The sequence below is a fragment of the Crotalus tigris genome, unplaced genomic scaffold (assembly GCF_016545835.1).
Source record: "Crotalus tigris isolate CLP2741 ecotype Arizona unplaced genomic scaffold, ASM1654583v1 scf7180000024362.2655971311:6658466, whole genome shotgun sequence".
Classification (NCBI taxonomy): Eukaryota; Metazoa; Chordata; class Lepidosauria; order Squamata; family Viperidae; genus Crotalus; species Crotalus tigris.
The window spans coordinates 4,397,025-4,541,203 of NW_024100530.1; positions in this window are offsets into that span (position 1 = coordinate 4,397,025).

Consider the following 144,179-nt stretch of genomic DNA (forward strand, 5'->3'; position numbering starts at 1 on the left):
TGACTAGTTATCTACTAGAGAGGGGGAAAAAAAAAAAACAGGCATAGATACTTTGAAAGTTATTTCATGGGTGACTAGTCAAGTATCTGATAGATTAACTTTTCAGCCTGCAGTGGCTTTGGCACATCTTTGTCAATCTTTGAGCTTCTTCAATTATTTTTAACCTGTTTTAAGCTCACGTATTGATCCGTTTACCTGAGCATTGACAGCTTATTTTTCCAGGGCTGCAGAAATCTGTGGGGACGTGTGAGACACATTTTTATTGAATGTATTTCTTATTCATAAATGACAGCATTATTTTCGATATAATCGATGCTTAAGGTGGATATTTATTAAATGGAAGACCTTACCTAATTTCTATTCCAAACATTAGAGAGAAGGATGGTAAATCTTTAAGAGATATAAAGACCTGCAAACCCAGAATAATCTTTTCTTTTTTTAAAAAAAAATCTATTATTATGGATCAAGGACCAAATTCTTTTGTTTCTTCTTGCCAGAAAATCTACAAAATGATGTATAAAGTCCTGATGCAGTAGTGGAAAAACTACTGGAGAGATGAGATTTAAAATTACCCATGCTCCCTGGAGTACATTGTTCATTAAGGGAATACAATTGGACCCCATAAATGAGAAGGAGATGGAATTCTTTGCTAGTAAAATGCTCCAAGAAAGCATAATTAGTGCTGACCCTGAAGTCATGCTTAAAAGGAAGGGCAATTTTTTTCATCAAACAAAATGCTAAAAAGACTTTTTGAAGGGAAAGCAAAATTATTTGGGTGTTACAAGTAAAGTTTCATTTTAGAAGTCTTCCAATCCATGCATTGCTAATAATTCCATATCCATTCTATGTCCATAAGAGTCTTGAAGATCTAGATGTGGATTCAAATATATGCCATATAGAATTAGGAGCAATATTTTTGAATGCTGTGCCAAAAAGAGTCTCTGACTTGCTTCAAAAGCTGAGAGTAGAAGGGATAGGAGTAGAATAAATAAGCACAACAGAGAAGGAAAACTCTATAATAATGGGTTCTATATAATGGTATCCTCCAACAAAATGTTAACATATGCCATGTAGTAGCCTTGTCCAAGCTTCCAAAGATATTAGGACTCTATCAGAACTTTCAGTCAACATAACCAAAACCCTAAAAGCCTTGAAGTCCTAAAATAAAGTCCCACTAAACCGAGAAAAGCTGCCACACCATAATAGAAAATGGATTTATGTTGTACTTTACAGCTTGGAACCCATATTAATTTTATTTTAGGTGTTTTTGTTCTTTCTTGGCACATTAGGGTAGATTTTTCCTCTTTTGTCCTAACTTGTTTTATATTTCCATGAACACCAACCCTAAGAAACAAATTGTTGTCTAAAAATAAATGCACTCGCTTCCTTTCACTGATATGTCTTAATCAGCACACAAAATGGAAATGAACTGCTATTCCACATAAAACTGACAGACCTTAATGCCCTATCATGTTTAATTCTGGAGAATGTCATACTGGTAAGCAGCCACCACAACAAAAACAAAATGTGCAATGTTTGGGGAGCTATCGGTTTTCTATTTGCTGACAGTCTCAAAATAGGGGATAGTTTGGAAATATTTTGTTTTAAATGTGGGCTGCCTTCAGATGTAAGAAGAAACTGTTCCTCACAGCTGACACAACCTTTACAACATAATATTCAGGCTGTATGAAAGCTATTGCTTCCAAACCCTGAAGCGAAAAAGCTACAGAGGAGTTTCAACAGGTATGTTAAGTGTCAACACTGCTAATATTGAATATTCTTGCTTTGACAAAATATGCAGAACTGTCTGGTACTTTTAGAGTTAATTCAGATGAGAATGAGAGAGGAGAGAAAAGCCCACGGAAGGGAACGGAAGTGAATCTTTGCCCTCCCGGTTAATTGGAAGATGTGAATCATGACCCCAAAATAGGGGAGAGGAAATGCCTGGAATGTTATGTGCAAAGGAAGGGAAATTCAGATCTTGGCATTCTCCATGCCGTGCTGACACTCCTCTACACTAATAAAGGCTTTTTAGGTTAAACCATGCCTGAAAGTTCTTTGAAGTGTTTCGTTAGACACATGACATCCTCCTCCTCCTCCTCCTCCTCCTCCTCCCTGTATGTGAATGTATGTATGTGAATGTATATTCCTTTTCCTTCCCTTCCTGCAAAATTGTATGGCAATTCTAAAACCATTTGAAGATTTTCTTTAACCAGAAAGGATTTTGAAATATTTTAAATGAATAAAGCAACATTGTAGACAGCAAACATTTGAACAATGAAGAAAGCCATGATTATTTAGTGCCTTGCCCCTGAACTTTGGTGACATAATCTTGAACGAGTCACATTCAACTCCTGCTTGCTGGTTTATATATAACAACTCAGAACAGGCAGTCATAATAAATACGGGAACTTTCCTTCTCTTTGCCAAAGGTTTCATTTGAACCCATTCAATAATTTATATGTTACAGAGGAATAAAGGTGAGAACAAGTTGTTTCGAGAGTTCTAATGACACATGAACATTTAGGCCAGTGTTTTTCCTCTGAAAAATAACTGAATTCTTTCCTTTTGAGGACACACACTGAGCAACTTAGTGAGGTTAAAATGGTTCATTCTCCATTTCAAGCTATGCACAAATCTTATTTCCCTTCCACAACATAAGATTGGCAACACATGACATTTTTCCTATCTGCTCACGTACATAAAATCGGCATAGATTCCAGGATAATCAGACTTCTAAAGGTCATCATCCTAAAATAGACAGTTATGAACATTTTGAAAAAGCAAAGAATTATTCCTAATCAATGTTCCTCATGCTGTGAGTATGTTCTGAGCTGTCTGAAACTTTAGTTGATTTGGTTAATTTTTTTTGCAGGTTTCTCCAACCCCACAAAAGGGTATTGCATAGTTAGGATCTCTCTCTCTTTCTCTTTCTCTCTCATTTATCTATCATTACTCTCTCTCTCTCTCTCTCTCTCTCTCTCTCTCTCTCTCTTCCAGAGATAAATTCCAGATTTTCATCCTACCATCTCATCTGAAATAACATTTCCAATCTCATTTAACTATTTTAGAACTGGGTACAAATCTATCTTGTGGAGCTGACCTTGGTTCACCCCCATCCATAACTTTGCCATCCATTTCACACCATGTCCTTACCCATTCCAAGTGACAGTGGTTCTCCCAATAATCTAGAACAGTATCTTGCAATAATCATTCCATTGAAGTGGAGACAAGAAACTCAATTTTCACTGCAAAAGTGAAAGCCAGTCAATGGCAACTGGGAAGAATAAGAGGCACAACTACAAAGATTCCATTGGGAGTGGAAATGAAAGGGAAGTTACACTTGGCTTATCTTTGTAAGGCTTAGATACCTTTCCTCTTGTTCGTTTGGACCAGGGAGCTTTCGTCTACATACATCAAAGGACAAGGAAGGAGCTTCATTTTTTTTGCAGGAGTTAAACTTGATAAAAATAATGTGTGGTTCTTTTTAATTAATTCTTGCAAGAAGAAACCAAGCTTGGTCATATTGTCACCATCTGACAGCAACTTTAAGGAGGTGAACTTTTCTCTTGCATGGCTTCTTGGAACTCACCTCCAGTTCCGTGACAGCTAAGTTTCTTCCTGAAGACCAATGGCACTGCTGTACATTCCCAATTGGCTAACCACCAACTGGAGGCTACTTCTCCAAGTCTCCTAGTCATTGGGAGGTATATTCAAATCCCCATTGTATCTGAATCTTATGCACACACTCAAATACTAGTCACCACTCAAACGGAAGCATGCCATATATTTATACAAAAACGGCAAATCTCTTGATGCCATGTAACACTCACAAGATGGACAATATTTGTTTGTCATTTTCTCAGTTGTCAATCTAGCTCTTTCCCCACTAGTGTTTTGAAGGCCTAATTGTATAGAGAGGATATTTAAATCCCTCCAATCCACTTGATTAAAGGAAGCAAGGTTTTGACAAAATGCATATGTTAATCTTCTCTTGGCGGACACTCATTGTGCTTAAAAATTCAATTTTAAGTTTATTTAGTGATAAACCAAAGCTTTGAACCATTCAGTAATTTGTTAATGATAACCTTGAAACTTTTGTAATGGAAAAGAAGTCAACTGAATGTTAACCATATTAGCATTAATGGAAAAAGCTCAAGTGCCAAGTCATTTATGCTAATTAGGCAATATTAGACTTGCAAAAAAGAATACAATTGGAAATTTTAAGGAATACCTCTCCCTCCCTCCCTCCCTCCCTTCATCCCTCCTTCCCTTTTTTCTTCCTTCCTTCCTCCATCCATCCCTGTTGCAAAGTAATGATTTTATAGACTCAAAGTACCCTTAAGTTGTCTTAATGGTTGCATCCAAAGTACCCCCATTAACATGTTTCCCCTAAACTGTATGCTTTTCTTTGGGATACATTCAAGCTCTCATCTGTAGCCAGCATAACCATTGCAAGGAATTCTGGGAAATGAAGCCCACAGATCTGGTGAATGCTCAGATTGGGAAAGATTGCACACATCATAAAGAGCTAATAATAAGCAAATGATACGGCATAGTGATGTGTGTGAAACTAGGCACAAAAATAATAGAGTCTCTAAAAATGCATTAGATCAGTGTTTCTCAACCTTGACCATTTTAAGGCATGTGGACTTCAACTCCCAGAATTCCACATGCCTTAAAATGGTCAAGGTTGAGAAACACTGCATTAGATTTATATATTATATAAGGAGGGAAAAGAAAACCATATATTTAGTCTCTAACTCCCAACTCTTTCATAATGTATAGAAGAAACTATTTTCTCCATTCCTAATCATTTCTTGAGTCTCCTTGATACACCAATTATGGACATAACAGCTTTGCCTGGTACTATAGATCTAAACTTCAATTCACTTGACCAGCTGGGTCAGTAAAAATAAATAGCTTTCTCTGGAAAGGTTTACCTTGGGTTCCTTAATAGTATCATTTCATAACCTTAGTCCAAGGACACAATTTTGCTGGGCAAGAGCACATTAAAGAATAAATATCACAAATTGTTTTCTTGTAGATCTTCTCTGTTTTCTGCGATACCTAGTAACAATAACTTAGGTAAGACTGAACATTCTTGAAGGTTAAAATGAACAATTCTAACCATGATGATACTGTAAAAGATTAATGAAATGTCTACGACTAAGCTTAATATTCAGCACCCCATTACTGTGTTAGTGGATTTCTGAGATTTCTGTTCATTGGAGAAGGAAATGCTTCCTTTTTTTTGTTTGTTTGTGAAAAAAGGAAGAGAAGGAGGAAAAACTGTTATTAAAGCAATTGCACATATCAAACAATAGAAGGCACTGAACAATTAGGGTCATGAGAGTATGGTTTTTGAAAAAAAAATATATCTAGAATTGAATCATCCTAATCTGTTTGACTACTATACTGCTTCCATTTTTAAATGCATTTTCATCACTCAACTCTTTCTCCCTCCCTCCAAAGTAGATTTTTTTTTCTACCTTCTGCTCAGAATACTTCACAATTTCTCTCCCAATTTTTCTTGGTTTCTTTTCTTTGAGCTTATTTAGTCATTGGTGCCTGTGGGCCTAATATTGATACGGTTTTCTATTACACATTAAACCAGCTTGCCTAATGGCATCTTCTACAGGCCCATTTTTCTTTGAGGATTCAGAACAAAACAGGCAACCAACTCTGGCTCTTAGGCTAGAATCAGACGTGACATTATCCCATCCCAGTTTTATTTAAAAAATGTTGCTTTGACACAATGACTTTGTGTGTGTGTGTGTGTGTATGTGTGTGTGTGTGTGTGTGTGTGCCAACTAATCAGGATTTGCATTAGGCAGTAGGCAAGACAGCTTATGAAACCTTTGAAGTTTTGCTCCTAATATTGACCTAATGTAAGATGGACCTAATCCTACTTTTTTCTTTTCTTTTTAAACGCATCTCACAAAGAGGAGAAAGCAATTGGCTGCAACTTTAGAATAAAACTAGTTAACTGTTAGGATGATGAATGTAATAGTTCAGAAGTGTCATTCCTTGAGAAGTTCCCACTTTCCAAGTTCAAAAGATCTGGGTCTGCAACAATTGTTCTGACCTCAGTGGAAGCACCTTGCTTCTGATCTGCACATATTCCTGATTAGTAGCCTTACATTATGTTTAAATACCAGTTTTGAATTCAGCGTTTGAATTTGTATTTCCAAAATGAATAGAAGTGTCTGAATACATCCAGTAAGGCTGGAACCAGATTTTCATCTTCAGAACAAATTCTTCCTGCTTGCAGTGTTTTAAATTCAGGACTTTCGGGAGTATTTATTTATTTTATTTATTTATGAGACTTATATACTGCTTTAAGTGCAAGCACTCTCTAAGCGGTGTACACCAGTAAGCAATGTATGTATATATTTACATTGCCCCCAACAATCTGGGTCCTCATTTTACCTACCTCGGAAGGATGGAAGGCTGAGTCAACCTTGAGCGGGTGAGATTTGAACTGCTGACCTGCTGAACACAGTCAGCTAAAGTGGCCTGCAGTACTGCACTCTAACTGCTGCACCACCTCGGCTCTAGTATATGACGTTCATTAAAATGATTACTGTTTATATTCTTTATTAAAACATTTGGCCACTTTAAAAAAAATATATTTTTTCCCTAAAAGTCAGATACTGCAGTTGTAGAACACAGATGCAGGATCTTCAAGGTATTTCAAGATATTCTTACTTTTATTCTTTTATAACATACAAGTCATACAATGCAGTTTTCTACTTAAAGGGGTGAGGGGAATGACACACAAATCTTGGATTTTCCCTCTCTTGAAGACTTATAGGGGGGAAAAATGCAAGCACTCATGAGCAGTATAAATCTCATACAAAATTATTTGAATTAATAAATTCGTCCACAATTAACTGTCAGCTCATATTGCATCTTTGATGGAACTGCCATGTCTTTTACAAACAGAATTGGATACAGAAAGTACAGATTTCCCCCTCTACGTGATATTTTATTTCCAATGCATTTTTTATAGTTCCAGTTTGTATTATTTCTTCTCCCTTTGACATTTTGCATGTCAGATGGAGAGTATCCTCGGGGAAAATAAATCAGCTTTCCTCCTGGAGTGCAAACTTTCTACTAATAATAAAATGTGTCATGTTTGAATACAGGAGAGTTGTACAGTTGTTATAGCAACTGGAATTTAAAAGGAAGCATAGTGTTTGGAGGAGGCACCAGCTTGATTCCCAAACAAATCCTTCACCCCAGTTACCCCCAAAGGAATGATTTTAAATCACTCTTTCCAGTTGCAAGAAGTAACTTCAAACCAAGAAGCTTAGCCTTAGTAGGTAATTTAGTCAATGGGAGCCTCTCTTAATCACATTGAGAGAGAATAGCTTGTCCTAAGATGCAGAAGTCTTCCTATACTTAAATATTATTCCTGCTGACATGTAATGCATAAATATGATAGGTCTACCTGGAGTCTGGTACTTATACAAATCAGATAAGTTTCTGATTTTAAAAAAAGAAATCTGTGTTCAGCTTCACATATAGTATAGTTTATAGCCATAGAGGCTGGTTAACGGAGTAAGCCAATAGCAAATACATTACAGTATTCCTTATGTGAGCTTAGGGATGGACATATGCTTTCATCTCAATAGCAGATGTCCTGTGCACCATTTCTCTGAAATACTATAACTACCAGCTATGCTTCTGTTCTTCTTAGGATACCACAGATACAGGAGCAACAGTGATAGTCTTTGGTGCTGTGGCCTTTGTGTTGTCTCTCCTAAATTTCCCCTCTATGGAATGGAAGCTACTAACTCTCTATCAAAACTCTATCAAGACTCAATTACCACACCAGTCAAGAACAGAAGCTATCTTCTCCTTCATCTTGTGCAGCAGAATATATTGGCACATCCAAGGGATTCCAAATCTTTTGAATGTCAACTATAATCTCTTGCATCTGCTCTGGAGCTGCAAGGGTATTCATCTTGCTATTGTGATATGCAACAAAATAGTAAAAAGCACAGTAGCCCTAGTTATGCAAAAGAATCCTACCACATACCCTTTTCCAAATTTATTTAATTTTATTAGTCAAAGACAAAAAAACACTCATACAATGAAACAAATGAGCAAAAGGGAGAAAAAAGAGTTATACACAAAAATATACATTGAACATGTTAAAGCTAACAAAATTGCTAAACAGCTGTCTAATAATGATGAGCAAGAGAGACTGTGGGAAGGAAGGAAGGAAGGAAGGAAGGAAGGAAGGAAGGAAGGAAGGAAGGAAGGAAGGTTCTTGATGATCTGATTGTTAAAAGTGAGGTAGTTTAAGAAGGGATTATTAGAAAGTCTAGCTGTGCTATATAAAAGGGACAGCACAGAGGCAGATAGGAGATTCTTTCCATTTTTTTTTTAGAAGGAAAGACCAAAGATTTTCTTCTGTAGGTACGCTACTGAATATTAGTTATAAAAATTATTTGTTTCCTTTTGGACCAAAGTATTTCAGGCTGAGTGGGCTGATATGTCTTATATAAAACTACCAGTTTTATCACACTTCTTTGGAATTTATTTAGCTGATTAAAAAAACCTCTTGTACTGTATTTAGCCAATAAAATTAAAAAAAAATCACATCACACCATGTTAACAATATTGTATTTTTTGCATTTAATACAACCATCTGATTTTATAAAAGAATGAGTGGCAGAGGTGTAAAGGGGTTGATTTTTGTTTTGGTTTTGGGATGAAGGTTACAATTAGTTTTTGGATGGCATTGTGGGAACTAGAGTCCAACATTAGGAAGAGCCAGAAGAAAAACTAACATTGATTTAATTCAAAACATATGGAGCTTTATGTTTTTAATAGCATAAATATTTCTGGTGGGTTTTTTTCCCCCTCCATTAACCATTTGAAAAATTATAATTTGAAAGCCACAATGGGAAGTGTCTTAGGAGCTACAAAAAAAAAGCTTTATAAGAGCTCTTACTACTCTGGAATTCCAAGTAGTGAACCACTGATATAAAATAAGCAGACCTCTAAATACAAAACTTCCACACGAAGAAACAAACAAAAACACCAAAATAAAATTAAAAATGAACAGAAACCTTCCGCTAGACATCCTTATTACCCTTGAGGTGCTTTTGAGTAAGATATTCAATATGGGTTTAGAAAACGTAAATACTCTGTGCTTAAAACCAGTCTAAAAAAAATATGTTTTGACAGGTCCTGTCCATTTTATTTTCTGTTTATGTTCATTGTTAACATTTCATTTGAAAAGCTGTTGGATTTTAATTTATACCCCTTTATAAACATTAAAGTTCATTCGATAGTCAAAAGACTTAACTCTCTATTATCACACATGCATATGACAAAAATGATATGCAATCACCAACAAAGTATTGCTCTTTTTCTTAAAACCTTGACTTCAAAATTACAGACCAAACTTGCATTTAAAATATCAGGTCAAAATACTATCATTCTGTACCTGGATTTTTTAAAAAAGGAACAAAGCAAAGAGAATCTGTCCATATTAAAATATTTTTGCTTTTAAAGGATCCGGTCACATTATTTTTTTAACTTTGCTGTTACTGACTCTTTTCCCATTTCTTGAAAAAAAAAATCCATTTTGTGATAATTTCTTATAGCCAGGATACAACTTTTTTTAAAAATAACATAGCTATTCTGGTTCTAAAAAGTATCTCTTTTTATAGCTTCCTAGGGCAAAGCTGAATGTTACCAAAAGAGATAGTCATTTATAGGTGGCACTTAGCATTAAAATCTGTTTCATCTATTGGACTCTGGTGTCTTACTCCAGCAAGCTCTGGAGCTTTATCCAGATGTTGACTACTCACTAGGGCCTCGTTCCTTACTATTTTCTTACCCCAAGGCAGGAAGCCAACTGGCAAAAGGTTGGATTTTTTTTTTCTTGTTCGAAAATTGTGTTCCTTTGCAAACAGAGAAATAACCAGAAATAGCCTTAACATCTGCATCATTTTATTGCTTAAATTGTGTGTTCCTGTAATTTTTAGGTCAGTTGCCAGTAATAAAAATCTATGCATACTTGAATTGTCCATGCCATGATCTAGAGAAAAGGAAATACATGTCACAGAAATGAAGATGAGCCCAATAAATTATTAAAAACTCAGTTATCTGTGAAAAATAAATGTCAGTTTAGTGTCAGTTAGGCCTGCTCTAGAAAACAATGCAAGACTACAATAACAGAATATTGAACATCTGCCAGTGTTTTGTCTTCCTTTCCTCTTAAACCAAAGAGAATCAATGTGAGACAACTTTGACTTTCTGATGTGACTTCTTTTCATGAGCTAAATTAATGCTTTGCTAATGGTCACTGGATGTTCTGTCATCTCTGTACTCTGTCTGCGTTTAGAATGTACTGGTACAAATTTGTAAACTATGTATGTATCAAATAATGCATTGACAATGAAAATATTGATATGGTCAATAGTTTCTTCCTTTTGGATCAATTATCAACAGTATAGAAACCAGCAGTCAAGAAGTACACTACTGAATAGCCCATGATGAGATAACAACAAAGTTCTTGAAACAGATATTTAAATACCATAATATACACATACCTACAAATATCAGAATCATATTGATTCTACAGAAGTGAAAGGACTATGAAGAAGCAGATAGAAAAAAGTTTTAATATTTTTGAGCTTCCATGCTGGAGAAGATTCCTGAGAATTCCATGGAAAGCCAAAAACAAACAGACAAACAATGCATTTTAGGACTAATCAATCCTAAGTTTTCATTTGAGGTACAAACGATCATATTTAATTTTACAGATGTTAGACCCATTATTAAAAGTCCTAACTTTCATTAGCAGTTGGAAAATTCAACAGTGAATAACAGGATGCTCAGAAAACAACATGGATGGACTGTATGACGGTAGCACTGGGTATCCTGTTGGAAGACTTGAGAGTACAGATCATTTTGGAAAACGTTTATTTATGTGGTTGCTAAGAGTTGAAACTGATTTGATGGCACATAATCAATCAAGCAATCAATCATGACATAATAATGCCAAGGTTGCTAGAAGGTAAAAGTGGTATCTTTATTAGAGATATCACAACTTCAGGAAATGGGAGAAAACTAGAGTAGCAGATCAGAAGGAAAACACAGAAACAAAGATCCCCCAAAGATTTGAAATAATAGCTTAGGAAAAGAATTGGAGTGTTATATAAGTATGATTCTCCATGAAATTCTTACTGGACTATTTACTAGTTGCATTATCAGTTGCAAGTTGATATCTGCTTTATTCTCCTCCCCAGTTCCATTTATTTGTTCTTCCTTGTGTTCAGCTTTTTAGTTTAAATGAGAGAGCTGTAAGCATCAACATTAAAGGTTATAAATACTGTACATCTATTCTTGCAGATAAAGAAAGGAAAGACAAACTCATGACTGCTAATCTTCAAACTGGCAAACTCTAAATGCTATCAAGTAATTAAATTATTTACTACAATTTGTATGTCACTCCAGTTTAAACAGGACTCCGAGCAGCTTGTGTGTGAATTGCAACAAATCTATTTACTCAAAGTTTTATTTTAAAAAAATGCTAATTATATTACTTATATTGAATGCAAATACCCTAGTAATTATTAGTCCATACACATATAGACACCTGACAAAAATATTTTAGCATTTATAAAACCCCATCTAAATGACTATATAATTATATACTATATGCTTTTCTGAAAATGGAAGACTTCATTTGTCAATGTGTTTGAAAGCTGCTGGTTGCCCACATGTCAATCTTTCTATTTTTATTAAAAAAACAAAACAAAACAAAAACTGGTGAAGAAGATTGGGCTAAGAGAGATAGTTACAGATTGCATATCACTCAGCAGGTTCTAAGAACATATATGGACTTGAACCTCGGTATCCACTCTCTACTGTATATCCATTCTATATAAAATTGAGGAATTATGGAAGAATAAGTACATTATTTGATAAGGTACTGACCATGTCCCATCCTATAAAAATTGCTATATCAATAGCCGTATCATCTCAATGTTCTCGAACCTCTTGAAGTACTAGGAAGTAGTGTCCAATTCTAAAAATATTTTAAAAAAAATGCTGAAATATTCTAAAGGGACCTTGAAACTATATTTTTGTTGCATTTTATTTTATTTTATTTTAATGAAGAGAGCTGCCAATCTGTCATCTCTATGAGCTGTGAAGTTAAGAAAAGATAGCTCACTAGAAATTTTGCAGCAGTCAGCCAGTCCCTGATTAGGGCCTACTATCAGTTTACTTTCCTTTCTTTTGGTATAGAATAAACATGAGGGCATTTTCATTACTTGTGGACTGTAGTAACTCATGGGGCAGAACAATGGTTAAATGGGATTTTTGAAATAATGGATTGTGATGATCCATGTGTGTTCTTTGGGACTTTGAAGTTAGTAAGAGTTGAGAGGATTGCTGTTTACTTTAAAACTACTTGATGAATGTTTGGAGGTGGATGCATTGGTGGTATCAAAGTGTCCTTACGAAAGCTATGGTTGGGCAATCTGTAGTCCATAAGGCCATCTGTGGCCTAGAGTTACCCTCAGAATCTCTTTATATTTCATTGGCAAACCGATGAACAAGAACTATGATATGGAATTACAATGTAACCATCTTGAGATAGAATACTGAGAAATAAAGCTGTAAGACAAGAGCTGTTCCCATTCTTAGAAAATATAACCTTCAAAAGTCATTTTGTTCTGCTTCTAAATGGAATGCTTCAGGAATTGAGAAATCTGAAACAATCTTCTGTTCAATTCTAGATCAGTGAACAGATGAGCATTCTATCATCATGGCACTTTCTCACTTTTTAAAAGTTCTGGTGTAGATGTCCTTAAGGAAGCAAACAAAATTCTTTGGATATTTTAACGGATAAGAGTAGAGAAAATATATTTTTAAAATCCATATTTTGCAAAAAGAAAATCGTATTTAAATGAAAGTCTTGAGAAAAATCTTTTTAAAAAACCCCACAGATTAATGTTAACAAAGTTGAACCTTTGCAAGAACATATACAAACTTGGCATAGACTAGAAGAAGATTATCACTGCAATACTAGGTCTTCTTAAATGAATATTCTTCATTTCACTGAAATGTATCGAAGGTATAAGTCTGCAGTTCACTAATCCATTCCTTGAAATTAACAACAAAAGTGTTAGAAGATCATGAACCAGTCATTCTCTCGCAGCCCAAATCTTCTCACCGGATCGTTATGGGGAAAATAAGATGAAGTGTATTGGATATGTACGTTTGCCACTTTGAGATGTTGGTAAAAATAATAAAGATGGGATACAAATACATAATTACTTGTAAAACAAAGAACAGAATAGGGGATAAAATATTTAGCAAAATGCCGTACAATATAGCCCTTCATTTCTTTAATCCTGAAAAATTTTCATTGCCCATTAAACCCATACCTTCTTCATTTTTCTGAACTTATTAGTGAAAATTCTGCCTTAATCCTGGTGACAGCTTCTCATGAAGTTCAAATCACATGGTAACACTCCCGTGGGACCCATTACCATTGCAAAGCAAGAACTGGAACAGTTACGATGTCAATGAATGTCTCACATACTTTCATTGACATGATAACGGCCCCATAGGAGTCATTATCTCGTCAATCCAAGTGGCTGAGATGTCAATGAGAGTGCTATTTTAATGTCACTCTGGATTGGTCTTGCAAAACTCCACACGTGTGAGGAAAATAAAGGAATTAAATTCATCCAATGGTGCTTTATAACCATGAAAGGGCTCGGAGGGAATGGTTTTGTTTTATACACAATCCAAAGTATGATCAATTGTTATTAAGTAGCCTCTAGGCATACTGGTTATAGGGAGATTTAATTCTCATAGTTTTGGGGATTTGCAAAACTCCAAGAAATGAAGAAATGTATTTCTGGTGCACAGCTAAAACATAATTATATAAAACTGTTCTGTATTCCTTTTTTATATTATTCCCTTCCCAATTATATATAGTATAAACCACTTCTAATATTTTAAGTGATTTCACTAACTGATTTCTTTCTTTCTTTCTTTCTTTTTTTCTTTCTTTCTTGGTATTGATAATGAATATGTTGATGTTTCTCATTTTGGCAGCTAACTTTAACCACCCACTGCTCACCCAGTCATGCCTTGGCAAATCTTTTTCTACAGGACTCTTATACCCTTCATTTCAAGATTCTTAATGATCAGAAAATAAGTGAAAATGTCAGAAAGTGAACAACTGAGATGTTAAAGAATAACACTTTTTGTCACATCCTCTGATATAGTTAAACATAAGTGCAATATCTATAAAGAAATCCCCTCAAAATAATACATTCTGTGTTCTGACGATGGAAATGTAGACTTAGGCATGTGAGTGACTCTCCTAGAAAACTCAAATGTAACCCTCAAATAATCCCAATTCCTTTAAAAAAAAATCTTCAGAATTGCCTCCTTCTAATATAGTTCACACACAACAGAGAGAAAGAGAGAGAGAAGAAAGAAAGAAAGAGAAAGGAAGGAAGGAAGGAAGGAAGGAAGAGAAATGAAGGAAGGAAGAAAGAAAGAAAGAAAGAAAGAAAGAAAGAAAGAAAGAAAGAAAGAAAGAAAGAAAGAAATTCTAGAGGTATCTGATAACCTCACTGCTAAAGGAAGACAGTATAAAAAGGTACATATATTCCATTAGAAGAAAACTGATGTTTTATCTCGCTTAAAGGCTACAATACCAGCATTAGAAGGTTAAAAACTAAAAGTAGAACTGCTTTTTTATAGACTTTAAAAAAAAATCACTGAATTCCTCATTCATGAGTTGGTAATGAGTAAAACCGTATTAATAAGAAAAGACTTCAGTAAGAATTTTTGAAAGGGAGAAAACAAGTCTACTTTAAAGAGTTATTAAAAATAATAATAATTTTCCTATGCATACAAAAATGGACTCAGTTTTTTATTGGATATAATTACTGTTGCTGTGGCTAACAAATGTATAGGAATCCATACCGACCATAGGGAAGTGTTACGCCAGCTACTCATCATATTCTCAAAGTAGAAACTGTAACAAGCTTACAGAGAACTGCACATTCCTGAAAACTATTTTACCTGCAGCTGCTTTATGCCAGTTTTGCCTCTTTAAAAAAAAAAAAAAAAAGAGTGAGAAAGATATCTGTTTGTTTTTCTGACAAGTCACTTGCCCCAAAGAAACAAGACTGTAATAAAGGAAACTTGGAATCAGACAAACTTTTGAAAGAACAAGATGAACATTCTGTGTAGATTAAACAGAAAAGTTCCAGATGCTCTCAAAACAAGGCACAACATGAGATTATCTTAATGATTCCCTCTCTGCATCCTGTTGTGAATATATATCATACTAGAGAACCTCAGGCACCATTGATCTCCTGCATGAATTTCTGGATTTTTATTGTTTCTGTCATATTCCTTTCAAATCATTTTTCAGTGTGATCTCAATATGCAAACTACGGGCTCCTTTAAAAAAAAAACTCAACTGAAGGTAAAATTAAAAAGGATTATGCTTTACTTCTGATCTCAGCTATCAACACAGGTTTCATGACATCTTCCCTCTTGCCTTGTAACCCCTAATTTAGAACATACAGGCCCAGCAGTCACTCCAAATTTATTTAAGACTTTGCCCTTCAAGAATTACAGCTCTGTGCAAAATACTCCCTGCTTTTTGCTGGGCCAACATGCTGAGTGCGGCATTTAGGAAGATTAGAATGTACTCAAAGAATTATCATTGGGTTGAAAGAAACCAAGGAATAATGCTGAAATAGAGCAACAAGGGAAAAAGAAAATCCTGCCAGGTGAGACCAAAGGTCCATCTAACCCAGGGGTGTCAAACTATCGGCCCGCGGGCCGGACGTGTCATCTGGAAGCCGTGCCCATCCCATTGCTAGCAGTCTTGCGACATCACGTGATGTTGCAAGTTTGACAGGTCTGATCTAACCTGGCATTTAATTGTTAATAGAAGTCAGCTACATCGCTTTGAAAAGTGTCCATCTAGGACAGGGGTGTCAAACTGGTGACCCGCAGGCCGGATGCGTCATGCTGAAACCACGCCCACTCCATTGCCAGCAATGGAAAAAAAGTCATGATACGTCGCGATACATCACGTGACATTGCGAGTTTGACAGCCCTGATCTAGGATATCAGTCTTTGTTTATTCTAAGCATTTAATATTCAAAATATTCAGAAAAAAAGACAGACGATTATAGTCTGCTTCCTCAGAAATAAATCATACTGGTTATACTTCTTTTCAAGGTGCCCTTGGAAAAATGTTGTCTTAATCAGGCATTGTACCTAATAAATGTCACTTGGATGCTATGTCGAACTAGGTCATCATGTAGGAAGCACTGCCATTCCCAAATTCTTAGAATGGTCTTCCTGAAACTCGCAGAGGGATTGCTTCATGTTTTCAAGGAATTAATGTTCTCCTACAAATGTATAGGGGAAAATTATTTGATCCAGTTCAATTCAGAATTAAATGCTACCTATTTGTGTTCCCATAACACAATGAATTGCAAACTAGCAAACTTATTTTAGTTTGGCATGCACCGTGAACTCAGTTTCTGTGGTCAGGATATGGTTCACAGTGGTATGTAAATCCAGAAAAAAAAATGGATTGCATGATGGTTTAGAGACATCAGTTCAAGCATATTCTGTGTGACCAATCCCATTTTTATTTTGAAACCATTCACCCTTAAAGGCTACTTATTCCATTTCACAGCTGAGAGCTGTTTGTTTTCCAATGCATCGTGTATTATCATGATGTTCATCAACAGCCGGTAGTATTACGGCAACTTGTTCAAACCGCAAGCTCTCCAGCACAATGTGTTCCATGCTAGTTGTGACCCTGTCCTTGACATGATAGGAGAACCTTAAGTTTCTAAAGATTTTTAATGTCACTCTTGCAGGATGTTTTTCTTTGGCATCTATGCCCATTGCCATCTGGTTGTTGTTTTGCAGCTCAAGTTTTTAACACATTTCAAGATGGTGCTGTGATTAAATTGATATGAGATACACCAGTAATCAAGAAAGTCTATAATTAGGAGCAAATCTCCGCAAACATAAATCAACATGACTCGTTACAAGTCACAGCAAAATGCTAAATAAGTCATTTAGACAGCTTTTGATAGTAAGGAAGATTCAAGCAGTTTGCAGAAGTTCTCAGAAGGTATCAAGTAATGACTTGTGCTTGAGGATGAAATACCTTACCAAGTAATGTTTGATGGTGGCAAAGGGCCTGACTCTCAGGCAACAAGGCCAGTTCAACACCAGCTAAAGTTGCATAAAGTTGAGTGACCAAATATTGCTATAAATCTATTACTTTATTCATGAGTATAATCCTGTGTATATCATCAGAGGTACAGATGCATGTCCTGCTTAATAATAATAATAATAATAATCATCATCATCATCTGGCTCAAGGTTGACTCAGCCTTCCATCCTTCCAAGGTTAGTAAAATGAGGACCCAGATTGTTGGGGGGGGGGAGATGCTAATGATGTTAACTGCTCAGAGGGTGCTGTAAAGGACTATGAAGCAGTATATAAGTCTAAGTGCTATTGCTACTGCTAAAATGAAAAACAGGAAATTTGACACATCTTGTGATGTGGTTAAGATGTTCACTCAAGACTGAAGAGAAATAGGTTCAAATACAACATTTGTCACCGAAATTCACAGTTCCTTGGGGATTCTATAAAGGGAGATCCCCTTATTATAAGGCATCCTGCTCAAAGTGAAAAAAGTACATAAACAACATGCCCAAAATAATTGTGTTTTTATTCCTAGCTTCATATTCTTTATCAGATTTATTGCTGGATATAAATTCAATAAGTTTCCCCTATCCCCTATAATGGCAGTACAGCTTCATTACATAGCATCAGGCACAGTGTAATTTAATTCTCAGTTTTGAATGTTCCCATAGACCTTTGGCCTTTGTAAGGCATACTAATGGCATTTCTAAATAGAGTTTATTAGGCTTTGTGCATGAGGAAAGATCCTCCAATGCAGTAGAAGATAACCTTTCGTAATATTAATATTTATTACATTTCTTTGACCTGTAGCCTGAGAAATATTGGAGGTACTGTGAAATTCATGCACCTAGCTTGGGTTACTCACCATGTTTAGAAAAGATGTGTCCAGGTTTTTACATTTTGGAATATTTTTAGCAATTACTGAGGGACAGGCTTTAGTGGTGTCATTCTTGATTGTGATGTTTAAGAATGTACACAAATGATGATTAGCGATGATTTATGCACTGACTAAGTAATTCATCTTAGTCATTTAGGATTTTAAAGCGATCCAAGCTGACAGCTCTGATTGTAGTGTTTTCTTTGATAATGTTAAAGCTTTTTCTTTATATAAATGTTAAACTTTGGAAAAGAATGAAGGCTCTCGGCAGCCAGTATAAATATTGTGCCATGAAGCTGATGCTGTTCTTTGACTAAATTCCCTTCTAATGGAGCAGGAAGTCCACGATTAAAAGCTCTTGAATATTGTTCTCTCTCTTGTCAAAGCAAAATAAAATAAGAAGGAAAAAAACCCGAAGAAGCTATCACTTACTGTACAGACTAAAATTATACAAAACACACCCCAAAAGCTTTGCAGATGGAAGTCTGACCAAATTCTCAAAAGAAAACCAATTTGGATTAAGTATGATAGTTTCAACTTTTAATACATCAGTTCTCAACTAAATTCTTAAAAGCCTCTTGATATCTATAAATGAGAACAGATTGTTTTAGATTTCTTTTAAAAAGCTAATCGTTTTTTTTCCTCAGCACATAAGTCAAAAAACTTGGCTGAGGTTAGCCTAAACTAAAACAGTTAGAAAACACACCTTTCTTTTATGTTCAGTTTCTCTGATTTTTTTTCTTTTTACCTTGAGGGTAAATCCATTTTCCAAAAGAGAGGGGAGGAAAGAAGGAAGGACCCTGAAAGAGTGATGCCGGTATTATTTTTGTTAATACCTGCTTTGATAAATACATTTGAACCTATTTTTTAAACAAAGAATATATTTTTTATTTTATTGTCTATATTTAAATCTTTCTAGGCAGCCTTTTCATACCAATACAAATATACATATTTCAAGGAGTCATAAAAGACTGGCAATTCAGAACCAATTACATTTCAATTCAGAGACCACTGAAATCCATATTGATTAAATGGTTACTGTATTTTTCTCTTAGAGGAGAGAATATCCTGCTAATGCTTGCATTCAACTGTTTAACCAGCCCATGCCATCTCCATCAATAACTGCTCCCAGGGCCTAGAGCAAAATCCAGGTCCTCATTATTTTACTGGTCCCCCTAGATCAAGGGTCTTCAAACGTGGCCCTTTTATGACTTGTGGACTTCAACTCCCAGAATTCTTCAGCCAGCATGTCTGGCTGAGGAATTCTGGGAGTTGAAATCCACAAGTCATTAAAGGGCCAAGTTTGAAGACCCCTGCACTAGATAGACCTGACTAGGAAATCACCTAAATGCTAAAGTGACTTTTATTGATTGTGTTGCATCTACTCTTTCAGTTCGGTGACTTTGGCAGGTTCCTGCCTGAGCCATTTTCAAAATGTTATTTTGTAGTTCTGGAGTTTGAAAAAGGCTTTAACCTTTTTTTTTTTTTTAACTTATGTTATTCATTCATTCATTCATTCCTTTAATTTATATAGTGACCCAACTCTACCAAGTTATTCTGGGTACAGCTCACAATTGTAAAATTTTAAAACAACTTACAAAGGTATTAAAAAAATAAATGGTTTTCTGATTATCTCACTCAGGGTAATCTTTCTTACTCTTTATAGCAGGATTATAAATGTCTGAAGGAAGTTTTTGTGGTATCTTATATAATATAAGCTGAATCTCTGCTTTGAGATTGTGCCCAACAGTCAAAATATGGAACCCAACGAGATGACTAAAATATGCAACAGTTGTGACACCCTTAAAGCATCGTGACTTTAGGTTGCAGCTGAAAGTTCTATCAAGTTATTTCCCTTTCTCTCCTTAAAATTTCACTGTCTACAGGTGTTGTGTGCTGGTAATAGAAGTCGAACAGTTGTTAAGCAAAGTGAGCTTGACACCTTCGCTCTGTCATTCCCTAGGTAAGGCTAAATCTTTATTGTGTGACCTCTTCATGTCTTTCTCTCATTGTCAAAAACCCACAGACAGCCTTGGGCATTTGTGATTGAACCTTTCTGTTCTGTGGTTCAGAGGCCTTGCCATTCTGAACATGAAGCCTCCCACAGGGAACCAGGCTGGCTTCAAAGGAAGAAGGGATGGTTGTAATGTGCATTAAAGGTACATTTTAATTGCTACAGCTGCTGGGGAGAGGGGGCACCCACAGACCTGAAAAAAAAGTCACATGTAAAAGAAAAGTAAGAAGGAAAAAAAAAAGAAAGGAAATGCATAGATTTCAAGACTTAATCTGAGATGCTGCAGTCAATTTTAGAAATGGATGCTTTGATGTTAGCAACATATCCTGAAAATTGTGATGCTACAATAAAGCAGAGAAAGCTGTTACTAAAGTGCAGAAGGCAATTTTTTTACTACTATAGGTAAACTCAATTACAACTGCACTGAAAAAAGTGACGTGTGGCTGCTTTTCACAATTACGACCTTTGCAGCAGCATCCCCATGGTCGTGTGATCAACATTCAGATGCTTGGCAACTGGTTCGTACTTATGACCGCTGGCTGTGTCCTAAGGTCATGTGATCACATTTTATGAACTTCTGGTAAGCAAAGTCAATGGGGAAGCCAGATTCACTTAACAACTGGATTACTAATTTATAGGGATTACTAATTGTAGTGGTTTACTTAACAACTGTGACAAGAAAGGTTGTAAAATGGGGCAAAATTCACAACAATGTCTCATTTAACAATAGAGATTTTGGGCTCAGTTGTGGTTGTAAGTCAAGGACTACCTGTGCCTGCTTAATGCTGGACACAAATGGTTTTGACAATGCTCCACTCCATGGGAGCTAGGCTGGACTGAAAACTGAATGGATTTCTTCAGGGAAAATTTTTCAGGGCGCAAATCTTCCTTTAATTGCAACCCTATGATGGCTACTAAGAAACCCTCATGGGATGAATTCCTTCTTAAAAATAAAATGGTTCCTTGGGATTTAACGTAAGCAGGATCTGCAGGCAACAGAAAGAGGCTTATACGAGAAAAGTCAAGAGTATTTCACACGGTCATTTTTTTTCTTTAGATTTTTTCTTTAGATTGGGAACATTGCCTGACTATTTAGGAAGACCACCTAAAACACATATGCAATTCAAGAATCCTGCTGTAATTAGAGAGGCAAAATAGGAAATAATTTCACCTGCCAAAACGATATAATTCTAATCTTTGCGTAAATGCAACTTTTGATCTGGGTTTAAGCAGATTATAATTACTAAAAGCAAAAAGAAAAAAAAATTGCTAGGGGTGTATCCTGGTTGAAAGGGTATGACATTGTACTGGCCCACAGAACATGGCAAGATACAGGAAGGATAAGAATAGAATATGGCATCCCAGATGTTCCGTACTAAGAAAGTTTGAATCCCTGCTTGCAGAATACCTGATTCCCCTCATTATATTGTAATTATAATGCTAGAAACTGACATACATGAAATCTTTGGGTACATTCCCTCTACGTTGCAGATTCTCATACTTTGAGAGAATGTTGGCAATAGCAAATAGGATGATTAGTCACTCTGCAATATGAGAGAGAGAGAGACTTTGGAGAGCCCAAGTCTTTATTGACTGTAAAACCAAGAAGGCTGGAGAGAAATCCATCATATGAAAATGTCTATATACCGCACACAGCCGCCGTTAAAAGGAACATTTAAGCTGTCAAGACCCGCGAGCTGATCAAAGGGAGGATTGGTGAAAAGAGAATGACACCTTGCAGCTGACCATATAAAAGCAGAGAATCTTCCTGGGATGGCTGTCTATAAAAGATAGGCTTCAGTAGTTTTCTTAAGAATATAGTAGCGCATTAACTTATTCCAGAGAGGGGCTAGAGCTCTATTTATATTTAAAGCTGCCCCATGATAAGAGAAAACTGACAATCACTATGTTGAATAAACTCACTTTAATCCCTTTTCTCTCTTTTGAAGTCATGGAAATACCCTTGTCATGCAGTTACTCTTGCATTTAACAGTTGTCATTTAGCAAAATGGAGGGCGAGGGGTGGATCTCCCACTTAATGCCTTGAAATGTGGCTAATAACATTTCATGTAAGGATTTTTTAAAAAAAATAAAAAAGAGGAAATGAAAGAAGGAATGATCTGTGCTTAGGATGGAAATTTCAGCTAATTGTTACAATGAAGGATAAAGAAGGTTAACTCTTTTCTATTATTCAACAAATGTAGAACAATGATTAGACCCATCTAATGGGACTTGTCTATGGATACCCTCATTAAGAAGTGAAATGTGCATGCATGTGTTGTACAATTAATGTGGAACTATGGTGCAACAATAAGTCTTTAGCTGAGACTTATTAATCAAGGAGAGAAGCACCCTAGAACTAAGGAGAAACTTCCTGACAGTTAGAACAATTAACCAGTGGAACAACCTGCCTCCAGAAGTGGTGAATGCTCCAACACTGGAGGTTTTTAAGAAGAGACTGGACAGCCATTTGTCCGAAATGGTATAGGGTTTCCTGCCTGAGCAGGGGGTTGGACTCGATGACCTCCAAGGTCCCTTCCAACTTTATTATGGATCATCACACAGTCAGCCAGATGTTCAGACTGGATTTGGCATTTTGTCTACCTATCAAGTCCTTACCCAGGACCTGGGATAGGCAGATGTGGATGTTTGATGGTATTACAGATATCATCACAGTATTATTATTATTATTATTATTATATTTATTATTATTATTATTAGGAACTGATTTCACCAGATATTTCTCTTAGCTGTGATATTGGCACTGGTAGGAAATCTACTCTTGTGATTCTTATCCAGGCTATGCGATTTTAAGAAAGAGAAAAAAAAAATCTCAGGAAGGTTGTTTATACTTTTTCATCACATGAAACCTATACACCTCAGGGGCGCTATTTTGGTCCAGCTGATGGATATGGTTGGCTTTTGAGGATCAAGTCTGGGAGTTCCATTCCAGTGAATGGAGCCTAGCCAGAGAAGTGGGCAGAACTAACTCAACAAAAGAAGTACAAGATGGGGTACAGCGTCCCTTTATGGGGGAGATGGCCAATCTCTAAATGTGATAAATAAAATACAATTGGATTACTTTTCCATTTACAAATCTGTATAAGAGTTAAGACTGTTGCAAGATCCAATCTGTGTCAGTCACCAGACCAGAGTTTTATTCTTCTTAGCTTTTGGACTCATGCTGGAACCCATCTTCAGGGAACCTCTCTTTGCCAGAATATGTGCTTTGGGATATTCTATGCATTGTGTTTACATGTCTATGGAGATTCTCAGTCATCCAGCTCATGGTTGTCCCAAAGGTGCTTTTTCAAGAGGCAGCTGGACTTTCTTTGAAGACTTTTCGCTTCTCATCCAAGAAGCTGAAGAAGATTGATTGGTGCGTTGATGGCTGGCAATTGGCTGTTGTTTCCTTGGCAGCACAAGGACTTGGAAGCACAAGGAAACAACAGCCAATCATCGACCATCAGTACACCAATAGGAAGGCACACATAATTACTCCACATAGGATAGCCCAAAGTACACGTTCTAGAGAGACAGATGTTTCCTGAGGATGACTCCAGCACAAATCTGAAAGCTCAGAAGACTAAGCCTCTGGTCCTGGTGACCACCCAGATTGGATCTTGCAACATTATTCATGTATATTTATAGCAATAGCAATAAGTCTTATATACTGTGTCACAGCACTTCACAGTCCTCTCTAAGTAGTTTACAGAGTCATCCCGTTACCCCCAACAATCTGGGCCCTCCTTTTACCGACCTCGGAAGGTTGAGCCAGTGAGAATCGAACTGCCAAACTGCGGTCAGCCAGCAGTCAGCAGAAGTAGCCTGCAGTACTGCCTTCTAACCACTGTGCCACCAAGGCTGACCATGAATGGCCTTCATTCGTAGTTAAGACTGGGGTTGAGGCATTCTCCTATAGAATTTCAGCCATGCTGATGAAAATTTGTATTGCTTCACTTCCAGGATAGGAAATACTTGTAGCAGGTATTGCATTTAGCTTTGACATTTCCGTCTTTAAAAACATTTGCAAATCTTTTTATCTCTTTAACCTTTAAAGGTCAATGATTTCATTTTTCATTTTTTTCATATTTAATTTGCTTGTTTTTGTTGTTTGCATTTTCTGTGTATATGTATGAACGTGGGGATGTGAGTATCTGCATGTGAATATACACACTCACAAACACAAGCCTGCTCCTTGAGAGTACACGCACATACGCACACACACACCACATGCTTGCTCCTTCAGAAAAGTAACTACCAGGGAAGCACAATTGAGGAGATATACCGCACATAAATCAAGTGAATAAATAAACAATATGTAAATATATATATATATATATATATATATATATATATATATATATATACACACGATTAAAAAGGTTAAAAATATGAACCCTGGGAATATTCATAGTGAAGATATAAAATGAACACCAGGGTAATAAAAACTGTAAAAGTTTTTAATAAATTAAAACTATAAAAGTTTTAAAAAGCGCCAAGCTTTCGCCGTCACCTGCCGGCATCCTCAGGGCTGGCGCGCCAGAGAATGAGAAGGTCTTTTTATAGGCGTGTCGAGGTCTGCGCCCGGCTCCTCGATCTTGTCATCGGGCCTAATTGGTTCAGCTGTGTGCAATTAACCTGTACTTCTTTTCTCTTTTTGGTTGCATTTTTATCTTCATCCGTCTCCAACTCTCCCAACTCCATCTAGCTAATTCGGAGTTGGGAGAGTTGGAGACGGATGAAGATAAAAATGCAACCAAAAAGAGAAAAGAAGTACAGGTTAATTGCACACAGCTGAACCAATTAGGCCCGATGACAAGATCGAGGAGCCGGGCGCAGACCTCGACACGCCTATAAAAAGACCGTCTCATTCTCTGGCGCGCCAGCCCTGAGGATGCCGGCAGGTGACGGCGAAAGCTTGGCGCTTTTTAAAACTTTTATAGTTTTAATTTATTAAAAACTTTTATAGTTTTTATTACCCTGGTGTTCATTTTATATTTTCATTATACATACATATATATATATATATATATATATATATATATATATATATATATATATATATATATATATATATATATAAATTTTCAGTATATTTAATGGAGATAAATTATTACTATGTTTATCAGAGAGGCACATAAGCATAAGGCTGGAAGCTGGAGGATTATGACTTTTAGTCCTGCCTTAGGAACAAAACCAGGTGGGGGACCTTGGACCCTATCATTACCTCTCAACCCTACAAAGAAGAGAAAGGCAAACCACTACTGAAAAGTTTAATGGTGAGGGCATCAGGCTGGAAAGTGGGATCATGAATTCTAGTCCCATCTGAGTCATGAAAGCCAGCTGGGTGACTTTGAGCCAGTCCTTCTCTCTCGCCAATAGGAGGAGGAAGGTATGTTAGATATGTTCACTGCCTTGAGTTATTTGTGAAAAAAATAAAGGCAAGATACAAATTAAATGAATAAATAATAAAATCAAAGTCACCCTTATCAGTTGAAGATGTTATTCATATTTCTGCTCATTGGTGAAAGAGGAAGAGCTGATTTCCTGAGATTGTTGCTTCTGCTGTATTTTGTGATAGGGTTGGGATGGTTAAACTTTGTCACCCATATAATTAATTATAATGTATAATTATAATTTATTTTTGAAGAAGACGTTAAAACTTTTAAAATATTAAGACATTAAAAAAGAGAAGAAATGTCAAACATCCAGAATCAACCTTTTCTTTTTGAGCCAAATTCCTATCTTACTATCACCAATTTGAAAAGCAACCAAGCTATTTTCAAGCTAATTGATCAAGAACAAATACGTATAGAATTCACATTCTTTTCTACAATGCCCATCTATCTTTTTGCGGCAAATTACCATATTCCAAAAGATCAGATTATGATCTTTTGATAATTACTATGTCAAATGTAGCATACACTCCCTTAGAACTTGTAGTTTAATATCTGTTTGGAAATGGTCATATAAAATTGCTCTCATAAATTTAACAAAGTTCATATTAGCAGTTTTCTTCAAGTTATTATAACACAAAGCCTTTAAGAACAATGCCATTTGATACAACAATGTATACTTATTTTCATGGCAAGCATGGGATAAAAGATTTGCTCTCCATCATAGTCCGAACTGAAATTTAATTGCCTGTTAAAACTTAAATGTCAAATGCAAATCTTTTAGCAGGGGTGGTGATCTTCACACATAATACATGATAGCCCTATTGCTATGTAAATTAATTCTTTTTTTTTTCATTGTTTATGCATATGAAATTGTATGTTATGCTGGCTTCTGCTGCAATGGAAACATGCATACTCATATACTGTACGCACAAACTGACGATCAAGTTTCATATCTTTATATTTAAGATTTGCTGCAATACCTTATTATCTTGTCTTTTGGAGTAAGAATACCACAGTTTGTCATTCAAACCATTGCAAAATGGCAATTAAAATGAGCATCAAATGTGCACATTATAGCATTTATCACAAAATAATTCACTAAGGGATCAGATTTTTATTATGATCAGCACTAAAGCTTGAGAATATTTTTTAAAGATTGTTTTAACAGAACTCATTAAATATGGTGATGTCCTCCTTGATCAAAGCCACAACTCCATATAAATGGGTGAAAGTCAAACTGGGGTGGGGAAGGAATATGATGAAAATATTTTTAAAAATTATTAAAACTGATACATTTAAACAGGATAGCTTCTGTTCAGTATTCTCCAAATATTGCCCAGAAATATCAAGGTTGGATATTTCAAACAAAGAACCTATGGAAAAACTGCCAAACAAATGTTCTCTGAATTTATCTGCATGGTGTGTATACCCTCTTTGTAACTGAATTGCTTTCTGCATGTATGCATGACTGCATAGACACCTTGGGAAGAACTTGAAGGCATAAAAGCCGTAAAAAAGGCAAAAAAACCCCATAAAAGGCTTTCAGCAAATGGAATTGTCCTAATGTCTTGAGAAGATGTGTGTCATGTTAGCCAACAGGCTTCATTATGTGTCCCTTGAAGTAGTTTTTGTAACCTAATATTTAACCCATATGCAGCTAATGGTTACAGGTTTGAATGAACGAAAAATGATTGGTCATTTGTCAATTGCTTTTCTTTTCTCTCTTTCTGTTCTAATGGTTTTAACCCCACACTTGTTTTGCTTAATAGCATACACTGATCCATTGGAAGGATTTGAGAATAAATCCTAAAGTACTTAGTTTGAAATTGGAAAAAAAAAGAAAAGAAAATATTTTGAATTCCAGGGAAAGGTGAAAGAGATGAAACTTTAATTTGTTTAAATATGACATGCAACTGTAGAGCTTCTGGAACTATAAAAGTGGAAATTTATAATGATTCCATCTTAATTTCATTAATTTAATGCATAAATTAGATATTTCACTAAGACAGACACCCAATTAAAACCTCTAATACTCTAATTAGCTTTAAAAGTCACACATCTAATTGATATGGCTGTCACAATTAATTTAAATACCAGTCTCAACCTGGCCATAATGCTAAAATCCAATGAGCTTTGGAAATAATAATACTACTTCTCTGAATCATATTTCATTGCAATATGATTTTATTATTATTAAAGGAAACTATATGGGGGAGTATAGTGTGCAAAACAATTGTGCTTTGAGATAGATATTAATCAGTATTATAGGTTACACAAAGAAGTGATATAACTATATGGCTGAAGTCTGTAACAATCCAAAACATAAATGATTTATACTATATTAGTATTACTAATATTCTTATTCTTTCTAGGATATTTTGCTGCTACTGCTCTTCATGATTCTGTCTTTCCATATCCCTATCTTTATAATATTTTGATCCCTACGCTATAGAGTAGTTTTGTTTTTCTCTTCTTTCTTTCTTTCTTTCTTTCTTTCTTTCTTTCTTTCTTTCTTTCTTTCTTTCTTTCTTTCTTCTCTTTTCTTTTCTTTTCTTTTCTTTTTTCTTTCATTCTCTTGACTCCTGATGAGCCTGGATAAATCCTTGCACTTTTCCTGGAACAGTTTTTTAAAAGTGGTTTGCCATTGCCTGCTTCCTAGTCTAAGAGAAAGTGACTGGTCCAAAGCCATATAACTAGTTTTGCCCCAAAGGCAGGAGTAAAACTCACAGTTTCCTGTTTTCTAGCCATAGTCCCATAGCCACTACACCAAACTGGCTCTCCAGCTATATTGGTAGTATGATTGTTATAGTGCATGATAGTGACCAAACATTTTAGTCATTTCTTACAGGAGAGAACCAACCTAGAACTAAGGAGAAATTTCCTGACAGTGAGAACAATTAATCAGTGGACCAACTTGCCACCAGAAGTTGTGGGTGCTCTAACACTGGAGGTTTTTAAGAAGAGACTGGGCAGTCATTTTTCTGAAGTAGTAAAGGGTTTCCTGCTTGAGTAGAAGGGTGGACTAGAAGACCTCCAAGATCCCTTCCAATTCTGTTATTCTGTTATTATACGGTGTATAAGTACATCATTATTTCAAAGGGACAATTGTAGCTTTAGTCTGCAAAGCTTTGTTTTATTGCTCAATTAAATAAAAAGAGCTTGTTCTTTCTCTTTCTCTCTCTCTCATGAATGTTATGATTTTTCTCTTTTTTAGACCCCAATTTCTTTCCTTCCTTCCTTCCTTCCTTCCTTCCTTCCTTCCTTCCTTCCTTCCTTCCTCCCTCCCTCCCTCCCTCCCTCCCTTCCCCACTCCCTCCTTCCCTTTCTTTTTATTTTCCTGCAGAAATAAATTCTGCACCCAAATCAAATATTTTATGTCCTTTTCCCTAATGTATGTAAAAAGAAAAGAAACAACTGGTGTGGAATGCAAACAGAAGAAAGGTGATGTGTGGGTGTTAAGACAAAATGCTCTTAGTTTCAAAAAGCTTGTTTTGGTGAAGGATTTCACAATGCTGAAAGAAATGGAATAGGCTTACATTACTTTTAAAAGCTGTTTTCAAGCATATATCAAACAAGCATTTGTTAAAGCAAAGTGCCGCCTTGAAATTCTGCCCTATCACCTTTGTGTCAATCTGTAGACAGTAATAGCAAGAGTTGGGATGAAAGTATACTAGAGATACATTTTTTTTCCATTTCCCAGTTGATTTAAACATTGGTCTATGTATCAAAGATGCCAGAGTTAGACTATTGGCAAAATGATGCTTGTTCTTTGCACCAGGTTAGAAATGAATGCATGTATAGTGAATACAGAGGATGAAAATTAATGAGGAAACAAGGCTTCCCTATTGCAATCCTTTCCATCCATGTAAATTTCACATTTTTTTGTCATTTTTGAAAGCAATTTCTTATCCATGCAATAGAATGACAATCATTTCTAAAAATAGAATTTATTTTAACACAGCAAAATCAAGAAAACTGAAAAGGAACAAGATATTGAAGACACAATTTACTCAAAATCTGAAGACCAAACTTTAGAGCTAAATGTTGGTATCTTCTGACATAAAGTGGTTAGCTATTTTCTTTCAGATTGTACATATTTCTCTTTCAAATGAGTTATTAATTATCCTTGGGGCAGTGCAAGGTTTTTTTCATGCCAATTATGACATTTAGCAAAAATAAAATACAACTCTTCTCTTTTTGCCATTCATCTGACCTCTTTCAGAAATCTATCAACCTTTTTGAATTGGACAGTATTTCAGCCACATAATAAAATGTGATGAGTGGCACAGCTCAGCATTTTTGCAATGTTCTCCTGTGTCTCTTTGATTGCAGCAAAATTGACACATGGCATTGTTCTGGTTGTCAGAATGCACATGAATTATGTACTGTGTGGGGCCAGGTCAGAAATATGGTTGGCCTTGGAGAATACACAAACCCAAGCTTTCTCACCCAAGGTTTGAGTATTGAATGTGGAAGGATATTGAAACTTCTAAACGCAAGGACTTCAAATTAGTTGCTAAGATAATACTCAATGGAAGTGAAGTGCTCAAAGAATGAATATATTAATAAACCTAGTTCAGAATATGATGATCATAATTTTGAATTTGAGAATAGGTAGCAAGAACAAGTATCTTTCAGTTCAAAAAAATATTTCAAATATATTAATTTTCTATGGTCCATTAGGAGGAACAAAAATTAGACTTCTATAGAAGAGTTTGATAAGGGCAAGGATGATGATGTTGATGTTTTTTTAAAAAAATTTTTTTAGTGGGATGGAAGTTTCAAGTGTCAATGAAAGTGGAAGAAAAATTAGAGTTTAGGAAAGAATGTTTTAAAGACATTTCAGAAAACATACTTCATTTTGCTTAAATCAGAGTTAAACACATATTCCCAAAGAAACACAACATGACTCAGCATGACTGCAAAGTTACTGCTTGATTAAGAAGTTTGATTAAAAAGACATTTGAATTTCTGTATGAAATGCACATTTAAAATTGAACCAAGAAGCCAATTCCTTTCTCTATTTTTTTCCTCTACATGCTCCTTCCTCCGGTGAAAATATGCAGCTGACTGTGAGGCACACAGTTGATCAGTCAATAATATTTATTCAGTCAGTGACCAGCAAAGTCACACAGTCAGCTTCTATGACCGTGGCTAGGTCTGAGCTTCTCCAACCTTTTACCACCCTTAATATAATCTGAATTTTTCACCATGAGTAAACCCTTGATGCTTCGTTTTGAATCATTTTTGCTAAAGAGCAAAACCAAGTTTACTCACAATGAAAAGAACTATCTTTGTTTACTGAAGCATGCTTTCCATGAATTGTTTCCCTTTCTGTGTCCGTAAACATAGCCTTGATTGCACTTGACTAGCTATTTCCATAAATACTGTTGCTTACCTGCATTAGAATTTTAGAGATAAGAGCCAAGTGCTACACAAACGCTCCCCAAAGACACTCCAGAGCAGGTGTCACTGTCCCTCAAATATTAATGTGACACAAAAACCAAAGAGCAAATTCCGAAACAATCATGGATGCTTCTCAATTCTCCCTCTTTTGCAGGCGAGGGTGTGTGCATTGTCTTTCAACACACTTCAAATGGTGCTTTTGTTGCTGAATTGTTACCGCGGCAATGCATCCAAGTGTATCATGAAATTTAGACCCACCTATTACAAGATGCTTATGGAAATCACCTGCTGTCACTTCACCTCTCTACACAACCCATTCTTTGGCGTTCTTTGCAGCAGAGTCAACATTTCACTTACTGAAGTACCTTGCTTCGCATTTTGCTATTTGAAACCCTTCTGCGAGGGTTTTTTCCCCTGAAAAATTAAACGAGAATGATGCTAACACCTGGCAGCCTTATCTAAGTGCCACTCACTCCTCAGTCTGATTTCACAGGATTTATTTATTTGTTTGTTACTGTGTTCATGTTGTGTAACACAATGCAGACTTCTCTAGCCTTTTTATATGTGCGTTCATTTTTTCTTCCCTTTCAAATTTTCCACCCTCAGAAGAATGGAGACATTGACGATGATGGTGATGAATCATGGCAGATGTGCAAATAATAATAATAATAAAAGAATTCTGTTGGGTTATTTAGGTCATCACATCCAACCATCTGTTCAGTGAAAGAAATTAAAGAAATCTACAAGAGACAGCTGTCTAACCCAGATTTTGCTGGGATACTTTGAGGAAGGAGGACCTCCTCTCTCCCTTGACAATTGTTTTGATTCTCAAAATGCTCTTACTCTGAGCAAGATTTTTTTTCTCCCCAAGGATTTAAGCAGAATTTAACTTCATACATACTCAGACCATTGTGCCTGGAAAGATAGAAACAGGTCTTCTGAGTGTGTGGCATCTTTTCAAAACCCTCTCTGTAAGATTTTCTCAAATCTCACCCAATCTTGCCTCACGACACTTCATTCCCAATTACTGGCATTTCCAAATGTTTGTGTTTATTAAAGCAAGCAAGGGTAGTACCAATAGTAATAGGCTCTTTGGGTGCAATCCCAAAACAACTGGAGCACCACTTGAACACCATTGGCATTGACAAATTCACTATTAGTCAATTGCAAAAGGCGGCCTTACTAGGAACTGCTTCCATCCTGCGACGATATCTGTAATACCATCAAACATCCACATCTGCCTATCCCAGGTCCTGGGTAAGGACTCGATAGGTAGACAAAATGCAAAATCCAGTCTGAACATCTGGCTGACTGTGCGATGATCCATAATAATAATAATAATAATAATAATAATAATAATAATAATAATAATAATAATAATAATAATAATAATAAAGTTGGAAGGGACCTTGGAGGTCATCAAGTCCAACCCCCTGCTCAGGCAGGTAACCCTATACCATTTTGGACAAATGACTGTCCAGTCTCTTCTTAATAACTTCCAGTGTTGGCGCATTCACCGCTTCTGGAGGCAGGTTGTTCAACTGGTTAATTGTTCTAACTGTCAAGAAGTTTCTCCTTAGTTCTAGGTTGTAGAACTAACAGTAACAGTCTGTCCTACTGTTCAGCTTGGGATATTTCATTCTTTCATTCTTTGTACTGATTATTTTAAAAAATTGTGCTGGGGGAGGGGTAGAAATTGGTGTGTTAAGCCTCTACAAGATTTTTTTTTTTTTTTTGCTGCTGTGAATCATCCATGAAGCCAACAAAATTTGAATGCCATCCACTCTGATCAACTCCAAGGCCACATTCTGAGTAACCATCAGAGTAACATTAGTTTTCCTACAGAGAGAGAGGGGGGGAAGAGGGAGGGAGGGAGGGAGGGAGAGAGAGGGGGGGAGGGAGGGAGGGAGGGAGGGAGAGAGAGAGAGAGAGACTACATTACTCCCTGTTTCTGACCTTGTAATCCCTTAATCTGTGGTAGAATCAGGGCAACTGGATGGAGCTGAACATTTACTGACTGGATGCCCTTCCTGACACTACATGGTGTTTGCAGCAGTTTTTTTTTTTTTCTTTGAGCTCTGGGAGAGAATCATCTGCTGCTACCTAAGATCGAACTCTCAACTTTCCAAGTGGGAGGTAAGCGTTTTCACCACTAAGCCAGCACACACTCAATAGACACACAACCAGGATATCTCTGTGTTAGTGCAGCCATGTATGTTCAGATTTCAATGAATACAGAGAGAAATATCTATTTCAAGAGTTGTACTCCATCAGGAGAACAGCAAGCACTAGATGGCACCGTAATATTGTAGTTAGCCTGTCAGTAGATCTTTGGCATCTACATGGTATAAAAGAATATATAGTCTCAAGCTTGTATGTGTGTTTGTGTGTGCACATGCAGGTACACACATATTCATATGCATATATTGTATATACATGTACATATACAGTGTGTATACCTATGTCTATGTCTATCTCTACCTCTATCTCTATTTTTATTTCTATCTCTGTATCTATATATCACTGTTAATTATAATCAATTATAACATAACTCTCAAATAAAAATACAATAATATGCATCTTGTTAGATGGATATTACACTGGACATTCCACTGAATTGAAGTAGTTCCTTGGATAAGCAGCAAAATATTTCAAACCAACGAGATAAGAAGTCCAGTTGCTATGACTTAGCCTCCAGACAACTCTACCTGGATGGCTGAGAAACTTGATTGACTTCTTTCACTGGACAGTTGTAAAATATGTTATCCTTAATTGTTTTGCAGATAGTTAACATGTTCCATATTTAACTAAAACTTGTATATGCATAAGTGCATGCGTATGTAGATAGAAAGATAGAGATGATAGAGACTGAGATGAGATTTATTTTTGTGTGTACATTTGTTTGCATCTGTGTGCTGGCATTATCTTAAATCACAAAATAATGAAGATTGTAAAGGTTGATGAAGATCAATGTAAATTAATATTCAAACTAAAAGAGCACCGGAAGATATTGATCAAAGTGGGAGTGGGAATAAGAGAGAAAAACTGTGAAGAAGCTGTATCAAAGACTTATCATCATGAATATTGACTTATTCAGAAATAAAAAGACAATGTTGCCAGAGAAGAAGGAATGAAAGCCAAATGGACGATGTAAGAAGGCCTGGGGATGCGGAGCCAAAACCAGAATAAGTTACAGAATTAAAATAGCAGCAAGATAGTTGGAGAGTAAATAGGAGATGTAGCTGCCAAATATATTGGAAAAGGCAAAGACGGGTAAACAATCACAGTTAGCTTCCTAAGAGCAGGACTAAGAAAAGTCAAAGAAATAAAGCCAGTTCCAGTGGCAACAAGCAGTCAGAAAGGTGATTGCGTTGGAACGCAAGACAGATGAAAGCTATTGAATGGAAACAAGACTAGCAGAGAGAAAGACAGAGAAAATAGATCTGTTATAACTCTAGAAGTTAGGATCAGAAGGCTAGGAAAAAACATGTGAGGAACTTATTTTCTTTATATAGCCTAATACTGTTTCCAGTTGTATGTGTATCCTAAGTTCCTTTGCTTGCTATAACTGCTGGAAATAAACCCCAAGAGATATTCATCCTCTTCAGATCCTGTCTGCATGTCCAAAGTAGATGGGATGTTGTTTTCTTTGATTTTGTATTGCATGGGATGGAAAAGAGAAGAGAAACTGGGAGAGACTTGAAGGGCTGATAAAGTGGCCTAAACACGTTCATATGTTGAATGTACATACCTACAGGTAGTCCTCGGCTTATGATCACAATTGAGCCCAAAATTTCTTTTGCTAAGTGAGACATTTGTTAAGTGGATTTTGCCCCCATTGTATGACCTTTCTTGCCACGTTTGTTAAGTGAACCACTGCAGTTGTTAAGTTAGTAACATGGTTCTTAAGTGCAGCTGCCTTCCCCGTAGACTTTGCTCATCAGAAAGTTGCAAAAAAAAAGGTGATTACCTGACCCTGGGACTTTGCAACTGTCATAAGTATGAATCAGTTGCCAAGCACTGAATTTCAATGGCAACTGATTGCCATGGGGGAAACTGCAATAGTCCTAAGTCACTTTTTGAAGTGCCATCGTAATGGTCATTAAAAGAACCATTGTAAGTGAAGGACTACCTGTACATGACTCCAATAATTTAAAATTCTGAAACTCTATTCTCAGCTCAGTTCCCTGGACATTAAAATTCTCATGGATTCATGGGACTATTAAATATTCAGCATTGAAAATCAGTGAATTGAGGATTCTCAACCCATCTTGAAACTTCCTCTTTTTTCCCACCCACCTTTAAAGAGGAAACCCTTTAGATCTGGTCCAAGAGTTTTCAATATGGAACAAATGGACATTTTTAATAGTTCGGCTCATCTTCATTTCTCCATCTCTTGTGCTTTTTAACCATTTTTTTTTATCCTTATGTTATTTGTATCAACTGATTACTTGGCTGAGAGTTTAACAGCTGGGACTGGGGTGCATTTCTGAATTTCTTATACATTAAGCATGTAAATGAAAAGTCTGTAGCTAAGTGATAGGCCGTATATTTTGCATGGAAAGTTCAACCCCAAGTCCAGACCTTACTATCTCCAAATAAGTTTAGGAAAGTCTTATTTGAAATCCTCAGGAGCTGCTGCTGATCAATAATATTTCACTGGAAGGTCCAGTGGTCCATTCAAAGGTTGACAAATCTAAATTAATATTTAGCAGACTGAAAAAAAAATGGAAAGGAGCTAAAAATTCAACATTGTACCAAGAAGACCTTTAATGGGGAAAAAAATGTTGAAAGAAGTGGCATCACTCACTTCTGCTGAGTTCATCACTGTTATTTTTAGTGCAACAAACACTGAAGCCTCTGTCAAAAGGAGACTTTATATACATAATATGTGTAAACATATATACATATATGTGTGTATGTATGTGTATCCGTATCCGTATCCATATGCATACACATACATATACACAGTGCTTTTTTTCTAAAAAAAGAAAAGGTGCTGGAACTCACACATATCATACAACCTGCCTTGCCTACCCTACAAGGTTCCATCCAAAAAAGGTGCTGGAACTCCGTTCTGGGCATTCTATGAGAAAAAAGCCCTGCATATACATATACATACTAATTGTATATGGATATGTACTGTATATGGGTATGTACAGTACATTCAGAAAATACCATATATGCCGGTGTATAAGGCGACTTCCGCAAGTAGTAAAATCGGCACCAAAGACAGGGGTCGTCTTATCCGCCGAGTCGTCTTATACTCCGGAAATACTGGTAGTTTCTGGCGTATAAGATGACGTTCAAGGAATGCGACTCGGCACCAAAGATGGGGGTCGTCTTATACGCCGGGTCGCCTAATATGCCGGCATATACGGTATTCAAAACTTCTTCACTTTTGTCAATTTTGTTATGCTGCAGCCTGATTCTACAGTTGTTGAAATTCATTGTTTGGCTCTTTTATGACTCGTGGACGTCAACTCCCAGAATTCCTGAGCCAGCATGGCTCAGCTTGGAAACCTCTCCCTTTCCCTTCAGCATGGCTGGCTCAGGAATTCTGGGAGTTGAAGTCCATGAATCATCAAAGAGCCAAGGTTGCCTACCCCTGATCTATACTCAGTACCCCTTAATATATACATATATACATACATACAAACAAACAAAAAAACATGCACAAACAAAAACATACAGACATATTTAGTTGAAGGTATTAGTGTTACTTCTAAACTTTTCAAGGAGCTCCCAAGGAAAAAAATGTGAAGCAATTACATACTAAGCATGTTGCACAGGGAGAGGACAGCTCATTATAGTCTCATATCTTCATCTAAACTAAGCACATTTGGGTACATTGAAAAGCAACCAAATGTGCCTTGCATTTCTGCACAAGAAAAATAGGGATGCTCATGGAATCATCTCTAAATGTTTAAATATTCATTTTTTTTCCAGGGGAGAGAATCTTCTTAGTGCTTTCGGTAAGCTATATTGCAAATGTGTACAATTGCTTTATGGGCATTAATTAAATTTATTGTTCCCATGCAAAAAAGAAATCCCTACAAAGAATTGTCATGGGCCTGTTTAAGAAGACAATTACAAGGAAACAGTTTGGAAGTGAAAGAGCAACAAATGCAATCCAAATCTTGCTTAGGGTTTCTACGGCATTCTCACTGTCTCCCATAAAACAAATTGATAGCCTAAGCAAAAACTAGGTTGGGGGAAAGAGAGCAAATAAGCCCTCTGAAATGAATAGTATTATTGAATGACATGTTATGTAATTTACGTAGCACATAGATATGCATAATTATATGCAAAGTATCACCAGATGGGAATCATATCCAGACTGTCCAGTCATTAACCTCACAAAAGCGTTTCTAGAATTCCACGAACTTCAGAGGTTTCTCTGATTTGAACAGTAAAGAAGTTTTATCCTCACTGGTTTTTCCAAGGCTTTGAAAACCCTATCAAGGAAGGTCAGATTGGTGTTTCTCTGTTATGCGGCCTCTGGCAGTTGAAAACATTTTTATTAAAGCAGACCTTTGACATGTAAATGGGATTTTAGCTGATGCATATTGGTGTTCTGTTATTTTTATAGTTTTCTTAATGAGTTTTAATTCTGTTTTTAATTTGTATTTTAATTTTATTCTTGCTTTGATTTTGTTTCATGTTAGCCCTTGAAAGGAAAACCAGGATTCAATAGTCTCTCTCTCTCTCTCTCTCTCTCTCTCTCTCTCTCTCTCTCTCTCTCTCTCTCTCTCTCTGTGTGTGTGTGTGTGTGTGTGTGTGTGTGTATAATACTATAAATAACACTGCAACATTTATGATAACGCACAGAAAAGCAAGATACGTGTAAGCCATTTGATAGATAAATCAAGAAGACTCCATAATTCATGTTCATCCATGTTAAAAAAACATTCCATAGTTAATCAGTATTCTTTAGTCACCATAGATAGACAAATGGACAGTCTTTGTTCAAATTAGCCCAGACAGTAGCCCCATTTGGAAGCATCACCAGATAACATCATTATTAAATTAATGAAAACCTCATGACATAATTAGAGATTAGACGTATTCAATTAATATTAAAGTCAAGCTATGAAAAAGCTGATTTTCAGGATTATGCATTAGTTGGAAGCTGATATTTGTCCCACGTCCTTTTTAAATAATACAAAGTTTAGAAAAAAATCAGAGAAGAGCAACTAAGATGATCAAAGGCCTGGAGCCTAAAACATACGAAGAACGGCCGTGGGACTTGGGTTTGGCTAGTCTAAAGAAAAGAAGAAATAGAGGAGATATGATAGCAGTAATCCAGTATCTGAGGGGCTGCCACAAAGAAGAGGGGGGTCAAGCTATTCTCCAAAGCATCTGAAGGCAAGACAAGAAACCATGGAAACTCATCAAGGAGAGAAGCAACCTGGAATTAAGGAAAAACTTCCTGACACTGAGGACAATCAACCAGTGGAACAGCTTACCCCCAGAAATCGTGGGTGCTCCATCACTGGAGATCTTTAAGAAGAGACTAGACAATCACCTGTCTGAGATGGTGTAGGTTCTCCTGCTTGAGCGGGGGGGGGGTGGACTAGAAGACCTCCAAGGTCCCTTCCTGCTCTATTCTATTCTATTCTATTCTATTCTATTCTATTCTATTCTATTCTATTCCTATTTTTGTCATGCTTAAAGTGCATTTATCAAATGAAAATCAACTTTCCTTTCCAGTCTTTGTAACATTTTCACAGCCTACAAATCTCTAATTACAGATTCAGGAGAATATAGGAATGCTCAAAGTTTGTAGGAGCACAGGCCACACATCATGACTCCACATGGCATATTTCTTCAATTCTTGGTCTTGTCATGCTGATCTGTTAAGCCTAGAATACTAGATGTTTTTGATACAGAACTTAATTTTGTGTAATGAGACATCATGATTAGAGTACTGAAGGGTATGACCGTGAATTTTAGAACACAGTGTCATTTGTTACACGACTGAAAGTTTTTGTGTTCTCTTAAAAGCTCTAAGGGGAGGCACAATTATTTTTCAAAGTTATTTCCTCAGATTTATATTCTTTAAATTATCATTTTGAATCTCTACATTCCCCACTCCAGGAGACCTCAGAAGATGAAAAAGAAAATTATACAATTTGATGCATCTGAATTAATTCAGGATTGCCGTAATGCAAAGCAACTTCAGAAGAAATTTGTGATTCTGTTTTGTTCTCTGCAGGCAAGGCTCTTGGGACTGATCTTAGAACTTTCATTAACTTTACTTTCTTTAGCTTTTAAAAAGTGAATAATTACCATTTTTGTTTGCATCAACAGAGTGATGCATAGCACACTGCTGAATAACATATCTTCTTATTCACAGAAAGTTAAGCTACTATGAAAGCATTTCTATGGTGTTAAATTCCCTTACTTTTCTCTATCAAGTCTTGGATTATTTTGTCAACCATTCTGAAGCATGTAGGTATGTAAGTATTTTGCAGATTTTCCCAAAACATTTTCCCCATGTTTTATGACAGTTGCAGCGTCCTGGGGTCATTTAGTGACTGTTCAAAGTCACAACGGCACTGAAAAAAAAGTGACTTATGGCTGTTTTTCACACTTTCGACCGTTGCAGCATCCCCACAGTCACGTGATTGACATTCGGACGCTTGGTAACTGAGTAATATTTATGACAGTTGCAGCGTCCTGGGATCATTTGATCACCTTTTGTGACGTTCGAACAAGCAAAGTCAATGAGGAAGCCGGATTCACTTAACAACCTTGTTACTAACTTAACAAGAGTAGTGATTTACTTTACAACAACTGTGGCAAGAAAAATAGTAAAATGGGGCAGAATTCACTTAAAACATGTCTCACAAAACAACAGGAAGTTTGAGCTCAGTTGTGGTCGTAAGTCAAGGACTACCTATACTGGCTAACTGTATATCTCTCATTGAATGTAGTTTGCTTGAATCTGCTTTTATTATCATGACATGTATACCCACCTTTAATCATTTATAATGATTAAACAGACTCTGGTTTAATTATATATGAACCCAGTTAGAGAATAAAGTAATTAACTGGGACCTTGTCATATTTAAGTATTGGTTTATTGGTTATTATTTTATATTCCTGATAGCTTAAATTCTTCAAGTATATTCTCTTAACTATGTCTAAAATGCTTGAAATGATAATTGCTAATTGATGCCTTTATATCCAGAGTTCAAAATTTCTCTAATTAGGTTTCAACCTTCTCTTTTATTATTCTTCACTTATCAACACATACAAACACACAAACACACACAACATTTTATATAATTGGAGAGAAAGAATCTGGAATTCACTAAATAACATTATCCAGGTTTCTGGTTAAGGGATTGAGACAATAAAACTTTTTAAATATGATTATTTGTTGCTTTACCCCAGACAATAAATGGTATCATAATAGCACCATCCTATACATGTTTAGTCACATTAATCTCAGTTGGGGTACTCAGATGGAAAAGATGTCAAACTTCCTTAGGGAATCAATAATTAATCACACCATTTTTAATAGTTCGTAGGGAAGATATTGTTTATTTCCAATTAAAAAGGAAAAGTTGACCTCACCATCACCCGGTTTTCCTGTTTTCTAAGTGCCCATGACATAATAAGCAAATAAATGATGAACAGTGGAACTCAATGGTTTCATAAACAGAATCAATGTGGTTAAATAGTTCTTGTGCATCTTGTGTATCTCTCTTCATGAGTGGTCTTTCAAATGTTCTATAAGCCTTTAGCTTTAAGCCTGCAAAAACTATGTATGTGATTTTATCCCTTTCTGAAATGCAGCAGCTTGAATGAATGAATGAATGAATATGTAAATGAAAAAGAGAAAGAATCAATGACAAATGTCTGGTTTGAACTAAAGACAGCATTGTCTGACCAATGTCACCGTATGCATTTGAAAAGTTTAAAAAAAAGTGTGGATGCATGATCATCATATTTTTCTTTCTATTTCTTTGCAGTCTATTTCATATTAGTTTATGTTATCTTGTGTTATTTTATCAGTTTGTTTTTAAAAAGAAAAAGTTCATAGAAACAATAAATAAAATGAAGTATAGTAATCACCAAGAAAAAGTCTAAAATTCCCAAATATTGAGTTGAAAATATTAAGGTTTTTGTTTTGTTGTTTTGTTTTGTTTTTTTGCAAAGTATGTGTACAAGTATGTGTGTGTAATAATAAAACCATATATCATTCAAAGAAAGGGAAATTTAAGACCAATTTAATCTTGCTTTTCCTTTTACCCATTCTTTTTTCTTATCCAGTAGAGGTTATGGAAAACAATTGAAATGTATTCAGCTTTTTTTAAAAATCATTTAAAACCAAAACCAAAACATTTTTAACGTTCAATATTTGAGCTCTGTCTGAAATTATTCCTAAATAATGGGTTATGTTGAACTCTTTACTTGAATGTATATACTTCATCCTTTTCTCTTGTCACTTAATAATTCTGTCATTTTGAATAACCCTGATAGGAAAGCCAGCTCTGCAATAAGTTGCTAATGATCCACCAATTCCACTCTGCTGTCAACGGAACTGTTGCAGAGAGTAATTTCTCTCACTGTGTCAATAAAAATGCCATGCCATGTAGCCATTAATGGATGTGGCAAGAAAAGCAGTTAATTAGTTGGCTCCCAAAATAAATACTGTCAGCTCTAATTTCCCAGCTAATAACAACGCTTGGTCCTCCATGATGAACCAGTCAACAAAAACTGCAGATCAGTTCATCCTAGATGGATAAGGGAAGAACAGAGAGGAACAGGACTAGACAGAAAGATAGATGCTACTCATTCTGTTATAGACTGCTTTTGATGTACTGCAGTGTTCCAGACAGACAAAACTTTATTTTGGTCCTTGACCAATAAAAACACAATTAGAAAAAATAACAACAATAAGAACTATGAGCGAACATTTGTGGGCGAAACTCGCACAGAATGTAATATGCTACTTTTAGAGAAATAAATTTATCTTGATTGTTTAGCAGTTATTAGAGTGCCCTAAAAATTTAAATGACAGGCGGTTAATCAACTGGAGGCAAATGTTCCTGTAGATCTGGCAATGCAGAAGAACACGGATTGTGGTTACTATGGCACTCATATCACAGGGACAGTGTTGGATTTCCTATGGGGTTTTTCCTATATTTCTCTTCCAGGACAACTATGGAGAGAACATTGAATCAAGATAAGGTTAAAGCTCTCCTAAATTTGAGGGCTGTGATATGCTATAAATCTTTGCATATTTTCATGCAATGAAAATTGCAAAGGTTAAGGGGTCCAGACCAGGAGGCCTTTGACAGAAGGGCACACGAGAAGGTAATGTGGGGAGGGGGCAGTTGATTTAGAAATATTACTTTGAGATTGGACTTTCATGCATACCTATATACCCATCACGGTCATCTCTTTTGAGGTAAGCAATATTGCGCATAGCACTAAATGGACTATGAAGCAGAAAGGCTAAGAAACAAAAGGCATGTAATAAGGAAACATAGCTAGACCGATGTCATAGATTTACATCAAAGCACTATTCACCACAACCTTTTGCTTCTGTGTTAGGTATCACTTCATAATTGGCTTTTCTTCATTAAGTTTTATAGTATCTCATTCAGTCCATGAAAAAGTACAGGTTTGTCAATCTTCCTCTTCCACCCAACATACATTCTTTTATGATTGCTTCGCAGTTGAAGACCTTACTGGTCTTTCAAATTAAAGGACCTATTCTTCTTTTACCTTTCCCCCCCCTTTTTATAACCCTGTAATCCTTTGCTTTGGTGTTAGGGCAACTGAATGGAGCTGAGCTTTTACTGGCCGGATGCCTTTCCTGACACCTACATGAAGTTCACAACAGATATTTTCTCTCTGCATCCAGATAAAGAATAATTTGTCACTGCCTAGGATTGAACTTTCAACTTTCCAAGTGGGAAGTGAGAGTCTTCACCTCTAGGCCACCATGCCACTCTCTATCATAGAAAATACAGCCACTATATTAATTATCCTTTTAAAGCAGACTGCATTGGAATCAGTTTGAAGATTTGATCAAAGTGCCAATATTTGCATATTTCCTTCTGAATATGCAAGTACATATGTAAGTCTTCATAAGTGTTTAACTGGTAGAGACATACTTTTTTTGAGTAGCTGGATTCACCCGATGTGCTTAACTTACTGGATTTGCACAGTGAATCATACAGTAAGCAGATGGACTGTACCGTAGCCAAAGTTAAATTTAACAAAGATCATCATTTTTCACAAATGCAGCTGCTTGGTCATTAAATAACTGGGCTAAGCAAATCAGTAAAATCAATCAGTGGAGCAAATTGGTGTTAACCCATCTTGTTCTGCAAATTCTTCCACTTCTTTAAGTCAGAGATATATACCTCTTGGGAAGATTTAGCCTCAGCTATGTAAACTTAAAAGTAGCTTTCAGTGACTCACAATCTTTTCAGTGCAATGTACTTCACAAGGTTTATCTTGACAAAACTTCTTCCATTGAAATGCAATTAATGTAATTAAATAGAATTAATGTGATTGCTCACTGTATATCCAATTACACTTCCTTCCTATCAGAGTAAAATTTGGCAACAACTTCTGAAGAAAGCACAAGAAGGGGGGGTGAAACAAAATACTCAGCTTTTAAACAGGTATCCACATATTAAAATATGAAGTATAAATATAAAAATATTTATAAATATAAAAAATATAAAGCCCTAGGTTGTATCAACAGAGGGATAGTTGTAAGATCACATGAAGTAATATTTATACTGATGGGAGCATACTTGCAATGCTGAGTCCAGTTTTGGTCACCACAATACAGAAAAGATGTTGAGACTCTAAAAAGACTGCAGAGGACAGCAACGAAAATGATAAGGACTAAGCCATATGATGAATGATTGTGGGAATTAGGCATGTCTAGTCTAACATAGAGAAGGACTAGGGGTGATAGAATAGCAGTTTTCTGGTACTTGAAAGAGCATCCACAAAGAAGAGGCAGATGACTTATTCTCCAAAGCACCTGAGGGCAGGATAAGAAGTTCATTAGAGAGAGATCTAACCTAGAACTAAGGAGAAATTTCCTGACAGTAAGAACAATTAATCAGTGGAACCGCTTGCCTCCAAAAGCTGTAGGTTCTCCATCAGTGGAGATTTTCAAGAAGAGATTGGAAAGCCACTTGTCCAGAATGGTGTAGGATCTCCTGCTCAAGAAGGGGTTTATTTATTTATTTATTTATTTATGAGACTTATATACCACTTTAAGTGCAAGCACTCTCTAAGCGGTGTACACCAGTAAGCAATGTATATATATATTTACATTGCCCCCAACAATCTGGGTCCTCATTTTACCTACCTCGGAAGGATGGAAGGCTGAGTCAACCTTGAGCCGGTGAGATTTGAACCGCTGACCTGCTGAACACAGTCAGCTACAGTGGCCTGCAGTACTGCACTCTAACTGCTGCGCCACCTCGGTTGAAGATCTAGAAGAGATCTAGAAGTTGGAAGATATCTAGAAGCTCTCTAAGATCTCTTCCAACCCCATTATTAGTCTGTGCTCTATTTTTCTGAACTCTTCTGCCTTGAGGAAATACTTCTGCCTTGAGGAAATACCTACAGAATACTTTGAACAGGGAATAAAGACATGCTTTGTGCCAAATTGGCAAAACTCTAGCCAGACCTTTGATTTAAGAATGCTTGCAAAGCTGTATTTGCCCATGTCATTTCCTCACCGTTCTAGCTATAAAAATGAATCCATATACCATCTCAGGGTTAGGGACATGCTGTAGTTTTTCCTTCCTACGAGAAACATTTTACGGCACAAATCTATCAGTCAAATGTTAATTCGGGTGGGTTTGTGCATTAATACCAACAAACCAGCCAAATCAGAACAGGCAATGTGTGAGTTTCTCAAAGACCTTTTAGCGTGAAGGCTTTGTGTGCCACATGAATGATTTATGAAGAAGACTAAAAGGTGACTTGAACTGATACAGATCAGCATGCGAAAAGAATTCCAGTGAAGGTTTTCTGGGATCACTTAGCCTTATGAGAGCATTTTCCATTCTTCGTGGCATCATTGTCATTTTAAATCTGTGCTTGAATGGGGAGAGTGAGGGGAGGAAAGATTCAGGAGCATTTAACATTAGAGATAAGCACTCTTTTTTCCCAAACTGAATCTTGCTCCAATTCTCATTTTTTTAATATATTTCATCTCATTTTTTTTTTTTTTGTGCCACTTTGCAGAGAGGTATGTAGGTATTTCGGGGTGCCTATTCCATAAGGATTTTCTTACATTCTACTTTTCAAGGAGCGAATGTAGATTTTTTTCTAAAACAAAGTATTTTCTACCCCCATAAGCACCACAACAGATTTTGAGACAACACTACCAAACTCCATTGCATGAACGGGAGTTCTGTAACTGAGGATTCTTCCCATGGCCCATAAGCAGTGGAAGATGGAAAATGTGCTAAAATCCAAGAATCTGAATTTTTTTCAGAACCTGGATGCCATTAAAAAAAAACAATTGCAGTCACATGCTATCTCCACATCTCATAGTTCTCACACATCTGAGCTAGTTGGACACGTTCCTGCTCAAAAGCTTTAAAGATTTCAGCATTCGTGGTCAAATAAAACTGTTTAGTTATATGAGATGAGCCATTTCTTTTAAAGAGGGTCCACCAGTGATTTATGGCACACAGTGAGGGTGATATGGTCACACTGTATTGCACCAAAAAGATGTTGCAACTGTTTTTTTACCTCATCTGTATGGGAACTTTCCCTATATGTGAAAATCGGGTGCAAGAGAGGCCCTTTTAGATTATGTTAAAATCTAATCGCCAACTGATCTACCACTTATTAGTGGTCAAACCATTCTATTGCTAATCATTTTCTATCTTACCAAATTCTAGCTCCCTGGTGTTGCAGTCATGCAGGCCAAGAAATATCATTTGTGTTTAGAGCTATTAGTATTCTTTAACAGAGATACATGGATTAGCCTAGTTTGGGGAAAAAATGTCTAGATTAGCTCACCTTTTCAGACTTTGATAGAGGTGTTCTAGATCAGTGGTTCTCAATCTTTTTAATGCCGCAACCCCCAACCGGACGTAAGTCAAGGACTACCCAACCGGTCATAATTTGAGGACTTTCCCTGCCCGGGAGCGCCGCGCATGCGTGATGCCGCCCCCTGCGCTGGCTGAGGCGTAGCTGGCAAGCGGCAGAGATGGAGCAGGCCGACCACCGGCTGGGCCACCAGCTGGCCCAGCCCAAGGGAGGTAAGGCACCTGCCAGAAAAGGGGAAAAAAATGGTGGACAGCCTTGCTTGGCGACCCCCGTGAAATGGTCGATCGACCCTAAATGGGGTCGCGACCCATAGGTTGAGAACTGCTGTTCTAGATAGATTTCAGCATAGGTTAAAAAACCCAAAATAAATGACAGAGGGCATGCCTCAATAGGCTGTCATCATGAAAAGCACACAACACTTAAAAAGAAGAAAAAAAAGAAAGAAAAACCTAGCAACCATAAATAATTTCAACAATCCCATCAAGCCTTGGTTTATGTTCACTCTGAGATCAGAAGACTTGACATCTAAAGCTTTTCTGAACTGCATCTTTCTGTGTCTAGCGTCTTTCTGACATACTGTATCAAAGAGGAACTCCATACATACCTGTGTATAAAATTAGTACTGACAAAAGCCAAAGATATTTATTACTATCAATCTTCTATGCTGATTCCTCCCAACACAGAGCACTTTTTCCTCCATTTTTTTCCCTCAACCAACCAATCAACCACTCTTTAAAGCAGATTAATCACGGACTTACTGATTGATCCCAGTTACCCAATCAGAGGCTTGAGTATTTTCAACCTTTTTGGATGTATGAAGAACAGGCATATTGTTTCTAGAAGGTAACTTTAGAACCCTGTTATGAAGTTATAGGATTTAGTGAAAGCAGTAGAGGGAGGAGGCAGAGAGTAGGAAACCTTGCATTCTATGATGCTTTGCTACCTTGGATTGATAAAAAGCCTGAAGAGCCTTGATTAAAATATGGTTTGATTACAGAACAGAAGAGGAAAGAGGACTTGATGAAAACTCTCTTGCCTGACATAATGAAAAAAGAGTTTGGCAAAAGTGCAGGGCCAATGGATTATATTGTGACGGCTGGCAGATAAAATATGTCATTGATAAAAATGAATGCCCCTTCACAGGCATACTGCTGAGACTTACAAGTTCAGTAGTCATAAAGAAAAGAATACTTTCTGAAGTTTTGCTTTCCACCTTTGGCTGATTTCTCAATTGCCAAATTTTTAAAAAGCATGGAAGTCTTCCATGCAAACCCACATACATATTATTATTATTTTTAATCCAGAAAAAATGCATATTTATACATAGTAGTTGGTTCAGTTCAGTCTGAATTTTTTTCTTAGAATTATTTTTCAAAACATAAGATAAGTCTTTATAGGTGAAGTTGGCTATTACTGCATTATTTTTTTTTTAGTGAAAGTTGATCAACAGATAAAGAGGTCTATGCCTGTGAATAATTTATTTTTTGTTGTGTTAGCATTTCTCCACTGGTTTGCTCTATCTCTGCTTCCCACATTTCTATTCAATCTAACAGGAAGACCTCAGAAGGGAATGATGTAAAGAAAATCCTTCCCTTGAGAAATTGTCACCAATTTATTTTTGTTATGAGAAAAATTCAGAGAAGCTTTCACCCATTCTTTTCTTCCATACGTGTGCTTTGTTTGTGTGTGTGTGTGTGTGTGTGTTTCTGTCTGTGTTTGTAACATTTTATTAGATTTTAGAATAAAATACAAAATCAAATAGTAGGACACAGTGGGGAGGGGAAAAGGAAAGAAAAGTGAAGGGGAGAAGGGAAAAAGAAAACAAAAGGCATTGATTTTCGACTTCCTCTGTTACAAAATGAAGCATTAACACTGAACCTCAGCTTTTTACTTTTCCATAATAGTATAAACTAGCCATGTCTATAACAACAAATCGATCTAATCAGTAAAACCCAAAATCAAAGTTTCATTTTTTTTCCAAAGTCCAGAAGGGGTTTCCATGTAGAAACGAAAGTACTTCTATTCTTTTCTTTCATCAAAACAGTCAATTTAGCCATTTTCTTCCATAAGTTTGAAGAAGAAAAAAATTGAAATGACCTTCCTTTTCAGCTTTAATATATACAAATAAAGCAGCACATAATGTGAAATATATTATCTTGTAATATGAAACATGAAATCAGGAACTATTGGGAAAAGGGACCTTGAGATCAAACTCGTGATTTCCACGAAAAGGAGAATGTAACTCAATGGGTCAAACGTTTGAGAAGAGTGCTACAGAATTAAATGATCAATTGGTTATAAGAACTGGCAATTGGAACAGCTGGGACTTTTCAAACACTAGTAGAGAATTATAGTCCTTCTAGCTTTGTATCTCAGTAGAAGCATTCTCCTTTTGAAAACACTCTCCACTGAATAGGAGAATTAAGCTCATACTAAAACCATATGTTGATACAATATACTTAAACTATAAATCAAAGCATATAGACAGATCCATATTAATTTGCTACGTTATTAATTAACAGCATTCTCTGATCCATAGAAACCTCCTCTCTCCTCATTAGCTTGAAGCAATTATCACTAAATTGCAAGGAAATTATATTTTTAATAAAGTGGTACAGCAGAGAGAAGAACATTAATTTACACTTCTTTTCTATGAGTTCTTGCTTTGGAGTGAGCAGGCATGAAAGCCAGTAACAAAAAGGACTCCACATAGTTCAGCAATAAAAGAGCAATCTCAATTGCTTGGAGATTAAAAAAGAGAAAAATCTGTGTAAGGTACTGTCCTTAATTATATTCAAAGGGAAAAAATTACTTACTGGTCACTAGATGTTGAAGAGTTCAGATCTGTTGTTTATGTCACAAGAGAACCCTAAATGATAAAAAAAATATAATAATTAGGTGCAACTACATCATCATCATCATCATCATCATCATCATCTATCAATATTTCTCTAAAAACTACCATATTATACCATGATGGGGAGTCATTGCTCCTCAACCACAACTTAAAATAAAACAACGAAATCTCTATTTCCAATATCTTTTTTAATGTCTTTTTTAAAAAGAGCCAACTGGTCCTTAGTAAACGAAACTAAAACATTTTGGGAAGGGGAAACTGAGCTGATCATCTTTATAGATTTTCCCAGGGAGAAAGGAAATATGTTAGCATTTGAATGTAGAGATGAGTAAACTTTTGGAAGTTAAACAGCATCTTCTCTGATTTTTTTAACACTGTGAGTTTATTCATGTTCATACACATACATGTAACCCAGCACCAGCTATATCAAAACAACAGGTTTGCTCCTACTAAAAAACAAAATATATTGTTAATTTAATTTAATTTAATTTATATTTTAAATAACATTAAGGACTGCCCTGCCATCTGCAAGTGACTGGAGGTGTAGTGCAAAGCACCTGGGAAGAATCAGATTTAAAAACTTGAAGGGTGGACGTCATATTCATATATATTTTTCCTCTTCATTTATATTGAAACTCAGCATATTTTTGCAGCAAATGTTCCCACCAAAAAAGATACTGAACAGGTAATATGTGAAATTCATGCTGCTTTCAAAGGCCAGTGAGGATAATGGTTACCCATTGCAAGAATGTTAAAGGCAATTGTGAGGGGGAAAGAACACCAAAAAGAGCGGGAAAACAGAAACGGGGAGGGGGAGGATTTAAATGCAGGCCAAAAGAATAAGTACAAGTGAGAATTTAACCAGGAGCAGAGATATAACATTAATCTTCATAAGAAGGCAGAAGTCAATAGGCGAAAGCTTCAGAGGTCAAATAGAAGGAATGAAGGGTTAAATCTGACTAGAAGATGTTGAAATATATGGAGTAATACATAAGAAACGAGACAGAAAACCATATGAAAGGGGAAAAAAAATACTGTGACACTACAAGTCAAATTCATTTTCTTCCCCAACAATAAAACAGTGGCTTTCTCTATTGCTACTTCTGATATCCAGCTTGATATCCTTCCTGCTATATCACATACTATCTTACATTCCTAAAAACTAGCATGGGGATAACAATGCAGTTGATCCAGACTTTAGCATACATGTTAAAAGTAATGCTGTGAAAATAAAGTCTTCATTTGTTTCACACTTGTGTGACTTTTCTTCTGTGAGGGGGAGTGCATTGATTAATAATAATGCATTGTGGACCCTTCATGTATCCGTATGTCAGAAGTAATGGTTAGGTAGTAGTTTAAGAGCTTTAAATGTAAGCATTTGGAATAAAGCAATATTATAGTCAAAGAAGGTAACATCTGTATGGAAAGAAAAGAGTAAGAGAGGAATGAAAGAATTAAAAGTTGGTTTGAAATGCTGACTGAATATGTATTTATTAAAAGAGTAATTGTATGTTACATTTGGATTAATGCTTATTTGCATCTACTTAAGCTTCCTCTGCATAATTATAATAAAAGTGATATTATTGAATCTTGCAAGTGTTCTTCTAAATAACCATCAGTGAAGCACCACCCTGGGAAATAAAGACCATAGTTGTGTTTCTAAAGTAATCATGATCCACATTTTACATTTTGCAATACAGGCTCTATTTTGGTTCTGAAGAGTTTGAAGTATTACTCTTAACACACACCCAATTCTCTTTGATTAATGGCTAATGTTACCAACATCACTGAAAAACAGTCCTGGAAAACTTATGCAGAGCTGCTTTGATAAAATACTAGCTAAGAGTTAATGAATATGTAGAATAGGGTTTCTGTTGTGGCTATATTTAATTATATAACATATGCAAGCATCTAATTTTGTGAAGGAAAAAATAGAAATGGCTCAGAATTGATTATTTCATGTTTCCAAAGCTACTGGTTTTGATATTCCTTTCAAAAATGTCACACTGCACAAATGTTACATCTAAAAATGTTTAACTGAAAGCTGGTCTTTCATATCAAAGGCAGGAAGCATCCGAAATCAAGGACAGCCTCTCCATCTTAGATGTTACTGCAGGGGAAATTCGGTTATTTATCTTATTTATTAATCAAATTTGCACTCTGTCACATTCATAGAGCCATAATCACAGAGAGCTCGGGTGGCACAGTGATTGGAGTGCAGTATTGCAGGCTAACTCTGCCCACTGCCAGGAGTTCGATCCTCACCAACTCAAGGTTTATTCAGCATTCTATCCTTGTGAGGTTGGTAAAATGAGGACCCGGATAGCTGGGGGCAATAGTCTGACTCTGTAAACTGCTTAGAGAGGGCTGTAAAGTGCTACTGCTATTGTAATTGTTCTTGGCAGCACACAAAATAAGTAGGGCTTTGGGTGTCCTGATGTCACATACTGGATTTGCTTGATTATATATTTTTATTTTTGAACCATTGAGAATCCTATGATCAAACTGTACAGTCTTTCTTCAGCTAGCATTTGGTGAATATATCCAGTTGGCGAACAGGAGAATAATTTGTCATATTTAATCTCATGGTTCCAGAATCTGCAATTTCTCTTCATGCTCCACAAATTCTATAACTTTTGCACACCATAGTTGTCATGTAGCTAATTCTCTGGTTTTATTTTATTTTTTTCCTTTTCTCACAACTTTAATCATGGCCAACATCTAATTCTGCTCACTGATTTTTAATTAAATTCTTTATAACTGCAGCTCTTCAGCAGTTAGCTATTTCATGTAATCAGAGGTATCCAGGAATAGGCTCATTTTACTGTTTTGCATGTTCTTTCAAGATGGCTTGGAGAACTGATCTGTAGGCCTCTATTTTGTCTCCCTTTCAAGCTTATATGCATTAAGCCAGAACTCACTATACATAATTTCTAAAAGCGTGTTTTAATATTATCTCCTTGTTGCAATGTTAATATCAGGCAATTTTTGTTTTCTGAGCATTCCGCAGTAAGTAGATAAAACATTTTTAGCCCGAAAATAAATTTTACAATGCATTTTAAGTTTGAGGATAATTGGATAGAATGCACAGTCCGTAACCTACTCTCAGCTATCATCTCCATTATTTTTTTACAGTCTTGCATCACTTAATGTAAAAAGATATTTTCTTTCCATAAAAGACAAAAAAAAAAGTAAAACTCTGACAAAGAGGGATGCAGAATTCTTGTCCTTAGTAATAAGGAGAGAGAAACGATTTATGCTTAAAGATAGAATCTATTTGCCGGTGGTTTGCAACTACCCTGCCTTCTTGTGTGGGATAGGACGCTTGGATCCCAAGGGTCTTTTTAAGATAGAGAAGTAAATTCAGCCAGGAAGGCTTTAGAGTGATGGAAAAAAATGGAGTATAAAAGAAAGACACCAATGGAAGCACCTTCTCCTTCTACCACAATAAAACGAGTCTTAATAAAACACCAAGATCAATAGAGGATGGATGGATGGGGCAATTTCAAGCACTCTAAGAGTAGGGTTGAAAATAGAAATTCAATTTACATGAAAAGACAGGTTTTGAGAAATTGCATGGCACTCCAAATAACTAGGAATTTATTTAGATACAAGGTTGCCAGAAGGTTTATATCAACATCATGTCTTGTATTGTACAAGTCTATCCCTGGGAGATTCTTCCTTCCTTGGCTTCTATAGTCCCATTAAATCCCAAGGAAAGATATGTAAGGAATTACTCCAAAGAGCTTTTTCAAGACAGAAAAGTAAATACATAGTTAGGGAGGTTTGGAAGTGATGATCAGATGTACAACAGAAAATAACACCAGTAGCATATTCTGTTCCTTCCAACAATCACACCTAGATAAATTTGATATAGATTCTTGAGATACTGCTACATTTGTGTTGGAAGACCTACCAAAGGGCTTCTGGGTTGAAAGGATGACCCAGTGACATCACCGTTGCCCTAGGAGACACACTTGCCCAGAGGATGCCTTGAGTGTCTTGAGATTATGAAAATAAATTCCAAGAATGTATTAAGTCCTGTCTCCTGTTCTCATTTGACCCAAAGTAAAGACACCAAGACCAGTGTGAGGAAGATCTTGTGGACCATTGCATATTGCTTGGGAACTGCACTGAGCAGAGTGGGTAATGCAAGGTGTGAAGAGGATTTTCATGTTTTGTTTTAAGAGGACAATAGGTTGTTAATTAGTAGTTTGCTTTCTTTGAAGTAGCAAATACATATTTAAAAATAATATTTTTGAAACAGAACAATGCCTCACGCTATTAAGCCTCAACACATGGATATTGCTTCAGCATGTTAGACAACTGCAGAAATGCAATTTCATAGAAGTGCAGTATCATAATAAATTCATCCATGGTGCATCGATCCTATTTTCAAAGCTGAAGACCTGACTGATAATTTCTTTATCTACTTGGGATTTCACAGCTGAAGCATAAAAGTTTTGCGGTGATCAAAGAATAGCATTTTATAGTGGTGGATATTTTCTATCTTTGGAATTAAGATGCCAAGGATGGCATGTACCTTTTTTTATTATAAAATTGAGGAGGAAAAATCTAGCCTGTGGAGGCATTATGATTCTTTCCAGGAATGCATTTCATTTCCCCCCCCCCATAAAATGAGTTGTATGATCACAAAACACAGTTTTACATACCAATAAACCTTTGTTTCCTCAAAGAAAATGGTTTAATGGAGAAAGGCGGCACACGTATAATAGTTTCGCCATCTGCTTCAGGCATTTGGAGATTCTGTATGTTCAGATAATTATCCTAATGAGGTTTTGCTCAATTTCTTGGTCAAATAGGAATAAAACTATTTTCTTTGGTACGATCTACATTCCTAAGTCCTGCATTTTTGCTGGAAACTTGATTCAGATTCCATTGTTTTTTAGCTGATAGTCACCCTGCTATGATATTTGAAGAAGTGAATGTTGAGCTGAAGTAAAGTGATCTGCACTGACATCTTAGAAGACAGTCTAAGACAATGCTCTGGGAATTAGGTGATAGGAATTATTAGTCAATTTTGGTACAATTTGGCTTTTAAGCCACAACCTCAACTACAGCCCAGACATGTTTATACTATTCAATGCAAGACAGAAAATCTAATACAGAGATTATTGTTGCTGTTGTCTGCCTCCCACCAGGTAGGAAGTAGATGCGTATTGACACACACTCATAATTTTTGCAATGGTAAAAAAGAAATTACTGGAAGCAAATTTTATGTCTGACTTGACTGATAGATAAATCTTGCAGTTTTCGTTTTCATAGAACAAGTTTTTTTGGGGGGGGCATAAAGCATTTACTACCAAAGAAAAAAAAATCACTCCATGGATCAATTGTTGTTTCTCCTTCCATAATGTCACCTGTCTTTTCCCCCTTCATAATCATCAGTATGGATTGTTTCTGCTGTCTTTCTCATTTCTAAGAATCTGCCTGGACAAGTGGCTAAGACATTTAGGCTGAAGTTAATCAAAAAGACAGTTTTAATAAGGGTTTCATAGATCAATTGTGTCCTCTTCTTACAAAATTCGTTCATCACTTTCTCCGTGAATGAACCTGCAGTACTGATCTATTAAATTCTCAGAGTTCCGTTCTGGAGTCTCATTTCTCATTCGGCTGTCACTAGAAGCCAATACTCTGCCTCATCAAAGTGATCGATTGAACTATTACTACTGGTTGACACGCAACGGCAATGTTGCTGGTGGAAGTTGATGAGTCAGCTGCCACAGACATCACAACATGTGGACATAGTTGTGTTTGGGATTTGTGAGCTCTGGCTCTGAATGGTCCCAAGTGAATACCACCAGGATTTTCCAACTGTTTACCCCCTCCCTTTATATTTTTTCCACACTACCCTAAATTTATCAAGCAGCAATGGAATGAAACTATAAAACTGTTCCAATTGTGCTTTGATGCACAGAGTTTGCAGATTTAAGGTAAGCACAACCAAGTGTTCCTTAGGTTAATTTCCACTTACATAGTATATTCTAGAGAGGATATTTATCAATTTGTATGTTACATAGTGATTGACCTGATTCTCAAGCTAACAAGACAAATTAAAAATTTATTCCCTTTATACATTATGCAAGGTTCTACAGGGACATTTGCCACCAGTGAATTATCCCTCTTTTATTTAAAGTTCCAGGACAGTTTGATGGCTTTTATTTGCCTTATCTGTTAAATAATCAAGATATTTGTAATATGTAAAATGTGTAAGTTTTATCTACAAATGGTGAGGAATAGTTCTTGTTAGGGGATATTTTTGTGTTGTTCATTTTGTTGACTTTTATTGGTCAATGACTGAAATGAACTTTCTGTCTGTCTCTCTACATCATGAACAGCTTAATTAGGTCTAATCCAGGCTTATTGATTTGTATCTTGTTATATTGTGTCAGCCAACATGGTTAGGTTGTAATTCAATGCATTATGTGATCCAAAAATAATAAATTAACCCAGTAACCAAGTTAAATGTCTTGCAGAAATTCTTTTAGAATTGCTCTGGTGGATTAGTCATTTATTAAAAAGGTTGAGATTTGTGTGCCCAATAATAACTCTCAAGGCCATTCACATCTCAATAACAACAACAACTGTGGCAGAAGAAAACAAAGATTGTCCCAATTGTAGTAGGCACCTTGTCTGCAATACCAAAACAACTGGAGCACCATCAGCATTGATAAATTCGCCATCAGTCAATTGCAAAAGGCAGCTTTACTTGGAACAGCTTCCATTCTGTGACAATACCTGTAACACCATCAAACACCCACCTTCCTATCCCAGGTTCTTAGAAAGGACTTGATAGGTCGACAAAAATGCCAAACCCACTATGAACATCTGGCTGTGTGATGAATGCATGCAAGTCAGAATTGAGAAGACAGCAACAGACAGCAAATGTTTCTGCAGAGAAGTTGCAAGAAGATCATGAAGACTGTCTACAAACGATGGCAAAATAGCAACAATGATGCATTGGAAGATCTGCAAGAAATACCACTTGCCTGTGAGCAAAAACACACAGAACCATAAAACAGACAAAGTAATAGGAAACAAAGGAACTAAAGTGCCCTGGGATTTTAGAATTCAAACAAACAAGTGCCTCCCACATAACACTCCAGACTTAACAAACAAACAAACAAACAAAAATGCTTGCGAAGTTTATGAAGCACCTTCCTTTGATATCATTCCAGCAGTCACATCTTTCTCCAGGCTGGCATGACTGATTTAGAAGCCATGATCAGAAGCCTGACAATTTCTGCATATGTATATACGTACAGTTACTTGCTATCCATCCCTTTTAAAGATTTGCACACCTTTATTAAATCTGACTTTATGCAGCTGGAGATTGCAGCTAGGCAATGTTCTTTAGCCTGGAAAAAGAGGTCTTATGTGCACAAGCAGCTATTCTGTTCTGTACCGGCAGAAGCACTGGACTGCACACAAATGGAACTTCTTCTTCTTTTTGTCAAAGTAAGTTTCACAGTTCTGAAAATGCTGTTTCCAGAAAAATGCATTTAGGATTAATGCCAATGAGTGACTAGTCACTGTAAGCCAGGAAGATATGGGCTGCCATTCATGACTTGTCATGCTTAACAGGTTGGCAGCAATCTAACAATGGTACATGACTACTGGGGCTGTCAGCTTTCAGCTCTTTAAAAACAATGAGATGCCAAAGGAAGTTTGTTTGGAAGCAGGAGGGAAAAAAAAAAATCTGAGAGGGTGAAAACAGGAATAAGTGTCCATGCCTATAAAATATGACATATTGGTGTTAAATATAGGGGGAAAACTCTGAGTTGATTTTGACTTTAAGAAACAGGAAGAAATCTTTATTCTAAATTACAACCTGAGTAATGGGCTTCTTAATTTGGGGAACTACCAGTATTAGTCCGTTTAAATGGGAAACTAAATGGGAAACCAATCAAATCTAATCAAATGTTGTGGGTGGCAGACTTTGGAACAAGTCAGAGATAAAACAAAAATCACTACACTAAACCAGGATTTATTAGTCTATTTAATGTAAGATTTATGAATGTAATATTTGTTGTTGTTAATTGAGAAGTCTCACATATATCAAAACAGAAGGAATGGTTTTGTTGGTTGCTATTATTGTATTATCATACGTGGAAAATCAGCACAAAGTTTCTATCTTGGAGAATAAACAGTCTGGCTAGATCCAGATTTAGCCATATTGAAAGGCAAGACATCTATTCCCATTTGCAAGCTCATCTGTAGAAGAATTTCTCAAGAAATTGATGTTATCTTGTATTATGTCCGTATTAAAAAGTTGGGAAACTACAAACTTTGATAACTTTATTGTTTAGACAGTGATAATAAGACTCAACTGCTCTCTGTTCCTCCTTCACTGAAGCTAATAACATTGTGACCAGAAAGACAAGATGGAGAAAAAAAGATATATATTATATATCAGTTCACTGCTTATAAAGTAATATCCATGTCCAACAAGAGATGGGAAAGAAGACAATTTAAAACAAAGAACCCTTTGCCCCTGTTCTGTAAAACAAAGGACAACGGAATGAACCTGCCATATCTGATTGAAGGCCCTCGTTTTTTCTCATTTATTTTGCAATGCATTTGACTATAAAACAGCATCCAACTGATTGACAAGACCTATTTGTGAAATCAGCAGGGAAGAGCTGTAAATATTGTAATTGTGGCAGCATTGCACATCTGGATTTAATGTGCACCAGCAATTTTGTACCATCAGGGGTTTCAGTGAATACATGAAATCAGTCACTTGAAATGGTCATGCTTATGTAGCATATTGTGCTTTGTTCAGTTATTTATTTCTTAAGAGAGGACAGAAAAGCTGGAGAAAAGGTTCAGTTCTATACACATTCCTATACATATGTTGTCACAAACTAGTAAACCTACGTTCATGGGGAATTTATGGGGAGTAACAATCTAAGGGTTGGTTCTCCATCAGGCACAAGAAACAAGACCCACAGGTGTAAGTGTAAGCTGACTATTATATTCTGCTTATTATACACAATAGCAATAGCACTTAGACTTATACACCTCTTCACAGTGCTTTACAGCCCTGTCTAAGCAGTTTACAGAGTCACCCTATTGCCCCCAACAATCTGGGTCCTCATTTTACCGACCTCGGAAGGATGGAAGGCTAAGTCCACCTTGAGCTAGTGAGACTGGAACTGCCAAACTGCTGGCAGCTGGCAACCAGCAGATGTAGTTGCAGTACTGCATTTAACCATTGCACCACCAGGAATCTCTCCAGACTGCTTGCCTTTTCTGGGAAATAGATAGATAAGGCTCTATGGAGCTTGGGGTGGGGTGTAAGTTCTAAGTCTCTTGCAGCTATGCAAGGATTCAATGCTAAATCCCCACATGAGATGGGCATTTCTCAACATCCTCTTGACAAACAATTCTAGGGATACAAACAATAATGATTGGAGTGCCCTACAATATGACACTTTGCTGAAGACAAAGCTTGCACTGATGTTTTCAATGAGGTACAGGAGATGAAACATGGGCATGCATTTTCTTCCAAAGTTTACAGATGTGTATCTCCCCACCCACAGTATCTGGTCTATATGTCTATGGAGATTCTCAGTCATCCAGGTCATAGTTATCCCAAAGGTGCTTTTTCATGAGGCAACTGGACTTTCTTGTTTTTCTTTGAAGAAGTTTTGCTTCTCATCCAAGAAGCTTCTTCAGCTCTGACCGGATGGTGGAGAATGGAAGGATTTATACTCCTTGCAGAGAGCTGGTCATTTGCATTCTTTCAGAGCCATTGAGGCCATCTATGTTATCAGGGTCACCTGAAAAGTGCAAATGGGTGTGGAGCCTTCTATGTCAAAATCTAATAGCCCTCTCTCAACAGAGGGGGAGGGATACAACATCATCTATTTCCAATTTAAACACAGCCCTTTCAGCAGTTCCAAAAGGATTCCACACCCATTTGCACTACTCAGGTGACCCTGAGGTCACAGGTAAATCTCCAAGTGGCCTCAAGGACTCTCTAAAAGAAGGCAAATGACCAGCTCTCTGTAAGGAGAGTTAAATCCTTCCATTCCCCACCATCCAGTCAGAGCTGAAAAAGCTTCTTGGATGAGAAGCGAAATGTCTTCAAAGAAAAACAAGGAAGTCCAGTTGTCTCGTGAAAAAGCATCTTTGGATATCTCACCAATTGTTGTTGTTAATTGCGAAGTCGTGTCCGACCCATCGCGACCCCATGGACAACGTTCCTCCAGGTCTTCCTGTCCTCTACCATCTTCTGGAGTCCATTTAAGTTCACACCTATTGCTTCAGTGACTCCATCCAGCCATCTCATTCTCTGTCGTCCCCTTCTTCTATTGCCCTCCATCTTTCCCAGCATTAGGCCCTTCTCCAGTGAGTCCTTCCTTCTCATTAGGTGGTCAAAGTATTTGAGTTTCAACTTCAGGATCTGGCCTTCTAAAGAACAGTCGGGGTTGATCTCTTCTAGGACTGACTGGTTTGAACACCTTGCAGTCCAAGGGACTTGCAGGAGTCTTCTCCAGCACCATAGTTCAAAGGCCAATAGGTGGCAATATTTGAAAACGAGATGTTGTATTAATATCCTGCAAACACCTCATCCCTCCTTCTGAGGATTTCCACATCTTCTCTTTTGAAGAGGGGATCCTGAACTAATAAGCTATCCAAAGAATATCATACTCTTGAAGATGTATGGTACATATTATTGTTCTGAATCTTAGCAGCAGAGACTTTACAAGTACGCATTAGCCACAGTGCCAATGCTGTCAAATATGTCACTATGATTCCCATAATGGAAATACGAACAGCACAACAGTAATAAATATGTGAAGCTTTTTCATTTGCCTTAATTATTTTGACATGAGTTTTTTCTCCTCTGATCTGGGGGGGAAACAAAATCACATATTTTATTTTTCTGAAGTTTTCAATTTTGTTCTGCTATATAAATAACTATATGAGCAGGGCTTCGGGGTATAAGCTACATTGCAGTAAGTCATATCCAATGTTCCAAAGGGCTCTGTTTTCAGCCTCCCAGCTGAAAAAAGCCCTGAGCCCAATATAAATTATTAACACCATCATTTGTACTTTGTTGTATCTTCTTAATTAAAGAGCAATACAAAAGAAATAAGAGATGTTGGATGGCATATTGATGTGACTAAAGGGCAATATTTATATATAAAAAAAGTCATTGAGTTTGCAATCAAGTTTCTTTTTCCCATCAATCTCAGGTAACTAGAAAAAGATCATTTCACTATTACCAGTGAAGTGTCAAGAAGTTTTATGTCGGAATTAAATAGCTCTTAATATTCCAAACTCTGTCCCTCTAATGGAGATCTATAATTGGATGCCTCAAACACATTTTGATGTTTTGCCTTGATGAATACCGGCATCTTATAAAGGACTGAGAAATATTTTGGCCTCAGAAGTGATATAGTGAACCATCTGCCTTTCACTCTACACATAAAATGCAGACACTGAAATGCAAAACTAAATGTCAAAAGCTTGACAATTATTATTTGGCATTCCATGTGCCAAGGACTATGATGAGCACAATCTTCATTTCTGATAAAAATGCAAATGTGTCACCCCACTATATGATCCACCAAATTCAAAGCAAATGAATAAAAGTAGTTGTGGCTTCAATATCAAATATAGAAACAGATAGCCTGCAAACATTGCAATAGTTAAACACTAAATCTAATACTAAATTTTTTAGCAGTTAGAAATCTAGTATTAAAGGATCACTACAAAATGAACAATGATTTTTAAAAAGGGGGGGTGATATGTAACTCAAATGGAAAATAGATTATGATCTGGAACTCTTAGTAAACATAAAAGCTAATCCAACTTGTATATAGGACAAGAAGCAATGGATGAAACTAATCAAAGAGGGAACCCACCTAGAAATAAAGGAGAAATTTCCTGACAGTTAGAACAATTAATCAGTAGGATGATTTTCCTCCAGAAGATATGGGTGCTGCAATAATGGAGGGTTTTAAGAAGAGATTGGATAGCCAATCTCTTAGCTGTTTGAGCTCCTGTTTGAGCAGGGGGTTGACTAGAAAATTCACAGGTTCCTTCCAACTCTGTTATTCTGTTAATTGTATATTGCAACATAGGGAAACGAATAGAAGGATCACAAACTTTTTCTTGAAGCTAATTAGGTCTCTCATTGCAGGGGGAACACTGCTGAAACACGTTCCTGATTGTCCAAATATGTCCACAGCAATTTTTGGCTTTCCAAGTAGTGACTTTTGACAGGTGGCCAAACCCAATTACTGCAATGTTAGTTTTTTTTTTTTTTTTTTTACTGGCTTGTAGCTTCCAAAATGATGTGTAGCAGCATATTTTTTTCCCCATTTCTGGAGTGATTGTAGAAATGTTTGCATTAGTGAGATTCAGCATTTTACTCTTGATTTTAAATTTTTATTCTTTCAAATGGAACAGTTTTTGTTGGATGGGTGAATGGATGGATGGATGGATGGATGGATAAGGAAGGAAGGAAGGTAAAAATGATCTTCCTACTGAGAGTGCTGATGAAAGCATAAATCAGTAAAGTATGATGAAATGTTTGATAAATTAGGCAATCCTAAAACCAGCAAATCCATTACTTATCTATGGGGCCTGGGTCACACAAATTTCTTGAGGTCCAGGTTATACATTTAACTACATTCAATATTAAATTCATTAATATCAAGAATTTCAGTATTATATAATGATTTTTCTGCAAAGATCCCATTAGTTGCACTCTATATTTCCAGAAACAATCATTCTTCCAGAATAAGACCTAAGAAGCATACCAAAATCCATTTGTAAAGTCACTTATTGCCTTCACAAATTTCCTCTTTTACTGATTAAATTACATGTCTGACTGATTCTTAATTATATCTTGCCCAATGATTTTGAAAGCTTTCTATCTTAATGTCAGTTAGTAAACAAAATTATGTCGGGTTTTTGTTGTTGTTTTGTTTAAATGACCAATCTAATGCAAATAATGTAAAAGATTCATCACTGTCTCTTCGCGAAAAGAAGTTGCTATTATTTGCCTGGAAAAGTAAATGAAGCATTCAAGCTAGTTTAACCAAAGACATTCAACGAGTAATGATCACGCAAGGGCTAGATTATATTAACTTGAAAATCAAAATACTAGTTTTTAGAGTTGCCCAAACTTTCTCATTTTGAAACATAGTTGATCCTTGTTGAATAATTAACAACAGAAGCTTGTTCCATGGACCAACAATATTTGAATATTTATTTATGAAACATCTAGCCCATCTTTAATGGTTTGTATATTAGAAAAATGTAGGAACATTTCTGCAGGATAGAATATAACAGCAATCACCCAAAATACAATACATACCACTGAAAACAAAAAGTGTTTAAAATAGTAGTGGTCTATATTAAAAGATTTAACACTTTCTTGGTGTTAGAAAGAATGGAGGCTAAGATGAATCCCCAAAGATAGTTTGATGGATTTCTGATAGTTTTGCTATAGACATTAATTCCATGGGGATTAATATTGAGAGAGGGGTTCCTGTAGATAATTTTCACTTCCTTTGGACCATGTCCACAGACTTCCTAATACTTTAGTATAATGCTTCTTTTTTAACAGCTAGTTAGAGAACATGAGGCTTATATTCACTGAGCAATTCATCAATATTTATTCTGTCAATGACTGCCTCCTTGCCATAATTAATTACTCAAGTAATAAATAGCCATATTAATAGGAATAGATGACAAGAACAAAATGATTTCCTTGATAAAGACTGATGACACATGCTACTATCTGACACCAAGCACCAGAATGCTGTACAGATTGAATATGAGGCCTCCTGCATGGATAATAAATTGTTATCCCAGAGAACCAAATGATTGATATATTTGCTTGCTCTAGGAAAAGGAAAAAAAAAAAAAAACACCTGGGAAAAGTGATTCTACTCCCCAATTATTTAAAGAGCCTCTGGTGAAACTTTCTCCCCCCCCCAGTCAAATTTGCTTTTCTTCCTGCTATAGAGATCCCACATGGAAGGGGCCAACTTATTTACCCAAGCACCTGTAAGGCAGGAGAATGGATGAAAACTAACTAAGGAGAGAAACAACCTAGAACTAAGGAGAAAATTCCTAACAGTGAGAACAATTAACCAGTGGAACAAATTGCCTTAGGAAACTGTGGATGCTCCATCATTGAAGGCTTTTAAGAAGAGATTGGACAGTCATTTATCAGAAATAGTATAGGTCTCCTGTGACAGCAGGGGATTAGACTAGATGACTTCCAAGGTCCCTTCCAACTCCGTTACTGCTACTCTTTGGAAACTTGACATTCAGTTTCTTCCCAGAATTCTGTTCATTAGAAACATTTCCACATCAGCACCATCCAAAATATTCAAGAAACATTTTAGAATAAAAGCAATAAAAGCTAATTCGGTTCACTTGTAGTGTAAATTTGAACACATAATTTTGTTTAGGAAAAGGGTGTTGTTTTTGTCATTACTTGGCTGAATTGAACCATTGGACAAGCTGATTGTATTTTCCCATTTGTTTCTACTTGAACTTTAGGACCAAACAACCCTGGAGACCACCCATTTTTTTGACAGCCTAAGAAAATGGTGGCTAGGGAAAAAACAATGATTGTTCTACAATATAGAAAAAAACTTTGCTGACTACATTAGGAAATGTTTTATTCATCATTACTGCAGCTCCTAGGGAAATAAGAAAAATAAGAGTTCGCTTTCTTTGTCAAGTATGAGAAAATAGCATGGTCATCATTTGTTTTTTGTTTATTTCCAAAGCTGTTATATACAAAAAAGTGTCATAATGACTATTTCTGGAGAGTAATCTAAAAGTCACTTTCCTGAATTAAATAAAAAAATGATGTCAACTGGCATTTTAATACCTCCGGTGTAAAGCCTTCTTTTGCTTTGTAAAGTTTAATAAAAAATAAATGTTTAATCTTTACATTCCCAGATGCTTGTTTTCTGAATTCCCACCCTCCAAACACTTGAAAGAAATAAAATTCTTATTGGTGTCAATTTGGAAAGGAAAAAAAGAAAAGTGAAAAATTAACCTATATATGTTTACTAGCCCTAATCCTGTTTTTTTTTTTTTAGTTGCTATCTCACATGCTTACTTTTATGAAAAATACATAATTGCCATCTTTGAAATGAACACAGTGTGGAGCTCTATCTAATATGCTAACATTTTATCCATCCATCATCTATCTGTCTGTCTGTCTGTCTATCTGTCTATCTATCTATCTATCTATCTATCTATCCATCCACCCATCCACCCACCCACCCACCTTGACAATGTCTTTGGGAACTGGTTTTTGTGCCATTGTCACTAACAATTCTTTAATTGTTGGTGAATCTCTGAGTCTGAAAGAACACTGCTACACAATATGTGATTCTCTGCCATTTGAGTTTTGGACATTTCCTGATGCAAGTAAACATTTACTCCTTTCTACAGAACTCTAGAACTAGACCTTGACAGTAATATTATCAACTGCTAGGAATATTTTGTTTGCTATTATTTTTCTGCTTCATTCTGGAATATTCCCCAAATCAGCAACTTCAGCAATAATGATCATACATGCATTAAAATTGTGAAAAAAAGAAAGAAAGGTTGCTGTCTTAATATTGCCGTGCTTCATATTGACATACAATAGTAAATGGAATAGATTTACAATATATGTTATGTAGTTTTGTCAAATGCTCCTGTGATTCAATTAGATTATTACATTACATTTTCATTTTATTTTCTTGCATAGTAATTTCCATATCTCTCCTTAATTCAAAAGCATAGTTATCTACTAATGTAATTTAGCTCTCCCTTTTTCTGCATTGTGTGGAACTCTGGCTGATATAAATTAAAATAATAGTTTAAAAAAATAGTTCATTGATGCAATTTAGATTTAAAAAAATAAGATAAATAAGATTCCAAGATATATATATAGGTTCTTGCACTCACTCAGTGAAATCAGTGCAATCATCTTACTTTATATGTGTTCTTTGTTCCAATTCCAGTTCATCATCCTTTCATGAAATTTCAGATTGTTCATCAACACCCAAATATTTTTACTCTATGAAGTGGATAGCTGAGTGCCGAAATACTCAAAAACGGCAGGAGAAAGAAAGCTAGCATTTCAAACCAAGGTATTAACACAAACAAAGGATTCTAGTGTCTTCTCACAGAAACTTTTTTTTTCTATTCTCTTTAGAAGGTGAAACATAGATAAACGTTTTGAACAATCAGTCATCAGAATTGTGATTCTCTCAGAAGGCTTATTAGATGTTACAAGCAGTCTGGGGATCACATATTGCACATAAGAAATCAAGCCATAAATAGGAGGCATAGACAGTATATATATAGACAGTACAAAAATAGGTTTTGTTTTGTTTTTAACATCGGTTACAGGGCAATAAAAGTCATCTGTAAAGTGCCACTTAGGCAGATAATAGCAGGCTGTATTAAACTTTATTTTTCAACTGTAGCCTAAGTAATTGGAATTAACAAGGTTGATGTCTGCCACTAATGTCATACAAGATGGCAAAGCTGTTTCCAATATATAATTTGCTTAGCAGTGAGCTCAGATGGAAATCTCAATTTCTGTAGTTTTATCACAACAATCTGTGCTTGACATGATTTGCAAGGTTATTGTCTTGCTAGAATTGGGAAGTTTTCATTGGAAGGTCAAGTTACCCAACATTTCCTCCAATGTTGTAAAATCTTTGTCTTGGATTAGTACATCAACATGAAATGCTTTGTTCTAAAACAGGGGTCTTCAAACACGGCCCTTTTATGACTCATGGACTTCAACTCCCAGAATTCCTCAGCCAGCGTGTTCTAAAATGTGTAGAATGGACTACAAAAATGGATTACAAAAAATGTGTAGAATGGATTTTTAGTTTTACATAATAATATATATTAGCCAGTTCTATAACAAACGTATGTAATTAGCAAAACCCAGAATCAAAGTTTCACTTTTTCCCACCTCAGGCACAAAGAGCAAAGGCGATTTCCAAGTGGAATCAAAGTTAATTGTGTTCTTTTCTTTGATTAGGGTACTCAATTTAGCCATCTCTACTAATTCCATCAGTTTTTCCAGCCAGGCATCCATTGTGAGAATTAAAGTATCTTTCCATTTTTGTACATAAAACAGACATGTCAAACACAAGGCCTGGGGGCCGGATGCGACTCGCGAAGTGGTTTCATGTGGCCCACAAAGCATCCTGGAAACAGTGAGGGAACGGCCCCCTCTGTCTTGGCCCTGGCCCAGGCCAGCCGGGAGCCAATGTACAATTTTGTGGTGGCCATCTATGCTGAAATGCATTCAGTCTTAGCTCCATAAGCCCCCCCCCCGCATGGTCTGAGAGGAACAGTGAGGCTCCTCCAGTGGACCATGCCTTGGCACTTGCCCTGGTCCCACCCCCTTCTGCCAGAGACCCTCAGATCTGACCCACTCTGCCCAGGCGCCCACAGGCACTCTTGACGCGAACGATGTAGAGCTGGCCACACCCACCCAGTAGGCCGCGCCCACCCTGGCCACATGCACCTGGCCCCCTGGAGGCAACCACAATGCTGATGCGGCCCTCAATGAAACTGAGTTTCACACTCCTGACATAAAGCATTATTGCTGCTGTCAGCTTATACAGTATAATGACAAAGTTCTTTTTTTTTCTTTGCCCATTAAGCCTAAACACTTAAAACTGGATTTCTGATTCCAGTTGTGGTAAAAGTCAAGGACCTTTGGACTGTAATCAAAATACTTTATGAGTGGAAGTACAGGACTGCAAGAAATGAAGGGATTTAGTTTGAGATCCACTTACTTCCTCCTCATGATCCATTGCAAACTGCTACACAATGCCAGTCCAATCTGTAAAATAATTCCACTAGACCTCACAGTGGGGAAAATGCTAGTGTCAAAGTACACTAGAGTTTGTTTTTCTCCACATCAAATATCCAAAAGAGAAAGAAAATCATCTAAAATAAGGCATGCTACTGAAAGTTCTGCATTAACCATAATAGTTACTTTTTAAGAGACAGAGAGAGAGAGAGAGAGAGAGAACAAAGATTGGAAGCATTTGCATTTGAAAAGCTTGCATCAAAGGAAATTTGCATGTCAAAGGACTAAAGGAAGGTGATTTGCATTCTTTAAAAGATGCTTGGACAAGTTACATTATCAGTTATGTAAACTGGGCAAAGATGGGTGGACAGCTTCGATGTGTCATTAGGTTTCAGCACACACACACACATCACATGCGTCCAAAGACATATGAAAAGGGACAAAAGGCATGATATTAAAACAGTGCCCTATTAAACTAGCAAGTAAAATAACCAGAATTTTACCAATTCTCTGTGAACCTACAGGGACCATAAGATGAAAAAGGAGAAAGTTTAATTTTTATACTCAATTACCTTCTGACATTGTTCTAAAAAGCAAAGGAATAAGGAAGGTTCGAAATGCAACCGTTTTTCTTGACATGAGAAGAGATCTGTATTTATTTCACCATTGATTCTAGTATTTGCTGTTTGGATGGAAGTCATACGGCTAAAAGTTTCTTAACTTCTTTCTAGCTGGGGTAGCACAAATAGAAAGCAAACATCTTAATTATTACTAGGAATATGGAGATTTCTTCCCCTCTTTTCAGAATTCTATTTGTTTTAATTACTAAAAGCCACATGTATTCCAAGTTTCATCCATCAAAACTTCATTCATTTCAAAATCCATTAGTTGGCATTTCATTCATCCTTTTCACCTTTGTCTTTAGAGTTTATTTTATTGGCTTTTTAAATATCACCATAAGTGGCAGAAGGAATGTAGGTATTGGATAGCCCTACTGGTGGCTGGTTCATTTTTTTTACCAGCAAATGCCGCATATTACTTGAAAAAGAAAACTTTAAAGAGGTGGAGAAAATAGTTCTTCTCAAAAGTAAGAAAGGCCTCTTTTATTTATTTATTTATATTTACTTATTAAATTTATATGCTACTCCTCTTACCCAATAAGGCAACTCTGGGTGGCTTACAAATTATAAAAAAGATAAATAAGTAAATAAAAAATATAATTTTTAAAAAACTATGCAAAAATTAGAATTAAGGAGAGGGACAGCACAAGAATTGTGCAACGAGGGATGGGCAATGATGGACACTTTATAACCTGTGGACTTCAACTCCCAAAATTCCCGAGCCAGCCATTCTGGGAGTTAAAGTCTACAGGTTTAAACTGGCGACTGTTGCCCATCTCCAACACCCCTCTTGGGGCCTGAAGCCAGCCAGCAAAACTAAGTTTGAATACCCTATCAGAAGACCAAAAGGGTTGGAGAAGATCTCAACTCCAGTGCTAGAGTGTTCCACAGCGCTGGGGCCACCATAGAGAAGGCTCTCCTATTTAACTCTGCCTGCCAGAATTCCTTAGCAGACAGGGTCCTTAGCAGGCCTATTCTGCTGAAGAGCTTTTCTAATGGGTGGGCTAGTCTCATTAGGATTAGAGGGCTCCTCAGACACTTCATCTTAACCACTTTGATTAGTCCTTTAATGTTATTGGAAGGAGATGCAACTCTTCCTCAAGGAGAAGAAATTTACAAGAGAGGAAGGCAAGACAATGCTTGTGATCATGTCCAGAGAAAATAAAGCCAGCCTGCTTTTAGAAAAAAGAAAGACCAATCTTCTAAGTAGAAGTCTTATCTGCAGTTTTCTTAGAATACATGAAATTGAACTCAATGGGTTCTACTCCTTTTTTCCTATTGTCTCCAAATATTGTCTCCATTCAAATTGGCCTATACAAATGCCAACATACTTTATTGCCAAATGTGAGATTTAAATATGCAGGAATATACCTCCTCCCCCAAAAAACAACCCCAATCAGTTCCTGTGAAAATGGACATCCATCAATGCAATTTCCTCAGATTAAATAAAGAGAGAGAAAGACAAAGAAAGAGAACACAACTTCATTTACATATTGCGATAAGTACTCTAAAGTCCTTTGAAAAGACACTTTAAAGAAACACCCTATATTTTAAGACTTTCAGAAAGAGCACAAAGAACATTAGTAAAGTTTGAATAGGAAGCGAGCTGACAACCAGCTCAGTGATAATTGTAGTGAAATATTCTAATTGAAAATTCTCAAGGAATAATGGGACAAGTACAACAAGCTCTATTAAAATGGAGCCCAGTTGATTACATTTTAACTTAATGGACCTAATTCCCCATTCAACTGATGTATGAAAATTTCAGATTCAATAATACTTTTCATGAAAGTCTCCTCTCTCTCTCTCTCTCTCTCTCTCTATATATATATATATATATATATATATATATATATATATATATATATATAGAGAGAGAGAGAGAGAGAGAGAGAGAGCTTTTGCATACCAAAAATAATAAAAAGAATTACCTAAAATAATGTCGGAAAAAATCTATTTCTGTAATTTAATTTAATCTGTGGAATATAGTACCTGAGTAATGCTTCTTTATACCCTAAACTAAAAGAGTTTTTGACATTATGGGTGAAATGGCCAAACATAATATTAAACACACATACACAGAATGGCAGGCAGAAAAATTAGTTAATCTATTTCTAAGAAACGTTGCTACTTTGCCACAAGAATCCTTTCACAATCACTTTTTTTTTCTTTTTGTCTCTTGGAATATAACAAAGGCCACTTATTTTAGATGTGTTATTATGCTCATTGTTATAAGCACCCATTAGGAAAAAGAAACTTCATCCTTTGAACTCAGTCAACATGTCAGAGCAGATCTTTTCCTATATACGGTTATTTAATAGGTTGAATTATGGCGAGCCACTAGGTGAAATCCTTTTAATATCACTGTTATTGAAATTCTATTGTTAATATTCATGAAAGTTACCATAGTTACAATTGGACAACTTTTGAGATGGTCTGTTCTGGCAACTTTACCATAGAGAGCCTCTTAAAAGCACTGGTGTTTATGAATTGGAAAATCAAATATATGTATCCCAGGATAATGTTGCAGGATCAAATCTGCATTGATCACTGGGACCAGAGGTTACCTCTAGTCCTCTAGACTCAGATTGGATCCTGCAACTAGACTAAAGCCCATAAGTGTCAGGTCTATACATCTCTGGATCTTTCCCTATCCCAGAAACTGATTAGCTGTTGGTCCATTCATGGTTCCAGGTAACTCACAAAACCCATACAGAATTTCCTTTATTCCAGTCCTCTCCGCCATTAGTGCAAAAGGACTCATCGGATGCCTAGAAAAACTAAATCTCATTTTTTGCTAAGTACACCATGTAATTTCACTAATTTTCACTGCAAGTGCATCTAACTCTGCATATGGCTTCACCAACCTCAGCAGAACATCTTGTAGGAAATCATCATTTAAATGAATGAATAGACTATCTTTTTTTGCTTACTTCTATTTAATTCCATTATACATTTATTACCTTTTTGAAGACAGAGGGTTTCCATGTTGTAGCCCCAGACTATTACCTACAAAGAATCTAATATTTTAAAGTTACTAACAGGTAAGTGTCCACATAATTACTAGGAGCTGAGCTCAATTCTAGTTCAACATCACAGAATAGGTTGGTAGCTAGCTGACCTTAGTTGATCTTTAAAAATGTGATCAGGATTGTATCAGTACCAAATGGGAAATTTTTACCATGAAACCTCTAGACCATAGATCACTTGTGGGGGGAAAGGGAAGAATATTCTGGGGGGGGGAAGCAATGACTATATTTAAGTCAAGGAAAAGGAAACATGAACGTTTCCATGTAGTGAGACAGAGTCAAGATCAACCTGGAGACACTCTTCCATGTTTCTGCCTTAGCTTCAGTTTGATTTCTATACTGGTTATGCTAACAGAAAATTAGTGTTTGAAGACCTCAAATATAAATTTTGAGTTTCATAATTTTTGACAAAAGTTGCCCAATACCCATGATGATTTTGCTTGCCATGTTTCTGACACCTCTGAATTTTCTTTCTTTTTTACTTGGCCAGGTTTTTTTTTTTTTTTTTTGTCAGCATGAAGATGTTCTTAGGAAGCATGCTCAGCTAGCAGATGTGCTTCTTGGTTACCCATAAATGCACAGAGAAAACAGCCCTTTGCCAGGCTAGCACATTGTAGCAGAGGAAAGAGAAGAAGCATGTGTAAAATGTCTGTCAGACATGATGAGCGTTATTGTAATATTGAGTGAATTGAGTGCCACTTTTGCCATTTATTCACTATTTTATTGCATTTCTGTTCTGTCCAGGGTAGCAGAGAAATAAATCATTTCCCTTGTCCGTTTCTCTTTAATCTTTCCCACTGGCATTAAAGGATAATGAAAGGCTTAGTTATTATCTATTCAAATAATCTAGGATACAAAGTTTCATGCTCCCTTCAAAGATGTGGGAGAGAAAGCATTGTGGGGAGGTCTCCCACTCCCCACAATGCTTTCTCTCTCCCTCTTTGAAGGGACATGAAGAAGCAGTGTTATTTTTTTTTTCCTTTCTGATTTCTTTCTATGCATTGTCCCAAAGAAGCTGTTATTGAAAGGAAAAAATCCATGCAGGAAAAATAAATCTATTTGCTCACGAGTTTGCTATGAACACTGAGAAATCAACGATAATATTCCACAAGTATATAGCTAAGGAACAGTGCACCTGGCTGTCTAATTCAGAAATCTTGGAAGCCTATAGAACATACAAGGGAAACACAACTTTGCACAATGCATAAGCACTGCCATGATTACCACTGGTTTATGTGCCAAAACACAATTAATTAGACCGCTGCCATATAGAAAAGGTATCCTTTGTTTTGTTTTCTACAGTTCTTATCCAATTTGATGAAAGGGAATTTGAGTTTAAAATCTCCTTCAAAGAAAGATGAAGTCTTTAATGAAGTCTCCATGAGTGGAATGGTGGCATGGCACCAAGTTACAAAGTTATATGGAAGGATGGCTTGCCAGTAATCTGAAGCCTTCTTGTCTTCCCATATTTTTTTCTCAGATCCACAGGGAAGCTATCAAAGTCCCACTCTGGTGAGTCAAGGACTTTTTCCATCTTAGGAGGAATGAGCAATCAGAAAGGCTGCGGAGTGATAAATGTGTGTAACAGAAAAGAACACCGGAAGTTGCACTCACCATCAATTCCAGCAATAAAACCTACTCAGGAAAAAATCCTCAAGAGAAATTCAAAACATATTGTCAAGCACCCCCCCCCCCAAAAAAAACCACCCTCTTTTCATGGGAAGAAAACTCTCATGAAATTTAAGGACAGTTTTTCATCTCAGCATTGTCTGAAATTGTTTTATGGAGGATAATATTACTCATGATGACTAGCTGCTACAGCTCATGGGTGTTGGGAAGCTGCAGTGAGTGAGACCTAAATCTTAGATGACTCATTTGGTCTGTTGTTTTACTGGATGGACAGTGAAATAGTGTCAAATTTCTGGCCCTCTTCTTCTCCAATCCTCTGTATCTTTGGTTCATAGATCAGGAGTCTTCAAACTTGGCCCTTTTATGACTTGTGGACTTCAACTCCCAGAATATGCCTGGCTGAGGAATTTTGGAAGTTGAAGTCCACAAGTCATATTCGAAGACCCCTATTATAGATAATACTAAGGGTACCAAAGAGTCATTTTAAAAGCATCATTCATTGCAATGATCTATTTATGTAATGGGCAATAGGACACAGAAATGGTGAGATGTTATGATAAAGAAGACCCAAAATGGTAAGAAATCAAGGACATAACTCCCTGATATATTACATCAGTGGACATCAGCTGTGAGATTAGTCATGGCAATAACTGTTTCTGCACACTGCAAACTCAAAAGTGCTATATAACTGAATATTTTTATTTACTAAACCACATTAATGCTAGCTACACAATCTGTTATTAAAAGAAGATAAGCACAATGGGACTTTATGTTGATTAGGCACAGGATTGTGTTAAGAAGGTTCAGTCTATAGTTTGTCTAGATAATAGAGATCAGATCTACAGACTGAAAAATGAAACAACATTTCTTTTGAAAGCCTTTGAGATTTGTGCCATTTCTACTTAAGGGTGAGTTGTTCCTTAAAATTTAAATCACCGGTAATTGACTAGTCAAAAGTGTTGAGAAATACAATATATGTCACCATCCATTTACAAGCTCTCACAGCTAGAAGAGTCATTGCTTTGTCCTTGAAACCAAGTGCTTTGAATCTACAGTAATAATTGAAGAACAGCTTTTTAAAAATGTATGACTTTATATCCTACCTTCATAGCAATGCTATAATTAATATTCCTAAATCCTTTTGGTGTTGCACCTTGAGGTCTTCTTAAAGGACTTTGTACTTAACTAAGACAGGGCATTGCTTCAAAACTAAAACTTACACTCAACTCAATCAAAAATTTAGCCTTTTTTATTTTCTCTTACATTATAAGAGAATTGAAAACATCTAGAATATAACATCAGTAGTGATTGCCAACCCTGTCTCTGACATCTGATTACACTAGGGTTTATTCCTAATTAACCTACCTAATCTCATTATGGGAATTCAGTTACATCCAATGTAGCAAAGCAGACTAAATCAATGGACTCTTACCTTAGGTGTGGAATGGAGAACCTCTTCATGGCTGGGGACACCTTTTTTCTCTTATTGGCAATCAGTGACTATAGGGGTAACTTTGATCAAAAGAAAATGAACAGTGCATTGTTTTCATTTTCCTTTTGTGGAGGAAACTACTGTATAGAGCTTAACCATTAAAATCAAAAAATTAATGGACCATAATTGCTTTCCTTCCAGAGGTTAGTAGGAAACTGTGCTACCTGTTTTTGGTTAGGAGATCTTGGACTGCTTTAGAGGCTGTAAAATGAATTCGAGAGATTCATACAACCTATGGAACTTCTCAACCCTTACTTACATTTTTGGCATCTTACTCATCTTTTACTACCGAGTCCTTCCCAGGACTTCCATCTTTTTATCTGACAACCCTGGAGCAAAATGATCATTTATTTATGAGACTTATATTTATTTATGAGACTTATATACCGCTTTAAGTGCAAGCATTCTCTAAGCGGTAAGCAATGTATTTACATTGCCCCCAACAATCTGGGTCCTCATTTTACCTACCCCGGAAGGATGGAAGGCTGAGTCAACCTTGAGCCGGTGAGATTGGAACCGCTGACCTGCTGAACACAGTCAGCTAAAGTGGCCTGCAGTACTGCACTCTAACTGCTGTGCCACCTCCTCTCATTTCCCCATTCAATTTATTTTATATATCATAGGTTCCAACCCAGATCATTCCAAAATGCTGAGAATGCACTCTTGCAACCAGGATTCCTGGAGTATCATAAATATGAGATGGGTGATTATATAAATTTAATGAATGAATGAAACATTCATGTGTTACAACAGTGAACATGCAAATCTATAGACACACTTATGCTTTCCTCCATTGCATTGTACAAACTGTCAAACTTTAGGAAACCATTTCTTTAGCCACTTATATATACAGAGATAGCACTTTAGAACATTCTAGTATTTTATGTATAATGCATACAACTGATGTAAACAGGCACAAATGGCACCCATTACAATGAGCTACTGAGCCAGGCTAGGTTTCGTACTGAATTGAACATGAAATGCAATCAAGTTGCTTCCTAGTGTGCACTAATCATAGTTCCTTATGCTGGACATAGATCTTTTTCTGAGCAATGTGTGATGGGTCCCTAGTTATTGCATCTGCCATATGTCTTAACTGGGAGCAAGAGAGGTGTTAGAGATCAGAAACAAGTCAAGGGAATTCACAAGTCAAGGGTATTCATAAGTGAAAATTCTTATGTGGGTGCTGATAAGTAAATCTTATAGACTCAAACCAAATGATACTATTGCTTTGTAAACTGGTAATACAATTCAGCACATGGTTACTGGTTTACCAACCTAGACCTTAGTCTTTAACCTATAAATTAAAATAATGTATCTTTATTAGGAGTATACACATCAGACAAGACCTAAATAAAATTTGAATCTTAATCTGAATGTGACACATAATCCAAAATACAATATTTGAATTGGTTCAAGCTCTTGAATTGATGGAGTAGACTCAAATTGTTGAATCAAATAGATTTGAGCAATAAATAAATAAATAAATGAGTGCAAATATTGCACAAGATATATTGTGATTTTTTTCCAAGCAGACATTTTTATTGTTCCTCACCTAACAAAAGAATTTCAACAAATTAAACCACGATACCATCCCCATAAAACATATATACTGGGAACTATTAGGGAGGAGCTGTCTTCATCCTTTTTCTATCACATAAACTATGTGAACTGAATACTTCTTTGGAACACACCCACTCTTTCCTGGGAATCCAGACTATATTCCAGCAAGGCAAATTTCATTAAAAGCTCAGCTCTTATATGGATTATGATGCATGAAAAAGTTCAGCATTTGTATCCCAAGGTTTGATTCAAAGGAATAATGTCATCATTTCCTTTTTATTAATCAAAGCTTTTCATAAGCCTTAGACTCTACTATTGCTTCCCAATCCACACTAACTAGATCATGGCTCTTCTGCTCCTTTGTACACTTTAACATAAAACTCTGTGCAATTTACTCTGAAATAATTTCAGTTGAGTTTGATGGCCTTTGCTGCCAAGTAAGTAAGTAAGTATACATTTATTGAACTCAATAGGAATTTCTTCTAAATAGAACTAAAGGATGCCAGTGTCACACTATAATCTTATGGTTCTTGCCAGAATAAACATAATAAGAATATATTATAAGAGTTATATTATACATTTGCCATATCATCAAGACTGTCTAAAGATAAATGCTACAAAGCAAGTGAAATTTTAACTAGAAACTATTATCTTAACATCACAGTGCAATTTAAAACTCCGTTAGACATTCTGTTTTTCCTTACAATCACCGGAGAGCAAGTAATATGAAGAATATACATTTAAGCCTGCAATTGTCTTACTCTGACATTAAGCAAGACAAGACTAGTCCTCTTTTGGCAAATGTTATACACTCATCTAGCACAAGCCTGTAGGATTTGTGATCTACTTCTTTACATGATACATCCTGCAAATTTGATGGAAAAAGTGACAACTAAGCAATTTTGTCCAGTCAACCATCAAGTCCACATACGCTAAAAGTTATAGGATCCAGGTTTCCCCATGTGGGGGAAATAATTGCAATGACATTGTCAGTTTCCATGTACTTAATTTCTACATGCACAGTCCTGCTGACAGTGTTAAAGTTACTGTAGTCTTGTCAGTCCTGAGATATTTGTCTATTATGTTTGGCAAATGACTGTGGTTTTGACACCAAATATTGGAGATGAAACTGGACATTGACGGCTTTCCACTAGATATCAGAATTCTTCTCTCCAGCCTGTTCAGGGGTTTATACATCCTCCAAAGATGTCAAAGTTAAGAATAATATTGTTAACTATAAAATTGGAATACATCAGCCAGGATATGTGAGGGCAATCAATTGTCCTAAGATATGAATAACCTCAGCTTCTGTTGCTTTGATTAAAATGTCAAAAGGATCACTATAACATCTGTGCCCCCCCAATCCTTCTTTTCAATGGGCTAAACATACCTAGCTCCCTCAACCATTCATTATATAATTTACCCTCCAGACCCTTTATCATCTTTATTGCTCTTCTCTGCACTCTTTCTAGGGTCTCAACGTCTTTTTTTTTTTTTTATATTGTGGGAGCAAGAATTGGATGCAGTATTCTAAGTGTGTTCTCACCAGTGTGGTATAAAGTGGTATTATCACTTCTCCTAATTTTGATGCTATCCCTTTGTTGATAATGAGATTTTACCATATGGGAAAGAAATCAAGCCAACACGTAGCCAAAAAAGACAACAAACTGGCAAGTCATAGAATTCAAAAACTCTTAAGCACCTCATATGTGCAACTTATGCATAGAATTTCTCTTTGTCTCCTATTTTAAAATCTAAAAGTATTCAGTTTTGGCCAGCTGTTTTTCATCAATCTCATCAAAGAAATTTTTTAAAAAAGACAACTTGGTGAGGGTGTAGCTGTTCTTTTGTACTTCCTGTTCGTGGAAGTTCATGTCATGAGTCTTAATACTTTTATTTATCATTCATACTTTGATCTTTTCCTGGCTTTGGGCACATCATTCCTTGAGTCCATCCCAGCATGCTGTTGCCTTTCCATACACCTGTGCATTCAGATGGATTGTATGTACTTCATTAGACTGAATATTCATATCACATAGCTCATTAAGCTCATTATCCACCAAGTTTACTAGAAAAAGTTCTTTGCTGGATAAAATTTTTAAAAAAGGTTATATTTTGTTTCAATACGGAAAAAAATGGTTCAGATAAATTTTGGGTTTTATATATCCAAAGTACCTTCCCAACATGCAGTATGCCATAAACAAGGAAGAGGAGTAAAACTGTTTAAGATTCATCTCTATCTTGCTTAGCCACTTCACCCTACTCTAGAAGTGACCTACTGTACTGAAATAGTGAGGTGGTTTTGTGTTGCATTGTTAGGAGATTATGTATTTGGAGAATGATCACTCAAAATGTATAGCTACATAGTCAAAAAGCATCATTTATGTAAAATATTATTACATAGACATTTGCTCAAGGCTGGCAACAAGTCTTTAAGGCGGAAAGAAAAGTGGTTAAAAAAATCACAAAAGGAAATGGTCACAAAATCATATTCTATGTTTAAACTTTGACTGTGGGGGGAGATAAGAAAGTGGTGGTGATAATAGTAATAGTTTGGATGGGTGCATTAATGAAATCCTAAATCATCACAATTTCTTTGCAGGGCTTATTTACTAAGCTTCCATTCTCGTTTATTCAGAATGTTCTCCATCTTTATCCAGTTGCCTGGATAAAATGGCTTGCCTAGTGGCGCCAAAACTCAGATCAAAGTAACCCATTCCTGAGATGGGCCATTAAGAAATATAGAAATATGGAAGCTTCTTGGATGAGAAGAAGCAAAAAGCTTGAAAAGCTTTGAGACAGCTATGACCTGGATGATTGAGAATGTCCACAGACAAGGAAGTTAAGCAAAACCAACTTTCATCAAGGACAGAAGGGCCATTAAGAAGACAGAATTTTGACTCTTCATGATCATTAAGAGATTAATCAGTATTCAGTATTTTCCTGCTTTCTAAAAAAAAATGTGGCCAGTAGATTCAAAGACACACACAGAGAAAAAGACAGGCACTTCTCTTTTATTTTTGTTTCTTTTTGTATGTGTGTGTGCGTGTTTTATTCCCTCAATGATTCCCAAATGGAGAGACCTCTATGAAACCTTAAAGAATGTGGGAATTCAGTTGAAGCAGACTTTCAGCAAAGCTTTATGAAATGTTGCCAACCTGATATAGTTTTAAAGGTTTGTGCATGAAGAATGATGTTCTGAATTTTCTTTGCCAAGCTATTTATTCTCTCTCACTCCCTCTCTGCCTTTCTCCTCCCCTCCCCCCCAATACATTCAAGCATCACATTTTTAGACAGTCACAGACATTGGTTTTCTGGTCCTATACAGGTATCATATTTGTAACTATTAGCATGCAGACAGGATATGATTAAATGCAGTTGTGATAAAATGTGACACCATGTAATAAATGAGAATAGGGGGAGGGGGACCCACATTTGTAATCATAAATCATCAGGATAGAATTTAAATGAGCAAGTCACATTGACAAAGACTGCGTAGAAATAACAAATGCCAGGAGTGTCATCCTGAGGATAAAAAGAGTAATTCCTAATTCTTAATAGTGTAATTATCTTAATGCTATCCTTTGGCTGAAATATATTTCTTCATAATAGAACTGTTTCTTGTTGGGCTTCAGGTCTGCTCATGGAACAAATACTCATTCAAGGTTTTCATTCCAGGTTGACAGATATCTATCAAAGTCCTTTTTTTCACATTAAATAAGACCTTGAAGCATGTCAGCTTCTCTAGATTAAAAAAAAAAAAACTTCCCCCTTTTCAGCTCCTTTCTTTCTTTCTTTCTTTGGTTGAAGGCAAACTCTAAATAACTTAGCTAAACAAGAGGGGGCGAGGAGATCCATATGACACTCTGGTAACTATGCTTTGGTTCTCCAGGTTTATGCACAAAAATAACCTTTGAAAACTGTCGGGGGAAACAATAAACTGTAGCAGACTGCACATTCTACTTGTTAAATAAAGTGGCATCTACACCCTCTGTTATGCACAACACAAGAAATATTAAGCCATGCAGAGAGAGAGAAGAAGAAGTGCGTAAAAAGAAGCAAACAAAGATATAGTGAAAGTAAAAGCAAAAGAAGAAGAAGAAGAAGAAGAAGAAGAAGAAGAAGAAGAAGAAGAAGAAGAAGAAGAAGAAGAAGAAGAAGAAGAAGAAGAAGAAGAAGAAGAAGAAGAAGAAGAAGAAGAAGAAGAAGAAGAAGAAGAAGAAGAAGAAGAATAAGAAGAAGAAGAAGAAGAAGAAGAATAAGAAGAAGAAGAAGAAGAAGAAGAAGAAGAAGAAGAAGAAGAAGAAGAAGAAGAAGAAGAAGAAGAAGAAGAAGAAGAAGAAGAAGAAGAAGAAGAAGAAGAAGAAGGTGGTCCTGGAGATGCTTTCAATGAAATCCTGGGCTCGTTAACATAATATATATGGGGGGGAGGGCATCAAAATAGTGAAATCACCAATGAAGGAGAATATTTGTAGCTTAGGATCCTTGGTGCTCTCCAAGCTTGCTCATTTTCTTGCAGACGCTTCATTACCCTAACTAGGTAATATCATCAGTTACTAGCACTCATGATGTTCCCTAGTTAGGGTAATGAAATGTCTGCAAGAAAACAAGGAAGCACAAAGAGCACCAAGGACACCTCATAATGAAATCATTACTGCATCGTCCCTGGATGTACTGACTGAGCATATGTCAAGAATTAAACAGATACCCACTATTTTCCCAATCATAGTGTAGTCTTGAATATGATAAGACAGAGCCACAAACTGTGCATTGAGACCAGCACAACTAAACTGATGTTTGTTCCAGTTTCATTGTTAATTGCAGACTTTGCTGGAACAACCCATATAAGTTTTCCCTCCTCTCTCTTATATCCTTGTGTGAATTCAGGTAGTATCTGTGGTGTTTTTTTTGTTTGTTTTTTTTGCACCCTTCCCCTCATCTAGGCTTTTGCTTCTTTTTTCCTCCTCATTGCCTTGGCAATGGCTTGTTCCTCTCTCCATCAAGGTCATCCTCTTCACTGTCTATAGGTTATCTCTTTTACAAAGGTCAGAGAGGCTACTTCTGTTGATTTTTTGGGAAGAGCTACTAGACTTTATCTTTCTAGTGGTTGCACTTATTAGAAGCAACCATACTTACTCTCTAGAGCAGTAATGGCAAACCTTTTAGAGACAGAGTGCTCAAAAACTGCCCCTCCGCTCCGCCTCCCGCCCTGCCTGCTCCGCCCCCGCCCTGCCCCACCTGGCCACACACCGCTTCCATGGCCTGCCAATTGCCCTGTAGCGCTATGGCAACCATGCCCTCTGCCCACACCCCACAGCATAATCTGCACGCTATGGGGCACGAGGGCACGAGGGCAGAGTCTTGCCCAGCTATGTCCTTGGCTGCGCTGCTCCATGCAGGCTGCGCCCAGGGACGACTCTCCTCCAGGGGGGCTGCTGGTGAGGAGGGGCCTGCAGGGGGAGGTGGGGCTGGGGTGACAGCACGAGTGCCCACAGAGAGGGCTCCGAGTGCTGCCTCTGGCATGCGTGCCATAGGTTCGCCACCACTGAGCTAGAGAATCAAGTTCAGTGCTTCAGTTATGGATCTAAATAACTTCAGTTATGGATCTAAATGACCTTTAGATCTTGTTGATCACTGAGATCATTTACCAAATGTTGCTGAATGCTGGCTAGTTGTTTCTTTGTGATAATATCTGTATTTCCCATTGAAATTTGGGGAATTTGTGCAGAATATCCTTAGAGTGGTCTTTATCCAGTCCTTTCCAGTAATAATTCTGGAATGTTCAGAATTTTATATTATGTTATTTTTATATGTGTTTTTTCTTTTAAAAAAAGAATGCTATTTCAATTGTTTCAATGCTTTATCATTTTAGATAGATAATATTTCCATGACATTTCCATTCCAACATTGAGATAATATTATTTCCGTGGTGTTCTTTGATAAACTTTAGCTTTCTTTCTTTCTTTCTTTCTTTCTTTCTTTCTTTCTTTCTTTCTTTCTTTCTTTCTTTCTTTCTTCTATCTATCTATCTATCTATCTATCTATCTATCTATCTATCTATCTATCTATCTATCTCATATTTCTAAACCAAGGATTAGAAGTTTAATATAAATACTTTAAATAAATAAAAGAACAAAATCCACAATCACATCTTGATTTCAAGGAAATTTTCTATTTCTACTCTTAATGATCCCAAAATATTAAGCCACCTATGCTTGTGCATTTCACAATGGCCACATAAATCCCTTTCAAATGGAAACATATGAACTGTCCCTCAAAGCCTTAAGAACTGAAGTAAACCTGGAACTGGGAAGAAAAGACAACTTTCTTTATGTCAGAGTAAATGAGATTTCTTGCCCAATTTTAGTTAGCTTGTATGGAATTACGGCTTGGACATTATGTATTTTAAAGTTAGATTCATCTACCTATTTCACAATATGCATTTAGATCACCTACTTGAAGAGAGAAGGGTTCAACTATAGCTTCACGGATCTTCCACAACAAGTTTGCTATATTAATTATAGAAACACAAAACAGTAGGTAAATATGCATATAGCTCATCAGCCAAAGATTGACACACACACAAAGATTTGTGGATTGAAGCCAATAACATATTTAAGGGCATGTTGCTCAAGATGGATTGTATCACATCCACACTATTTTTTTTAATTAGCCCTCTGCTTTTTGAAGTGCAATCTTTTAAATATTATTGTTATTACCAAGAGTGTTTGGAAAACAACCAGTTTTTGTTGCCTCCCCCTGCTTCTTTCTTATTAATCCTTAGATTTCTATCATCCTTCCACCTCCAGAATCCATTTAAAGAAATTAATTATGGGCTTGTAGCATCACAAAAAATGTCAAAGTTGTTAGCATGACTGTGAGTGGCACCTTTGAGATTTGCAATTAATTTCAAAATGTACTTCCTACTAGGAAGGGCTGGCAGTCACATTTTGCTGTCTCATTTTCAATAGTGTTGGGAAATGTTCTATATCAAAAAGCAGGGCTTATGAAGGCCCTAACAGAGAAGAGAGCAGAAGCAGGATAATTGTATTAGTTCTGCTAAAACGCCTGGCTTTGTTAGGTTCCTTGCTCGTTCAATATCAAGCAATAGCCATATTATTATGCAGTTGCCAAGGAAGAGGAACTAAGAGATATGGTATAACCATTCAGATGACTCTGCCAAACATCAGTACGAATTACATCAAAGACCCATCATGCATTTGCTGCATCTCCAGGAAGTATCTTACATGCCTTCCCTTCAATAGACATGAAATTCAAATAACTTTATGCAAAGCATAGGTATTGTACAACAGTGCCTCTAAATCCCATTAGCAGTTTAGAGAATCTAAGATCAAACAGCTGGAGTGGAGGGAGAACTTCAAGCATCCATTGATGGTGCCTGGGGTTGGAAACAGTTGCTGACCCACAACCTATGTAGAGAAATATGAACTTGTTTTCTAATTATTGAGATCAAAATAATTAAAAACACAGCCTTCTTCTCCACCTGAACATCACTGAATGCCTCATATAAATGGATGGCTGTCATTCTGTGAAAAGCAAGAACGAAATTCCCATTACACTGAGGGCATAAACAAATCCTATACTAATGTGGTTTTCTTCACACTGGATAGGGCCACGATTTCCAAGGTTCTGTATTTCTAAGATTTGCATTAAATATATATATTTGAAATCTTGCATTCTTAAACTTGACCTATTGTGTGAAAATAAATAACTATCCTATGGGAAGGTAATAAATATAATGCCATGATTTAAGGGAGAGTGGTTGTCAGCGAAGTTTTGCATAGAGTCCACGGGCATTGAGTTATTCATTTAAACAAATTTAGAACCACTTCATTGGAACCTCAGTACAATATTCTGACTATATTCTATACCTCCTAATCATGCAGAAATGGAATACTTTATCCACTCCTGGCTACAGAAATCCAGTGTGCTAAATAAAACATTCCAGAAACAGCCCGCCCCCCCCTGAACATATTAGTTTTGTACATGCAAGGAACTTTGAAGAAGGATTATATTACGACAAAATTCAGTTCACCAGAACAAGATGCTAACTATTTTAATGCATCAGGTTCACTTTTCCCTTATACCCACCCAATGTACAATTTTGTGGTGGCAATCTATGCTGAAACACATTCAGTCTTAGCTCCACAAGGCTGTCTGGAAACAGCGAGGAAACAGCCCCTGCTGCGTCATCCCCGCCCCCTGGGTACATGCTGGGGAGGTGTCACCCTTTGTGAGGAATGAAGAAATGCACCATCGCCTGGAAGTGGCCAGCAAATGGCCCTCGCCTACTTCACATATCTAGCTTGATGGGCTCTGTGGGAGGGGCTTCGACAGGCAGTGAGGTGCTCTCCTCAAAGTGCCGAGAGGCTGAGCCGGGCAGCGCAAATCCAAAAAGAAACGTGAGGCCACCCAGCTCCCAGCCTGCCTGGTTTCAGCAGGCAGCAGGGTGCTCTCCTCACAGTGCCAAGAGCTGAGCTGGGTGGCGCGAATTTGATGAGAAGTGCAATGCTGCCTAGCCCCCAGCCTGGCCAGTTTCAGCAGGCAGCAAGGTACAAAGTTGACAAGCTTCGCACTGTCTGGCTCAACCTCTCGGCACTGTGAGGAGAGCACCCTGCTGCCTGCCGAAACCATGCCCACCCAGTAGGCCACAGCCACCTGGCCACACCCACCCGGCCCCCCGAGGGCAACCGCCATACTGATGCGGCCCTCAGTGAAATTGAGCTTGACATCCCTACTTTAGATAATGATTTTGCACAGCAGTTGTCACGAACTTCCTGTAGAAACTATTAGTCCCTACTATGATATTTGGCTTAGGATCAACTGTGACATTCTCTTCTCTTTTGTTCTCTGTCACAACTACCTAAAATATTTCTTTGTCTCATCAAGTTTCTGCAGATAAGACTTGTCAAATGTACCGCCCCAGGCAGTCTATGACATGGCAGCCATGTATTATGGCCCACCAGGGATCAGTAGATCAAGAATGAGCTTGTTCAGGGTTTTTTTTTTTTTTTTTTTTTTTTTGCTAAGTAAGGTTTCAACCTGAGTTAAATCAATAGGCTACAGGATAATTTAATGAAAAGGAGACACAAGTGGCATTTTTCTTGGTTTATTTTAGAAAGAAATTAGTTCACAGAGTGCTTTATCTTATTTAGGTTCATGTGATACCCTGGAATTTCCTCTAATGTGGAAAAACAAAGTCAGTGCAATGCAGAGATATGTTTAAATAACATGGCTAAATCAAATTTAAACATCAATACCAGTTAGTATTTCTTTAACTCTGCTCTTCTTCAAGCTAATGAAAATCTTAGCGCAGTTCTTAATGCCCTGAAATTATTGATTACCAAGTACTGTAATTTGCAAGCTCAAAAGAAAACCACTCCTTTTGTATAAACATGCAAAGTTTCATAATTTGCATTCCATTCAAACACCACACAGAATAATCATTTTGAACGAGCTAAATGCAACCCTACTGAGACAGGGACTGCAAAATCTCTCATTAAAGCAATGCTCTCTATAACAAAGTTTGAAGAGAGTCCTAAGAATACTTACTGGGAATAGATTCTGCTTTGTTAATTCCATTTAATATCAAAAGTGTTTGTATAGATGTCTGTGTCTGTGTGTGCCTGTTTCAAGGGTAATAACTGCATGTTGGTTTTCAGAGGCAGGTGAAAAATCTTGCCCAACTGTAGAAAATATCTTAAAGCACAATTCCTGTAATAAGAAAATGCAGATATTCTTGGCCAATTTTGTAACTGATTCACATTCAGACAAAAGGAATTGAGACTGTAGAATGTTTGTGTGTGTGTGTGTGTGTGTGTGTGTGTATGTGTGTATGTGTGTTTGTGTGTGTTTGTATTGTGTGCATATGTAGAATGGGAACATTTTGGGTTACAATTAGTTCAGAAAGGTTGCCAGGCTCTTTTATGACTCATGGACTTCAACTCCCAGAATTCCTGAGTCAGTTCCATGGTCATGTGGTCTGGATGGCTGTACACCAATGGAACACAGAACACTGTTAGCTTCCAACTGAAGTGGTACCTATTTATCTACTTGCATGTGTATGCTTTTGAACTGCTAGGTAAGCAGGAGCTGGGACAAGTAATGAGAGCTCACCCTTTGCATGGCACTCGGACCTTGAACCTGGGCTGTCAACTTTCCAGCCAACCAGCCCAGCATCTTAACCACTGAGCCATTGGTCCCTCTAAAAATCAATTTATAAAAGTATGCAAATATTAGCATCCAGAGTGGGAGAAGGAGAGGGACAAGTGTCATTATGTGCCTCATATTATTATTCGGATAAATGGTTGACAAAACAAATAGTTGTTAGTTGAGGTTGTATATTGTGTGAACAGCTAAATGGGGAGTCTGTTTTGGGCTAAGCTAACTCCCCCTTTCCAGTTGTATTATCCAAATGGGGAGACACAGAATTACTAGAAGGTCTGCAAAGAGGTGAAGTCACAAAGTAGCCACCCAAAAATAAGCCAATCTAGAAACTTTTTTGGGGGGGGTCCTTTTTATTTCAGGGGCATTAAAGAAAGGCAGGAAGATGTGGGGTTAAATAAGCCTTCACCACCATCTGAGAAACTCTAGACCAGGAGTGTCAAACTCGCAACATCATGTGACGTGTCGCGATGTATCAGGACTTTTTTGACATTGCCGGCAATGGGGTGGGTGCGGTTTTGCTATGATGCATCTGCCCCGTGGGCCAGCAGTTTGACACCCCTGGTCTAGACAGAAGTAAGCAAATGTTACCTGGATAGCACCTAGGCAAATCTTTTTCGGAAAAGATCATCTGATTTGGTTGTTTTAGGTTGTTTTTCCCTATATACAAGAATAAAGTGCCACAAGAGCCTCATATGAAAAAGAATTTGAAGTTAATTCTGGCAGAGTTTGAAAATAATTCTTTCCCCTTTCCATGATTTTGAAAAAAATTGAATTGTCCTCAACACTTTTTACAAAGATGGGATATATATTTAGTCTAGTGTTAGTTCAGAAACCCCAAGCAAGGATAAATAAAACATTTTAAAATGATTTTTGAAATGTTTCTTGAAGTCTGACATTCTACCTTTTAGTTTGGTGATTTTCCTTCTCTTGTAGTAATTAAATTTTTCATGCATAGAACATTCTGTGCATGTGCGATATTGTAAAATATAAATACATATTGTGTGACTTTGCAAATCAGCCCACCCTCTGCCTTAAAATTTGCATAGAAATGTTTGCTCTCAAGTGACTTTGATAAAAATTTAATGAAAGCTAGACTATTAGATTTGGTGCTTTCCCTTCTGTAAAGCCATGTCAACTACAGAAACATGTGTTATGTTTACACTTTCAAGTTGCTGCAGCTTATCAATTAGTAAACATGCTTGTGAAATTGCCCACTTAGAGCAACAGTTTTACACCATCTATAGTCTTGTAAATCAGGATGTTGACAACAGAAAATAGCAGCTGCAGAATGAAAATGTAGTGATTCTGAATTTTAATATAATGTAGACAATGTCAGCAATTTTTTGGGGTGGGCAAATAGGTGGATTTCTCCAGAACAGTAAAGATTACACAATTTTATATTGTTTATATCTGTGTTTTTTTTCCTGGTAAATTGAGGCTCATTCTCACCATTGTGAAATAAGGCTTTGAATTAACATAACAATTTAAGGAGTAATATACTGTAGGTGACCAGACTAAAGGTTTAGATTAAGAATAATCAAACCTGGAACTCTGACAAAGCAGAATAGAATAGAATAGAATAGAATAGAATAGAATAGAATAGAATAGAATAGAATAGAATAGAATAGAATTTTGGCCAAGAAATTTGTCTCCAGTACTTTTACTGTTTACTTCTAGATCAGTAGCGGTGTGGATAGCTCATTCTTTTACTTTGACCACTATAAATGTGGATCATTTGTAGAACAAATAAAAACAGAACATTTCCCATTATGTCCAGCAAAATTTTAGATTTGATCAATATAATGTTCAACCATAAGATTAATGACCAGGGCTTCTTTCCACGAGAAGGTCCCATTACTCCCAGTCTTCCAAACTGTTATCTTCATGCACAAATCTCAAATTACTCCCTGGGGGGGGGTCATAGATGAAGGGGAGCTACAGATGGAAGACTGTGCAAATGTGTACCACAAGAAGTGTGTAGCTAATGATTTTTTAATTATATAAGCAGATATTGGATGAAAGTTTCAACATAGCCAGGAAAAAATCCAGTGTCTAACTTTGCCATTTCAAATCTTCTCGGCAGTACACTCATACTTACTAAGATAAAATGCCAAAGCCAGGAGTTTGATCCAAGAAGTGATTAGTAAGATAAAGAAGAAACTGCCAATCAAAAGCAGGGTATTGTTTCTAAAGGACTTGCTGCCAAAGTTTTCATGTCTTCTCTTATACCTTACTCGGGCATCAGTCAACTTTACAACAGCTGGTATCACCATCAGACATTACAGAATAAGGGAAACAGTTAATGAAACTCAATATGCCTCTTACAAGACTGCAGGGATCATAGTACCATAATCTTTCAAAATTCTCCACTTCCTTTATATGCAGAAAAAATGGATGAAATATATTTTTTGCCCCTCTCTAGCTCTGTTTTGAAGGACAGGAGAAATTCTTCAATATCACTGCTGAAAATGTCTAGCAAGAATTATCTATGGAGATTCTCAGCCATCCTTTGAAAGGGTAATCATGATTGTCCTAATTCTTGTTAGACACAAAGGTGCTTTTTCAAGAGGCAACTGGACTTTCTTTGTTTTTTCCTTGAAGATGTTTCACTTCTCATTCAAGAAGCTTCTTCAATGGCTTCTTGGATGAGAAGCAAAATGTCTTCAAGAAAAAAAAAAAAACAAAGAAAGTTCAGTTGCCTCTTGAAAAAGCACCTTTGTATCTAACAGGAATTGTTCCCATCCGAGGTTTTTCCTTGGGGTTGAAGCAGATTGTGGGATAGCAGGAAGACAGGCTATGGCCAGAAACATCATTGTCTCTATCACTGCAAGAAAAGATATTCACATGTATCCATTGGTGACTTTGCTTTAATAAATGCAAACCATAACAATACCCTTTCAAAGAATTTTCAAAGTGTAGCTTAATGAGAACAGGAAGAGAAAAACAAAAGTGGAAGAATTTCACTGCAATTGCCTGAATATACAATAACATATACAACATGATATTTTAGAGGAATTGTAAAGATAGCCATTCCTCCAAAATATCAAGAATATTTTAGAGGAATTGCTATCTTTAGTACCACCTAAAAAACTACCATTTCTTTCTAACCCAAATTAAAGGGCCATTGATCTTGCAGGATATAGTGTTTTTAATGCATTCAGTGGCTAATACCTATGCTATGGAGTAACTCCTTCTGGGGAAAAAAAAAGTATCTGAGTAAGAAATATGACTTTGAAATAAACACTGAAAGATTTAGCTTAACTTCCATGGAAGACAACAACTTCCAAAGCTGTGCTTTCTATTTAAAGATGACTCCCTGCTGACAGCTTAGAGAAAACAAACTCTCACAAAAGTGATTCACTCTCATTATTAGGCTATTAAAAGTTCGCTTGAACATGATCAGCATCATCCTTTACAAATGCAACTTGATAATATGACTCCTAAATCCTGTTATAAATGCCATCGTATATATTGCTTTGGAATTAATAATGTCCTTTAATGCACAATTTGATACTGCCATCATAATTGGAATTCTCATTTTGAACAATAGAGTCAAGCAATGCATGAAACATCTGCTTATTTTCAGAATTACATGCTTTACGTGTGTGTGTGTTGAAATTTATGGTTGCAAAATGCTATTTGTGCCTTCTCCCATCTACTTTTCATTCATAGCTAATTTTTAAAGGTTTTCTGTTGTATTTTCAATGAGCTCATCCTTAATTAGTTCAACAGAAGAAAACACCTGAAGATCTTTGAAAAGTCTGAACTTGTGGGAGATGACCAGGCTGAGCCTGAAGGTGGGGTCAAATGCATCATCAATTTGGAATTGCTATGTTTCCACAAAAGACCGAAGTCCAGCCCTCTTGAATTCTGTTACAGAGCAACAACTTGCCTTGACCATAAGTAGATCATATTTTTGTGTTCTCCCTCTCCCTCTCCCTCTCCCTCTCCTTCCCCCCCTCTCTCTCTCTCGTCAAGAACCAAAATACAGTGTTGGTGATAGAAGTAGCAGAGACAAGTGACAGCAACATCATGAAGGAGTATGAGAAGATAGACAAGTATCAGGGCTTGAAGGAGAAACTGGAGGGGATATGGAAAATAAAGTTAGTACTGGTGGCGGTAGGAGAAGTCAGGGCTATGACTCCTAAGCTGGAAGAGTGACCCCAACAGATCTCAAGAACAACATTAGGACTCTCTGTCCAAAACAATGCAGTGGTAGGAACAGCTAAGATCCTTCACAGAATCATTAAATTCCCATGCCTCTGGTGGATTGAGGAAGACACAAACTACCCCCTAAAGAGTAAGAAGGGAATGAATGAATGAATAAATAAATAAATACATATGTAAGCACAAACACACACACATATTATTCCTAGATGTATTTGTGCATGGAAGAAGTAAATGAACCGTTCTTATACCTTTGTTCTACATGAGTGACAAAGCTCTGGGACTGACTTGGCTATAATTGTTTGTTACTAAGGAACAAAGCATATTTCAGACAGCAGCAATGGAGTCACCTCTGAACAAATGTGAATGAATCAAAATCACCTGCCAATCTCCAAGGATTAGCCTCAATGAAGTGGTATGCATTCCACGAACCTGACTAAAATGCAACATATAGCCATTAATAACCAATAAGCTTTTTTTTTTCTTTATGGAAGAAAATGGCAGATTCACTTCTGTCAGACTGATTCATTATTTTCCTTCCTCTCCCCCCCTCCACACCCCACCATCATGGCACATATTATCTGAGAAATCTGCTGCAGGTAAATTAAGCAAAATGAGTTCCCCTTCTGAAGAAGGTCAGGCTTGAACTAAAGAGGGAGAAGTTTTAAGCCATTACAGGGGTTAACCCCAGACACTGAGCTCCTCGTGGCATTCATGCTTTCACTGGGAGGACACTGAAATTTCAAGGGCTTAAAGGCCCCCACAGAGGAGCAGAATGACAGTCTTGAATTCTCCCAGTTAAATTTAAGAGGAGGGCAACGGAGGACATTGAATTGAACCTTCATATTTTATATATCATGTAATCCTAATCTGGATCTGTCACACTGCTGTTAGCCTTGGTATAAGCAACTCAGCTAGGCCTGCTCAAGAGATTTTGATGCCTGAGGCGAAGATAGTTATCTCCTGGGTATGTTCAGATGATGGATGGTTGAGCTGCTAAATCTTTCTTCAGCATGAGATCCAATCATGGATCTAAATTGTCTTCTGCATCAGAAGACCGTTAACCTAATTTAGGAGGTTTAGACAAGACATCAAGTCCTATATCTGCACATTCCTTGTCTGCCACACTTCCAGTATCTGTAGCCTCTTTCTGCTGAATGGCAGGGAATCTCTGGAACTAAACATCCACACAGAGTTAGTTTAATGAATAAAAGCTGAATTCCAATTTTAATAGAAGCAGAAACTGAAGCAGTGCAATGACTGTATGAAGATTTTTTTTTTTTAAGAAAAATCCCAGCATTGGCTTTGTTAAGCATAATGTTCTTTGGAGTCTAATACAGAAATAGAAGCACTGATAGTTTTAGGCTATTTGTTTTCAAAATCTCTTAAAGTTGGTTTATCCCTTTGCCATATGAGGGAAGATCACACTGAGATGTATGTTTTTAGCATATGCTCCGTTTGGACTGATCATCATAAATTTTGCAAACGTTTCCTCTAATGTAACACCTGTTCATGCATATGTAATGTTCAGCCCTACTTGTATTGATGGGCGGTGTTTTTGCATGCAAATCTAAACCAAAACAATGTCTCCCTTCCTAATATTATAATTCTGCAAATAATATAAATCAGATATAAATCTCCATTTATAATATTATAAATCAGATATAAATCTCCCAGGTCCTGTCCTTTAAAGAAAAGAAACTTAAGTTATTCCAAATATTTCGGTACTCATTTAAGAAAGTCTGAAATATTGTATATTTCTATTGATTTGGAAACAGATACTGATGATATTGAACAAAGAACTGATTACTCAGAAAAACTTGTCATTCTTCTAGCTGGGAGTTGAATGCCCAGCACATCTGGGGGAGAATCCATGAATAAAAGCAGGGATTTATTGGCACCGGGGAATTCCTTGGAGGAAGGGGAAGGGGAAGGGGAAGGGGAAGAGGAAGAAGAAGAAGAAGAAGAAGAAGAAGAAGAAGAAGAAGAAGAAGAAGAAGAAGAAGAAGAAGAAGAAGAAGAAGAAGAAGAAGAAGAAGAAGAAGAAGAAGAAGAAGAAGAAGAAGAAGAAGAAGAAGAAGAGAAGGAGGAGGAGGAGGAGGAGGAGGAAGAAGAAGAAGAAGAAGAAGAAGAAGAAGAAGAAGAAGAAGAAGAAGAAGAAGGAGAAGGAGAAGGAGAAGGAGAAGGAGAAGGAGAAGGAGAAGGAGAAGGAGAAGAAGAAGAAGAAGAAGAAGAAGAAGAAGAAGAAGAAGAAGAAGAAGAAGAAGAAGAAGAAGAAGAAGAAGAAGAATAAGAAGAAGAAGAAGAAGAAGAAGAAGAAGAAGAAGAAGAAGAAGAAGAAGAAGAAGAAGAAGAAGAAGAAGAAGAAGAAGAAGAAGAAGCTTTTTCATACAAAAAGCTTTGCAATACCGTAAATCCTGAGGGATATATGCAGTTCCATTGTAGCTGCTTACATACAGTATGCGAACACAAGGCTAGATACATTGATCTGGTATCTATCTTGCAAATGGATTGCTCATTGAGTAGACACATATGGCATTTTATTTATTTTATCATTTGCTGTGCAATTATTAGCATCAATAATTATTATTGATTAGCATCAATAACAAGAGCTTCCTTTTAATCTGTTATTTGATGCAATTTCTTTGTCAATAGGAAATAAATTCCAAAGTTTTACAAGGGCAAAATGGACATCACCAACAAATTTGGAGTGCTTGAGTATGGTTAGGAAGGCATTGACTTTTCTAGGCTGCCCTATCTATGTTTCCTGGTAAAATACATGGGAAAATCCCATTGGAGGAAAATCCCACTTAGGGTTAGGGTTAGGTCACCATGAACTCGGAGAGCAAAATGGACGTCACCAACAAACTCCAAGTGCTTGGGTATGGTTAGGAAGGCATTGACTTTTCTAGGCTGCCCTATCTATATTTCCTGGTAAAATACATGGGAAAATCCCATTGGAGGAAAATCCCACTTAGGGTTAGGGTTAGGTCACCATGAAATCGAAGAGCAAAATGGACATTGCCAACAAATTCGGAGTGCTTGGGTATGGTTAGGAGGGCACTGACTTTTCTAAGCTGCCCTATCTATGTTTCCTGGCAAAATACATGGGAAAATCCCATTGGAGGAAAATCCCACTTAGGGTTAGGGTTAGGTCACGATGAACTCGAAGAGCAAAATGGACATCGCCAACAAATTCGGAGTGCTTGGGTATGGTTAGGAGGGCACTGACTTTTCTAAGCTGCCCTATCTATGTTTCCTGGCAAAATACATGGGAAAATCCCATTGGAGGAAAATCCCACTTAGGGTTAGGGTTAGGTCACCATGAACTCATAGGGCAAAATGGACATCGCCAACAAATTCAGAGTGCTTAGGTATGGTTAGGAGGGCACTGACTTTTCTAGGCTGTCCTATCTATATTTCCTGGTAAAACACATGGGAAAATCCCATTGGAGGAAAATTCCACTTAGGGTTAGGGTTAGGTCACCATGAACTCATAGAGCAAAATGGACATCGCCAACAAATTTGGAGTTCTTGGGTACGGTTAGGAGGGCCCTTACTTTTCTAGGCTGCCCTATCTATGTTTCCTGGCAAAGTACATGGGAAAATCCCATTGGAGGAAAATTCCACTTAGGGTTAGGGTTAGGTCACCATGAACTCATAGGGCAAAATGGACATCGCCAACAAATTCAGAGTGCTTAGGTATGGTTAGGAGGGCACTGACTTTTCTAGGCTGCCCTATCTATGTTTCCTGGTAAAATACATGGGAAAATCCCATTGGAGGAAAATCCCACTTAGGATTAGGGTTAGGTCACCATGAACTCGAAGAGCAAAATGGACATCGCCAACAAATTCGGAGTGCTTGGCTATGTTAGGAGGGCACTGACTTTTCTAAGCTGCCCTATCTATGTTTCCTGGTAAAATGTATGGAAAGATCCCATTGGAGGAAAATCCCGGTTAGGATTAGGTCACCATGAACTCATAGGGCAAAATGGACATCACCAACAAATTCAGAGTGCTTAGGTATGGTTAGGAGAGCACTGACTTTTCTAGGCTGCCCTATCTATGTTTCCTGGTAAAATACATGGGAAAATCCCATTGGTGGAAAATCCCACTTAGGGTTAGGGTTAGGTCACCATGAACTCGGAGAGCAAAATGGACATCGCCAACAAACTCAGAGTGCTTGGGTATGGTTAGATGGGCACTTACTTTTCTAGGCTGCCCTATCTATATTTCCCGGTAAAATACATGGGAGGAAAATCCCACTTAGGGTTAGGGTTAGGTCACCATGAACTCATAGAGCAAAATGGACATCGCCAACAAACTCGGAGTGCTTGGTTATGGTTAGGAAGGCATTGACTTTTCTAGGCTGCCCTATCTATATTTCCTGGTAAAATACATGGGAAAATCCCATTGGAGGAAAATCCCACTTAGGGTTAGGGTTAGGTCACCATGAACTCCTAGAGCAAAATGGACATCGCCAACAAACTCGGAGTGCTTGGTTATGGTTAGGAAGGCATTGACTTTTCTAGGCTGCCCTATCTATGTTTTCTGACAAAATACATGGGAAAATCCCATTGGAGGAAAATCCCACTTAGGGTTAGGGTTAGGTCACCATGAACTCGGAGAGCAAAATGGACATCGCCAACAGACTCAGAGTGCTTTGGTATGGTTAGGTGGGCACTTACTTTTCTAGGCTGCCCTATCTATATTTCCTGGTAAAATACATGGGAAAATCCCATTGGAGGAAAATCCCACTTAGGGTTAGGGTTAGGTCACCATGAACTCATAGAGCAAAATGGACATCGCCAACAAACTCGGAGTGCTTGGTTATGGTTAGGAAGGCATTGACTTTTCTAGGCTGCCCTATCTATGTTTCCTGGCAAAATACATGGGAAAATCCCATTGGAGGAAAATCCCACTTAGGGTTAGGGTTAGGTCACCATGAACTTGGAGAGCAAAATGGACATCACCAACAAACTCAGAGTGCTTGGGTGTGGTTAGGAAGGCACTTAACTTTTCTAGGCTGCCCTATCTATGTTTTCTGACAAAATACATGGGAAAATCCCATTGGAGGAAAATCCCACTTAGGGTTAGGGTTAGGTCACCATGAACTCGGAGAGCAAAATGGACATCGCCAACAAACTCAGAGTGCTTTGGTATGGTTAGGTGGGCACTTACTTTTCTAGGCTGCCCTATCTATATTTCCTGGTAAAATACATGGGAAAATCCCATTGGAGGAAAATCCCACTTAGGGTTAGGGTTAGGTCACCATGAACTCATAGAGCAAAATGGACATCGCCAACAAACTCGGAGTGCTTGGTTATGGTTAGGAAGGCATTGACTTTTCTAGGCTGCCCTATCTATGTTTCCTGGCAAAATACATGGGAAAATCCCATTGGAGGAAAATCCCACTTAGGGTTAGGGTTAGGTCACCATGAACTTGGAGAGCAAAATGGACATCACCAACAAACTCAGAGTGCTTGGGTGTGGTTAGGAAGGTACTTAACTTTTCTAGGCTGCCCTATCTATGTTTCCTGGCAAAGTACATGGGAAAATCCCATTGGAGGAAAATTCCATTTAGGGTTAGGGTCAAATGTCAGCATATTGTCTCAACAATCTGGGTCCTCTTTTTATCTACCTCGGAAGGATGGAAGGCTGAGCTAATCTTGATCCCCGTCAGGATCAAACCTCTGGCTGTTGGCAGAGTTAGCCTGCAATGCTCCATTCTAACCACTGTGCCACCCTGGCTGCTGATATATATATTTTTTATAATAAAAAGTTTTTATTTTCCATTTATTCATCATACAAAATACAATTTACAAGATAAAATAAATTCATAACCATTGGTACCACCTGCCTATTCCCCCCAGGCTGCGTCCACCCTCTGTAGTACCTTCCCTACTTCCCTCCTCTTTCTCTCCTCCCCTCCTACTCTCTTCCCCTCCCCTTCTCCTCTTACCATCCTACTTCCTCCCTGCACCTTCCTCCCCTCTCATCCCTCTCAAACACTTGAACGCAGCATAGGGGAAATGCCCAAGCAGCACCTCTCTCATAAACTACTATATCTATGTTATCCTTACCCACCCATTCACCCACCCACCCACCCTCGGCTGCTGATAATTTTGTTACTCCTGAAAGTAGGATTGCACAGTACAAATGTGCCCTAACTCATGTATTAGGAAAAGAGGTTTTCATGTATTAACACAAATTAGCAGAAGTTCATCTGAATGTTCATACATCTGTTGTGTTAATCAATAACTTGTTCATAAAAGAATAAAGACAAATTTCCAATTTGGACATGAACAGGTCTAAAAAAATAAAAAAGGGTTGACATTCAAGTTCAGAATCCTCAGAGAATGCAATTCCCCAATTAATCAACTTGCACTCCATGGTTATTGTTTTTTTTTTTAACATTTGATCTGACATGGCTGACCTCTTTGTTGTTATAGCATTAAAATAATATAAAAGATATGAAGCATACTTCCATATGCAAATGCACACTCAGATGGACACATTGCATACTTTGTATATGTGGGAAAATATACTTCAGCAAATTGCTTATGTTTTAATTTAAGAAATGAAACAGATTTGCTCTACCTGACATGTAAAATAATAATGGGGAATATTTCCCGGAAGGTGTTGGTAGCATAAAGTTGTGAAAAATAATTGTTTATAAAGCTGAATAATAATTAAAATCACTTATGTGGTAACCTTATAACAAAGGAGTTGTGTGGCACTTACTATAATTAAGTTTGCCATGTAGCCCTATGCAAATGAAGTAGGAGTTATAATAATTGCCTTTCAGTTTAGAAAATGAGTAGGATGTTCACGAGCCCATTTCTTTGAATACTTTCATAAATGTAGGCAAAAGCTAGGCATGCATTTCTATATTTTCAAGTCCCATTACAGTTTGCTGCATCATAGGGTTCCAGTGACTTGGAAAAGGAAAAGCAAATTTGCTATATTCATATGCATCTGACAACTTTATAAACTGACCTTGGGACAACAATAATTCATTTACAATAACAGCATTATATAAACTGCTGACTGTTTTTTTTTTTTCCTCTCAAAGAAACTTCATGTCCTAGATAACCCTTACTCTGCTCTTATTTTCCCTAATGGCTCCTCTTCCTAGTCATTGATTGGAGTCACATTTCACTACTACAACAAGCAAACAATATTGTTGGGTTGAACTGGATGCCCAAGAGTTGTTCATAATTTCATTTGGCAAAGATTCTTCTCTTTCCCGCAATCCCTATGGGGAAAAAGAATATAGGGAGAGAAGAGAGGAGTGGAGAGAGGAGAGGGGAGGGGAGGGGTAGGGAGGGGATAGGGGAAGGGAGGGGAGGAAAGAGGGGAGGGGAGAGAAGAGAGGAGAGGAGAGGAGAAGGGAGAGAGGAGAGGAGAGGAGAGGAGAGGAAGGCTATCAAAGTCAATTATTCAAGAATGTAGGCTACATGTCTTCCTAAAGATAAGTAAAGATTTCCTCTGTCCATCATGTCTGATTCTAGGGCGTGGCACTCATCTCCATTAGCTGAGGGAGCGAGCACTGTCCAAGAACTGGTCATTTGGCCAGCATGACCAAGATGCAAAGAATGCTGTTACCTTCACACTGAAGTGGTACATATTTATCTATTCACATTTGCATGCTTTCAAACTGCTAGGTTGTCAAGAGCTGGGGAAGGAACAGGAGCTCACTCTGTCGCACAGCACTTGGATCCTGAACCCAGGCTTTCAGCTTTTCAGCTAACAAACTTAATGTCTTTCACCACTGATCTATTGCACCCCTTACACAACTTCCTAACTGTTGGTTATTCCATATCCTGAGCTGAAATATTAATTCCGTAATAGCTCCTACGGTTCATAAGTATCATTTAAGGGAAGGGACCTGATTTTCAGTAAAAAAAAAAAAGTGCATGTTTTTTTTTACATCAATTTGCCAGGTGTTGATATAACTAACCTTTGATATCTGGGCATAGCCTGAAAGCTATACAGCTTTATTTGTTGTTGTTCCAAAGAGCACAATTAGTACTAATAGGTGAAAATTGCAGGCAGTTTTTTTTGCAGAAGGGAACTAGCTCCGTTGTACAATGCATGCTCTACGTGGAAAAATTTCCAAGTTCAATCTCATTAGATTTGGCTGTGAAAGGCTTCCATTGTAACAACGGAGAGCTGCCGACAGCATTCAGTGTTGAGCCTAATATACTGTTTAGTAAATCTTTGTATAAGACAGCTTCATCACTTCCTCTATACGAGGGAAGAAAAGGTCCTTTCAATATCTTGAAAAGAAAATTCCAAATGTTTACCGATCAGGTGTCTGCAAAGCATGCTATTTAAAGGTTAAAACTGCCCTGGTCCCTGACCCTAGTGGATGTAATAATTTGCACTCTAGGTGACTGAAAGTGTATATTGACCCATTAGACCTAATTACAAGTGTCCATTGCTCAGGGAGTCCTGAGGCAATATTCTTTCTTTCTTTTTCCCCCCATCCAGCATTGTTCCTACTGAAATGAAAGAGGAACTTTCCATCCCAGAATCATAGCAGAGTCATTTATAAGGCCAACTGAACAAATCCTGAAAGTGCAAAGGAATGAGTTTCATTCTGTATTTCAATCAAGCCAAGAGCAGAAAAGTAAATAATAATAATTGTTCAGTTGCTGTCCTTTGTTCCATCATTATTTATCTATCAAAGTATCAAAGTATCAAAATACACTCATGAAATTCTTTTGCAATGTGTGACTGGCTCACAGAGATGATTTAACAACAACAACAACAATTCTAACCAGATATATACAACTAACAAGTTAGGACTTCAAAATTTTGAAGTGTCTGCAGGGAAAATAGAAATGTAGAGATGATCTCTTGCAGAACAGAACGTATTTAAAAATGTGTCCTATGCTACTGTAATTAGCATTTTTTTTAGAATTGTAGCTTTAGGTGGCTGTTGAATTTTACTAAATATGAAGTTCCAGTCAATTTCAGACTGGATAAAGAAAAGAGAATCTATTCCCAAGAAACAACAAGGGTGCTCATCAGCTGTCAACATGGAAAGTGAAGCCCCATCTCTTTGTAATATGTGTCACTTGCTTACAAGCACGTAAAAAGATATGGGTCTCCACTTAGTTCTTTTTTAAGGCTTCTGAGCTTCTTTTTCGATGGGTTTGATAAACTAATATTCTGATTTTCAGAGACATTTCCCACGATAAATAAATATTGTGTTATCCAGGAGAAAGATTCCACACTGGATTGTATCTGATCTCTATGAAAGGTTCTCTATAAATAACAGATGCAATAAATAATAGCTTCTATGTCAGTCCATAATGCAGTGAAGTAAAGAAATACAGCATAATAAGGGGGGCAGCATCAGGTATGGCACAAGGAATGACACAAGGAATTGTTCCACATAGTTTCTGTATTGTTGTTCACCCATAGACAGGAATCGTGCCAGACTAAAGTACACTCTACATATCTGTCAGATAAATGCTGTGAAGAATTAGGGTCTCTTTTGGGTCTCTTCCTGCCTACCATTGATTCAAGGCTGATCGGTCTCTTTGCTTCTCCCTCCCTTCCATATCTCAGCATCAGATTCCATTATAGGCAGGTATCATACTATGGTTAGATCAATTTCTTTTACTTTGGCATATTCTGCTATTTTGCATATAAACAAGTTGGTGTCCCCTTTCTGTCCACATACAGAAATGTACTTCACTGGAAATAGGAGTCAATTTAGTACAATTACTGAAGTATCAAGCTAGTTTGGGAGGGTCAGGACACACCGTGTGCTGGAGATGTTACAGATCTCCAAAAAATCAGGACAACAATTGGATGAATAGCTTTGCTACCCACCTTCATTTTTCCCAATGGTGGTGAACAGGAAGTGCTCGATGAACAATTTGAAATTCTCAGTTATTTGGATCTAATCGGGAGCCATCTGCATGGAAGATGTATATATACATAATATTCTGAGTGTCAAAGCAAAGAATGAATGATCCTATTGTGAGAGGCATCAGTGACTTTGTTGTGATATATCCATTATAAATCCACTGATGCAAAACATACCTATCTCAGGGACAGTTGGGGATGTGAGAAAGTAATTTCCTCAATAATGACCAATGGAATTTTCTAGGCAATGAATTGAACATTGGAAAGTGGAGAATGACTTAAATTGGAGAACAAAATCATGCTCTAGGGGTTAAACTATTTTATGAGAACAATGGGCTGCCTTGGACAGCTAACTTTCTTCTTTTTTGTCCCCTTTTTTTAATTGCATAGGTATTTCTATTTAATGTGCTCCATCCTAGTTATAGTGCCAAAAGAAAACAACATTCAGTGGCCTTTGTGCCAGAGTGTAAACAGATAAACCATATACAAGAGTATTTTATGTTGTTTGCCACAAAGTTAGGGGGTTGTTAAGAACAATTACCAATGTTCCTAAAGCAAGGAACAGATTTTTAATGAGGTATAAGTAGCTTTTTCTTCTATAAATGTTTGTATCTTTGAAAACAAAGTATTTATTGGCTAGTTTCATGTTAATAAAATTGACTCACTGCTCCAAACATTTTTTTACACGCTTGCTAATAAAACAGACTCACTGTCAAAGCAAAGCAAATATAGGGGGATATCTATAGGGGAATGAGAGCATAGCTAATTCTGCAAAAAGAAGGATGCTTTATTTAATAGTTGGAAAAGGCTGTTAACAATTAATATAGCAACTACAAACCATACAGGGGCATTCTAACACAAATGTGCTTTATATAGTAAGTCATTCTTTCTTGATTCTGAATATATTTCACTGTGAATGGTCCCGAGATGGATTGTAGTGATACAAAGAGAAAAGTAGGTAAACTAGTTCAAAAGAACAATAAAATTGTAAAAGGCAAAAAACAGACCTCCCCGTTCTACCAATAGCAACAAGAGCCAGATTGGTTTAATGGCTAAGGCACCAGGATACAAAATGGGGGGTTGTGAATTCTAGTCTTGGTAGGTGACTTTGGTCTAGTCATTTTCTTTCACACCAACTCAGCTCACAGGTGTGTTGTTCTGGGGAAAATAGGAGGAGGAAAGTGTGTTGGATATGTTCACTGCCTTGAGTTATTTGTAAAAATAATAAAGGGTGGGACACAAGCAAATAAGCAAGTGCATTAAGTAAATTAAATAAAGAAAAAGATGGCATAAATGGACTCCTTCTAAGAGATTTTTTTATACTATAAAGTCTGCAAAATGACAGAAAGATATATCACAAAACATCCTAACTCACTGGCAACAATCAAGTCTATTGGATTATAACAGCATATGTAGAGGAAAGAGAGGCAGGGCCTAGAGGCAGAATCAAGAGAGGAATCAGACTGAAGCCTTTACATTCCCACAAATGGCCCAAGTCCAGTCTGTCTTGAATTCTGTTAACTCTTATCTAGTGCCAATTTAGTGATGACTGTTAGTTGACTAGATTCTATGTGTAGGCAAGAGCAATAAAACAGCTTAACCGGAACTTCATGCATGATCTCAATTTTTGATACCTTGATCTTAAAAATAAATAAATTATAATTTATATGCAATATGAAAAGAATCTTCAAGGTTTTATTGGAAAGGGGAATCGAGACTAGAAGCTGAGTACAGAAGGACCCATTTCAAGAATGGCAAGCAGATTTCAATACAGTTAGACAACTGGAGGTTTTTGTTACTGGAGTTGTCTTTCAAAGGTTGGAACATGATGACCTTGGCTCAAGCAAATCTAAATTACTCTCCTTGGATCTGTAAAATATTGAAACCTTTTTACAATGGTACCATGCAGTACTTTTAAAACACAGATGTTCCACAGACATGCACCTAGTTTCCAATCCCTCTTCTGTCAAGACATTAAAATAAACTCCATGAAAATAAAACAAGAAGATGTTTTTTTTTTTCTGCCAAGCTGTTTAGAATCCAACCAGCAATTATTTTAAGAGGATGCTGTATATAAAAATGAGGCTTTGTTTATAGTCTAGTACTGGTACCTTAAATAAAGATGATTTATAGAGACCATCCTTGTTTCATATTTTTTTCCTTTATTATGTTCCCCATGAGATAATGTGTCCATGGTCTGTTAATCATGTTTGATTTTCCCTCCTTTGCTTTAATGTTCAATTATAATATCATTTAATGTTGCTTTTTGACTCATTGCTATCTAATATTGAATCCCCAAAAAGCACTATTAATAGAAAGCTCAATCAACTTGTAAATGCATATATTTCCTCTAGGTACTACTCTAATTGCAATCATAGAAGACATTAGAAAAACATGTTGTAAGATGACAGAATATATCTAATGTAAAGTGCCTAAGACGATGAATCAACATCTATACAATTCATCTTAAGTGCTTTTGGAATGGAAATCTATTAATCCACGTACTTGCTGAATGATTCAAATTATAACAAAGGGATGTTATGCCATAATAGCTAGTAATAACTTTATACTACAAAAATGAAGCAAAGCAAATGCAAAGTTGAATTAAAAATATTTTGGTTAGTTATATCAGATGATTTTTTTTTTTAAATTGCTTGGCAGAAGAAAGGAAGGAAGAAATATATTATTGATTCTCTTGGTTTGTTCTGTTCTGTTTTATCTAGTTTTGTCTATATACAGTATATAAAAGGAGGATGGTACAGTTAATTGTTTGTTTGCTTGTTATATATATATATGGCATATTCTGGGTATATGTTTTTAAAAAACAGTGAAACTAAAAATAATAAAATTACAATTAATTTCAAGTATTTTAAAGAATGTGAAAAGATAAACTAAGCTAAGAAATAGAACTTAAAGTTGGGGGTGAGGTGTCAGTTTGAACCAAATTAGCCAGTAAGGAGAAGGACCAGACCTTTTTAGCAGTGTTGCCAATTGTATAAAATAATCTCCTACATCTAGCTGATTGAATCCTCTCCTGTGTCTTTTACATGTTATGTTAAGATTTCATATATTTCAGATGACCATTTTTAATTCACAAATTTAAATATGCTATTATGATTTAAGATCCCCCCAATCCCAAAGGAAAAAATGGCAGAATTTTATTTACGCTTTCACAGAAACAGTTTTTATTTTCTAAAAATAACAACCACTTCTAACAGTCCTAGAGAATAACTTTTTTCCCCATTTGATTTGCATTTGTTATATATTCATAGTCACCAGAGGTATGATTTCTCTCTGAAAGTTAATACATACTGTAAGTCCTGAAAGTCAACAGTTCCTCAAATGAACTGTCTTCCCTCAGCATCTCGTTCTTTCAAAAAAGTGTAGTGCTTTTCAAAAGAAAAACATCAACAAAAACATTACCCACTAAAGCAGGGGTGTTAAACTCAATTTCATTGAGGGCTGCATCAGCATTGTGGTTGCCCTCAGGGAGCCAGGTGGGTGTGGCCAGGGTGGGTGTGACTTACTGGGTGGGTGTGGCCAGCTCTACATCGTTCACGGCAAGGGTGCCTGTGGGGGTCTGGGCAGGAGTGGGACAGATCTGAGGGTCTCTGGCAGAAGAGGGAGGGACCAGGGCAAGTGCCAAGTCATGGTCCACTGGAGGAGCCTCACTGTTCCTCTCAGACCATGCGGGGGGGGGGGGCTTATGGAGCTAAGACTGAATGCATTTCAGCATAGATGGCCACCACAAAATTGTACATTGGCTCCCAGCTGGCCTAGGCCAGGGCCAAGGCAGAGGGGGCCGTTCCCTCACTATTTCCAGGATGGCTTCGTGGGCCACATGAAACCACTTTGTGGGCCGCATCCAGCCCCCAGACCTTGTGTTTGACATGTCTGCACTTAAGCTTTCAGATGGTCAGTATTATCCTCCAATACATGGGACATTATGGCAAAGCTCCTTGATTTCCACTTGAAATGATTATGGATGTGCTATCAATCAGTAGCCTACTCAAAGGGAATATTTCTTTCACATAGAATCAATCCATTAATTTGCAAACTGTATTTGTGCAAGCAAGGTCTTTGCCTTCCTAAACAAATATTTCTCTAACTATAGTTACTCACAAGGTCTACTACAACATAGATGCAAGCTTTAATCAAGCATAAGTAGGATGCATTAAAATATAAACCTGTTGCTGCAAATCATCTCAGAAAGAGGACAAATGCTTTCCACAGTGTCCATATTGCATATAAATTCTAAGTGATTAATATAGAGAGAAAACAAGGCAAACGTTTTATTTTATTAACGCAGCTGCATTTCATCACTTGTTTTGCTGCATTATATTTTGTTCTTCCCAAGCAATTTGTGTAAAGCTCAGATTTTTGTCTAAAGGTAAAAATGTATATTGGTAAGCAAGGAAAAATATTAAAGGAGGAAATGGTTGAAGGATCTGGCCTCCCTTATATTTCTTGGAGGATACTGAATAGGTTGAGAATTGGAGTGCTTAAATGCAAAACCAATATGCTCATTCTTATCAGATAACAGCACACTATGTGAATTTGGAGAGACACAGACACAAATGCTGGTACGTTGGTTAAACTACCAGAAACATGTACCAATAATGTCTTATTTTTGGCAAAAAAACAAAAATGGCTTCATTCTGCAAGTTTAAAGCTTGATTTAGACATGGAAGAAGAAGGTTTTCCTTTATACCTTCTTATTTCAAATTGATTCAAGGAAAAAGTTAGTTCTGAATTTCTTTCTCATGCATTCTCCTTTCCCATGATTGAGAGGTATTTATTTAAATGTGTACCTTCTTCAATGTTATCTACATATATCTATACATAACATTAAGATAGGTCCATGTGAGGGGTGTGATTCTTTCCTCAGATAGACCCTAATGGTGGACTGATAAAGTCAAGCACAAGAAATCAAGAAGCAAGATGGTTCAGATGATTGCAGAATCTGAACTACTGACAAAGTAAATTGGCGGTAGATAAAAGTAAACAGAATTCAAAGTGGGCTGGATGTAAAGGCCCTCCTATTAATACTACGTTACAATGTCTTGGTAAGGCCACACTTGGAATACTGCATCCAGTTTTGGTCACCACAATGTAAAAAAGATGTTGAGACTCTAGAAAGAGTACAGAGAAGAACAACAAAGATGATCTGGGGACTGGAGGCTAAAACATTTAAGGAACAGTTGCTGGAATTGGGTATGTCTAGTTTAACGAAGAGAAGGACGAGGGGAAACATGATAGCAGTGTTCCAATATCTCAGGGGCTGCCCCAAAGAAGAGGGAGTCAAGCTACTCTCCAAAGCCCCTGAAGGCAGGACAAGAAGCAATGGGTGGAAACTAATCGAGAGAAGCAACCTAGAACTAAGGAGAAACTTCCTGACAGTGAGAACAATTAACCAGTGAAACAACCTGCCTCCAGAAGCGGTGAATGTTCCAACACTGGAAGTTTTTAAGAAGAAACTGGACAGCCATTTGTCCAAAATGGAATAGGGTTACCTGCCTGAGCAGGGGGTTGGACTTGATGACCTCCAAGGTCCCTTCCAACATTATTATTATTGTTATTGTTATTATTATGTCTGTCATATGCTCCTCAAGCAAGAATCACAAATCTTGGGTTTGTGATTGCACACCAGTTCCACCCATCTACCTATCCACCTATCCACCTATCCATCCATCCTGCAGAACTTCCAAAATCTGGTGACTCCCAAACTTGCATCCACTCACCTCCTCCCCACTCCCCTTTTCTCCCAGTCTAGTCTAGACACTATGACAAAACCAGCCATTTCCTTTGCCTTCAGCCATTTTTTCAAGCCACTCCATAGTAATGGTTTTAGGAAGTATTTGCAAATATTATCAATCAATTACATTATATTTGGTCTCAAAATAACTAGACGTTTCATGGGATTGGAGAGCATGCTGGAAAAGGAGACACATGCACACAAGATATGCAAACATACCTACTTATACACACATACTTTCCCAGATTTCTTGATATTTCTTTCTTAAAATATCTCAAGCTGTTGTACCATTCAGTAAGGAACAATTCCAGTAACTATGGATTGTTTATGTGTGTTAGATTAATGCACATGTCAGTGTAATTACAATGTACCCATACCGAATTGAACTACCGTTCAGCTAATCTCTTGAAGAGATTGGTTCATAAACTTTACAAGGGATCCAGAAAGTCCACTTCTAAATTACAGTGTCAAAGTGGAAGAGGAAGGAATAACAGAACAATAAAACTAGAGCTGAAAGCATATCTAGACTTCTTAAAACAAACATATCTGCTATTTTTGATACACAGTACATGTATAATTTTATTCCTCAATTAAATACATTTTTTAAAAAAATGTTTCCAAGCCGTATTTTAAACATGATGATTATAACAATCTGAATAGGCTGACAAATTCTCTTTACTCTTAGATTTTAGGACATCATGCCATATTTCCCTCTAAAGAAATATATATTGTTATCTGAAATCATCTTGATAGAAGATACTACTCTCTGTCTGTGATAATTACATCTCTTATTTCACAGAGCTGTTTGAATTTAAGAAAAGAGCTCCAAAGATTGTTTTGTTTTTAAGTTATGTATGCACTATCATACAAATTCATTAGAAAATACATACCACAGTATTTTTGTTGACATCATTCCAACTTGTTCAAAGAAGGTGTTTTGTTTTGTTTTTTGTCTATTCCATACTATCCAACAAACTCATTTCTGGTTGTTTGTAATTTTTGGGCCCATTGCTTTATGGACAGCATAGTTGCAAATTGTTGTTTTATTTTCAAGAAATATGATGCTAATGACTGAGAAAATTTGGGAAGAAAGAAAGTGTATATATGTGTATTAAGATAATTTCTTGATGTTATTCTGATTATGCCTAGTTTTAGAACGGAATTGGTAATGCACTCCAAGGGGGAAAAGCTGTTACATTTTTCCTATCAATTCACACACAATTGGATGAAAGAGAATTTGCTGTCAAAATTTCTTTCAAAGGAAGAAATTATCTAGATTTTTGCAACTGAAATGTATTCGTCCATGAAAGACAGCATTAGCAGAATGAATTACTTTCAACAAAAATTTGTTTTAAAAATATATTTAAGAAAACTTTCCTCTCCTCTCGTCTCTTCTCCTCTCCTCTCCTCTCCCCTCCCGTCTTGCCTTGCCTTGCCTTGCCTTGCCCTGCCCTACCCTACCCTACTCCACCCCACCTCATCCTATCCTATCCTATCTTCTCATCTCATCTCAATCTCTCCTCATCTTATCTTATCTCGCCTCATCTCATCTCATCCCATCTCGTTTCACCTCATCTCATCTGAAAATAAGGGGGAAACTCTTTTGGAGGAAAAAGTTAACTTTTGAGCAATTGCAAGCCAGGTTTCAGCACAATGTTAACAAATATAGTTGGATTCAGAATAATCCAATCTCCTAGGTTCCTACACCTAAGTATGTCACCATAAGTGGAATATATACAGGTAACAATGGGAGAGAGAATTTGGAGAATCGATCTCTTTTCTTTGCTGGAAGAAAGGAAGCAAGTTCATTAGAAAGCAACACTTTTTAGCATCCATTGGAACGCCATGATCAAATGAAATTCACTATCCATCTGAGGGTCATCTAGCTTGGCTAGCTCTAAAGAAACTTAAGTGTTGCCGAAACGTGAGCGATAGAAAAGAAGGCGCTCTCTCACGATATAGAAGAAATCAATAGGGCTTTTTTCTCCCTTTTCTGAAAGCTTATTTGGTGTAGGCGCTTCCTCGGTGCAAACAAAAGGCCTCAGCTAATCAATCCTGAAAAGGCCAAAGATTAAACCTGAGGAATGGTGGGCCATGCATATAACTCACTATAGATATGAAGCCATTTCTACTGAGGGTGACAGAGAAAGGTAACATTCTTATATTGCTAGTCACCTGCACACCTGAACTAAGTGAAGAGAGAACACTGATGGCTATCATATTTGAGAGCGGTCTTCCACTCCATGCAAGGTGCCCTATGTATATATGCACTTGTGTAAAAGAGAGAGAGAGTGGAAGAGGGAGAGGAAGAGGAAGAGGAAGAGACAGAGAGAGAAAACAAACAGTGGATATTTCTTTTCAAGTGAATAGATCTGGACCACTAGACAGAAAACAATACAGGAAATTTCTTGATTACTGTTGTATTTGCCTATAGAGTCAGAATAAAAATCAAGTATTTTCAAGACAGAGTTTATGGTACTACTACAAGGATGCAATTTGTGTAATCCTGTTTCTTACAACTGTGCAATGTTCCAACATTTTTCGAATAGTCTTATGCTTGTTTAGGAATAAAGCCTTGTTGGCAGCTTGGAAGATGTTCCTTCGTTGTTCATCATTAGGGGAAGAACATCAAGACAGGCATGATTTTCATAGGAAACCCAAAAAGTCAAATGACACCACACCATAAGAAGGGCCAGTCAATAGGAAGACACATATCCACTTGCGCTTTCTAAAAGGGTAAATTTGTAAGACCTAATTAATCTCTCTCAGAGTCCATGTGTTCATTTTTGGAGCGAGAACTCTGCATTCACACACAGATACATTTTTGTGGTAGCTAATTTTTGGATGGAACCTTGTAGGATAGGCAAGGCGGGTTGTATGACGTGTGTGAGGAACAGCAACAAAACTGGGTGTTCTGAAGGTATTCACCACACATACAGTACTGAAGCTTTCCTACTTCACAACTTCAAACAATGACTTCTGAGTTTGACAAGGAAGCTGGACAAAAGAGGTGTTGAAGTGAATATTGCATCTATTAAAGAAACAGCTTCCAGAGGATATATGAAAGGACTGCAGCCTCAGAGAACGATTGACTAGCCTCACCTTAGAGCAACTCACTCTCTTTCTCTTTGTCAGCTCCCCAAAATTCAAGGAACTTCCTGTTAACCAAACCTTTTAAAGCTTGGCTCAGGATCAGAATGAATCAAGATTCCCTCCCACCGAAAAGGCCTATTTGCACACCAGGCCATATGTCGGTTGAGTCAACTTCCATCCTCCACAGTCTGACTACAAAGATGTAAAGGGATGCCTGGGAACTTGTGACTGTGTAATGCAGAAGTGGTATGCAGTATATACTCGGCTGCCACAGTTTCAGATTGCTTCTCAAAGCAAAACTTGTGACATATGTTATCTTTGGGTTTTCAAATGTCTCACAGCAGCTTTCGAAGACGTGTTTGAGAATGAGATACGGGCTCCAAGCAACAAATGGTTTGGGCAGCAGACCAAATGGAGCATATGGGACATGGCAGAATGTGAGAGCAGAGGTAGAAAGCTCAAAACTTAATGAAACGAGGGATTTGAGGGTCTTTTTAAGGGGAAGAAGCAGGTCTGCCAAAAACTTTTAATGTTTATATTCTGAAATTTACTTTTTCAATTGATCTGAAATGGTTTCTTTGGAAAAGGGCGAGTAACCAAAAGGCACAGTATGCATTTGAAGGAAATTAAATATATAACTTGGATATTCCCATAGCTAAAAAGATGGCTTAAATTAGGGTGGCAAACTTGTATCAGTTAAACTGTAGAATGCTGCAAGGGTTAATAATTTTATGTTAATTAAAAAGAAGCAACTGATTAATCGTATATATTTATATGTGTGTTTTGATTTATATCATGTGTTTCGATTTATATCATTGTATCCTCCTGATACAATGCAACTAGTTAAGTTCTGGAATTTGCCTTTTCTTACAATGTATTTCCTGTGAGTAAACCTCCTTTATGTTACAGCTATGAAACCTGCTTCACTAATCATCGTTCAGGCTTCTACTTCAAGTGTGTGTGTGTGTGTGTGTGTGTGTGTGTGTGTGTGTGTGTGTGTGCGCACGTGCACACATATCCCAACTTCTAGCTTCAATGAGATTAAAATTAGAAGAGACTAGGAAGGCAGGAGGTTCCAATTTAATCGACTGAAGTCTATATGTTCTGTAAATCATCAAGCATCGCTGGGATTCCCGTAAAAGATAATTTGCTAACTTTCATTTATACAATAAGATCCTTACTGGTATTCCTAAAGAAGAATGGCGAGGTGGGTTGGGAAAAGGGGATGGGGGGAATGCTACTAATATTCAGCACATGTGAGTCTTTTGCATTAAACAGGCATTTTAAAGCAAAAAGCAAAACTGTGAAGCTTCAGTCCTAGCTGCAGGGATTTCCCTTCATCAGACTGGAATGCGCCCAAAATCCCTACGACTATATGGTGATTTAATATTGCCTCATCATAATCCTGCAGGCTGGAACCTCGGGGAGTTAATCAGCTTTCTCTCACTATCCTGCCCTCTTGATTTAATTAAATTGCTGATTATTTTGCTTTAATGTAATAAGAATGTTAATGAAATATGCTAAACAACACAGAACAACATCATCAGAGACAAAGGCAGGATCTTTTTGAAAAGCTTACAAGGATGATTTCCATTCGGGCACATGACACAACACACTTGGAGCTTTTAACCACCAGTTGCTTCCTGCGCAGCTTCATGAGAGCCATAATCAAAGTCATCCTTTTGAAGTTGCTTTTCCACAGAGGGGTTATTAGTTATTTATTTAGCCCTCAGAGACTATAACACATACAGCATCTTGACATATCTATCCTGTCAGAATCATAAGGTGATTGCCATTACTTTCCCTAACATTCTCGGTGATTCCAAGTGGATGTAATACCAAGTACTTTCTGAAAAGCAGACCTAACACAAACTCAGAGTCTCTAAAACATGGAGCTGGATAGCTTTTCTCATATCTAGTCCAGCTCCTAACTCATGACCATGTAAGACTGTCAATGTAATACCTTCACCTAATGGTTATGTTCACACATTCTACTAAATCATAATCTGGTTTGCTAAGTTTTGGCTCAGCATGTTGTATGAACGACTGCGTGAAAAGTTTGCCAATGATCTGATCTGAAGTCTATTGACCTCAGGTGTGTCAAGGTGAGTTAAGAAAAATGAAATTAACAACATTCTACCTAGGGAAGAGAGATATGTAGATTGTATCTGATCCAATCTGGAAAAAAATGATTTGGGTGCTAGAATTGCAAAATATGTTGCTGATTTGGATTTATTTATTTATTTATTTTCTTTTTGCAACAAGGCTATCCAGTTTTGAAATGCAGATCAATTAGAGAAAACATTCTTTCTGCTCATTCACCCAAAGCAAAAATCATTTTGATTTGAAGTATAGATCCCACTCAACAAGTCTATTTCGTTTGAAAATTCGGGCAAATTGCCTTTCTAAATTTCTGAATCAAAATTTTGCATTATTTTTCTTCTGTAGCTCATATAGAAAATGGTCCTGTATACAATTTCATGTGCAAAATATATTTGACAAAAGAAAGAAAATGTTGACTTTGTAAACTGATATCTCTCTCTCTCTCTCTCTCCCTCCTCTCCATGTATCTATCTTAAAAGGTCTTAGAACAGTGGTTCTCAACCTTTTTAATGCCGTGACCCCGAACCGGTCGTAAGTCGAGGACTACTCAACCGGTGCGTAAGTCGAGGACTATTCAACTGGTGCAGCACTGTTTGCAGAATGGGACTTTTGGCGGGCTCAGCAGGGCAGAGACAGCCTGGACAATTCCTATTGGCTTTTGAAAGCCAATAGAATTAGACTCTATTCAAGAGAGTCTATTCTATTGGCTTTCAAAAGCCAATAGAATAAAAGGGAGTAGCACAGCTAAGGAAAAGGGGGGAAAAATGGCGGACTGCATTGTTTGGCGACCCCTGTGAAATGGTCGTTCGACCCCAAATGGGGTCCCGACCCACAGGTTGAGAACCACTGTCTTAGAAATACCCTTCCTTATTCATTCTTCAAGATATCCAAGAGAAAGTTTGCAAATCTCACTCTGCTGTATTCCCGCAAACCCTTTTGTCTGAACTCTGCCAGAAACTCAAGCCTTTGAATATGTATCTATTTTCACAAAGCAAGTGTGCTGCATATTTATTCCTCTGAAATATTCATCTGCATCCCCAAGCACCATAACTGCTACTGTTGCAAGAAATGCCACATGTTATGTACACATTTCTGTTTCGGCATTAGAGCAAACAGATGCTTCTAACAAGCGAGATTTCTACCCTGCACTGAATTTATTTTCCTTTCCTGTTGTCACTGTTACTCTTGTTTTAGATGGTTGTCAGGTCGGTTACTGCGGCCCTGGGGCCTCATTTTCTTTTTTTGCCTACCTTTCTGCTTTAGGCATGAAAAGCAGTCTTTTCTCTTCCCAATCTGTGTGGGATTTCATAGGTGGAATTTACACATATCGACCAAGGAGGTCTGTCTCAATTTAGTTAAACAGAATAGATTTTACGGGAACCACTCAATAACTGCTTTATAAGAAGAACATAACAGTATAAGCAATGGCCTGCTGGATCAGACCTCTGGCTCATTTAGGCTAGCAATCTGTGCTCACAATGGCTATCAAACTATACAAGGAAACTTAGTATTCTCGTAGCAGGATGGTACATATAATTACTGGGACATCTTAAAGGACTTTCTCTCTTGGAAGCATAGATATTCATGAGCATCTTAAAACAGCTGGGCCTGTAATAGACAAATATGAGATAGTTGTTATCTCCACCCACCCCAATGCTATGGTTTACAGTAACCTGCCAGTTGAGACTCACACATGCACTGTTTAACATGTTGAGTTAGCACAGCTAGAGAGTTTGATATTATTGTACTACTGTCTGACACAGGTACAGTAGTGAGCCTGACACAGGTTTGCAATGAATTCATGAGGGAAACCTAGTAGAAGTGAAGTTGATTTTCATCTTAATCACATACAAGTGTTATAGGCCTACATCGTGTCAGCTGTTGAGAACCCTGTTCAATATAAGAGAAGATTGATTCCCAGAACAAATTCCTATCTCACAGATGGCCAGTCTGTCACTAGTAGAGCTTCAAACAACACAGGTGCAAGCTCTGTTATAAAATGCAGACATGAACTCTTTCTCAAAAGAAGACTGTTGCTAAAAAGATTTGTCAGATCAAACTAAATGTGGTCAAGGCAATAAGCTAAAAGGGCATATTTATTAATTATCAGGTATAGTAAAAGTTAGCCCTCATAGGATAATTGCAATATGCTTTATTAATTTAGCTATTTTTAGAAAGAAAATGTTGCTGTGCTTAGGAATGGTCTTGTGCCAAGCTTGTGTCATGAAGACACACAATTTCTCATTTTGGCATTATCCTAGTTTGCAATGGAAGTCCAGGCTGGGATGGCACTGACAGACAAGGAAAACCAACATTGCGAGCTTAGTCATAACCATCCAATAATTGCATACAGTACATAATTATCTTCCTAACACTGTTGTTTGATGAACTGTGTGAACGAGTAGTGATAAAGGTGTTGAACCAGGAAGACAATGACCTAGATTCTGGTCATAGTTAACCATGAAAGCTCACTAAAGGACTTCGGGTGAATTGCTCTCCTTACCTCTCCCCACCCAATCTTCCTACCACCACAATGAGGAGAAAAGACACATTGGAAAAGATGTCGGTGTTGGGAAAATCTGAAGGTAAAAGGAGAAGGAATGGCAGAAAAATTACTGGTTAATGGTGTCCTCAATGCAATGAATATGGGTATAGATGAACTCTGGAAGACAATGAAGGACAGGGAAGCCTGGTGTGCTATGATCTATGAGGTTGCCAAGAGTCAGACATGACTTAGCAACTGAACAACAACAACAACAACCCAATCTTCCTCATAGGAAGATGCCTTACTTCTTTATCTTTTGTAAGTCACTAGAAGTCAAGTGAGTTGGGCAGCCATATACATTTTCTTAATAAATAAATAAATGCTATTTAGCGCTTCATTTGGATGTAAGTAGAAAATGAATACAATACTAATGAGAAATTTCAGAGTTGTTAGAAGGTATGTTCAACACTCTGTTCCTCGGTTCAGGAAATTAGATTGAAAACCATGAGTTTGGTTTCTTCTATTTCCCAGCAGATAATTCAAAGAAACTCTTATATCTGCCCAGACGTAATTGATCATGGTTTTATGTGATTCATCCCAATATATTATTCCTGACCTCTTCTCTCATAATTGACTCTGGTGATGTTTTGCAGGGAAGACTCTAGCCCAGGGCAATTTAAAAAAATTAATTGAGTTTTATAGTTTGGGTTATCTAATGATGACTACACTACTATGAATATGCATACTTGCCATTCTGAGATTTCCTTAGTTCATAACTAGAAGTAATTAGGCTATCGTTAAGTTGTCTTAAAGGAGTTGCATATTACATAATTAATAGAGCAGAGCTTTTTTTTTTCTCCTTTAAGTGAACATGACAGTTGCTGAAAATTCCATAAACACATTTCTCTGTTTTTCCCATGCTGTACTGCTCAAAGTTTGCATCTGGATGAAATTTCTCTTTTGAAAATATTAATTGCTAGTAAGATTCCATGCAACAAAAAAATCCTTTGCATTAAGCCAGACAGATACAATGAACTGATTTACATGGACACACACACACACACACACACACACACACACACACACACATTTTTTCTATTTGTATATAGGCCTTCTGAGAATTATTTCCTTTGTGTTATTTTTTTTAGGATTTGTCATTAGGAAAATACAATCTAATATTACATGATCCCAGCAAATTATAATCAGTATTCTTGGGAATTCTATGTTTGCATTTTCTGATTTTTTTTTCCGGTTATGGACAAATAGATCAGTCTCTTTCCAATCTATTTTTGCATCTGTTTAGTCATAATTGTATTGCATTTCTGAATTAGTGGTTTATTTTATTTTAGGGGATTCATATTTTAACGCTATATTGTATTATGTTTTCTTGATTTTTTTTTTCTTTTAGTTTATTTAGCTATCATACCATTAGGGGTAGGCAACCTTGGCTCTTTTATAACTCATGGACTTCAACTCCCAGAATTCCTGAGCCAGCATGGGAGTTGAAGTCCACAAGTCATAAAAGAGCCAAGATTGCCTATCCCTGGTCTATCTGATCTCCAGTGGCCAAAGGCAGGACCAGGCCAGGGCTGTTCTACTGACTCTCCAGGTGATGATGTGGCAGTGCAAATAGCACCATAAATCTGCCAAATTTCAAACACAGAGAATCATCGGCCTTGGATTTTGATAACATTTGGTAAGGTAGCCCATTTGAAGAATTTTGGTTCAAAAATTGTTGCCTATTGATGCCCCATTTGTCCCAGTTAAAGGTTACAGAAACAAGAGTCTTAGTAACATAAAGATAGAAACAAAATACGTGTTTCTCTAGAATGTGGGATCAGACTGTCCTCTTTGTAACACATATGTAAGCAAATTCTGTCCTCTCTCATGCCCACCTTTCTTCTTCATGACATGAATCACGAGGAGGGGGGAAAAAGTCAGGTTAATGTTCCAAAGGGCCTAATTAGAATCAAGTGAGAGCTAGAAAAAGCAACAAAGGTGATTTCAGTCATAGTCCATATGAAAAGCTCTAATTAAGAAGAATGATGATGTCCTTTGCTTCATATCCCTGGAGAGGAGCGAGGGCTATCTTTATTCCTTTGGACCTACAGCAACAAGAATGCAGAAGTAGATCTGAAGGTAAGAAAATAACTCGGCAGTTTCTGCAAAAAATTATGAAAGAATACGCAGAAAGTAGGAGTGGCAGATTTAACTGCAATTCTATCTAATCCCCAAAATCTAGGTGAAATGCCATTTCATATGTCTATGACTCAATTCAGTGATTTGGAAAATGCATAGAAGGATTTAAAAGAGAGAGAAAGAGAGATAGTGGGACTAGACTTTTTTAAACTGTTTGCTTAATAATTCCCTTTGTACAATAAGTGTACAGAATTATAATTAGAAGTTGGTGGGGGGAGCTCAAAGAGTTTGGCAATCCAAAAGAATCAACTTGACTTGACAATTCTAATTAAAAACTCAATCTGATTTTCAAAATCAATTCAAAGCCATCAAATTATGTCAGGACAACCTTTTGAATGGATCAAAGTGTTCTGCACACCCTGAGTGGATAAACTGGACTAAAGTGCTTAGATTTTTCAACTTAAGGATAAATTGGGGCCAGGGTTAGATAACACCATTAAGGAAACCATATTAGGGATAGATTGTGATGGAGAGCATCTATGTGTGATGAAAATCTAACTAGAATGAGGGCAGATGTTAAGAAACTGGCTAGCTTAGAGTCTTTGCACAGCAGGAAAAGATGCTCAGAATCCATGAAACCCTGATCTGGCTGTTCCCAGACAACACAGTCTGGGAGATTTTTGAAAGAGAAGATGCTGACTTGATTGCTCATCCTCCATCCAACCAACCAATCAATCATCTTTAATTCAGGTGCACTGGCTACCAGGAAGCACCATATTTCATCCCTATTGGGAAACAACAGACATGGGGTAGGTAGCTCTTATTCAAACCTTCTACCAAGAATTAAACTCATACATCTTTACAGTTTCACGATGACTATATAGGGTTCCTGAGTTTTGAGAGCTGTCCAAGATTTGACACTCAATTCTTACAGCAAATGCATGGGGGGGGGGGAAACATACATGGGGGCATGACATAATGTAACATCTGTATTTCTCTGCTCTGAGAGTTTAAAGGAAGGATGACTACAGCCTTATAAATCAACCATTCTGAAATACATTTTGAAACCTTCAAATTAATTCATTTGTAACCTTTTTTTCTCATCAATCACCAGCAGATAGCAATCATTTAAATACCGAATACCGAATCATTAAAAATAATTTAAAAACTAATGCCACAATTAATTAGCTACTTTGAGGTGCTCTTCTAAAGGGAGAGATATTGAAAGTCAGACAGATTTCTCAGGAAAATGCATTCCATAGGCTGGAATTTCCAATTCTCACTTTCTATGTCTTTTTTTTTTCTCCATGAAAAAATTGGAGGTCTCTCTGAATTCTCTACTCTCATGCATGAAAGGTGTCATTTGGAAAACAAGTTTGCTACAGTGATATATTACAGAATTCATCAATAAGCAAGTCAATGTGAGGAAGTGGATATAACTTTTCAATGCTGAGCAAATTTTGAAAAGGCAATAAAAATGAAATATGGAGATAATCCAGAGGTGACTGGAGATTAAGGGTTTTTTAAATTCCTAAATATCACAGTTATATTAGAAAATTTATTTAATATATTATAAAACAGTTTACAGCAGGCAACTGGTTTCCCTCTTTTAATTTGTTGTAATACACAGCCTTGTTCTGAATTAAGTTAGCAATATTGCAGTCACCTTAAGAATTCATATAAGCTTTCAATTTTCCACTTCAGGAAAAGTATTTGCTTGTGAAAACAAACAGGAAGGTGTGCAATATATTTTAAAAGGGGCATAGCTGTAGGTATAAAAAGTTATTTTAATATGAAATCTATATATTTTTTGTAAATTCTGCCTGTGTTGTCCCCACCCTGCCATATTACACTATAATATTACATTTCCCCCCATTGTGTTTATTGATTGATTATAATGTAGTCTGATTAACTTTTATATTCTCAGATTAAAAAAATATATTTCAGAATTACAGCTATGATTATTTTATAAATAATTTAAGTTTCTAAACCTGCATTTTTCCATAAGCAAGTATAGTGATGTCTTCATCAATTTCTGGTTATTTTTCACTTAAAATATCCACAGACAATATCTATCATAGCTAGCTCAGATTTTTGGCTATCATTATTCCTTTTGGCTATCATTATTCCTTTCTATAAGAAAAGTAGGAAAGATAATAGCAAGAGCACTGAGACCTATATACCACCTCACAGTACTTTACAGCCCTCTTTAGGAGATTTATAGAGTCAGCCTATGGCCCCCAACAATCTGGATCCTCATTTTACCAACCTTGGAAGGATGGAAGTCAACCTTGAGCCAGTGAGGACTGAACTCCTGGCAGTGCAACTGTGCTCTAATCATGGTGCCACCATAGCCCATAACTGTTCCATTAGTGTTTTAAGCACTTACCAGTAATATGTATATAAGATAACTGGAAAGGAAGCTGTTAGATTAGCTGGATTCAAAATATAACCTAGTTGGAAATGTTTAGATGTGTCTACTCCTTAGTGGATCAGGCCTGGTATTATATAGCTTGGGATAGATAGATAGATAGATAGATAGATAGATAGATAGATAGATAGATAGATAGATAGATAGATAGAAGGTGGGTGGATAGGTGGGTGAGTGGATAGATAGATAGATAGATAGATAGATAGATAGATAGATAGATAGACAGACAGAGAGAGAGAGACAGACAGATAGACAGACACTAGAACACTTATATCCACCGTATTTTAAAATTTGTACACTTCAAGCAAAATTGTGATTCATTTTCTAGAGAAAGCTGATGACAGAAGTTTATGACTAACTTCTCAATAGAACATGATTTGCTATCTCTCATCTGCAGACTATATGTCAGTACTGGCCTGAGAATAAGATACAATACAACGGGACAGCTGTCAGAAGTAATACAGGTTAGGAGGTGCGTGAAACCACAATATATCTTGCTTGAGGACTATATAATAATGTTGTACTGGGCTATTCAGACAAAGAGAAACATCAGCAGTGAATAAAACAATAGTCATCCTGTATAGTTGGTGATGTAGTTATTCTGTTATTGACCACAGTAGGATTAGGAAAGGAGAAGACAATAAAATCTGAATATTTCTAGCATAATCCTCAGGAACTAGAACTGCATTCTACTTTTCATTTCCTTGTATGATGGGATCTATATTTACCATTTTAAATAAATAAATGTATGGAAATATATATGAATATTAAGGAGATGTCGCATGCCAAAATATGTGTATTTATTCAGAAAATTTTTATATTATCAATTAGCAGTTCAAGGAGGCTTAGGAAAAAAAAAACAATAAAACCATTACTAAAAAGGAAAAAAAACTTTAAACAACTTAATATTTAGAAGGAAAATTTAAAATAGTTTTGTGATTGTTTTGTAATATACATTTGGATGCTAGCTTGTAATGAATTTATGATTAAAAAATCTTTAGAAAAACTGATTTTTACTGCATTACAGTAATATGTATTTTTGAGTTGTTTCAACTATCATTCTTTTCATTTGCATTTTTCTTTCTTCCAAATTCCTTTTTAAAAAATTGAACTTTCCCCACCCCCAAAAGAATGAGAGAGAAAGAGAGAAAGAAAAGACTATAATGCAACAAAAGATATGGCCTATATTGAAAAATCACCGCATAATGCAAAGAGCTTTTAGCAACATCACAGGGTTTCTGCTCTGGCAATTCTTCATAGATTATATTGAACAAAAAAAAAAAAATCCACATAAATTTGTAGCTAGGGCAATTTGCTTAGCACCATGAGTTTCTGCTCTGCCCCAACCAACTTCAAATCTATTTGCAGATTTAGCAATGAACATCTATTTGCGAGACCGCCTACTACCTCATAGTTCCCTATGTCCGGTTAGATCCCACAGGCTGGGCCTCCTTCGGGCCCCGTCGACCAAGCAGTCCATTTGGCGGGGCCGCGGAGGAGGGCCTTCTCTGTGATGGCGCCCACACTTTGGAATCAGCTCCCCCCGGAGATTAGGACCGCTCCCACCCTGTTGGTCTTCCGCAAGCTACTTAAGACCTGGCTTTTCCGGCAGGCCTGGGGTTTATAAAACCTTACCCCTGGATGATTGTTTTTGTATTGTTGTTTGTTATGTTTTATGTGTTTTTTATTGTTAGCCGCCCAGAGTCCTTCGGGAGTGGGGCAGCTTATAAATTTTAAAAATAAAATAAATCTTCTCCTCCCTTTCAGAAAACTATTAGTATCCATAAACAATTTCCTGAAAATTCAGATGAGTTTCTTTGATTTACTGGCATCTTCTGTTATCAGGTTTTATTTAAGGAGAGCTGCAGAAGACGTTATTAGGGGACAGCTTAAAGTAGAATCAGTTTTCAGCATTGATTTACACTCATTGGTTCTCTTTCTAAATTTGCATAATATATATATGCAGATAAAGTAGGCAAGCAATCATTCAATATGATCCAAAAATTAATTCGTATATGCATTCTAAGATAAGCAGCCAAAAAAAGTCATCCCCAAAAGTATTTGAAATTTGATGGTTGGGTTTTTAAAAATAAATCATAGCTAAATAACCAAAATGGTGTTATAATCACAGGACAGATATTCTTCTTAATGAAATCTCCAGGGATTTTGGGTCACTGACAGCATGCCTAATACACAGGTTGATTTAATTGCACTTAAAAGTCTTTTCTCAGTAGGTAGAACCAGTAAAGTATTTTAAAATGGTGGGACTCCGGAGAAGCTGAGCACCTGAAACATGATCTTCGTGCATATGCATACAGGACCATTTTACTTTCTACTGGTCTTTCTAAGTGGTAAGAGGTTGATTATAATTCTGTGAGACAACTTAGTCCTTTTGAGACACGCAGTGAATATATGAAGGCACAAATTCATGTTCACATCCACTACATTCTGTCCTTCACCTTGCATTTTGATTTAAAGCTTTTCTCACTGTTTGGGTTTAGTCTACAAAGCTGCTCTAAAATTTTTCACCCAACTGTAAATGTTTAACTAAGCCCAAAGGGAAATATAGATAGGGGGTACTTTCATTATTTGTATTTAATATCTGTGTTATGTCTAAATTAATTAGAGTCTTTTCCCCTTTGGACTTACTTTTCAGTCTTCAGTGACATAAAGTGTGTATGAGTGAATTCAACTAAGATGACTAGTGGACCAAAGATGGTGCTCCAATCTCTTTTAGACTGATTTTAAAAGAGATTATTCCTGGGTATTCTGAATTCATCTTGGACAATGTCATGTCCCTTTCATAGACCTTGAAATTGATCTATACTTTGCTAGAAATGGATACTAACCTAAATGGCACCAAAGTAATAATAATAGAGATATTTTACAAATAAAGAGTAATACAGTAGATGCAGCTATATGACCAAAATCTGCAGTAGTGTTAGATGAAAGTTCTTCAAATGAAGCACCAGAAATGGTAATTTCCCAAATCCAATGATAGATCACTTCAGCTTCACACTACTCAGTAATTGTAGTCCTTGTTTAGCAACTGCCTTGGATAGCAGCCATTTGCAAATACAACAATAATAAAAAGCAGTAAACAATATTTTTTAAAAAATCATTTTCTGACTAATGCACACATTTCTGCCAAAATTTCTACACCTAACAACAGTGCACACTAGAGGGTAAATAACACTGGCATTGTTGCAATAGGCAACTTAACCAAATGAGATGGCAGCAACTAAATTTTCACCAATTCTCTCTCTCTCTCTCTCTCAGTCATATGGTTTGCTTAGTTGCTTAGTTGATAAATGAGGGTGATCTACCTCTATAGAGAAACACTGAAGCTAAATTAATTAAGAAACTTAACTCTTTCAATTTATAAAAAAGTTTCATAAAAAACTTATAAAACTCTTTCAATTTATAACAAAGACCGAAGTTTCTTAAAAAAAAAACCATAAGAGTTGGATCCTCAGTCCTTGAAGACGAGTCTTAAAATGTGATTGAGTAGGATGGTTCAATCTGTTGTGTGAAGCAGAGTAGTCATTGCCTCAGTATGTTGGGTGAACTCATCACTCTGAGCTTTAATATAGTTTGAATTTTATTCATCTATATAATTAACATATGTCAATCTGCTTGTCAATAGCAAAATGCCTTTATCATAATCAATAACAACTTTGTGAATGGCAATTTCTATTTTTACTCTATTTCTATACTTTCAGGTTCCACATACAATATACAATCCTCAAAAGCTTGTAATATTCTGTAATTGGGAGCCTTTAAAATATTATAATATAGCTGTTTTTTTGCAACACAGCTTCTTCTTCCACACCAACTTCTTTTCCAGTCATTTATAACTGTTGTAGTATTTAAGACTAAAGAACTCAATTTAGATAGGATAGAAAAATACAAACCCAAGCTGGCTGTTTTCTGGAATAGTTTATATCAGGGCTCTTCAAACTTGGCCCTTTTATGACTTGTGGACTTTAACTCCCAGAATTCCTCAGCCAGGCACACTCGGTCAGACACGACTTCGCAACTAACAATAACAATCAGTGTGAATGAGTGTGGGTTTACCCCCTGTTTATATGCAGTAACTTGCCCTGCTAGTGTTGGAGGTGAATGCAGTTTTGATAGTTCCTTGATTAGGATTTTTTTTTTTATCTTGTTGAGAACAGAGGGAAATTTTCAGAAAAGAAGCAAGATATATCCTTTACAAAGGTACATCACCATTATGAATTTGTGTAAAAAAAAAAGATACAAATGGCAAATCTTAAGAGTTACAGCTCATAAAGAAGGTCAACTGAAAGTAATAAGAAAGCACAATGTTAATATGATAAGCAAATGGCCAGATTATTAAAGTAAATTGAGGAAACATCGGTTCAAATTGTCACTTGGCCCTCAAAGTCACTGGGTCATCATTACTGGGACAGGTTTTCACAGATCAACAGTTCCAAACTGTCCATGAAAACTGAAAGATGTCACTAGAGTTCCCCTCTAACAACATTCAGAACAACACTGGAGACGGTGCGAAGAAATTTGTTCATTAAAAAGGTATTGCTACAGCTCTTGAGCTACAGAAATTCCAACACACTTGGCCTAGATATTTTAGAGAAAATGTTTGTACCTTTTCTCTTTCCATTATATAAAAACATTGGAGAGAAATTCTCTTGGCTGCAAGTGCACAATTTTTTTTTCTCACTTCAAATGAGGTACCTAAATTGAAATATAGTTATTGATTAAATCTTGGATGCGTTTTCTTCCCCAATAACTCAAGCTAGTTTTATGTTGTATATTTAGGCTGCAAAATGGATGATTCTACAAAGGACATCACACCATTTTACATACAGTATACCCTGGTGATCTTGATTGTGTCAGAATAAAAAGTTCATCCAGAAGTCAGTTTAAATCTGCTAATAGGGAGCTATATACTAAATCCTGGATTTAGTGGAAATGGGCGCACCCAATGAATTATAGCCACAAAATTTCCATGCATAAGACAAATAGTCATGTCTTGTAAATCAATGATTCTCAACTTGTAGTCCATGGACTGCTGGGAGCCCATGATGTTGCCACAGGGGGATCCACAAAGGCTTGAAGAAATGATTTAAATCTTGAGTTCAGTCTTGGTGTTCCATGGCCATGACCCATGGCCACAAAAGGTATTTAAAGGGAGTTTGTGATGATGAAAAGATTGACAACCACTGTTGTAAATGATTATTTTAAACAAGAAGAATAAACAAGAAGAAGAATGTTAAGTCACATGGTCTTAGGATGTTCAATTTAGAACATCCAACCAAAACATATGGGACATTGAAATTCACATCTGTAGGCTCCAGAATTGAGTTTCATGACCAAGCAGCACCCCTGTAAGCAAACAAGTGTTCCTTCCTACAAAAAGGTAGAAAGCTTTTATGTGCAGTAAAATCTATTTCTGTTCTCATTTAAGTATATCTCATTTGGATTGCTGGAGCTTTCTTGCTCACTTCAAGATTAAGACCAAGAGAGCTACCAAATTTGAGAGAACCCTGTGCAAAGTTTCCTTTCTTGCTGTCACTTTCTCCTCTTCTGCTTTATCCCTGCTCCGGACTCATTGGTCACCTTTCTTTTATTGTCCCACTGATAACACATGGTGCCACTTCTGAAGTATCCACCAATTGTACCTCCTCTGCTTTCCACCCATCAACCAGGGAAGCAATTCTGTGCTAGTTATCCATACATTGTAGTTGTGTCTATTCTTCCTAACAGTGGCCTAGATTCTGCTAAAGACGCTAAAGAAAAAAAAATACACTATGAGAAAAAACAGGCCACAGATAGGTAGAACATATCTTGACCATTTCTTAATATGACCTTGTTATTTTTTTCTACAGAAGCTCCACTAAGCTAAATACAAAGAGCTAAGACCAAATAAGCAATTGAATTGACTGTTTTGTTCCTGCAAATGTATTTTCCTTTGGTAGTCTGAATGAGAACGATAGGAGAAAAAATATGGAATACTTTATTTTCTTTTCCTTTTTTTGGCAAAGCAGGAATATAATTAGGTCCTTGGCTCTATGGAGATCTTGGATCATCAGGCGAGTAAAAGGGTTTGCTATGTGGTGTGTGCATCTGCTATTTTCTGGAACATAGCTAATCCTCTTGCGACAATATGGGGGCCATTCTGAATTTATGGGTAGCTGGTTTGCATATTTGGAGTAAGTAGACTACCCAGATTAGCAGAAAACACTTCAGCTGAGTTTGCAGTCATGGCCTGGGTGTGTCTTTCAGTAAAAGCTGACCCAACTCAATATAGATTTAATTTTAAAGCTCTGTGTTACCATTTTTATTTTCCCCTGCAATTAGGCTACTGAACATGAAATACAAAACAGCATTTTTATGTTGAACCTATGCCCTGTGGTATGAATTAACTGCCAACAGTGTATTTGTTTATTGCTATCTGCAAAATTCAAAATGATTCTTAGAACATATATTGGTCATCTAAATATATTTCTCTTGTTTTAGGGTTGTGAAAGATGCTTTTAAAAAATTTTTTTCTCCCTTTATCAAGAACATTATCTCTGAAGATCAGCAGCAAGTCACCAAGGACATTTTGTCCCTCTTGAACCCATGGATTGGAGCATGCAATTATAATTACACTCATCTAGTTCAGTAGTAATTTTAACAATTTGATCATTGTGTCTTCAATACAAACTGAGCTTAAGAGCTAGAAATAAGTACAAAGAGTGAATTCCAGCAACAAAAAACACAAATAGGTTCTCTCTTTGAAAACATCTGATCTTAGTTGTTCTTTATCTAGAATTATCTTTGGCTTTCTACAGAAGCTATGTTTGGATAGATTCCAAGTCAAGATATTCATTAAAAGAGAGTCAAATAGGAATTCTTCCAAGGAAATCCACAGGAATGGGCCTGAATGTATGTCAGGGCCAATAACCAAAAAAGACAGTATTCCAAAGAGATTCCTTCTATAGGGTCTACACCTATAGACAGAATCTTGCCAAACTGAATCACTATACCATCTATATCAAGAGAACTAATAGGAAGGGACTGTCTTCATCCACTTTCTTGCACAAAAACTATCTGACTGAGCTGCCTCTTTCTTCTCTGGAATGTAACCCCTTCCCCTCCTGGAGTCCAGACTACTACACTCCATAACTTGTAAACATATAAAACTAGCTAGGTATTAAAATAAGCTGCAAAGTTGAACAGGATTTAATACAATCTCTCAAATGGACCATTCAGCCTCTAACACAAGGGTGTCAAACTCAATGGCGTCACGTGACGTATCATGATGTATTGTGACTTTTTTTGCTTTTGCGGAGCTGGTGGGTGTGGCCTGCCCGTGATGCATCCAGCCCATGGACTGCCAGTTTGACACCCTTGTTCTAACAGATAATCTTCTAACAGTTCTAAGGCATCTTGCATTGAGCAAAGTATTGGATTATGCAACCTCTATAGTCCATTTCAATACTACAATTGTCCTTCAGAAGAGGAAAGATGTAGGTTCGTGTAATTCTACATCTCCTCCCCAAACACTTACTATGTGTTTCTATGATTAAATGATATACATTTTTGTTGTTCTTTGATGTGTACACTTTTGGCTTCTATTCTACCCATGGTAGATTATTTTTCCACAGCTATAAGTATGAGAAACCATGTACCTCCAGATTTGCTGAAATGTTGCTTTAGTCATTCCTCATACCACATGGCTATGTTGGTTGAAGGTGTTATGGGTTTAGCTTAATAACATCTGAAGGATCCTATGTTTGACTAACATTGGGAAGAAACTGTCCATACTTCTGAAGTAGATGAAGAGGATCTGGCTTGTTACAATTTTCAACCATTGTAACTGGTTGAAACTGTGCGGGTTTCACATTTTATCTTCACCCACTTTGACTGCCTGATCTCTATTTTCTTCCTTCCATTATTGCTCTGTTCAGGGTGTTGCTGGGTGGGCAAAAGTTATTCCCAAAGAACAGAGGCATTTCTGACACTAAAGATGTACCGCCTAACACTCTAATTATAATACAAAATCCTAAGCAATATACACACTTCACCCTCATATGGAGTAACACAACTGAATTGGAGGACAGAACAAGACGGCAATGGGTTAATTCTAACTTTTTTGTGCTCTCTGCCTTTGGCCATTAGTTGCTACTTATATGATCACAGGGATGTCTATCCAAACTGAATGTCTGTTGGGGAGGGGCAAAAGAGAAGGCAGAAAGGCAAACATCGTTGTGAGGGAACCTGCTTGGGGATAATGGGCAAAATGAAGGAACAGGTAGCTGGAATCCAACATCTCAACCCATTCTTCCCCTGCCTTGTGTGACATGGTGCGTTCCTGTATGCCAGCCTGATTCTACACTTTTTTTAAAAAGTTCATACTTTTTTATCCAAGATAATTCCCATGATCCCTACACACACACACACACACCCCACACACACACATCCATATAATATAATGGGGAGAATGTGGTGCCCTTTTCTGGTTTCAGTTTCTAAATTCCCCTCAAGTAAAAAAAATAGATGTTACCTGACACCTAATGAAGGACTTTGTGTCATTTTTTGTTCTCTTTGGAATTGCAGGCTACAATTAATTACATATTTCTTCCCTCTTCTTCCCGCAACCTAATTCAGTAACAACTAATGTGTGTGGCTAATTTAATGAACTTAGTTGCCACATGCAAAAAGTTGCTGATTAAAGCTGGAGCCCAATTATAATCAGTGACAGCAACTATTTACCAAGAGGGCTTATTTATTTGTAAATATGTTGTTCTTCAGAACAAAAGTTTCCAAGGTGACTTATAGACACTTTAAAAAACTACAACATAATACAAAACTAAAGTATAATCATCCAAATAAAACAGCAGCTTAAAACTGCAAAATATGCAAAACAACCTTGGTGTTAAACAACACACCATGTTTTGCATGTTCATTTGAGGTGCTTTTTTTAATAATTATTTGTTTGCTGTCTACTTCTCATTGACGCTTCCTATCTTTTTCTCTTTTCCTTTTTTTTCTTGTAAACTATTTCTGAATTAATTTCCTTTTGAATGAGTTTCTTTTTATCTGCTCTTATTATTCTTTCCTGGTGTAATCCATTATACTAACCATTGACAGTATGAGTGAATCTATTTCATAGTCTGAGTGTTAATGAATGTTCTTGGCTATTTGATGCTATTTTTCCTGTTTTTAATTTTGGTCATGTTTATTGTTTTTAACTCTGTTTTAATTGTCAGCCACCAAGAGTCACATTCATGAGCTAAGCGGCCATCTAAATTTTGTAAGTAAATGAATAACTATCTTATAAGCTCCCTTAGTAAGAATTAAACTTAATAATGAAAATCTGCTATTTAATTATCAAGAATAGAATAGCTCAACTGTTTACTTTATTATGATCTTCCACAACTGATTTTGAATAAGCTTTTCATTAAAGTTCAAGATGAAATGCAGTTGGTTTAACTTTGGTTTAGCTTGTGTTAAACTACCCATTGTAGACGGTGAACTTAGATAAAGATAGATGACTCAACCATAATGTGGGATGTGGATCTAGTCAACTAACTCATGACAGGGCAGGGGTCTTCAAACTTGGCCCTTTTATGACTTGTGGACTTCAACTTCCAGAATTCCTCAGCCAGGCATGCCTCTAGGCCTTTGATCATCTTAGTTGCTCTTCTCTGAATTTTCTCCAAGGTCTCAACATCTTTTTTGTAGTATGGTGACGAAAATTGGTTGCAGCATTCCAGGTGTGGTCTTACTAGGGTTTTATAAAGCGGTACTAATACTTCACATGATCTTGATTCTATGCCTCTATTTTTTTATTTTTTTTATTTTTTGGCTTCTGCTGCACACTGCTGGCTCATAGTCAAGTGATCATCCACTAGGATTCCAAGGTCCCTCTCACAGAGGGGGTACCCAAAACACAGCCACACCGTGCTTTGCAAATTTTGTCCTTTGTCGTTTCTTATACCCTTATGATCAGAATTCTCCCAGGAAGCTGGCAAATTAATAATTCTCGCATTCCTTTTTGATACTTTTCCTTTTATGTAGGGAAATAATAGCACTCTTCCAAATGCCAAATACAGATGCAGTCTTCACACACACATTAAACAATTGTACAACCCCTCCATGAGCAAACCCCATCAATAGAGTTTTGTATATTTTTTATAAATATAAGGGATTATTTGTAACAATTGCTTTTTGTGCTGAAAACAAATGCTTGGGGACTTAAGCAAGAATGTACAAGATTGTAGCCTTCAAAAAGTATGTAATGAAATGCTCCAGCCTATTAATTATCTATAATTTTTGCTTTTTACTCCCTATTTACAGACTGAGCAGAATAAAAGGGCAGCTTTATTAAGCATTCCGTTTCTTACATTTGTTCTATAGTCCAAACGTTTCCCTGAAAGAAAGCTTATTTGAATTTAGTTTCGAGTAAACATACTTAAAAGTGTTCTGTTGTACTACAATACTAAATACCTTTATTAGGAAATAAGGGATATTGGACATAGGGAAGGTTATCTGTAAGTTTGTTTGAATTGGCTTAACTAGAAACAGGACTAAAAGCATTTTTTGACTAAAAAGCTTTTTGTGGTTGACAGACCAAAAGTCGCAATCAACCATATAGTGCTACTAAACCTGGGAGACACTCCCATTTGTGTTTGTGAAAGAACTAAAGAACACTTTAACTAATGAATAAAACCATACCGCATTTATCCACTACAGTATCCAGAAGAAAAACCCTCTGCTCCTATCATTTCAAAGGATGCCACAGGTAGTCCTTGACTTATGACCACAATTGAGCCCAAAATTTGTTAAGTGAATTTTGCCTCATTTTACAACTTTTCCTGCCATCATTCTTAAGTGGATCACTGAAGTTGTTAAGTTCATAAGACTTTGTTAAATTAATCTGGTTTCTCCATTGATTTTGCTTGTCTCAAAAAGTAATCATGGAACTTTGGGACACTGCAACCATCATAAATACATGCCAGTTGCCAAGTGTTTGAATTTTGATCGTGTGACCAACTTACAATGGTTGTAAGTGTGAAAAATGTTCATAAATCACTTTTTTTTCAGTGCCATTGTAACTTTGAACGGTCACTAAAAGAACTGTTGTAAATCAAGGACTATCTATATTTTCTGGTCGTTTCTGATGAAGGCCTGAACTATTTCTAAGAGCATGAATCAACTAAATGGGAAAATCAATTCATCTTCCTGAGGATGTCTGCACAAACTATTAATCCAAATTGCATTCCACCATCAAATCTTCTTTGCCCCCATAAACATATCACATGCTGACATGATAATGGATCAAAATACCTCTGAAATTAAAAATGGATCTGCATGCATGTCTTCCTTGTTCCCTTGTCATCTAGTCTCCAATCAATCTTCACCCGCCTTTTATTAGTATTGATGGATCAGCACGTTATCCAGAAATAACTGATCAATATCAGCATCAATTCTCAAGCTCTCTCTTAGGGTATCCAATCGTCCTCTGCTTTTAAAAGCTTAGATTACAAATGATTACCAAAGGGGTCTTATGTTTCCAATCTTAGCTTGACACATGTCTTCAAAAAGAGAAGAGGATTTATTTAGGATTATCAAGAGAGGAAAATAATATATTTGGGGAACAAAAAAAAATGAATTACTTTTGTCTCTCAGGGCATGATAGCCAAACTGTGGCCTTCGGCCTTATTATCTAAAACTCTTAACTTGATTTCCAAAGCCACAGAAGCCTCTTTTTTTTTCCATTCTGCTTCACCCAGTAGCTAAGCAAGTGACATATTACTGCTTTTTGAGCTCTGATGCCAGCCTGGAAGGTGATGAGAGAAAGAAGAGCTGGAAACTGATGACTTTCCAAGATTCTTCACTACTTGCTCAGTAAACAAAGAAGTAGGAGGGTCAACTTCTTCAAATTTCTATAGGAGAAACAGAAATTGTCCAACAAATTCTCAGAGACATGATCCTACCATTGGGGAATACTGTGAAAAAAACCAGTCTCCATCATCAAAGTCATAAAAATGGAGGGGTGGATGGAGAAGAGAGCACAAGCCTAGAACCCATAACTGGAGAATAACCGCAGTTCCCCCCCCCCCCCACTTTAGAGCCTTTCCTTATCAAATGCTAAGGCTGACTTTGCAAATACCTAAGATAATACTTAAGAGAAAATGGCATTTGATGTATTCTAATTTTTACTCTGGCCTGAACCCTTGGGAATGGTCACAAATTGGATAAGAAGTCTAATTGGGAGCTTGCCAGTAGAATCATAAATAAACCATCTGTAGTAGTCACTCCTTTTCATGGACTGTTGAACAGTTGCACATCCATTGAGTGTTGTTCCCTTCTATTTCTGTAAAAATATTTGCCTTTTTCTAGCCAACAACACCTGTTACAATATTCCTGGGAGAGGACATCTGCCAAAGATGAAAGCCCACCTGTAGCATTTACTGTGGAGTCTGCGTAGGCTGAGTGTCATTAATGAAACTCCTGCCTTCTTCTGAGGTACCTCTATCAGAGCAGGTAAGTATTTCACCCTGCATTTCTCTACAATCTGAATTTGCAAACCTATAGAAGTTTCCTTCAAATCTTTGCACTCCACCCAGCCAGCACTGAGGTAGTCCCAAACTCCAGACAATGTTCCAAAGGGTTTATTCATCTCACAAAATGAGTAAAACTCAACAGCTGCACAAAATGCACAAGACATAACTTTGGTGAGTAGGGAGCAGGGAGCTAGTGAACTGGGATTCATCATTTTGTTAGTGACAGGCACCGTTTCTGGATTCCCAACTATTTTCATCATGGAAATAAATTGGGAGAGATCAGCCTAAAAGAAATAAAATATAAATACTGTATAGTCTTTTGTGCCAACAATTAGCTTTCTTCCATAAAAATCTCCCTCTTACATTCAAAGGGATGATTGTGAATAAATAGCTTAAGCCCTATAAAAATGCTACATTAAGCCTTGATTATTATTTTTTTTTTTAAAAAAAGGGAGAGATAAATTCATGTAATATCGAGTGCTTAGGTTAGAAAAACGAGATTCCCCAACCCCCTCAGATGGTCAATTTAATGAACAGGTTTGCAACCACTAACAGCTTGAAAGATCTGAAACACAATTATAAAATGCTGAAGAGAATGATCATTATAACAAAATCGAAAGCACATTTTATAGCGTGGCAGTTGACACACAGAAGGTGAAGAGCTCTTTTTTTCTTTCGCAAGAAATTATCTGTTTGCTTTTTTCTGTAGCAGAATCCTGCGCCTACCCTGTGCAATAAAGTCAGGCCCCAAGGTCACAATAGAAATGTTATATGACTAGTGAGCAAGGAAATTAATTTTTATTTAGAAGATGAATGGGCAAAATTGTGGCGGTTCTTTGTTTCTCTCCACCTGGTTTCTTATTTTGAATGAGTTGCTTTTTAATTACAGTTCTAGGCTTTACAGTAAGCTATTTCAGTGAATGATGGGGGACAACCGGGCACTGTCAATGAATACTGAATTTGCAACATACGAGAAAGCCATAAAATTAAGCTACTTTGTCAGCCAGGAGGAAAGGCACTCTGCATGGGCTTAGAGACACCTTCTTTTTAAAAACCTTATGCCTATAAAAATAAGCCCACAAACTTTGTCCACACATAATTGGATGCAAACACATTGTTTTTAACAACAAAAAAATAATAATAATAAAGCAGAATGTAATGATCACTGTAAGACAACTAAAGTAGAATTGTAGTGTTGTCAACGCTGCTAATATTGAATATTCTTGCTTTGATAAAATATGCAGAACTGTCTGGTATTTTTAGAGTTAATTCAGATGACAGAGAAAAGGGAGGGGAAATAAAAAAAGCCCGGGAAAAGGAAGGGAAGGGAATCTCTGCCCTCTGGGCTAATTGGAAGATGTGACTTGTGACTGCAAGATAAGGGAGGGGTTTAGCAAGAAAAGTGAGATGCCAGCAAGAGGAAGTCAGATTCTGGCATAAACCTCCATGATGTGCCGTCAATTTGTAACACTTGTAATAAAGGCTTTAGGATAAACATGCCTGAAAGTTCTTTGAAGTGTTTCATTAGTCGGAACCATGCGAGCCCATAAAAATCAGCAACAATTTTACTCTGGATTCTGTTGTGCAAGATATTTTCCTGAATTCTCTAGTTCAGTGGTTCCCAACCCCTGGTCCATGGACTGGTACCGGGTTGTGGCATACCAGCAACTGGTCCACCCAAACAAGCAAAGCCTCATCCGTGAGATGCAGGCAGCACACAGAACCACGCACCCTCTGGTCCGTGGAAAAACCTCTCTCCACAGAACCGGTCCCTGGTGCCTGAAAGGTTGGGGAACCTCTGTTCTAGTTAGTTTCATTCAATTTGGTGAAATTGTAAAAATTGTAGAGCAGTGATACTTAACCTTTATATAAAACCCCTTGAGACTCATAAAAAAGTATTTAAATGCATGAAATGAAATGAAATAAATAGTTATAGATGATATTGGAAAGGAAACCAATTATGTTCACGTTATCACCATAATTAAATCCTATATATACCATTGGATCAGGATATCTGTGGGAGATCACTAATCCCCCAATTTTACCCCATTCCACCAGGTCCAGCAAGGAGAGCATGCTATGAGCCCCTTTCATCAAACAAAGATAGGTTTTTGGACCCTGGAATTGTGTCTTCTTTATGGCTGCATCTCTTTCTTGGAAAAGCACTTTCAAAGCTCCATATGGCTTTAACATAAAAGCCTTCATAAGGAATAGAAGACGTGGCCGTTCCTTAGGCAGTTGGGCAAAAAAAGTTAGATGAGTTCTCCTGGGGGTAAGGCCTGTTGGTTTGGGAGCTGTTGTTTTACCCATGGCATCAGGGGTTACTTTTTGTTATGAAGGTTTTAATCTTTTCATTTGTAGAGTTGCCCATCTTGCCAGTAGTTGTAGGGAAATTATGCCTACAACTACTGGCAAGATGGGTAACTCTACAAATAATTTCAGTAAATAAGTACATGCATAAGTGTAGCAACAGTGTTCCCAAAGCATCTGAAACAAGAGGAGGGTATAATTAATAATCACTTCCCCCCATGGCATGTAGATAGAGCTATTTGAAGCAGAACTGGCCATAGAGAAGATATCTTCTTGCAGGTATATTTTCATTTTTCTATTCTGTTTTCTTCCTATGCTATGCCTATAGGGGATGCATTTTTTCCCTCTATCCAGCATAGGAAGACTTCATAAACATCACCTCAAGACTTCATAAACATCACCCCTTGATCTTCATAAACATTACCCCAAGAAAAAGGGGAGAAAAAGCACATGAAGGATGGTGCATGAGGACATCTAAACAGAAATGAGGTCTGGCCAGCTACCATAAAAATGGTTGAGATAATGGACAGGAAGTAGGGAGAGAACTAAACTCTTGCCAATAGTAGCTTATTGCATTGACTGGCATACACAGAATGGGTAAATCTCTCAGCGAGACAGCACTGGGTATTGTGCCAAATCCTATCGTCCAATTTCCTGGAGGTTTTGGTCCCTCAAGACAGCAACTTCAATTATGCAAGAAAAATTGGCAATAACTCAATGAGCTATAATTAGCTCAGAGAACATTGTTGAATCAGATGGAACAATGATCTGATTCACAATAAACAACTTTGTTTCTTCATTTTGAGTTGTACCCTTATTTTATTTTTTTTTCAGTATCCAGTGTGAAATTACCCACCCCTGCAAAAAGGAAGAGAATGCAAGATTTCCAGAAATAATACCCTTTCTGTAAATCAGAAGAAAGAAAGACTATTACTTGTGCCAGAAAACTGTTCGTGAAGTCAAAGGAAAGAATCTGTTACTTGTATATTTTCAATTCTGTAATATCAATCAGGACATATGAAGTTCAAACCCAGCATGTTCAAATTCATTTTTGTTTAAATTAAACTTTGAAAGTCTTCTGCTGATGTTCTATTCTCACCTTTCTTCTCAGGGATTACTTTTTAAAAGAGCAAATTCTGTATTAACTGAGCAAGCTAAATTAATTTTCAGTTGTATATTCAGTTACATATGGGTGTGGGGTTTATTTTTAAATAAGAACCAAGATAGTTTTCCACTTTTCCCATGAAAACAGAAATATGTGGGATTCTACCTATTTATTTACAACTTATGGCTTGGGAGCAAATATTCAAGCACAATCTTATCTCACATAAAAGCTGCAGTCCTGTCTTCATTGCAGTACTACAATGTCTTCCCACCCCAAGATAGAGTCAGAAATGAACCATCAATATTTCCCATTTATCAGGGAAAATAAATGTCCTTCAACATTTTACAAAATAATCAGAAGGGGGAAAAACTGGGGAATTCCTGGACTTCCTGTGAGAATAATTTTGATTGGCAAAGTGGATGAAATAATTCAGCATTGGATGTTGAATGTGGATGGAATAGAAAATATTCTGCCAAAATCCCACTTAATTGATACAGTTTCATATTGTGCTATAGTGAGCCAGTGTATATAGTTCTAAATATCATTGGTTACTATGAACAATGGGGTAGATTTAGAAGTATGGAGGGAAAAATTATAATTATCTTAAATTCTGGCAAAAAAAATGATATTTTAGTGTGTATGTATATATAAGCACCCATTCTCCTGCTAGTTCTAATTCCAAATTCCTTTAAGCCAAGTTATAATGAATAGTAGATAGCAAGTGGATGGAACAAGTTAGTTAAATATCCAAGGATATAGCTCAATTAATTCAGAATAATTGGCCATGTTAGAAACCTATTTAGTACAAGACTCTAATATCAGGTGTTGCTTTAATTCTTAATGCAACAGCAAAAGAAAGAAGTAAACAGGAGATAAAGCTGTTTTTTTTTTTTTACTAAAGGTTACACTAGAACTCAAATGCTCTTAGTATAAAGCAGAATATTTATTTATTTAAAACATTTATATTGTTCCACAATGTTGTGACTTTGCATTTTATTATACAGTAGTAATGCTTTCAGTCAAGAGCCACAGTAAAATTTATAGCTAAATGGGAATATGTATTGATTCTGTACTTAAAGAGAAGTTGGAAACAAGATATCCAATCCAAACACTAAACGAATGAGGTCCCCAGCACAAGTTTATTTAATTACTAATATTAGATTGTGGATTCGTTGGTATTCTCTGAGGCTGGCTGTTTGTTTGCGGACATTTCATTACCTGACTAAGTAACATCATCAGTGCATTGATGATGAAAAAGGATGTTACTTGGTTAGGTAATGAAACTTCAAACTACAAACAAACAACCAAGTTCACAGAGCACCAGAGATTCCAAAGTTCAGCCATTAGCTATAGATATTTTCTTCTATTAATAATGTTAGAAGTCTGATTTCTGAATTTTGTCTACCACAAAATGTTGTGACTAATTTTAGAAGTCTGTGCTTCATGGAATCACCTCAATGGTTAAAAGAGCAAGAAAAGAAGTGATAATCCAGGGTTGATTCATTTTTCCAAGTTGAATTCATTCATTGCACTAAGGCAATACTTATTGGATTTGCAATACTGCGTAAACCAAGTCCCCTTTACTTAATTAACAAGCTATGATCTCACTGTATGAATCTAGAGTTGACTCACATCTACCTCATTCAGCAGTAACTTATGGCTTACAAACTATAATCACTGGCTTCACATACTAGACTAAGCCAAAACCAAACACCGTTACACAATGCTTGTACTAGGTGTCAGCCCACATTTCATTAAATCTGATTTTCAAGGGAAAAGAGCGGGAGAGGGAGGTACAATCATGGAAAGCATTCATTGATACCCTCGGGGTCAATAACTTGAGACAGAGTATAATTCAGAGCATGTCATTTGACCATAATAGCATTGGATTTAGCCAAGTGGTCCACTGAACATAAAAATATAACTTCAATAAGAGCCCACAATTTTTACTATTGGTAACAACTTTCAAGGTAAGATGTTCTCAGTTTGCTTAATAAAGTAGGGAAATGTTTTGCCCCCACCTTCTAGGACTTTTTCTCCCCATCTAATCTCTATCTCCCTAATTTCCATTCCATCCCTCATCCAGGGACTCAGCTCTTCTTAACTTCCAAGCCCATTTCATGTTAAGCCATGTATTGCAGAAAGCCTGTTAAGCCCCAGACTGAAGATTAAAGTAAATTTCTGCCAGTAATTCATAAGTTAAACTTTTCCAGCATATTTTCAGTTTTGCATCCATCTATTTCTGTGGTCTTTCACTCATCAGTACCCGGTCATTGGTTTGATTTCTGAACAATATAGTGTCGGAGCTGGGCAACCGGAATCCAGAATGTTTCTTAAAGCATCATTACACATCTGAACAGGAGCATTTATATCCCAAAGAAAGGCCAGCCATAGGTCAAGATTTACAATTTGAGCTGTCAGTTTATCAGGTTGAAGCAGGTGGCAGGGGCACAGAGAAATCAACCCCGGTAGAAGTAAAAAACAGAAAGAGACAGAAGAGGAGCGCTGATAAGTGATGGGTGAAACTATAAGCCCAAACTGACAAATAAAAAGCTGGATAAAGTATACAAATGAAACGGAGAATCGGTTCTTGAAAGAGGTGACCCCATCACAAAGGCTTGCCAATCAAAGCAAGAGAAAGATTTCCCATCACATTTTCTGACATTCAAAACTTTCTCATTGCAGATCCAATAATAATAATGATCACCAGCCATTTGAAAAAATGATCTTGGTACGTTAAAAATAAAAACTATGGATGAGGAATGTGAAGAAATAAAAACTGAATTGGAAAAAGTGAGGGAGAAACATTACGGTCATACAGTGAGCAATATAAATACCCTTAAGATTAAATCATGTGGATATTTTTTTAAAAAAAAATTCATGCCATATTTTAGCTGCATCCATATATAATATTAAACCAGGATTTTTTTTTAACCACACAATAAACTATAATGACACATTTTACATATGATGCTAAGACACCATAGCCTAACTGAAGCATCAGAATAAACCCAAAACTGACTGCCTTATCTGATTTACTGGTACATCTAATCATCATCTATTGTCTACTTTGGACAGGAGTTTTTCTAGACCTACTCGGAAATCCTTAGAATTTGGACTTGAGACCTGCAATACATTCACTATCAGTGAACCAAAGTCTACAAAACAGAACCCTAAAAGTAAGCATTTGGACCAGTTTTTTTGTGAAATTGACTGGGAGCATGCTGGATGCAAACTAAAGTGGAAATTGCCCATGGTAATTTTCCAACAAAAGAACATCTGGATAAATGGAAACCAAGCTTCCAAGATCTTTTGGTTTGGGTGGGGGACAGGGGTAGCTTTCAGAAAATGATGCTTCTCTTCACCTTTCAGTGCCATTTTCTCTTTTAAGTACCATCTCCTGCTAACTAGCTCCCTACATCATGACTCATTTTCTTGAAGCATTCTTGATGAACATATGCATATCCTTGGTGCCATGAAAGAACCTGAGAATTAAACACAACCTTTCTTCACCTTGAAGATCTGAGACTCAGCAGACCCTTGCTCACCTTCACTATGGTTAGCAATGAAAAGAATACACTGCTAATCTCAGAATGGGGGTATATATAAACTCTTAATTGCAGTATAAAACTAAAACCCATACTTTTCAGGAAATTGCAATGCAATTCAAAATGCAAAGAGGGGAAAATACCTACACTGAGAGAAAGTATTCAGAAACATGAATTAGAAGAAAGTATTTATTAAAATGTACATACTAAGAAAGATCAGCAAAAAAATCTACTTCAGAACAAGAACATAAGACTTTTTGTGTGCACATACACACATATTACCATGAATCTCTGTAGGAATGAGATGGAATGCAGAAACATGAGAAACAGTATGAAATTGGCTTAGATTAACCATGCGGTACTCTATTTCCCATGTACAAATACTGACATATGGCACCCTCAACTAATCAGTTCCCAATGACATTTTTAAAAAGATATATAGATGTTTTTCAACAGAGGAAAGAAAGGATATATTGGAATTCCAGTGGAAAGCTATATCACACAAGGTCAGATTTGTGTTTTTTTTATTCTTTCATTCTTTTTTCTGATGAAGAACACATGAATAATATCACACTGCTGCATGTTGATAGAACAAAGAAAGACAGTGCCTAGGAGACTGAAAAGAAAACAAAAATATGTAGGCAAAGCCTCAAAAGATCAACTTGCTAGACAATGTGCTATGCACAAGATGATTTTGAAATCATAATGATCTGATTTAATTAGAACAAGAAGCAGCAGTTCATCTTTTTAGCTGCTGGGAAATAAAACCCTTCCCCAATTGATAAGGAATATATTATCTTTAATGCAGGTTCTTTAAATCTTTATTTATTGGGATTTGTAGAGCAGCCCATCTCACATATGTGATTCTGGGTGACTTGCATTTTTTTTAAAAAAAAACAAACAATAAATATTAATAAATAATAAAATATTAAAATCACATGGAGACTCTGGTTTTACACAAATATATAGACCATGCACACACAGAGACATCTTACAGGTTTAAGATTTTTTTTTTTAAAAAAAAATAGTGATAAAAGATATGAAGTTGAAATTGAAATAATTGAAATTGAAATTCAATGGTGCTGACCTTGGGAATATAGAAAGTATGAATAAATTGGGAGGGGGTGGCAGGAGAAGGGCTGAATTTGCAGAAAAGATTACACAGTCATGAGAGAAACATGAAAAACTCAAAATAAAACCTGCCTTGAGTTTTATGAGACACAGAAAAACTTGAACAGGCTTTCAAGGTCTTTTACTCTAACCCTACTATAATAAACACCATTCCTAGAGCCCCTACTGTGCTCCTTCTTTGCCCTGGCCTATCAGAGTGGTTGACACACATTAACACATAAATGCATGAAGAGCCTTGCTGGCTTAAAATGATGGTATTTCAAATCCATCTGCCTGTTCCTTACAGCAGCAAAATCTATGACCTATAGGATTCCAAACTATGGAACAAGCATATTCTTTCTCATCTGCTAACTAGCATGCAAAATTCTGTAGTTCTGAACACAGCAGTTCCACATAATCGAGTATCATTACTAAACTTGTCTGCTGTGAATTTCTCTCTCTCTTCTTGAAGGCATCTAAGGTAACTATTTCAGGTCAGGCTGGAATAACTTCCCTGAAAGAAGAGGTGTAGCTAGCTAAATTATAGAACAAGAATTTTGCACAGTGAAAACCACTGCAAAACCCACAAAACACGACTGAAATCTAGAATACCAATTTACGGCATCCTTTCCTTTGTCTTTGCCATGTGTGCATAAAGACAAATTCATTGGTGGTATTGATGACAGAAAAATAACCCTTAACTCTTGACTAAAGGAAATAATGAATAGTGAGCCATTGCTGATCGTTGTACCAGAAACTCCTGTTATTCTTTATGTTACAGTCTCTCTTTAGTAAGTATATATACTTCATACTGAAAACTCAATGAATCATTTACGTTGGTGCATATTAGTCCAACGGAGAAGGGATAAAGAAGACCTGATCATCAAATGGTTCATATGTTCTCTCTTTCTCTTACTCCTGTCATTTTAAATGGCCTAAGAGGAAAAGTTATAATCTGTGTTTGTACCAGAATGTGTCTCCTTTAGGCAGAAATGGGTATTTTAAAAATCTGTTACAAGAAATCAGTTCACCTCTTGGTAGCAGCTGTCTTTCTCTTTTTATTGGACTTTTCCCTATAGAATAATGAAGAAGACAATCAAAATAATAGCAGAATGGAAAAAGAAGGGAGAGAGAAGAAAGATCGATTCACTAAATCAAATCCAGTAAAAAAAAAAAAAAACCCTCTATCATGCCTTACTACACAACCTGTGAACCGTTGCATTATTGTTTCAGAGATATGTCCTTACTAAACAGAGAGACAGAATGATCACAAGTGGGCAACAAAGCAGTGGTAGCAGGAGTGACCTCCAACGTCCTACCAGAATCTGGCAAGGAGCATAGGAAATCACTTTCCTTCCTCTTCCTTCTCCTTCTCTCCCTTCCCTTCCCAGCATTCAAGTAAATTTATTTATTTATTTATTTATTTATTTTATTTATGAGACTTATATACCGCTTTAAGTGCAAGCACTCTCTAAGCGGTGTACACTAGTAAGCAATGTATATATATATATATATATATATATATATATATATATATATATATATATATATATATTATACATTGCCTCCAACACTCTGGGTCCTCATTTTACCTATTGGGATTGTGACAGTGATTGGGAAACTGTCACAAAATGTTGAAGATGAAGATTGTGTGACTAAAGCAACAGAATAGCAGCAGCCAGAAGCATTAACCCAGTCACAATTTCACCCACTTCAAGATCATGGAAACAAGAGTATTGGTAGTATGTAGATAATATATATTACACCATATGATTATCATTTATTTTTGAAATGGCATTATAGGTTTTAAGAATTTTTTAAAGACTCTTCTGTCTATTAAGATTGCCAGGGGATCTTAACAGATATAATAGTCAGCAAATCTTTGGTTGCAAAAACTGCAAGTTGCACTGCATCAGTTTAGCTCAGAGTAATAACCTCCCCTGACCAATATCGGAAATGGTCCTTCATTTCACAACTTATGCTTCCCTTTTATGTCTTTGCATCTTTATTTTAGCCATACAAATTTGGCAAGATGGGATGACTGCTGTTTAGCTCCATCTTTAGAGAGGTTTATTGTTTGACCTCAAACAAATCCTATTTATCTTTCCATTTACACAACGGACTCATTTTGGAATGGATAGAATATTCCTCAGGAGCGGTCCAGCATTTTCCTCCTTTTCTTCTTCTTCTCCTTTAGTAAAACAATGGATGTATTTATGCTCCCTTGCCTTTCTTTACAGCCCAAAGAGAGAAAAAAGAGAGGGGGAAGGTTTGAAAAAACTGTGAAAAATATCCCCACTCATCTCCCTTTCCCAAATACCTCTTAAAACTTACAAATGACAGTCATTTGAATGTTAAGTAAGAAACAGTAGACACAATAAACTAGATGTGTGTGTTTCTGGATATACAGTTGTTTACATTGTGTGTTGCCACTAATTATGAAGAGAAAGCTCAGCCTGAATACAGCAACAAGGTATGAACTATGCAGCTTGCTAGAAAATTGATACTCCAACAGACCACTAAGTAGCACAATACTTTTTGGATACGATGTTGTTTTCTGAGGCTAAATGACACCTCCAATAACCATGATTTTTTGTTGTGCCTCTGGGCACTTTGTATGACAACACAGGAATGTGGAAAATGGTTGTCAGCCTTCACAGCTGCTGCTTAAAGATGGAAAGGCTAATTATACAAATTCCTCTTTTTAGCCAATGATTGCACATTTTTTGCAGCCATGAAATATCTGAATACTAAAGATGAGTTGGTCTTGCCTCATTCTGGACTTTCAAAGAGGAGCTCAGCAATGTGAAATGTTGGCAGATAAGGGACAGAGAAATTTCCCTCCATTTATTTCTACTAGTTCTCATTTAAGGAAAGAAAATTGGTTTTGGATATTTATTTATTTTTCTTTCAAAGGGAAAGACGATTTTGGTAAAATTTTCATGGGCACAAGGGGGCAATCCTACATTTACTTAGTGACAAGATGTCCAAGGGGCTTGTGAATACAATATATTTTATTGTACAATCTGTTTTTTAGCAGTCTGTAACCTCTCAACTTTTCATATTTCCACGTTACCTTGAGGAAATACATTATGTTGAACATTATCCTATGGACCTTCCCTAGAAGCAAATGGGTAATTTTTTCTTCTGCTGAGTGGTGTACAGGTAGTCCTTGATTTACAACTGTAAGGAAGCCTGGAATTTCTGTCATAAGTCATGCCAGTTGTACATTGAGGCACCTATGTGAACAATATACTTTCATGACTTTTGTAGCAGTTGTTAAATGACATGGTGATTGCTAAATGAACACCAGTCGTTAAATGAGACGATACATTCCTAGGGGCATTTTTTTTTTGCCTGAAACCATCCAAAAAAGCTGATTTCCAGGAAACAAAATGTAAATCACATCACATGATCATGCAATTGGCTACAAGGGTGAGCTGGTTGCCAAGTACCTAAAATATGGTCATGTGTGACTGTGAGAGTATACCACACTCAGAACTCCAGTGGGTCTATCATCATTTTGAATGGTCACTAAGCAATTGGTCATTAAGCAAAGATTACCCATATTCCTTCTTGAACTACTCACGGTGATCAGGATACAGATAGTTCATTTAGTGACCATTCAAAGTTACAATGGCACTGAAAAAAAGTGACTTGTGACTATTTTTCACACTTAACGACTGTTTCAGTGTCCTGGGATCATGTGGTCGCCTTTTGTGACCATCTGATGAGCAAAGTCAATGGGGAAGCCAGATTCACTTAACAATCACGATACTAATTTAACAACTGCCGTGATTCACAACAACTGTGGCAAGAAAGATCACAAAATGTGTGTGTTTGTTTGTTTGTATATGTGTGTGTGTGTGTTTGTATTCCATTGAACAAGTAGATGCCTCTCCTGATGGGAAATCACAAAAGAAGCTCAATGCATTTTTGCAGAATACAAGAAGACTTTATTTGATCTGTGGTGGAGTTTAGACTTGGACCGTGCACTCCTAGGTTCCTAAAAACTTATAGGTTCAACTATTTTCAAAGTAGTTTTAAAGACCTTTGAGGTCTCTCCCAACAGAAGATTCTGTATTCTTATGAGATTCTGATTAAACTCTGGAATTGAGAAATAACTTGCATAACTATCAGAAAATCATCCTTATAATACACGTTAAATATTGCCTGACATTTTTCCTTCCATTGAACGCAGACAAAAATCTTTCTCTCCTGTCAAGGATATATTTAAAATAAAACTGCCTTCCATACACCATGCCCCCTCATTTTCTAGATTTGTAAAAATGTATGTTTAGGTTGCCAATCAATTTCATCATAGCAGGACCATTTTCCTAAGTCGGTATTATATGCCATAATAATAAGACCAGTTTACTTCAGGTTTTTAAAATAAGGGCATTGATCTAATACCATGCTTTATTATTTTTATATTCTTTACAAAGTCAAACCAAATCCTTCCGTTGTACCTTTCATCCATTTAACTCCCAATTAAAATGTCAATGCTATTGATTAAAAACTTGGAAATCATTTTTTTTTTTTTTACTTGAGATTCTTAAAAGTAGCTTACAGAACAATCCTGTATTTAAGTTGAGAGTGGGCAGTCTTTTTGTGGCTGGGAACATGTTAAACCTCTCCTTTTCCTTTTAAGGAAGACAAGGCCTCAATAAATTAGGCAATTGTGTAATGAGGATTGAACAAAGAATTTACATAAATCTTCCTTTTCTGTGGAAAGGAACTGTGGATCCCATCAATGATTTACAGTGAAGTCCATTCCTAGTGAAGTAGAAATAACACATTTCCCCTAGAGAGTTGTTTCCATATAAATACATAGTTTCAAACTCTTCCCATATGAATTTCTTTGTGTCTTCTTGGCTCTTGCACTTACACACTTGAGGAATTTAGAAAGAGTCCATCATTTATCCACCACTGAGCAAATGTCTCTACCTGTAGCAATTTATCTTGAATAGTTTTAATAGCAGAAATCTTTTCGCATCCATTTAGTATTACAAGATATTGAATTTGTTACCTCAGTGGTCTTATAAATAACTGCCCACCAGCCCATTAAACAGGAAAGACCCAAAGTCTAAAATTCGTAATGTCGCAATGCAATTTTGTTAATTTATCACAATAATCAGATCATTCTTATTGTTGTTTGTTAAGTGATCTAAACTACTCTTCACCTTGCATATAAACTCACCGCATTTTTATTGGATGAACTACTTTATGTTTTGGTTCAAGACTAATTATCTCACATGGCACCTTCTGAAATTGTTTCTCTTTATTAACTGTTGAAAACAACAGTGATAGAATGTAGTTATCCAATTCCAAATAAATTGTTTTGACACTAGATGTTAGACAGATGACATTGCAAAATCATACCATCTGAAGGAAAGTATGCAACCTGGAAATTTTACATGATTTCCCCTTCCCACTGACCCCCGAGATTTTTTCCTAAGGGCTATATTAATTTTTTCCTAAGGGCTATATTAACCTTCCAAATTTAGTTTTTAATTTCAACGTGTTACATTTATGTAATTGGCTTCAACTTTTAATTTAGAGGTTGTACCTCTAAGTTCAACAATTATTTTTGAGAAGGGGAAGACAGAACTGGTACTTTAAACAAGGACCTTCAAAAGATTGGCTTCCATTGGGTTGAAGGACTATTGACTTAAGCCAGGCACATTAAAACTGATGGTACAACAGTTAGAACTGGAAGCAAAAGTCAACACAATACTGGTTCTTGTAGCTCCAGCAGCTACTTCTGGCTTAAAATAAGCCATTCCTACTCACAAAGCAGGTTACAAACAAGCACCAAGGTGGTGAAAAGTGAAGCTTCGGCCACATTTTCAGAATTTAATGTTCCTCCATTACCATGTGATGAAATTTGTCTGCCTGATGAATTTGATATTACCCAATGTAGGTTCTACACCCTTGCATGAGTCTAACAAGACATTTCATTTACCTGTTTAATATGCATCTCAGTCTTCAGACTGGCACTTTAAAAATGGGAGCATTATCCCTTCACCCTTGGCCCTTTTGCACCAGTGGTTGGAGGCAATCAAGATAAATTTCCCATCACTTTCTAGGCTGTAGATTTCCTTTAAATCTGCTAAAACCTGTTGTAGGATTTATGGAGTTTGGGAGTCACGAAATTTATTTCCCTTGAGTATGGCGAAATAAACAAATAAAGCAGAATAAAGACACCTGCGTGAATCTGCATCCAAGAGCATTGTAGTTAGCCTCTTAAAATACTATTTTCCTAAAATGTTGTCT